Source organism: Agelaius phoeniceus, chromosome 4 (assembly GCF_051311805.1).
Source record: "Agelaius phoeniceus isolate bAgePho1 chromosome 4, bAgePho1.hap1, whole genome shotgun sequence".
Taxonomy (NCBI): Eukaryota; Metazoa; Chordata; class Aves; order Passeriformes; family Icteridae; genus Agelaius; species Agelaius phoeniceus.
Window position 1 is genome coordinate 10,454,385 of NC_135268.1, and position 144,179 is coordinate 10,598,563.

The following is a 144,179-nucleotide window of genomic DNA, read 5'->3' on the forward strand; positions in this document are numbered from 1 at the left end:
TCTAAGTGTGGTCAGGGTATTCCCCTGTCACAGTCAAGTATAATAGGTCCAACTTCAGGAGATCAAGATCCCAACCAAGCGTGGGACGATTGTTTAAGAGACCTAAAGAGATTAAGTCTGGGCAGATCAAGGAGGGAAAAGGAAAGAAGAGATATTCTTAACGATTTGTGAGAAACATGTTTATTTCCCAAATGTCTGGGTGGTTCAAAGCAGTGCCTGGAAAGATCAAGTTGACGTGGCGGACTTATACTGCTGCTTTACTAATCTTCGCCCTTTTAATAGACAGTGCAGACCATCAAGTATGGTCCCCACCTCAGCCCAAGACTAACATCTGGGTCACCCTGGCAAACTTAACTAAACAGGAGGCTATTTGCCTGTCATTATCTTCTCCCGGTAATCCATTTACAACCTGTTTGATTGGGTTACCAGCAGATCCCTGGCCATGCCCCTCACGTGTACCCACCTGCAAGACCAACGATGCCAGGGCAAGTGTAAATAATTGAGACCAATGGGTTTCCTATTTTCCCATAGCACCGCAGGAACCCCAAAAATTGAAGCTGTTAGGTTCAGTGATGGCAGACGCATGTCTTAATTTCAACCATAGAAGCCAGCTGCCAGCCAAGAACCATTCCAATATGGTAACCTCCAGCATGGCTGTCTACCAAAATGCAACAGCCTGGTGCAATTATACCACAAAGAAAGTATCAATCTCATCAAATGACCGTATTCAATTGCCAGCAGGTTACTTTTTAATATGTGGAGACCATGCCTGGCCTGGTATCCCATCTATGCTGCGAGGTGGGCCATGTACAATTGGACGGCTGTGTCTTCTTACACCCAATATGTCCATGATATTAAATATGAACCGCCGCCATCATCGAAATAAATGAATGGCTCATGCATTTGCTGCAGACTGCAAGGACGATGTAAAATTTTGGTCCCCAGGGGCTATAGTTGCAGCATCTTTCTTGGCTCCAGGGGTATCGGCAGCAGGTGCTCATGCCATTTTAAATAAGTTGGGATGTTGGCTTGCTAAGCAAAGCAATGCCACCTCTTTGGCACTTTCTAGTCTTTTGCTTGATGTTGATTCTATTCACCATGCAACGCTTCAAAATAGAGCTGCAACTGATTTTCTTTTACTTGCACAAGGCCATGGTTGTGAATTTGAAGAATTTGAAGGCATGTGTTGCATGAACCTTTCTTACCATTCACAATCCATCCACTCCCAACTCTCTGACTTGCAGAGGTTAACTGGAAACTTACAGGTAGAATCGGGTTTTGGTATTGATGAATGGCTCAAATCTTTAGGCCTGGGATCATGGTTACGCTCTATTGTTAAGGTTAGCATTATAGTGGGCATTATAGCTTTGTTAGTAGTATTAATTTTGCCGTGTTTTTGCATGCGCCTATAGAACATGGTGCAAAAAATGATATCTGCTGCATTTAATCAGACCATGCTTGTTCAACAGAAAAACGGGGGAAGTGTGGAGAGCTTTGTGGACAGTTGGCTAGCTGAGAAAGGTCATGTAGACATGATACTGCTGGTCAAGCTAGAAGGAGACAAGTCTAGGAGTCAGCAGTCAGTGTCCAATGATGGGCAAGGACATTGTGCCCTTGGTGCAACAACAGGATAGAGGAGAAGATCTTTTGCCAAAAATATGAGGATAGTTTCAGCAGAATAATCACAAGAATGTAGAAGTAGCAACAGAATAACCCTAAGAATACAGAAGTAGGCGTAGTTGGCCGATAAGTAACTAAGTAATAATGAGCTCTTCTTTGCAATATGTATGAACTTCATTAACACCAATATAAATATGTGTGACTATCAATAAAGTCCGAGACTTGCTGATCACTCATATTGAGTGCCGCTTTTCTCCCACTGATCCAACACTGCTCCTGGGTTATTCCCTTACAAATGGATGTGTTCAGAGTGCTTTAACACAGTGTGAAACATTAGTTCTGAATGTCATTTTCCATTTTATTTTTTATGTTGCCTTAAGAGGTCTTTTTAAAAAACCTGAGTGTCTGTTTTTGCCACGGGAACACTGTACAATTAATTGCCTCTGTGTGTGTTGGTAAGATCAGTGGGATGCTCTTCCTTCCCCAGTGCATTTCAAACCATTTACTCCTGGTGACTTGCTGTATTTGACATGTTCCTTGATGAATTGCATAAGGCGCCCTCAGCGGTCAGGAAATGAGGCACTGTGGTCAATGCTCAGATTTTATTGCAGAGCTTGTGAAGTCATGGAGTTGGATGAGTTTCTGCTGCTGTGTTTTCAGCCCTTGCAGCTACAGGAAAAAAACAGAAAATGTGACACAGAAGACTGATGGGAATAGCAAGCATCAGGAGGATTCAAAATACACACACCTTGTGATTTTAAGACAGTCTTGCTGTTTCTTAGGGTCTGGCTTGCAATTTGTCAGTCTGAGGGTAGGCAGCCTTGCTGAAGGCACAAAAGGAAAAAAGTAAGGAGAAAAAAAAAGGGAGGAAGTAGAGAAGAGGCTGCTCTTGAAAATAAGAGTGAGCTGTGTTATCCTTTTGTGTTGCTCTTCTGGCAAGGTATTTGTCCTCTTGACTGGCATCGTTCTTGCATCTCCCTTGGAGTGTATCAGTTCATTAGTGTCTCCAGACAGAGGTAGTTTAGCTTTTGATTAAAATACAATTTGCAGGTTTTTTAGTGTGTTAATGAGACAGCAAAAATGAAAGAGGAACAGCTATCTAGGCCTTACAGCAGTGAAAGTTAGAGCCTCATTAGTAGATAATTATGCAGCACAGTATATAAATAGAGCTGTTGTGGCATTAAAAACAGCCTCAGTGCCTTACCTAATGACATAAAATGTTTACAGTCTGTTCTGAGTATGGTCTAATGTGTTCCTGAGGTAATTAATGGCATATTTAACAGTGACACAGCTGGAATCACAATTGCTTTGCAGGTACAAGTCGAGGGCAAGGGAATGCATTAAAGTCTTTGAGGAACAGATCATTTGTCTGCTAATAAATATATAAAAACCTTTCAGAAGATGCAGGAGCAGCACAGGATTTATGCAGGAGGTGGGAAAATGTCTGTGTCTGACAAGGACAGGGTGCACTGGCCTTTATTTTCATGTTCTCCAAAAGGGAACAGTGAGATGCCAGAGTTCCAAACTGGCACTTCCAAAAGGGGAATAAGAAGAAGGTGGTCAGTATTTTGAAAATCCTTCTTTTTTGATATAAAATGGCAATCAAGGCTGAAAATACACCCAAGATGGAACAGAAGGGATTTTGTTTCCCTGTGTGGGCCCTTGTCATTAGACACACACACTCAGAACAGTATCTTAGTAGCAAGTTCAATTCTGCTTCTAATAAACTGAAGCATACATAGAATTTTTTGCTCTGCCTGATAAGATCTGCACATGTAGCTTAACAGCTGATTCTTCCAAGAATGGGAGCAGCATCCTAGCCCAGCACACCAGAGGTGAGCTGAGGAATTTTCATGCTAATAAGAGAGGCCTGTAAAATGGTCTGTGCATTAGTCATGATGATTCCAATTACTGTGGTATTGACCAGCAGCCACAGAGCTGAATCAATTATTCCTTTAAAAATACAAAAGGCTCTTTTCTGCTTCAATTTGTTCAGCAGTCAACAAGTTTAGCATTTTTTTCCCTGGGAGATGATTTTAACGTGATGACCAAGTTAGAGACTGATTAATGTTTACTGGGGATGGGTGAGTTGAAATGACTTTGCTGTCAATCCAATGCTTTATCTTGTAGTGATGTTCAGTGAAATAACAAAGAGCAATGGAAAACATTGTTATTGCATGTGTTAATGACTTTATCTAGTGGGAGAGGAGTTAATGACCTGCAAGTTAGTGTTACCTGCAGATAGGAAAACGAGCCACTTGCTAATTGTGGTGGGATTAGTTCAGTTCCTTCATGAAAATAACTCTTTGTTCGTAAAGAGGTCTGGGTAGGCCAGTGCTGAAAGCCTGAGAAATCTGTTCCACATGGAATGGGTGCAGTTAAAAAACATGAGTGCCACCATTGCTGGGAGCCCACCAAATTGCCTGAGCCCTAATTTACAGGGACAGCTCTGTGTGTGCATGAATTATTGCTGCTGATCTCTAAGTCTGAATTGTTTAATTACCCTGGTCAGTGTGGATTGATCAGATTTGCTGTGTTAAAAGCCTTAAATTTCTGCATGGGTATTCTCTGATAGAAATCCATCAGCCTTGTCCATAGAGAGCGCCACCAGGAACATTTGTCTGGATTTAAAATAGTTTATATTTCATTTTTATAATCAGGAGGGCAAGCAGGGGACTTAGAAACTTTCCAGATTAAAAGATATTTCTTACAGTGCTGCAGATGGTTTCTTTATTGTTAGAACCCTGTATGAACATGATTGGAAAGACACTATTAGAAAACAACTACTAAATTAGGGGAATAGCAAGTGCAGAAGAATTAAAGAAATGGGTAAGGGCTTTGTCTGATTTTTAGGCAACTAGCTGGCTGTATAGCAAAATATACAGGACAGAAGAATTAAAATGCCCTGTTTTGTGGGAAAGCAGATGAGGGATGGAACATTTCATGTTGTTAAAATAGAATATAAGCTGTAAGTGTGTCCAGTGGAGAATTTTTCAACAAGGAATAGAGAATGCTGTATGGATACAAGTCAAGTGGAAATCAAGGAAGTAAGAGTACTTAGAAGGGGCCCAGGGGTCCCTCTGTTACTAAGATATCCATAATCCCTCTCAAAATCTGTACTCAGAACCTCTTCTTGGATAATAAAATACAGCTTCAAAGCCGACCCACACAAGCCCTCACATTGGATCTCAGCAGAGGGACGTGTAAATAGATGTTCTGTGGCTAAATTAATCCTTAGAATGTTAATTAGCTCATTCTCTTTTTACTTCTTCTTTTTTTTTTTTTTTTTTTTTAATCTTGTGCTTTAGCTGTTCTCTTTACCTTGCAAGTTTTCACTCCTGGATCCACTGTTTTCACAGAGTACTTGTACTTTTACTTGCACACAGGAATTAGATTTTAATAGAGCCCAGGAATATGTTCCATGAAGCTGTACATAAGTTGTGACATAAAAATTAAGCAGAAGAAAGTGATGGCATATGTTCTTTTCTTTTTATATTTTGTCCCTACCAGCTCAGAGAAGTATCCTCACAATTCCTAATGATGCAGGGGGGAAAGAATGTTTTATGGTTAGATTTCCTAAAGCCTGGCTTAATTTACACAATCTGAGAATTCCTCTGAAACCATTAGATTTGCATTACCAAGTATGTGCAGCTAAACTATTTTACAGCTATTTAAATGTGAGGCTTTAGAAACTCTTTAATATCAGTTTCTGGCAAGGTTACATATTTTTCTGCTTTGATTATGAAAGAAATAATCAGTGTAATATTGTGGGTATTAATGTAAATTGCTTCATGTATCGAATCAACAATGGAATCATTCAGTGGAAATAATGTCTGGTAGATGAATCTTGATTAAAACATTTATGGATCAGAACAGTTTCAGAGACTATACTGCAGTGGGACAAACTTTGTCTTTATTTTTATAGCTATTTTTTAATTGAAAATCCTACCTAAATTGTAATTCAGAAATTTACTTTTTAAATTTACTAAATCTTACATTTATTAAGAAAAGTTTGCTTCTATTACATGGCTGTGGAAGTACTGAATTAATTCCAGATGAGCCTTTAGTGAAGATGGGGAAATGAGGGTTCTGGGAGGCTGCTCTGCAGTTCAGCTTTGCTGTTGCTTGGAAGTTCCTGATGAAGGAACGAAACTGGGCATTCCTGCTGAAACAGGGCCAGGAATGATCTTTGTTCAGCAGGGGAGGTGGGGGCAGAGCCCTGGCCCAGACCAGGCCAGTGTCCATTCCCCTGTCCGAGAAACACCAGAGATGCAGATAACCCAGCTGAGGGCAGTGCTCCGTGCCTGCCATTGCAGAAGAGAGGGAATAAAAACATCTCTAGTCCCTGGCCTGTTGAACAAAAATATGAAGAATTCAGCAAAAAGAGGCTGGAATTTCCTTCCCAGCCCAGCCCATAGTTAGTACCTTGTCACTCAGGGATTGGGATTGCCTGCAGCTGCCTGTAGCCCACTGGAGCACTGGCTGGTGTTTTCCTGCCTTAAATGTCTGCCTCTTTTGGAAGTGCTGCTGAGCGTTGCTAGCAATTGCCTGAAGACACAAAGCACTGTGGAAAGTAAATATTCATTTACATTTGCATGTTTTCTTGTGTTCACCTCTTGAAATACTCCAGTCCTTTTCCAGTTGGTTCTTCCTGTGCCAACCTCTTGCAGTTCTGCCCTAATCAATATATTCTCCATCTCTGTTATCTCTTCTGTTTTGACAACTATGTGCCCACAGCCTGATGCAGCATAAGTGAAGTAGAAAACAGCTCAGGCAGACATGGAAAATGAAATTCTGTTCCTGACATACGGCCAGAAGTGAGCTCAGTTATCACCATGAGTAGCCACAATGAATAGTTTCTGCTCTGTTACTGATACAAACCAACGTGCCCTTGGCTCACACCCAGAGCTCTGAGCTCTGAGCAAGGGCTCCTCACCTTTTGGTGATTCAATGGTTTGAATGTCTTTGTATGTGTGTGAAGGGTTTATGCTGCTGTTCCCTTGGGTTATAAATTCATTAACTGCAGCTGCCATCATATGAAATCTATTGGTGTCTTTTCTAGGTGGGCTTTTAGAGCTTCCATTTGTGTCTTCCCCTCACCCCCTTTTCCCCTCGTTCTGTTGTTAAATCTGTGGAAATGTTTCTCTCTCTGTGGTGGCTTACAGCACTGGGATCATTCCTGCTAGGAGCACCAGAGGAGAGCAAGGTTTGTCACATGCCACAGAATGAACCTTCTGGCCACTGGAAAATGCTTTTGCTCCAAAGCAGCACCTTCCATTTCCAGTACAGGGAGCTGTGGCAACACAGTTCTTGGTGACATCCACAGAAAAGACTTCATCTGCTTTATGAGCTGTATAAAAATATGATGAAATGTGCTGTTCACTAAATGGGAGCAGCATTGGGATTCCAGCCAAAGAGTCAGAGGATTAATCTCAGGAACAAAAAATGTGCTCTTTTAGTGAAATGTGAATCCTCCCTCTGAAACAATTGCAGCAGGTGTGCAGCTTTTTCTTGTTTCCATCATATCTGCTAAGGCTCCTCTGGCAAACATTTGATTTATTCCTATACCTAAAATAAATTAGTATATTTATTTCAGCAAATCAATTGGCATGGCATGCTTTCCAGAGAACTGCTTTAGCAGGCATATCACTGACTTCAGCATTTTATCAGGATTCTTGACTTCCATAAGCAAAAAAAAGCAAGGGAGAAACTGGGAAATACAAAAACTGCAGCAGGGAGGTAGAAAACTCTGAGATAAAATGGAAGTTAATTTCCTATTAAATGTGACCAGGTATTTAAATTATTAATTGCCATCTATTGTTATTTCAGTCTTGGGTGCCCATGGAACATGATGAATGAGAGCATGAATGATAAAAGGGGTTTGTGAGAGAAATTAGATGGAGGTGATTTCTTGCTTCATTTTTCCACAAAATATGTCTGGGGAAAGTCCACAAATTCGGAGCAGACTTTGAGCCACTGAGGGGATGGGAATCAGCTTGGAGACTTCAGAAAAATCCAAAGACTTGGCATAAAAAGCTACTTCATAGTTGGTGTGGCAAAGCTAAAAAGGCCAATGCCTTGCTGGATCCCATTTCTTAGAACATAGATTCCAGTTTTAATAAATAGGGGGTTTTTAATATAAAACAACAGTGCTGCTAATCTAGTCATTACTGGAGTTAGATGAATTAATGTACAATTAATAGTGTTATTTCCTGTAGTGATAAATTACCTGAAGTAGCTTGGTTTTGTCTTTATTACAAGTCTGTCCCTTTTTAGGGAAAAATTGTTCTCCTTTTTTGTTTTTTCCTGAAATTGTGAGTTGATAATAGGTAGTATTGATAGTATTTAATGATACTGTCAAGTACTGCTGCTTCACTTAGAAAGAAGACCTGAAGTAATTAATTTTAATGTGCACTATGAAGTTTTATTTGTGTTTAGCTGTATCCAAGTTATTCCTAAATATGTCAAAATTTCATTTAAACAAGGAATTATAAATGAGAGGGTGTGTTCACTTCTTCTATTCAGTAAATTTCTTGCAAAGAAACAAACGTGTGTATGCCAAGTTGGGCAGCGAAAGCATTACCAGGAAGTAGTTCTAGGCCAGCTTTTTCTGCTTCATTTAAATCAGATTCATTTGGTCTGTCTTGCTGGAATGCCTTCCCCAAATAGTGCTTATACATCCTAAGCTTGGGACAGAAATTCTCTTGTTATATGTGAGATTTATTGCAATATTCTACATTAAAAATAGGATTTCAGCCTAACCCAGAACAGCAAACTAGAGAAGCAAAGCTGATGGGTTGCATTCATAGGTAACTTACTCTGGGTGTGCAGACACTCCTCTTATCCATTTAAAGAGGAGAGAACACATGTTCCTGCTCAGGTCAGACCCACGTGAGACCTTTTAACCCATGGCCATCATAAAGCACATCTGCTGCAGTGTTCCCTGCAGAGCTGCAGGCAATGGATAGAGAAACACTCTGCCAGTTCAATGGGGCTCTTGGAAGGGGTTGCTAAAGCAGACAAGGATGTAGCCACTGGGATCAATTTTTACAGTGATATTCAATAAGTCATTAACAAGATTAATGAGCTCTAATAAAAAATGCAGGCTCCTATGCCACATATTACTCAGCTCAGTGTAGCTTAAAATTGTATGTCATGATTTTATTGGACATATTACTTAATTTTTCTCAAACTAGCCATTTTATTTAAGTTAAAACTTATTAAACAGGGCTTTTTTTGCACACTAAAATAGGATTTTTTTAATGACTTTGTATAGTGAAGTACCTTCCTAAGGTAAATAGGTTTGTGATCAATGGGCTCAAGGCTGCTTTGCTGCAGCAGCTCGAGGCTCAGATGGGCTCTGCCAGTGGGATGGGGCAGAATTGCACTGCCTTGGAAAAGTGCAGAATTGCACTGCCTTGTACAAGTGCTGGGAGTGCGAGCAGTGTTACATCCCAACCCTCCATCACCTGGGGAAGATGATTTCTTTGGGGACTTATACATTGGGGGAGCCCTAGTGAAGCTCTGTTCAGTGCTCCTGCTGAGGAGAACAGAGTGGCTGTCCCAGGACACCCAGCTCAGGGAGCTCCAGCACAGAGTGGCTGTCCCAGGACACCACAGGAACAGCTCAGTGAGCTCCAGCACAGAGTGGCTATCCCAGGACACCACAGAAACAGCTCAGTGAGCTCCAGCACAGAGGTCCAGCCTCCCAGGGAAGGCAAACCCGTGGGAGGAGCCCCTCAGCACAGCTTGTCTGGGTCACAGGGTCTCTCTGTGTCCCAGGGAGAGGCACATTTCGTCCTCTTGGGAACACTTGTGAGATTTCTAAATTAGTGAATGGGAAGTGGCTCAAGAGAAGTCCAACCCAGAATACACAAACAAGGTGATCTTTGCCATTGATCCAGAGTGAAAGAGGCTCAATAACCACGTTCTTGCATCTGTATCATCTCTCACCTTCTTACTTCTCTTCTAATCTATTTTTGTGAGTGTTTTGTCTGGTCTAAATAATTCCAGCTTTGTGCAGCACCTGAGAAGCTGTTGCTCTTTCATATCCTTCTGCTTAGTGCTCTTCCACAGAAAATTTCTCCTTGGGATTTATTGTAGTGCTACTCCTTTCACATCCCTTTGTAGTCTGCTCTTTCTGGAGACTGTCATTCTTCCAAAATAAACCATAGGGAAATTAAAGAAGTCCAGGTAGGAGTAAGAGAAGTTTAGTGGATATAGTGGCCAGTCTTTCCAAATGCAGTTTGCAATCAGTCAAAATGCTGGAAGTTGGTGATGTATCCTTTTGTGCTCCACTGATTCTTCTGTTTTGTCTAAGGGATTTGTGGTCCTGAGGCAGTACTTCAGGAAAGCAATCTTACCAGAAGGTGATGAATAGCACACTTCAGCAGGGCCCCCAGTTATGAGTCAAGTTAAATGTTTGTTTCTTAGTGAAATCTCACCAAACAAAAATAAAAATTTCAATGTATACTTAGGTTCTTCGTCCTATTCCATTCAACTGTTTTCCCTTCTGAGGGGAAAGAAAGGCTTGCTGCAATGATGTAAATATTATAGTAAGCCATCTGGGAAGCTGCTGACTTGTACCAAGTTTTAATTCACTCTGTTCTTCTCAGAAAACATCTAGAAAAGCTTTTCTTTTATGGATTCTGGGAAGGCCTTTAAGAGGTGATGAATGTGGGCAGTGACCTTCAGACTAGAACTGGCTTAGGATCTTAAACCTCATTCCTTTCCAGCAGAGCATATGCTTCCAAATGTGATGAGAAAAATACAAATGAGAAAATCTCCTGTCTGCCTGAAGTCTGGACATGACAGAGAGGAGTATTTCATCTTACTGAGAAACTCCAAATGAAGTTTCTCATTCAGGAACCTAAAAAGCATTAGATAGCATTTATTAAGTGTAAAGGGATGGCTGTTTCTCAGTTTCTGGGGTTCATACTTGTACATACTTGTATGTAGTGTTCATACACTATACAATGCACACTTGTATGTAGTGTTCATACACTATATAATAGATAAATGTAGTATGTAATGTTCATACAGTGTATAATACACACTTGTATGCAGTGTTCATACAGTGTATAATGCACACTTGTAGTATGTAGTGTTCATACTTCTTGTGTACCAGAGGATCCAGGGAGGCAAAAGACAATCCCATGAAACTTGTGAATGAATGTGCTCCTTTATAACTTTTCTATGCAGAATTCTATTAAATTCTCTAGTTAAAAGATTCAGGAGAATTTACTTGCTGTTGTACTGAGCAGCAATGAAGGTTCATTTAGACAAGATAACACAGTTGTGGTTGATCCCATGTATTTAGGAAGAAAAGGTTCTGGTGTTTATGACCAAAATTGTTCTCCGTTGGTGCTAAGGTTTGGGAACAGAAATCATTAAGACCTTTCTGTCATTTAGAGAAAGAGAATTTAGCTTTAACTTTCTTGGTATCCTCCGGAAAGCCTTTGGAGAATTCAGCTACAAGCTAAAATGTGAGAATTCCAAATGCAGAAAGAAAGAAGTAAACAGAAAGGGGCAAAGCAAAATGAAAACTCAGGTTGAAAATCCTATGTATTGAAAAGTTCTGTTGTAAAAAAAAATCCTATGTATCCTTGTTGTTCTTTTTCATTTGCACTGTGCAAAAAGCTGAGTACACAGGGGCACACGGGAACAGCATGGTAATGCCACCAGCCTTGGTAGGATGGTTGTTTCCTTGTGATTTATTTACCAAAAAGGTCAGCCCCAGACATGACACCTGTTTTCAGTGTGATCCAGAGTTCATCCCATAGTTCTGTATGCTGCTGAAATGTTCAGGGAAAAGAAATGAGATTAATTAGCTGTTTCAGTGGCTTCCAAAAATATTCTGAAATACTTTTGCCATTATGGGCACATAGCATTGCTCTGGATGAGATTCAGGGAGAAACTTGGGAAGAGATACCATGAGGGGAGAAAAGAGCTGTCTGAAAAGAGAGCCATGATGGGACAGGATGGATACAGTTACTGTGTTGGAGAATAAATCCTTCAGGAAGAGAGGGATCCAAAGTGAGTTTATAGCCTGAAATGTGTTAGGTAATATTTATAATGTGCATCCACCTTTCTCTGTGTCTTGGCTGTGCACTGGGTCCTGGCTGGTCTTGTATCAGACACAAATAATGATATTAAACCAAGTGATTAATGTCTCTTTGAGACAATTGTGAGGTTATTTCCAGCTTTTACAGTGCTGCTCTTTGTGCAGCACACAAGCACAGCATATGAGGTACTTGGCTAACAGCACAGAGAGGTGTTTCATTGATCTCCTCCCGTTCCACTTCACTAATTCTGCCAATTCTCAGCCAGGCACAGCACCAGGATAATGGAGTCAGCATCCGCTGCAGCTGCCTGGGCAAGCCAGGTCTGGTGAAATCAAAGAAATTCTAAAAGTTATGAGGGGAAGAAGAAGGGAGGAAATCCCCACTCCTGAGGTAGTGGGGTTAAAGGGATTTAAAACTAATTGGAGGCCTAAAAACAGGAGCTGCCATTTGAAATGGCAAATGTGAATTGTAGTCTGAAATTAAAATCCAGATTTTGATGAGAGTTGTATGTTCTAAGCCTATATATATATCTACATATCCTTGGAAGTGCTCATTAAACCAACAGATTTTATTCAATGCAAAAATGAAGAGAGAATTTCTGAGTAGAATGGTGAGAAATAAAGGGATTTTGTCTGTATACATTTTCAACACTTCCATCTACTGGAAAAAATTATTTCTATATAAAAATGTCACTTCTTGGTAAATATTGAAAAAACGTTAATGCCTGAGATGGCTGGAAACACAAAAAACTGTGATTAATATCTGATTAATTATTAAATAATAACTTCAGTAATACATTTTCCCTGTAGACACAGTCATAGTTGGTATAAGCCATATTAAGATAATTCAGAAAAGCATGTCTATGTACAAGAAATATACATATTATCCAAATGGATTCATTTAAACCCATATCAGCAGTCAGTGCCTAAAAAATTAGGAAATAGCTGATATTAGCTGTTTGAGGGCATACTTAATTTATTCCCACTTGGATTCTGGCAATATTAATTTACTCTTTAGCAAATACCCTAAGTGTACAGTAATTTTACAGTGGGTTGCAATGCACAAAAGGGAATGAAACCAATTAAGTGAGCAACAGAATGAAACAAAAACAACGAGGAATGCTAGATCTTGTATTTATATTTTTCTTAACAATCCTGGGAAAGGTAAAAGGAAAATAAATTAAATTATTAATTAAATCCAGAGTTTGTACTGTATTGTGAAGCACTAGGATAACACTGCCAAGAGAAATGAATCCATTAAATGGGACTCAATAAAATGAACAATGGTGAAATTTGATTATAATCCATTATTTCCCTTATTATCATCACATCATGGAAACCACTTCTGTAAATGTGCCTCATGTACCTGATGAGCTGACAGCAGAACAGTCCCTGGGAAGCATTTTTATCCCCTTTTACAGAAGAAGTGCCAAAGACATGGAGATACAAAGTTATCAGCCTTTTTGGAGTACTGGAGGAGGAATTTCTCAATAGCATGCATGTTTTGATAAGAATAAGCCAAATTTACTCTAAAACTTCTGTTCTGATAAAGCCTCTCTTAGAATAATGTGTGACATTCAACACTCAATTCATACTTCCAGGATTAAAATATTCCTCTCCCGTACATGAGATAAAAATATCAATTAGAAATTTAAGATCTTATCCATGTTAATGAGGAGTAGACCTTGGACATGGATGGTCTGTGCTGGTTCCCTGTGACCCATTCCTCATGGCTGCTAATATCCATGGGTACCAGATGTGGTTTGTGGCCACGTGGTTGTTCTGTCCCCAGCTTCTGTGCTTTAGGGTTGGAGGATTACAATTGATAGCAGCCTCTGTCAGGAGCACTGCAAATCTCTTTGGTTTCATGTAACTCTTGTCCATTTTGAGAGAGAACATTGGTCAGGTACTTCCACCACCAGGCTGCCTTAACTGCATTTTTTTATCAATTGCACAGTTCATAGGTTGTAATGGTTTCCAGACAGGTGCAGAGTTTTTTGGTATGTGTAATCTGCATTTTTTTATTATGTTGTGTAAATACTTAAATTACTGTTTACTTAAGTGCTAAAGAAGGAGCTTAAGTAAAGGTGCTGTTTTAGTATAATCAGCACAGCTGTTTGTGGCTCTGTTTCAGATACCAATGGTGTTTATTTCATGACAAAGATAAGACAAAATGGAGCTGGGATTAGCTTGAGAATTCCAACCCAAGGAACTGCCTCAACAGCAGTTTCTTGTCAGAAGTCAAGCAGGAAGGAGGAATTCTTAAATAAAAACAAAGCAGCCCATTGCAGCATCCAAAGGTGCTTCTTACTTCTTAGGAACAACAGGCCTTCATGCACCTGTATTTCCTTTTTTTTTTTTCTTTTTTTTTTTTCCTTTCTTTTGGTCTGGGAAAAGCAAATTTAGTTTGTGATTGAAACCCCTGGCTTGAGTTTTGAAGCTTAACAGATGAGACTTATCTGTCTGTAACACTGTGCAGATAAAAGGCACCTTTCAGCAGTCCAGTTTCAATAATTAGTGTTTAAGCTTCATAAACAGCTCATTTTATCCGTGCTTCTGTCACCATCCACATGTGAAGTCATGAGCTGCTCAGCTGCTCTGGGTGTAGGCCATAAATGAACTGATAATATGAACTGAGTATGATGTAAATCAGGGCCCTAATAAAGCTCGTCGGTGAGCAGGAATCAACAGGAAGGAAACAGTAAAATTTCAGCTATTTTTGCTCTGATAATTAAATTGATTACTCTGGGCTCTTCTGGGAGGAAGCACAGCACTAGAGTGGAAACCTGGATCTCTGCTTTTCACCTTTACTGGGATAAAAGGGGGCAGGTTAGCCAGTCAGGGAGAGGCTTGAAGGAGCCCTGAACTGAGAAAGAACAACATGCAGAAGGAGTCTGTGCAGTGAAGATCTGCAGCCGTAAGGATACGCCGAGGAGGTATGCACTTTAGAAATCTGATAACAACAGTATGGGACTCTAGAAATAGAACAACAACACATGTTCATTAAAGTTAAGGAAACTTTTGAAAATAAAAGTTTTGAAAGTAGAAGTGGGTTTTCAATCAGTGTTTAAAGAAATGCAGAAGAAAAAAAAAGACAAGAAAACAATCCCAAAATACAAAGAGATTGTTTTTAGGGCAATTTTTATTTCTTTAAGGAAATTCTTCAGACTTAGTGATTTCTTTTGAAAACAAGGAAAACCAGACTTTCTGTTTAGAATAATTATAAAAAAAGGTGGTTGAATATACATTTAAAGCACTGTTCCATAATACTTTTAAGACATGAAGACTTTTAAAAGTAATTTCTTTAAATAGCCTCTACTTATTTAGAGACTAAACTTAATTACAGTCAAAGGCGGAACTGCAGCAGTTGATAAAATATGCTAATCTACCAAGTTCAGTTGACATGAGTATTGGAAGGAAAGAAGATTTCAGACAGAAAAAAAAGCCAGAGCAAATTTCAGCTAAGAAGAAATTTTGGAACTTTGAGGTTCAGAAATGCCCGCATACCAGTACTTTATTATTGCCAGCAATATTGGCACAGCTTAGGGGTATGAGCCCTTTTTTAGAAGCATATTCCCTTCACAGTGGATCTGAAAGCCTGTCAGGAAAATCAACCCTTTTAGCAGCATTTGTATCTGTATTCAGCCTTCAGTGTTGCTGGATCTCTGTGGGACTTAAGCATATCCTTCAATGCTGCCCTTAAAAACATTTTCCTGAGGAACTCATTTTCTGAAACATGGCCTCTAAATGCATGGAAAACCACCAAAGCATCTTTGTCTTCCCATTTCCTGAACTTCAGCTCAATTATAAAACCACTGATTTTTAAAAGTTTTTCCAAAGGAGCTCTTTTCTTGTCACCATGTGTCACTCTGTCAGTCATACTTCAAGCCATGGATTTGAAAACTGACCTGCAGAAGCAGCTACCTTTGTCAGAAATTTAACTTGACAGCTTCTCTGGGGGACTTTCAATTAGGATTTAAAAAAAACCAAAAAAAAAAACCCACTGAAAGTGTCAGTCCAAATACAGTGAGCAAATGCTGGTATATGGGAGGCCTGCATATACTGCCTTCTACTTCAAACTCCAGGATGATCAGGAACATAAAATGCCAAGTTTTGGAGAAAAATAACTTTCAAAAACTTGTTTCAGGGACATAGAAAGAACAGTTTCTGCTGTTTGAGGGGCTGGATGGCTCTGAGGCCTGATGGGCATCGCCGAGGGCTCAGCCCAGCCGGCAGAGAGATGGCTCCGTGACACTGCTCAGAATCTCGTGTTTTCCACTTAAAACTTGGGAGTCTCGATGGAGGAAGTTTAAAAACCCCAGCAAATTTCAGTGCTGGTTTCTGAAAGCTTGGATTCTGAGGCGGTGGGAGCTGCTGTGGCTGGAAAGAGCCGAACCCTGGCGCCGGCTCGGAGCCTCCTCAGCCTCGAGGGCAAAAGCCCCTCCCGGTGTCCGTGTGAAAACGGGATCGAGGTGTGGGAGCTGCCGTCCCTGGCAGCTCTGCTCCCTGGCTGCCTCCCTGGAAACCTCATTGCTGTGGATGTGGGGGACCCCAGGATCCTGTGGAAACCCTGGCTGCCCTTCAAACCGCCCCGAGCCCGTCCGGCCCTGCCTCGGGATCGCCGCCATCCCCTGTCAGCTGCGGTCAATGTTACAGCCCCTCTCCAGAGCGGAAATTTCCTCGTGAAGTGTGGAGAAAAAATATACATAATTGAGTTTATAGCTCGAAAAGTGGTAAAACAGCCCTTGAAGAAGTCATTAAATGTGAATGGACTCAATGATTTCTGCCTGAATCATCAGCAAGCTTTAAAGACGCACAAAGTGTGCGTGAGGGGACGGCAGGAGCCCCGGCCGAGGACTGTTCCTGAAATCCCACTGACTTTATAGGTTTTGTTATTTTATTTGTATTTGTCACTGAAACTGATACACTGTCACTGTATTTGTGACTGGAAAACTGATACAAATGCTTTGGATAGACCCAAGGGGTGAAGGTGCAAAGGACAATGATATCGCCCACCAGCGTTCCTCATTCACTGCCTCTGCCTTCTGCTGAAGCCGGGACTGTGACACCGTGACCGGGTATGTGCTGCGTTTTTTAAAGATACTTTGTTTTTATAGCTGTTAATTATAGATGGGCAAGAAAGGAAGCATTTGTAAAAATGCACAAACTTCAAAAGTCTATTGGAATTTTTCTGGTCTGTAATAATTCTGATGGTTTTGTGTGATCTATATGATAATTATTTTGCAGTAGGAGAAAAGCTTTTATGAAGGTGTTTCAATATTATGTTTCCATTTGGTGTGGGAGGGTTTGAGGGGGGCTGAGGGCGATGGTAACTTGCAGGCTTCAGGCGCTCTCAGCAACTTTTCCTTTAAGTGCAAGGTTTTTGTCTAATTCCTGGAATGTGAACTTCAGGTAGCTAGAAAATGTCTCAGGCTTTAATTGCCAAATTGTCTCCCATCCCTAAATCTCCAACAAACAGCCAATGTAAACTACAATTTAAACAAGGCTGACTAAGAAACAACCTTCCCCTTTCAAAAATATCAAGAGATCTTTTTTCTTCCCCTAGAATTGATGTAAATGTTTAAACCAAGTGTTTCCATATAATATTTGTACTTTGAGAAGGGAAGATTTTAAATTAAGCTTTATTGTGTAAATTCTTGCTCTGCCCTTAGTATGTCACTGTTTTGCACACAGTGGTCCCTGCTGAGAGCCAGTGGTTGTGAGCCACCATCTCTCCTGGCAAGGCTGAGAGTCACAGGCTGGAAAAACATGGAATCATTATGGAAATGATTGGTATTTAGGGGTTGTTCTGAGAACATGAAAAGAAGGTAGAAAAAAGGAGAGGTCATTTTTCCCTAAAGAACTTATACTTGCAGAGTGAAATCTTACCCTTTGGGATTTAAGATTATATACAGTGGGTGTATATGGTGTGTTAGTACTAGTGCCAGCTAATAGTTGGCAAAAAGAGGTGACCACAGGTAAGTAGTTGTATTTAAAATTAACTGGAAACCTGTCAAAGAATCCAACTATGAGGGAGGACTTCAGAAAGGAGGAAGGCACCTGATTCGTGACTCTGCACATCATTAAGGTAAGAAATTCAATGTTTTTGTGTCCTCAGGAGCACCTTTGTGGGCTTTTTAATACAGTTGAAAGAAAAATAACTAGCAAAAATATTTGTTTTTATTTTCTTTTGCTGCTGCATTTCTTGACATTGTGTTATATAGCTTTACAAATGATATATTTAGAGGTATTCAACTAAGTGATGCTTTTCTGTTTGTCTGTAAAACTGTGAAAAATGTGGAGTAGCAGAGCTGGGATTTCTGAGTTACAGAATTCCAGTTTCACTTGTTGATACAGAGAACTTTGTGGCATTTTCTTAAAATGAGGGCAAAGGAGAAGCTGGGGCCGTGGTTGTGGGTGTTGTCACAGACCCCTGGGTCTGGGGCTCCCCACGAGGGCTGCAGCCACACCCCGATGGATGTTCCCTGTGCCTCTCTCGGGATGTGCAGCCGGGAGAGAGCGGTCCCGCTGCTGCCAGGTGCCCATTTCGGATTCTGTACCTGTGTTAAAGGTTTCCTGCGGCTCCACACTTCATCCTGAGCCATTCCCGGCCCTTCCCTGGAATTCCCACCTCTCAGACCAGTCAGTGGAGCTGCGTTTGGAGCCTCTCCGCGGGCCGGCTGTGCTGAGCTGGACTGTGCTGGAAAACCCCCGTGATGAGAAGGGTTGGAGCTGTTGGAATGGTTTAGGCAGAGCTGGGCTGGGAGCAGTTCCTGAGCCATGACTGGACAGCTCTCAGTCAAATAATCCTTTTGTCTTTGCTGTCTTTGCTGGGGCACTCTCCCCTCCTGACTGGGACAGGAGCTGTGGAGGGTGAGGTGGCATTGAACGTGGGAAGGAAACGAAGTGCTCCTGCCACATGGGAGACTTTCACACAGGCTGAGAGATAAATATAAACCAAAACCTAATTAAGTAGGTGCGGGCACTTGGAAGCATATCAGCATTTTCATGTTTACTTAGACTCGTGCCTAATCAGTTTAGTTGCTGTAAATTTCTCTCGAGGGAATAAATTACTGAAAAACATCCCTTCTCAAATATTGTATTTAGTGAGGGAAACCAGCAGATCTTAAAAGAACTGCAGTAACCCAGGAAAAAGTGGCATGTTCCTATGTAAAGGATCACAGCATTTCTTTTCCAACAGGAAAGTGGATTTATGATGGCAGAAAGGGAGCAGAGCTCACATGTAAGTTTCTCTGCTTTGGTGGTACAAGAACTGTTCCTTGGGCTGACAGCAGTGGTGAGACAAAGGAGAAGGGAGCTGTTTGTGGGACAGCTGAGCTTCTCTTTCACTTCTGTGTGTTCCACTTTGTGGCTGTGTCTGAGTTACATGAACAGGTTTTTTTAAAGCTAAACAAACAAACGAACCTGAGAGTTCTCGGTCACCTGGGCTGGGGAGCAGATGGGTGGTCATTGTTGGAGCCTTCAGTTGCATTTCCCTGTAATTAGCTGTCTAATTGCTTGTCCAGAGCTGTTGCTAATCTATTTACACATATAATTAATTCTAGTTTTAAAATAATCGCACAACCTTTTTAGGTTGTTTGTTCTTTTTTCTTAATTTGTGAAATGTCAAGCTATCATGCTGGTGAACAATTGCTGTGTTTATTTATGGACTACATTATGACTCCATTCTGGATGTGTCCATGGAAGGACATGTGATAGCTAATTATTTCTCAGGTTAAATAAGGAACTAGTGAATATCAATTGCATCTACCTGCAGCATGGCAGGAAAACCTCAGGAGTACCTCCAAGGCTTATGCTGGCTACCCATAATTTTGATTCTGTTTTCTAAATTAAGAAATGGGACCCCACTGATGTGGCACATGATGTTCAACTTCCTGAAATTGAATTTGGAGAGGGAAACAGGGCTCACTGGTTTTGTAGGACACTTGGCAGACTGGTGGGAGTGGGTTAAGTGTTTGTATTTGCCACGAGAGAGCCCTGCTGTGCTGAGGGCCCAAAGAAGAGCTTTGCAGGCCTGTAGAGTAGTGGCTGGTGCTGTCACAGCCTCATGCTCCTGCAGCCAGGGCTGCTCAGGTCTGGGTCTGAGCTGCTGTTACAGAGGAGTGTTTGTGAGGGACAGAGGGGCAGAGGAAACTCAGTATGGTACTGACAGTCCATCTGCACACACACAAATTCCTACAAGTGTGTAATCTATTTTTAAAATAGCCTAGTCTATCTCTCTGAATATTTCCTATGCTGTTAAATAAGTTTAAAGTGTGATTGATGATCTCCAGATCCAAATCTGAGTTTCTAAACTGTCCAGATGCATCTGCAGCCCTGTGGTGAGAGCCCCTGTCATCAAATGCCAGATCTTTTCAAGGCAGCTCACACATTTCCAAAGCTCTCCTTAGCAGTTAAATGACTGTCACTGTTATAACAAATGTCACTCCTTTTGTTAATGACAGCATTAGGGCAATGTTTCAGCTGAGCCTAGCAGGCAGTGCTAGTATGTTTTTGGATTCTCAGTTTTAAATTTTTTTCCTCTCTTTGTTTTTAATTGGAAACCTAAGTTGAACATAGAACATAGAATGTGCAAGTTTTACATCATTGCTGAGCATTTGAATATTTCTTTGCCTTCCCTGCAGTGGCCTTTTCACATCTGTGCCACATTCAGTGCAAACGTCAGGAACACATTAAAGAGATGGGTGGGGAGATGTAGAACATTAATGTGTGGTGCTGGTGGAAGCTTGACAACTGTCAGCTTTGCCTGTGTGCATTTACCTCATCGTCTGTGTAATTTATTCATCTGAAACACTTTTGCAAATGAAGCAGATGAGAGGGAACCTAAGGTAAATGAAGCCCGTTTAGGACAATGGAGATGAGAAGGAGCTAAAACAGCAGCAGGAGCAGAGCACCTGGGTGTTGGTGGCTGCTGCCATACCTGAGGTGTTCCCCTTAAAAACATGGCTTGAATTATTCAAGAGTTACCAGCATCTCTAACCCCAAAGCATCTTTATTCTTCTGAATGTGTACATAATAAATATTTTATAGTTTAAACTCTGAGTCTTCAAATGATTAAGGGTGGCAAAGGGAGAAAACAGTTAAGAAAGTGAGCAAAGAAGCTTCTGTCTAAAGAGAAGGAAAGGTGAATCCAATCTGTGCATTTAGGCACCAGCCCCACATGAGGAGAACAGAAAATGCAGCCCAGTCCTTGTGCTGTGTCCTGGTACCACATAACTGGGGACAGATGGTGACAAGGCATTCCTACAGATCTTTTGCAGGCTGAGTTAAACCCTAAAATGAAACTACTGGAGTTTCACATCTTCTCATCTCCTGGCTGTTTGAATTGGGTTTCACCTAGCTTAGCTCAAGGCAGGGAATTGTTTGGGGAATCTGTGTTTTCCAGCTGCTGCTGGGAGTGGAGCTGATGTGTTGCCACTGCTGATAGATGTTGCATGAAGGATGGGGAGCTGACCTCTGGCTGCAAAGCTTTGTGCTGTAAAGGGTTCTCACCTCTGTAATTTGCATTCCCCTTGCTCAGTTTTATCTCTGCTAGGTGGTAATAAATGGCCTGGGGAACCTGGGTAGAGTTGTATTAATCATAACGATCATACCAGAAACAAAAGGGTTCTGGCTTGGAAAATCAACATTGAGTCCTTCAAGCTGGATTTCTTTTTAAATGGCTGGTTAGCTAAGCCAATTAAGAGCTCCTTTACTTATTATTTTGCTGGTTCATTTATTTGGGCAGCAGGATTTCAGACACTCTGTGCCATACAAGCAATGTCAGTTTGATTTGGTCCCATCTTTTCTGTCCCCTCCTACCACATTAGGACCCCATTGCTCTTCACAGCTCCGTGTTGTCTGAGGAATTCATTTGCAAGCTGGAGATAATCGGCAACTCCTGACTCTCTAGGGCTGGTTTGATTATTGATTGGTGAAATCAACCTGAATATTGCACAGTCACAAACCCCACAACATAAATCAGCTCTTTTAATGCTTGGGGGTTTTCTTAGGGAAAACCAAGCAAGCCTTTGCTGACACATTGCTGACTGCAGGTAATAGCGGCATTCTTGGAACTCAGAGGTTTACACTTAGAGCTCTCTGTCAGGATATGGGTGCATATTGTGCCTTTTGTCCTTCAGCTTTTGTTCCTCTTAACACCTTTGGAGGTGCGAAACCATGTCAGAAATACCTAGATAGGTTTTCAAAAGGTTGTTTGGCTCTGTTTGCAGTGAGTGCACCCCAGGTTATGTAAAATATGTGAATATTTGTTAGGACAGTGGGAATGAATGCTGCAGTCAGAGAGATCTCTGAGACAAGGGAAAGATGTGGATTCCAGTTGCCACTTCAGTTAATACTTCACTTTATTGTAAAGCAGGAAATGCTGGTGCATTTCTTTCAGCTGAGTTATCAGAGACCACGTTCCTGCCATGCTGTGCCCCCTCCAATCACTGAGGATGAGGAGGGAGTGTTTATGTGCCGTGGTTGCTCACAGGAGCAGCCCTGGCTGTCTGCACACTTGAGTTACACATCAGTACCCGAGTCTGGCTGGCAAAGGTTGTTTCTGGGAACTGGGCACTCTTGGGACAGGGCAGCTTTTAAGGGTCTGATCAAGGGAATTATGTGCTGACGTTCACTGTGTCCTCCTTGGAGGTCAGGAACTCACTGGACTTGATGAATTTTAAGTGTATCTTTTTCAGAAGGGAATTGTTTCTGCATTTCAGTTCTAGAGATGCCAGAATTCTTCAGGCAGTTCAATATGGGAAAAATGTATTTTGTCATAAGCTTAATTTGTTTTGCTGTTATCACCAGCTCACATCTCTTTAACTGCTTTTTGCAGTATGGACAGAAATTCAGATATTCAAAGCATGCATCACCATTGCTGCTGTCTTGGGATGCATGAAGACTCCTGCTGTCCTTTTAGCACATTTCTGTAACTCACATGTTTTTATGAAATTTCAGATGAGACCTTTTTTCAAAAAAGTCTTCTTCTTCTATCTCTGTTAATGTGTAATTAACACATCTGGAGAGCTATATCTGCTTTTGTTCAGTTGAAGAGTTACAACATTCAGTGGCCATAATTTAGTTTCTGAATGGCCTGAAGATTTTCTAGCATGGCCCTGAAGAAGCCACTTCAGAGAGCAAAAAGGCTTTTCCTGTCCTCTTGTGCTGTGATGGCACTGATGTGGTTTTTGGGTTTGGCATTAGTCCTGTGGTTCTCTTTCTGGTTGGAATTGCCACAAAGGGCTTGAGACTTTCAGAATACCTCAGTTATTGGTTAGTAATTGCAGAGTCTTAGTTTTGTGGGCTTTTTGCTTTCAACACCAAATGTCAATTTTTGTTTTTCTTTTTTTAAAATCTGATTGTATTTTGGTTAGATAGAGAGCTAAAAGGATGGTGGTTTAGAGATTTTTTTGTCATAATGTAAAGGAAGTGGGTTAAGTGATGCTCAAGTGTGGCCTGTAGCAGCAGAGCTGGAAGTGGCAGCAGCACAAACTGAGCAGCCACCATGCGCTGACTGGAGTACACATTTTTCATCCCTCCTGATCAAGCTGATGTAAATGCACCCCCAGAACTGTTTGCTGTGTGGCTTCAGGAGTTATTTGAGTTTGAGATAAGAACAGTGCAAATCTGTGTAATGTTATCCTGAAGAGCAGATCAGTGCATACTGAGAAATTGGCAGACTCCCCTGGTGCTCCAGAACAAATCAAGGCAACGCTGTTCATGTTCTTACCTTTCCAAGAGTGTCACTCATCCTTCATCAGCAATTGCAGGGTGCAAGTGAGATGCCATTTCAGGGATTGTATTGGCTTTGTTATTTATCTGTGCATTAACCACATTCATCAGTCAGTTTGCTCACAGGAACAGGTTGGGGACTTCCCTTTGCAAGGTGCATTTATAGTGAAACCTGAGAGATTCTGTTTTCTTTTGTTTATTAACTCCTCACTGTGCCTTTCTTGTGGCAGTTTTTATTCCCTCCCAAGCCCTGCAGCGCACAGAGGTAAATAGTTGAGGACATTACATGTTTTTAAGCTGCCCACACAACGTTCATGTATCTTAGCTAAAGCTAGACCCAATTCTGAAGCTTCTTTCATGAAGTTTCATGAACATGAAACCTCATGAACATGAAACATGAGCCCAACTATTCCTAATTGCTCACCTCACTTTGCAGTTTCTCCACCTTTAAGGTGAGGGGTGAGGAAATGCCCTCCCTTGCCCTCTCCCAAAGGTGCTGTGCCCAGGGCAGCTGGAAGATGAAATGCACTGAGGACACACTGAGTGCTGTTGGTTCAGGTCAGTACAGGGGTGAAACTGTAGTAAATAAAGGAGAGGTGTCCCAGATATTTGATATGTACACTCTGTGTACAGTTTAATACCCTTTGAATGCTCCAGAAATCAGAACTCAGGAGTTGAAAAAGTTCCAGCTCTCTGCTTGATTTTTACCTCCACTCTCTAGCAAGTGACAACAAACTGAAGTATTATTCCAATAATCTTCTTGTTTGTTGTTGTTCAGAAAAGGGCTTCTGGCTAAATGTTCATTACCGTTTTTTTCACATCCCAGCCAATACAGATCATGACTTTATGGGTGCACTTTAAAAAATGACCCATTTAAAACTTTCTGAAGGCTATTCAAAAAGCTCTCAAATTTGTTGGATAACTGAATAAACTCTGTATGCAAAACCGCAAATCTCCTCTTGTTTTTTTTTCATTTGAAGGAGAATGGCAAAATGATTAGTTGTGACTAGTGGCATTTCCCTGTGCTGCCATTTATTTGTAATGCCCTGAAAGGCTGCACTGCCCACATCCATTCCTCTTTTCTCATGGGCCAGTTCTGCTGTTTGCATCCAGATCAGTCCCTTAACCAAGCCAGCGGATAATTGCAGCAGTGCAAGGCAGATATTGATCACAGAAGTGTAACGAGGGCTCTTTGTTCCAGTGCAGCCCAGGCTGGCATTGCCCTGCCCCTGCAGACCATTAATGCTCATGTGGAGTTTCTTTCCCTCAGCAGCACTTCCAGACACGGTGTGCTCGGGTCTCAGAGATGGGGTTGGATGGGCAGCACTGCAGCCTGAGGTGTGGGATGTTTATTTCTGTTTGTGCCACGTTTCAAAAAAGCATTTTTAATAGCTATCACTTGTTTAATATGCTGTGAAATTCTTACTGAAAGATGCTTAGAACTGTGATTGACCAAAAAAAACAAACAACCAAAAACCAAAAAAACCCACATGGCTCTGGCCAAGCTGATGATCTGCCCCTGTAGTTTGGGCTCTGTAGCTGAAGCGGGGGAGCCGCAGAGCCCTCACGGCTTTGCCGTTTGGGCTCCCACAGTTCCCGTTGCAGGGAGTGTCCTGTGGGGCTGGCACAGAGGGCTGGGGCCGAGCTCAGGGATGTGCACAGGGAGGAAGAGGAAGGTGCCTTCCTCCCGGTCCTGTTTACTGGGAGCAGTGACTTTCACCTCCAGGCTGTGCACACAGCTGATGCTGAAGTAGCTTCACATTTGTGATGTTCACCTTTTCCCCTCTCCTCTGCTGTACCAGGGCTGCTTAAACAGGACTTCGGCTTAGTTGGATCCTCTACCAGTTACTGAGGTGCAAGTACCATTAGCCAGTAAATTTTGGTTTATTTTAAAGGAATTCAGCAATGTCCTTCAGTATTTCAGCTAATGGCATTATGTGCCTGGATTGCTCTGTGTCCTCTCAGAATTCTTCCCCTGCAGCTGAACACTGTACATGAAATCTTCCCTAATTAAAACCCATCATTGTGGATAGCTGCTGTTCTGGGAGAGGAAACTTTCCCTGTAGAAAAGCAAGTAGCCCAATTCTGCACAGAGAACACAGTTCCTCAAAACTTGTCCTGTGCAACATCAGAGCGCAAGCTTTAATGAATGTGGTGAAACCGTGGTTACAGGTATTCATTCTAAAGAAATGAACATGGAAACAATTTATTTTTGATGATTCAGTTTATTAGCACACAGTTCCCTGTGCAGCCAAGCCTAAAATAAAGCTGTTTTGGGGCTTTTATCCATCACTTAGTGAGGGTTCTTGGAGTTGCCATTCAGCTCAGGAATGTTCCCAAAATGCCTCAGTTCCAATTTCACTTTGTATTTCCATTCACAAGGCTTCACCCTCCCTCCCCCTGCCCTGTATTCTCTGGAGATCCTAAACAATCTACAAAAATTCCATTTTATTGCCTAGGTAATGGTGTTATTTGAGGATTCAGATTGTTTAGGTGCATCCCAAGTAGGATATTTGGCAACTGCTGGAACTCTGAAATTGTAGGGAGATGAAAGGCAGGGCCCTTGCTGCTTCTGTTTCAGACTAAAGCTGAAATTCTGATGGCTTCTGACTTTGCTGACACTTCTCTGGGATTAGATTGGTACAAGCAGCCCAAATTTAAACCCAGTTCCAGGTTAGAGGGACATGCAGGGTCTCTGCTGGTCCATCTCAAATAAAGGATGTGGTTAAACACTGTTGGCACGTGCCTTCATGGCAAATGCAGCGAAACCACTTTCCCTTGGTGGCCTTTTATGACAATTATGGCACCAAGTAGAAAACCTGGATATCGATGTGGCAACTGGGCTGGGCTTTTTTAATCAGTTGGGACAACTCAGAAATGTCTTAGTGACAGGGTTGGTTTTTTTCCTATTTGTGTGTGTGTGTTTCAAACCAAGTCACGAGTAATGTCTGTGTTACCAACACTTAACTCCCACTTGTTTGTTTTTAAGAGTTTTTGGTTTTAAGATTTATGGGCAGAAAAACTCACTGGGAATCCCAAGTTCCTGCTGATGGTCAGGATTTTGTAATGCCAATTTGTAATGTGTTTGTGGATACCACATGTAAGGAACTGCTCCTTTCAGATTCCTGCAGGCAGCCCTGCCTGGGTCAGGGCTGGTGTGGAGCAGCCAGCCCTGCTGAAATCAGTGATCCTCACATTGCACAGCTGGTTTTCCATAGGGAAGCCCCTTTGTGTTTGTCTGAGGTCCTGGCTCCCTTTCCCCATGGCTGGCAGGGTATTACAGGGCTATTCAGTAAATGTTGACTATCACAAATAATTCATATCAGGCACGCTGGAGAGCACCTGGGGGAAAGTGAACTCTGAAATAGAATGGAATGATTCTGTAACATGGTAAGGAAAGGCCTCCCCTGGATAATGAGCAGGAGAAGAGCAATTTCTGCTGCAGCATCCATGGGTCATTGTTCCCTTTAGGAAAGAGAAAGTTCCCATGTCTTTGAGGTAACTCAAGTGGCCTTTGTGGTTTTTAATACAGCAGGTAAATCTTCCAGGAAAGCTCAATGTTTACTGGGTCCTTTGTCTACAGAAAAGATAACCTAACTTATTCAAGTGGAGCAACCTAATTTTAAACATTTTCCATAATAATCTAGTATTAGGAGTATTTATAGGAAGTGCTGACAAATGCAGAGCAATAGTTGGGTAGTCTCTAAAGGAAAATTGGTTAAGCATTAGGATGTTAGTCTTCAGTTCAGAGGCCAGATGTGTGTTCCAAAGCTGTACTTACTGTGCTGGGACAGTCCTGAGACAATCAGGCAGGAGAAAGGTATTCCCAGTGTAGAGGAGCTGTTCTTCCCAGCTGGGCCAAGGAAATGGCCCCTTTTTCTGAGCAGGATTTCTGTGGCTAACACTGAGAGAGGCCAAGACTGTTAAGAGCTCAGGGAGCTGGAGCTGGGTATGGAGCAGGCATGAATCCATCTGTCCAGGCAAGCTCCAAACACAACTCTTGCACTGGCTCCTTTCCTCCTCCTTTCCTGGCCTGTCCATGGTGGCAGAGGGGCTCAAGGCGTGGCTGAGCACAGCACCTGCAGCCTCAGGCCACTTCTGCAGGCACAGGGACAATGGATGGAAGCTCTAACTGCTGTAGGGAAACAGAATTCCTGGTGTAGGATGTGACTGGGACACTTGGCAGGGACCAGGGGCAGCAGCTTTATCTCCATGTCCCCACTCAGTAAATGAGGTCCTGGCAGTCTGGGCTCCAGCTCCCTGCTCGATGGAGCTGTGATCCATTGGCACTGTGGGAAGGAGCTGCAGGAGCTCCTGAGCCCAGGAGAGATCCCAGAATTTTTTTAGTGGAAGCCTCATGTGCCCCAGAAATGCACAAATATCTGGGCACAGACACTGGCTTGGTTCTGGAGACCTTTTAATGCATTCAGATGGAAAGGGAGTGAGAGGCAGGGCACACTGAGACTGCTCTACCTTGCACAGCACTGTCCATTTATTCTGCAGTTTTGGCGTGATTTGGGGGCTTTCAGCAAACCCAGGGGTGCCTTTGTAGCCATGGCCTAAACCCCAGTGTTCTGCAGGCTGTGGTTCCCAGGATTAGCTCTGTGAAAGTCTTACCCAAAGAAACACCAGCCAGGAGAGCTCTGGACTGGAAATGTGGGTTCCTTCTGGGGGCCCCAAACCTGGGTCTGATTCTTTCAGCCCTTTTTATGGGAGCCCTCTAACAGGGAGGTGCTTGTGTCACAAGAGGCCTCAGGAGAGAGAGCAGCTTCCTGCTCACTGCTTCCAGTTCTCCAAAATCCTTGGCAGTTCTGTAGCAAGGGATTGCTTCTATAGCCAAAGAGAGTTTAGCTGGTCCTTGGGGGTGTTGGAAATCACAAAGCCTTGGCACTTGTATTTCCAACAAGCCCATTATCCTGAGGGGTCCTGAAGGGTGCAAGATGGGGGTTTGAGGGAGAAAGATGCAAAATGGTGCAGATGGGGTTTGAGACTGGTTTATGATGAAAATCAAGAATTTTTCCTTTTAAGAGTGCCAGTGTCTTCATCCCAAGGGAAGCTCACTGTTCCCAAGGAGCAGTTATTTCTCCTTTCATCCCACACGTTCAGCACTGATGGACATAGCTGGGCACCCACCTGCAGCAGGGGTGCTGGGAAGTTCCAGTGGAGTCATCAAACACAGTGGAACCACTGACCTCTCTCCTGTCAGAGCTTGGGGAAAATAAACTGGCACAGTTAATCCATGGACAGCTGTTAGGGAAGCCTGGCACTGATACTGTGGGGATGGGCTCTTGCTTAGTCTGAATCTTTGCTCCTATAAATGTTGGAATATTTACAGTAGGTGTGTTTCCATACAGGGTAAATGCTATGAATCCCTTTTTTGATTAAAATTGGGAATATGTAGGCTTGAATACAGCCAGTCATGCTCTGAAATTGCATGTTCTGGAAGGTTTTACTGAAGTATTCATTTTTGCTGTAAATATTTCATTGGGATGAAGCAGCCCAAGGAAGCCCATAGTCCCTGGTGTGAGCTGGGACCAGCAGTGGATTTGTTTCCTGTTGGTTTTGCTCTCTGGTTCCCCGAGGCAGCTGCAGGTGGGCTCTGGAAGCAGCTGGGACCTACTGCCCTTACTTGGCCAGCTCCAGCAGCTGGAGCCATGGCAGAGCCTGGTTTCACCCCACCTGGGGGTTTGGCAGCAGGACAGCAGGACAGCAGGCAGGGAGCCAGGGACAGAAGGAAGCAGCAACTGGTGGCATTTGGGTAGGTGGTGCTGTTGGATTTCTCTTTAAAGGCGTGGGCACGTGTGGAGATTGGGAAAGGGAGGAAAAGTAATCAGAGCTCCTGTTGGTGCATCTCCACTGGAGTCAGTCCCCCACTGCCAGTCTCCGTTTATGCTCAGAAAAATCCCCTGGCTGCTGAATTTCTCTGGAGCAACAGTGACACCTCGTGGGTCAATTTTAATCGTGTTCCACGTGGAAATGTTTGTTACACCCCCTCTACCTCTGCCTGTGTGGAAACCAGCAGTTGGAATTCATGCAACATCCTTGGCCATCTGCTCATCACATCCCTAGACCTGGCAGCACAAGAACTGATGGATGGCAGAGCTGCTCATGAACCAGGGTGCCAAGGGCTGCATGGAAATTCAGTTAGCAGGATCATATTATTGGGAAATAAGGTTTTAATTGGCAACTGATTGGTAATTGGGTATTGCACATATTTCATTAGGAAGGCACAGAGAAAGCTTGGTTGTGCATGGACAACAGAAGGCTGAGGCACTTGGTTCCACGCAGGAGTTTAGGATGACAGCCTTGTTTTAATTTGGGAGAACGCAATTAATTAATGTGCTTCAGGTCTCCATTCCCACCATGGTAACCTCCCCCTTTATATTTTGGTTTCCATCTCTGAGCATAGCTGTGTTTATTTGCTGCTGTGTTTGCCAGTCTGCTTGCAAGACTTCATTGGATTCAGACCTATTTTTTTTTCTTTGCATATTGAATTTGTTGCTCCAGAGGATTTTTCATTCCAGCTGGGCTCCAGTTATTCTCACCTTCCCTCAGGCTCCATTCTGAGTCCTGCTGTGATTTGCATTTGTAGCTTTTTAATGAGTAAACCTCAGAGCTCCTCCAGCTCTGTGCTGGCACATCCTCTCCATGGCACTCAGCTCCTGCTGGACTTGGGAAAAAGCTGGATGCTTTGCATAATGTTTTGTATGACATTCAATTATGGAGATCCTCACATTTGAAAAAACATGGAACTGGGAGAAGAGTGATCTGCTATTAATTAGCTGTCTGATGCCCTGGGCGCATGTTGATAATAATGGTTCCCTTTGGCTATGGTTTTAGTAATGTATAGGAAAACATGCCATTAGAGATATTAAAAATTCATTTCTGAATTTATACTGGCAGCTTGAAAAGTGGCAGTCAGTCTTTTAATTTACTACTCTTTTAACAGAGCAGTTTTAAATAAAACCTCCAGATTTTAAGTACTTATTTCCAGCAAACTTGAAGTTAACATCTTTGTGTGAGCACATACTTTGCACACAAGCCCTGCAATGTCTGCTTAAAGGAGCTTTGAGATCTCTGTTATTGAACATCCATGGAGATGGATGAGATTTCTAAAGATGAAGCACCCAGGCTGATAGTTCAGGTCCTTTCCACCTATTTCTTCCTGATCCACAAGGCCATGCCCAGACATTTCTGCATATCCAGGCAAACTTCTTCAGTGGCTTTTTGGAAATGAATGTCAGTGGCACACATCTGCTCATCCTCTCTCCTTCCTTGTCTCCCTGCACCATCCTCATGTTAAATCCAGCCCCTGCCTTGCCATAAATGCAGTGCATTGCTCTGGATTTAGGACTGTCCTGCATCTTCTGCCTGCCATTGCTTCTCCCAAGGTTTCCCTTCAGGTTGCCAAAATACTCCTGGGAAAGAGAGAACCATGATTTTCTGTATCTCCACACATCACCTTTCTTGTAAAAGCAACAACATCTACAAGGATTGTCTTCTTGGAATCACAGCTTTAGAAGTGAAGAAGTAGAAAATAGAGCCCACAACCTAATAATCTCCTATACTTTGGAAGTGGTAATTCATCCCAGTGCCATTATTTAGGAACATTCTCAATCAAATGCCTTCCCTCTACCTGTAAGGGTGTCTGTAGCAGATTGGTGGGGTTTAATTTATTGCAAAGAAATTAAGGGAGATAACAACCCAGCAATCTATCAGTTCCAAAACTACATTCTGTTGGGCATTAAACATTAGTTAATAACATAATGCAGGTAGAGTTTGCATTTTTCAGTGCAGTGTTTCAGTTTTATCAATTTGTAAGGATTTTGAGGTCTGTATTTTCACCCTATGTGCACATTATCAGGGCAAGGGGATTCCTGTTGGTAACTGCTGGTGCCACTCTCTGGCACCTGGCCAGAGATCATCACTGATCCAGCTCCATTTATTCATTTCCCATCATTGTGGCTGTGGGTTACAGAGGCTGCAGAGTTCAAAGCTGCCTCTGTTGGCTATGATTTGTCTGCAGCGTTACTGAGGGATGTTTTCAGAGGCTGAGCTGGGCTAAGAGGGCCACTGAGTGCTGTCAAGCTGCATTTAGCAACAGGCAAAAGGACTTTTTTTTTTTTTTGGTAAATACTGAGGAGCTGGTCACAGGCTGCTGGTGGGAGGGATCCTTTCTGTGCTGTCTGTGGTTTGTAAACCCCTTCCTCCCACTCAGATCAGCAGCTTGACTCATGCAATTAATGGCCCCAGACAGAATGTGGTGTTGGCCTAAAGCAGTTATTGCCATCCAGCTGCTGGTTAAATGTGTAATTTTTCAATTTCATTCACTTCTTTCCTTCCTGCTGCTACCAGCCTGGCAATCACTGCAGTGATTTCCCCTCCGTTTGCTCCATGGGCTCCAGTCCCGGGAAGGCGGACAGGGCTGCATCAGGCTCTGAGTTCAGATCCCATCACTGCTCTTGAGAGGGGCCAGAGGCAGTTCAGGAGCTGTGGGCACCACCCTGGAGCAGCACCTTCCATCCTCGCCTCTGCTCCCTCCCACAGGAGTCGCAGCAGCGCCGGTGTCAGGGCTGGCAGGCAGAGGGGCGGGGCTGCCATGGTCCGTGATGGGCAGGGCAATGCTGCTTTTTCCTTCCAGGAGAGAACATTTCCCAGGCAGGAGCAGGAATTCTCCCCTGCTCCCCAGGGGCTGTTGGAGGCTGCAGATGCAATGGCCATGTGCTGTGGCTTGGGCCTGCAGGAATATTCACACTCTGGGCAGGATTATTGTTCAGCAGGGCAGGCTGGGCCCAGTGAGGTTGGGGGTGTTTTAAAAGGGGCCCCTCAAACACCAGCACCGACTGGGCTGCCTCAGCTGCACACATTCCACCGGCACACTGAGGGGACACTGCAGGGAATACCTGCAGCAGCACTGGCATCAGCAGTGCTCAACTGGGCCCCAGAGAGAAATCTGAATGGGACATCAGCGAGTGGGGTTTGTTCCTCTTGGAGCACCAGGCTTTGCTTTTCTTCCCCTCAAATTCTCTTTTCTTATTGATCTCCCCGTTTTCGGGTTTGTGTTGGACAGTGCCAGCCTGTTTGTGCAGCACCTCATCCCGTACCTCATCCTCCTCTGGGCTCCTGCTCTCTGCCACCCCAACATCTGCACTGCTCCCCAGCTCTCTGCCACCCCAACATCTGCACTGCTCCCCAGCTCTCTGCCACCCCAACATCTGCACTGCTCCCCAGCTCTGCCACCCCAACATCTGCACTGCTCCCCAGCTCCCCAGCCCCTCGGTGCCCCGGGCCCAGGGAGGGCAGTGGGTTATGGGATCCCCAAGGAGCCCCTGTGGAATGGCTGCTCCCAGCAGCAGGGCCCGACATCCCAGCGTTCTCCCAGTGCCCAGCAGAGTGGTTTGCCTGCAGGAGCTGTCAGGCAGAATTTGCTGGGTTTGTCACAGCTCTGATTTCTCCATCCCCCGGAGTGGCCTTGCTAGGAGGAAGCATTGATTGCTGCCAGCCACGTGGGAATGGGATTCAGCCCAGTCCTCAGAATAACTTCTGTGAGCTGTTATCCCTGCTAAAATGAGCCTTTTCACAGTTCTGTATTTCCACCTAGCACGCACACAGTAAAATTAATAGAGGGGAGCTAAACTTCCCTTGGCTTGGGAAGAAATGTTATGGTGTTGTAGGGGACTCTTTCTGAAGAAATAACTGAAGTTCTCTTTATACTGCAGCAATTTATATGTACCCCCAGCACCGTGTTTATTTGGTGTCAATATAGGGTCAGCAGAAACCAGCACAGGCAGCTGGAACTAAAGGTCCTCTCCTCCCATTTCACAATATTAGTGTTAAAAATGTAAACTAAAGGCCAGATTCCACCCCAGTAATCTGGCTAAGAGAATAAGGGCTTATTCGATAGTAAAATGCTACACTCAAAATGTTTCTTTGCATTAGGATTTTCCCAAGTATCTCATTTAGCTTTTGTTAATAGATTAAAGAAAGGGTGTTATATTTTGGTAACCCTTTTTTAAGTGTACATATTTTCTTTGTTAAATGGGTGAACAGGAGTACAAACCCCTATGGACGAGGGCTGTTGGAGAAATCCTATAAAATTGATTATGTCCTAGAGACCTGAGTCATCATTTTGTCCTATTGCAACGTCTCTTATTCTTTCAGTTCAGATAAACCGGCAAACCATTCAACCTTTAGAGCTTTAATATTTTTAAAGAGACATTCATGTCCAGAAGGTGTCTCAAGGTGTTTGTTCTGTCAGGCTGGGTTTGATATCCCTATTAAAAATATATATGGCTCACTTGATGGGAAAATCTTCTTCAGCTTGAAATCTGAAATATAAAATTGAGTATAATAAAGTGAAGAAGCAAGTCATGATGCAAGGGATAGAAAAGAAAAATGACTGTGAACATGTTCTATTGAAACTGTTTGGATTTAATAGGAAAAGTACAGCTAAATCCTCAGTTAGTGAACCAATTAAAATTATTTATTACATTGAGGGAGTTTGTGCCAAATCTGAAGAAATAATTTGAAGAAGGAAACTTATTTGAAAACTGCTATCATGGATGTTCTTTTTTTGACTGAGTAATGAAGAGGTGAACAAAGAGGGCTGCGATGGCTTTGGGCCCCGCGTTGTACCCAGGAGCAGAACGGGCTCTGGCACAAAGGAGAGGAACCAGAGTACTCGGGCTTTGATTTGTGCCTGGGCACGGTCACACCGATGGGCTTTGCTCTGGGCAGGCCCCGGTGGCACCGAGCCGGGGGGCAGGGGCGGAGGGAGCCCCGGGCAGGGCAGGAGGGAGCCGAGCAGCGGTGCCAGCTGTGCCCGTGGGCAGGGCCGGGCCGGGGGCGCTCTCTGCCCTCTGCCGAGCGCCGCAAGTCCCGGCCCTGCGGCAGCCGGGAGCTCCAGCTGGGAGCTGGGGTTCGGCAGCGCTGCCGCGGATCCTTTCTGCACCTCTGGGAGCAGGGATGTGTTCCACAACGTGGCATCAGCGAGGGCAGACGTGTAAAGGATGGAGCTTTGAGATGTTTGTCTTTAAAAAATCTTGGTGCTCGTTTTCCTTCTGTTACAGCTTTACCCTTAACTCCAGTGGCTGCTGGGTCAGTGTTTTGGTTTGGTGCCTCTCCTTCCTACTGTGCTTGCAAGGAGGGGTGACAATAAAACAATGAGTGCTGCAGACAAAGCTCTGTCCCCTGGCAAAGGGACCTGACTTTCTGCAGCTCTGTCACCTCAGCCCTGGAAGATTCCAGCCTTGGCACTGAGGATTGCTGTGTGCCCTGGGGGGTTTGTAAGGTGAGTTACAGGAACTGACAGGGAAAAGCTCTCCTTGCTCAGGTATCACCGAGTTCCACACACCCTCAGGTTTCTGTGGACAGAAGAAAAATTTTGTAGCTGCAGGTTTGGAAGGAGAATAATCTGTGTTCTAATTTATTTTTGAAAAAGCTGCCGAGCAAAGATTCAAACAGCATGGGCCTAGGACCCTGCTGTTGCAGTGGTTCCTGTGGGGAACTCAGGTAGGCAGGAAATGGGCAGGCTGCTCTTCCAGCTGTTGTGAGCTCTGGTGCCAGGGGACAGAGCTTTGTCTGCAGCACTCATTGTTTTATTGTCACCCCTCCTTGCAAGCACAGTAAAGTTCACCAAGATATATTTGAGTAAAGCAGGGATTTCTTGGTGTTTGCCGCTGCTGTTCCTGGAGAACAGGGTCTTCTCAGGGGGCATGAGGAGTGATCTCTCTGCAGTCTTGGAAACGCCATCTCACAGCCGGTTTGAGTTTCTGATTCATTTTGACAGCACCTGACACATTCCTGCCTTAAAGGTCAAAGCTGCTCCTTACCAGCCCCATCTGACAAATGAGAATATCCGTGATGGGTTAATCTGCTCTTTATCAGCTGAGCCTGAGAGGATGCTCTTGGAAAGGGATTGGGGACATTCAGCACAGGCACTTCTGAGGCTGTCAAAAGCTCAGCCTGAGCTTTGCTGAAGCAGACCAGAACTGATCGATGTCATAGCTGAGAAACACTGGGGGATCAAGGCAGGTGCCAAGTTTTCCCAGTCACTTAGGATTGCTCTGTCAGTGAACCTGACTGCATAACTAAATCTGCACAGGTGCCCTCCAGACAGAACAGGTTTTGCAGGACCTCACTGACAAAAGAGCTCCAAAAAAGGTACTTTGTGTTGTTCTAATCTGTGTTTCTGGAGCTGAAAAATAGACAAAGGAATTTTAAAATATTTTGAAAAAGCCCTGAACCAACTCGGTTTATTCCATGTATGTCCACAGTGGCACCACCGCAGGTTTGGCTGGAGTGTTTGGCATAGTAAAATTAGCATGGATACAAAGATTGGGAACAAGGTTGATTGGGATAAGGAACAGGAAGAATAAATGGCCCACAACTCGTGATGAGGAGCATTTCCAGGAGCAATGGTTCCCTGTTCCCCTCAGTTCAAGGGCTTGGGTCAGCAGCTGAAGTTATCATGTGACAGTTTGAAAAATGAGAGGCCCTTAACCCACTGAAGGTGGCACCACAGAGTGCTGCTGATGCAGGAAGCTCTCAGGAATGCAAAAAACAAATCAATCAGGCATTCATGGGCAGGGGAGAAAAAGAAGTCAATACTTGCTAAACAGAATTTTCTGCCATGGCCCAGTAAATTCCCAATAAAAAGGGAGCTGTAGCCTGGGAGAGAGCAGGCCAGTCCTCACAGTCAGGTGATTTTAGCCTTAAACTCTCCAGATCTCTCTTAGGAGCCAGTTCTGGACTTGTCCCTGGATTGGGCAGAGGCAGTGGTGAGGCTGGCTGGTTTTCCATGCTTCTTGTGGCTGCATCTTACTGCTCTGGTTTAGGATGGTAGAAGATGTCAGGTAAATTACAGCTTTTGCCTTTTATACTGAGCAGAAAATAGTCCATCTGTTGGGGGAAAAATAATTGTAATTTACATAAACACCCCTGAAAGGTACTTTCTCTACATGATATCTATTTGTCTGGATTCCTCTGAGTTTGGGAATGTGGAATCATAGAATCATTTAGGTTGGAAAAAACCCCTTATGGTCACTGGGTCCGATGGTGAAATTCTAAATGGGCTTTGGGCTGCCCCCTAAGAAATGATTGCCTTGGGTCTCGGCAGCGCCGTGCACTTGAGGCTGTTCAAAGCCGAGCCCAGCTCAGGAGTGATGTGACACATCACCCTGTACAAAACATGAATGAATCTAACTCTACAAAGGTTCAGTCTAAAACTGGTACACAGAAAAACCTAACTGGGCCACTTGATAGGTAATGCTCCAGCAAACCAGGCATCCATTGGAATTCCTTCCTGTACCAGAGCGTTCAGGAGGAGCTCGGTCAGAGCCGTGCCCCCGGTGCCAAAAGCCCTCAGGCAGAGGCTCTGAAAGTGCTGGATGGGGTCCATGGAGTCCCTCTGCTGGTGAGGTGACACCCACACAGTCCTGTGACAATGAATGCCAGCAGCGTCAGAGCCACCTGGGACCGGGCTCCTCTCCCCTGGCAGCAGAGCTGTGCTGGAGCTGCAGGGACACCCGAGCAGGTCATTCCCCCGTGCCACTCCCTGCCCAGCCCTGGGATGTGAGATCCCAGCAGGGCACGGGAACTGCAGGGGGAGTGAGGCCTCTGCTGGCTCACAGCAACAGGCAGGGAGGGGCCCTGGGAGCAGCAGGGCATTCTCTGGGACAGAGAGACATGGGAAATAGGGAAGGGCATCTTCTCAGCAATGCCACAAAGTTTCCCTTCAAAGGAGCGAGCTCAGAGAGGCCCAGCAGCCCCTCAGCTGTGCCCACTGAGCACCAGAGGTGCCAGGGGTGGCAGTGCAAGTCACCCTGCCAGTACCTGGGCAGCACTGACACTCCAGAGGGAATTCCTGTCCTTATCCAAGTCAATTCAGTTGATTTGGATGGGGGAATGAATTCCTCCTCCGAGTCCTCTGTGCAGTCTGTCACAGTTGCCCACAGTCTGTTGTGTTGCTTACAGAAGTGCCAAAAGCCAAAACCTTGAGGAACGGACCTTAATCTGACTCTATAAATAGCTTTAATAATCCCTTCCTTTCTTTTTTTCTTTTTGAGGAAATCCTGATTGACTTTGGTCTTATACAGCCAGAGTTAATCCAAAATCTGTCTCTTCAGGCCACTTTCTGGCCTTGCATAGACCACAACACACTTTTTTCCTTTAATGTTTCTCCTTGCTGGTAAGGAAATGAAAGGAATGGGAGATGATGTGAGAGGAGCTCAGTGAGGGGCAATTGCAAAGTTCCTTGCTCTCACCTTTGAAATAAGGAGGGGAGCATTGCCCAGCTGGCAGATGATGGAACTAGTGGAGATGCCTTGTGAGGAAGGTAGAAGGAATTAATTGAGTGCTGAGGCTGTAACTGGGAGATGCACAATAGACATTCTCCCCACAAAGGGAAGGGACAGTTTCTCCTATTTCTGGGGAATCCCGGGGTGGCTGTTACTGCTGCTACCACTGTAACTCTCAGCCCAGGGCTCAGGCCATCACCAGCAATAATCTCTGCCAGGTCATGGGGATTGCTGAATGTCTCCTTTGCTGCTCAGTGATGCTCAGCAGTCTCAGTTCTGGTCAAAATCATTTCAGTGGGAACTATGAGGCATAAAAATACTGAGACCGATTTTCACAGAGACACCTGTCCCTCGTGAGTGCAGGGTGCAATCCCAGCAGAGCAGGGGCAGCTCTCCCTGGCTGTGCTTTCTCTCAGGACCTGAATGAACTTCAATGTTTGGCAGGAAAGGGGCTCCAGTAAACTGCCTCCTTTCTCCTCTTATTGGAGTCCCAGCTGTAGAAAGAACTAAGCAGTGGGGTGAAATCGTTGTTTGAAATTACTGAGAATGAATCTCGATCACAGCCTCAGAACTGAGCCACGATCATTGCATTTGCCTTCTCCTGGATGCGCTGCAGTCACTGCTGTGCCCCAGAGCAGGGATTTGTGTGCCAGCCTTACCAGGCTGAAGTGCTGGAGATCTCTCAGTGGGAAGGAAATGGGCTGCCTTGGCTGCACCTGCTCCTGACAGCTGGATCCAATATCCATGGGGGACTTTGCAGTCACCGCGTGCGTCAGTCCTGGTCCTTAGGACAGGCTCCCAGCTCTGCCCTGGGAGTGATCCGGGAGCTCTGGGATACCAAAGGTTTGGAGCAGCCCCTGACCCTTGGCAATGTGTGCATGGGTGGAGGCTTCCCTGGGCCAGGGGAGGGAATCCCTGCTTGTTCACAGGCGGGAATTCCCGGGCTGGAGCAGTTGGGAGGCATGGCCGATGGAAAGGGATATGAGCTAAAGGCAAAAAGCTCAGGTGAAAGCAGCAGCTGCCAAGGGAGCTGAGCCAGAGGCAGCCCGGGCAGGGCGGAGGATGGGAATCCTGAAAGGTGAACGTGCCAAGACTGGCAAAGGGCAGAAAGCAAAAGTCCAAGCAAGCAAAAGACAACATAAACCGTGGAGATAAAAAGACTCTTTAATTTGCCTTTTATTAATGAAATAAATACAGCTGGAACAACATAAATTAAAGCAGTTGGAAGGATCATACCAACAGGTGGAGTTTTGCTCACCTCTGCTTTGCTTTGATTCCACTACAAAAGATCAAGACTTATCAGGAAGATGGAAATTAACACATAGGTTGATCCAAGAGCAATGAAAAGTGGGAATGAGGCACTTTTAGCCCCATGAATGGCTCTTCCCTTGTGCGCTAAGAGAGCTTCAGCAGCAATTCCTGCTTTGGTGGCATTTTACAACAATGTGGATTTTCTACAGGGGAAGACTTGAAAAAGAGCAGCTCCACGTTTAGATCATGTTGAGAGCTGCTCATGAGTTTCACAGCTGCAGCTCCCCAGAAGCTGAACTTTTATTTATTGTTTATTGCAGAAAGAAAGAGAGGCAATTTGTTTTGCCATTATCAGTATGGTAACAATGTGTGCCATGCAAATGTCACGAGCAGAGATGGCAGCAGGCCTTGGTCTGAGAAGCAGAACAGGTTGGATTTAGGGCATCCTAATGAGATGAGAGTGAGACAAAACCTCAGATCATAGGAGCAGAGGAGCACGTGGATCCATCCAGGGATTTCTGTAATGGAAAGCTAAATATGCAAAGATCTGGCATCAGGTTTAATTTATGGCTGTCATCTTTCTGCTTTTGAAACCTAGTCAGTGGCATGGTATTGGCCAGAGTTTTAAAGAGAAAATGGTATCAGGTGTTACTAATCTTAGCTACGTGTACTTGCATAAAGAAGGAAAGGAGAACAGCATTGTTTATCTTTGTTTGAAGCCTGCAGACATTGTGGCGGTTTTGCATAATGCACGTTGGTATCGGTCGGTGTGGGATAGTCTGTAAAATGAATATTAAAGCTTCTGGCCATCCCTAAATCCCGCTCAAGGAACACAGAGCGAGTTCTCCCCTCAGCACCAGCCCTGTCGGCTGGCAGTGCCGGGCTCTTCCCGGGCACTCCCATCCCATCCGCCTCCTCCTCCTGGCGGAGCCCAAGCAGAGACCCCACGTCCCCGAGTCCCCGTGCGGGATGCGAGTCCCGGGCTCGGGTACGTCCCTCTGCTCCTGCTCAGTGCAGGGGGCTCAGTGCCGGCTGCTGCCGAGCCCCTGCCGCTGGGGCTCCGGTTCCTCTTCCAACGCTCACGCTGTCCCTGAGAGAGGCAGGGCAGCTGCCATCGCACGGGAGCGCGGCCATCCTTGGGGAGCTGCTCCTTCCCGGTAGCGGCAGGTGGGAGCTCCCTCAGCCTGAGCTCAGGACCCAGGGAGGAGCACCCAGATCGTCACCTGCTGCTGCCCGCTCCGGCCTGCGCACTGGGAGTGGCCCGAGCCGAGCGGATCCGTGGGTGTTCCCTGCACCACGGGAGCGCCTGGAGCCACAAGCGGCATCGCTCAGTGAGCCGGAGGGGGCACAACAAACCCGGGTGGGGATAATAGGATATCACATTGCTGGGATAACACAGTATTGCAGATAGGCTGCATTTTATGGCATCCTTTCAGGGCAGGCTTCCTACCTTCTTATGCCACGTGTGGTTTTTTTGCTAGCCTGAAGCAGTTCTCACAACAGAATCAAGTGTGAGAGGTCCATTCCCTGTCACCATCTGTAGGGATGTCCACAGTCAATTCCACGACCCTGTGAACTGAGACTAATAAATTGGGCATTTTTCTGGTCTCAGAATCAGAGTCTTAAGTCCTGTGGGTGGTTTTTTTTGTTTTGTTTTGGGTTTTTTCTGTGGTGGTGAAGGTGAGAAGGGCTCAGGGACAAAGTCCTCCGCTGCTGGCACTTGGACCCAGTCCCACCTGGCCAGGCCCAGGGCTGTGAAGCAGGGACTTGAGCCCTCTGTTTCGGGAGTGCAGAACGAGGCTCATCCAGGCCTTGAGCACAGAGGCCAAGTCCTGCATTTTGGGGTCCGGGGACAGAGCCCACAGGCCGGGCCGCCCCCCGAGCACACGGTGCCGGTCGGAGCCCCCGCGCCGGGCCCGGTCCTGGCCGCGGTTCCGCGTCTGCACCGGGGAACGGCCGCCGCTGTCCCGCCCGGTTCCCCGCCGCTCCTCCCGGGCGAGAGCGGCGGTGTCAGACTCGGCCCCAAGTCCCGCCCGGAGCGGCTCCTCCCACCCCATACCGATCCTGGTCCCGATGCCGACGGGGGAGAGGCGGCACCGCCCGGGACCCCCGGCAGACCCAGGCAGCGCTCGGCCCCCGCACCCCGGGCCACGGTCACGGCCCCGCCGCAGCGCTCCGGGCTCCGAGCGGTCCCCGGCGGGAGCAGCCGTCGGACGGGGCTCGCACAGCGCCGAGCGAGGCTCCCGGGACCGGGGGGAATAGGGGGGCGGGGCCACGGAGAGCGGGCACGGGGCGCTGCGACGGTGCCACCGCCACCGTGGCCGGGGGTGGGGGGCAGAGCGCCGCTGGGGTGTGCCGGGCGGTGCCCCCTCTCCCCCGTCGGGCGGATCGAAGCGGCACCGGGCCCGGAATCGGTTTTGGGCCCAGGATGGCCGCGGGCACGGGGCGCTGCCGAGTGCGGGATCGCGGCCGTTCCCCGGTGCGGAGCCGCCGTGTGGAGCCGGGACCCCGCACGGCGCCCTCTGGCGGATACGGAGAGCAGTGCGAGCGCGGCGCCCCTGCGTGGCGGGGGACAGCGGTGCGGGGGGCGGGGCCTCGAGCGATGCCCCCGCCCCTCAAACATTTGCCGGCCTGGCACGGCTGGGCGGGGCCTGACAGAACGGGGGCGGTGTCAGGGGCGGGGCCGGGCGGCACAAGGGGCGGTACGAGGGGCGGGGCCAGCTCAGGTGCGCGGGGCCCGAGGGAGGCTGCGCGGGGCGGGGCCGAGGTGATTTAGACCCCGGAAATCGCTTCAGCCACCATTTGCTCACTCAGTGCACGGTGCGGACGGGAGCTCCCTGTGGGGACTCCGCAGGTAAGGCGCGGAAGCTTCGGCCTTTCCTTCTGTCTCTCTCTCTACCCCTCCTTCCTTCTCCGCGTATTCCCTTTCTTTCTCCCCCTTCCCTCTCGCCCTGAAACGCTCCTTTCCTCTCCTTCTAAACCCGAACCCCCCCCCCCTCCTTCCCGTCCGGTCCCTTGCCCGCTACTCCTTTCTATTCCTCGTCTCTCCACCGTCTCTCTTCTCCCCCCTCGGCCTTTCCCTTCCTCTCCCGCTTCCCTCCTCATTCCGACCCCTCTCCCTCCCCGTCCTCACCTCTCCCATCTCTCCTGTCTCCCCGTCCTCCCCTCTCCTCCTTTCCTCGCAGCCGCGGGGCTCGGGGTGCCGGGCAATAATAAAGCCCTGAGGGCCGGAGCCCGGCGCCCCTGCCCTCGCTGGGGTCCCCACACGGGGCCGGACCCGCTCTGCGGGTGCCCCCATTGCAGTCCAACACACCGCCGGGGCTCCGGCTTTCCCAACATCACACTGGGGGGGGGGGGGGGGGGGGGTGGTCCTGGGGTGGGGGGGTGTGGGTAGATTAGGCTGGATCCCTCCTCCGGAGGGGGCCCTCCAGCCCCCCCCCGCCTCCAGACCGGGGCCCGGGGGGGGAGGGGCGGGTAGGGAAGCAAAGAGGGGCACGTTATTCTGTACGGTAAACACAAATTTAAAACAAACAAAAAAAAAAGCCAACCACACGACTGTCCCCGCCCCTCCCCCCGGCCGGAGGAGTCCCGGGGAGTGGGCGGGGCCTGGAGGGGGAGTTACCCGTCAGGCCCGGCCCTCTCCCCGATTTCCTCCTCCGGGGAGACCCCCTCCTAATGAGGCGGCCCCTGTAACTCGGACCCCTCTCCCCAGGACCCCCCCAGTGTGATGTTGGGAAAACCGGAGCCCCGGCGGTGTCGGGTGGTGTGTTGGACTGCAATAGGGGCACCTGCAGAGCGCGTCCGGCCCCGCGTGGGGACCCCAGCGAGGGCAGGGGCGCCGAGCTCCAGCCCTTAGGGCTTTATTATTGCCCGGCACCCCGAGCCCCGCGGCTGTGAGGAAAGGAGGGGAGCGGGGAATGGAGAACGAGAATAGGGGAGCGGAGGAGTAGGTGAGGAGAAGGTGGGGGCAGGTCGGGGTGTGCAGGGTAGCAGGGGATGAGGCTGGGGGTAAGGCGGGGTGGAGGAAGGAGCAGGATTGAGGGTAGATGGGGCGCGACTGGGGGGGGGGGGGGGGGCGGGGAGGAGGGAGAAGGGGTGGGGGGGAGCTCGGTTGGGGCGGGAAGGAAGAGGACGGAGAAATAAGGTGGGGTAGAGGAATGAAGTCGGGGCGGGGGTTGGGGGTGGCCGTGGGGGGGGGGGGGGGGGGGGGGGGGGAGGTGGAAAGGAGGGTTGAAAGGAGAAGTATACAGAACAAGAAATACAACAGAAAAAAAAAGAAAAGAAAAGAAACGTAGAGAAAAAGAGATATAGGCCCCGGCCAGTAGCAACCTCCCTTAACAAACGCCGAGGAGCACATGGTTCCACCAGCCCCTCCCCGCGCCTTAAATCCCCTAAGGCCCCTCCCTGCGCAGCCGCACTGGGTTCCCTCGCACCTGTGCCGGCCCCGCCCCCGGGGCCCCCACCTCCCCCCCGCCCGCCCATAAATCCCGGCGGATCCGCACCTGTCCTGCTTTCTGTGGGGGGTGCTCATCTCGGGATGCGGTGGGAGCGTCCGTCTGAGTGCTGTGCAGAGATCCAGATTAGAGGCTGCTGCTGGTACTGAGCAGGGTCCAAGGTGCTCGGGTGGGGCCGGGATTAGGATTTAGGCCTGGGGATTCGGGTCCTGATCCTGCCCCTATTTGCTGGGGGAGCCAGGCCGCTTCTTCCTTGGCAGGCAAGGTACAGGTGGGTGCTGGGGCTGGAGGATCGAGGTGGGACTGGGGCTGGGATCGGGACTGGGACCGGCATCGCCGTGGTCAGGAAGAGCCGTTCTGGCTGCAGCCAGTGCAGGGCTGGGTCCCGCCAGGGCTCCAGGCATGCTACGGCTGTGGTGGTTGGGAGCTATTCCCTCAAAAATGCCACCTCACTCCCCCTGACATCCTCTCACGTTTTCCTACACAAACAGTTCTTGTATCCCCTCTAGGTTACACCAGGTTTTCAGCTACATGAATGGTATCATCTATACCCACTGCTCGTTATTCACCCAACCAAAATCAAGAGCAAATGTTGGCTGGGTTTAATAACAACTCAAAATAACTTTAAAGCAAAATAAATCACCTTTTTCTTCTGTGTTTTTTTTTCCTTCAGATGCTGGACTTACCTCTGAGGATGTGTGCTGAGCTCTGGGTGGAGGGGACTGTCAGGCTGAATGGCTGTGAGTTTGTGTTCTTCTCACTGGGGCATCAGCAATTCCCCCAATTCCCTTTTCCCAGGCTGTTCCATGTGGCTGTGGTCAGGCTGTGGCAGCACAGGCAGACGCAGCTCTCAGCACTCTCTGCTCCAAACACAACTCTGGCCTCCACTGCAATCTGTCTCTGTTGGGAGGTTTTCTCCTAGAGAAATCCAAGAATTGCTCATGGCAATTTGGAGAATGAATTTCCACAAAGGGAAGTGAGGAATAAAATCCTGCTCTAGGAGCCCTTGGGATCTGCAGGGCTGGTTAGGGAAGGGGACATTTGCTCCCTGCAGTGCACACCCACCCACCTGCAGCACCCAGCCCAGCCTGCCAGCTGGGCTCTGCCAGCCCCTCTCTGAGCACCCTCCCTGTGCTGCTCCCTCTCAGTGCCTTTGGCAATCCAACCCTGAGCCTGAGCAGCCCAAAGCTCTGTCTGGCAGCCCAGGGACAAAGGGACACTCCCAGGGTTGAGGCACATTCCCAGCAAACGCTCCCAACAGGGCACAGAGGCACCCCTGGAGCTCCTGTGTGGGGCTGGCAGGAGGGCACAGCCCCCAGCTGGGCTGGCAGTGGCAGTGACAGCAGCAAAGTGCCACGGTCTGATGGCAAAACACAGACACCAAGGCCAGCAATGCCCATGGGAGGTGCACAATTAATTCTGCTGCCTGTGCTGCCCCATCCCAGCAGGAAAGCTCCAGTGGGGATGGAAACTCCTCCCCCTTCCCCCCAGCCCCAGATAAACACTCCTCAGTTTCAAACACCCAGTTCTCACCTCCAGCCTGCTCCCGGGGCTGCTGCCACATTCCTGACAAGGTGCCAAAGGCCACTTGGGACAGGGCTCCGTCTGTGTCTCAGGGCTTGGGGATGGCAGGGACCAGGGTGCTCCAGCAAGGACAGCCTGAAACCAGAGCAGATGTCCCAGGGTTAGCAATGGGCTGGGGACAGGAGTTCTGAAAACAGCCCCCAAAATGTTCTATGATCATACCCTTAAAATGGCTCCAAAGGGCAGCAGCTCTGGTGCCAGACCAGTACCTGCACGATTCCCTGTGCCAGCCCTGGCTCACTGAAAAACAAAACAAATCAACCGTCACCCAGGCCTTGTTTGCAGAATTCCTGATCCAAACCCTCACCTTTCCTGCCCAGCACTGAGGGAAATCTGACACAGCATTAATAAGTGACCTTTGCTGAGAGCAGCCATCATCACAGTCCTCCAGTCTTGGCAAGATTTTGCAGTGAATGGACCTAAGTTCTAATCTTAACCTAAATTTCTGTCAGTTTTTGTTAGAAAGATACTGGACAGTAAATCATGCAACAGAATTTGAAAATTGCACAAGGAATAACAAGGCCCAGAGCAAACCCAACCACCCCCATCACTGCTGCACCCCAATTTTGGGAGAAATGCTGATATCATTTCTAAATACTCCCCTTCCCTCCCACTCAGTCCTTCACTGCACATCCCTGGAGAGGATTGACTCCATCTTTTGTTGCCAACAGCACCTCTCCAGCCCAAAGCCCACTTCTCACAGACACAAACTAAGCAAGCCTAAGGCATTGTTCCCAGCAGCAGATGCAATTCCTGAACTCCCATTTCCCTGGATTCTAAGCACTTGCAGGAAACTCACCTCAGCCCAGAGACTGTTCTGCTTTCCCAGAGGGAAATACAGCCTGATGGGATGGGCCACAGCTCTGGCACCACATTGCCCTTGTTCCTGCTGACCTGGAAAGCCACAGGTAAACCCAGTCCCTCAGAGCCCATCCCTGGGCCCCAGGAGAGCTGGAGCTGCTCCCAGATGCCAGGGCCCTGCAGGGCTGTGCTGACACGAGCACAGGCTGACCACTGTGCCCAGCACCATCCCTCATTCTCCTCCCATTGCTCCCAAATCCTCCCAGCCCTGCCCCTGCATTTGTGCCAGGGCCATGCCTGCCCCCAGCCCGAGCAGAGGCTGTCACCCAGCCCTGCACCGGCTGCCAGCCCTGGCAGAGCTGGGAATGCACTGAGAGCTCCCAAACCCCCAGAGCAGTCCTTGGGTGCACAGATAATGCCCAACCTGCCCCTCAGGGCACAGCCAACACCACAACTCCAGCATCCCCAGGGAACTCTGGCATTTGTCTCTTCACCTCTGCCCTTCTCCAGCAGACACAGCTGGGGCTGGGCTGTCAGCAATGGCATTCCCATGGCAGTTAATCCCAGCAGAGAGGAAAAGAGGAGCCCTGTGTCCCTCTGACTCACCCCACAGCATGGGCAGGACCAGAGCCCTCCAGCGCAGACCCTTGGTGCTGAGGCCTCTTGCCTTTGGCTGCTTAAACACCAAAGCTTTTGGCAAAGATGGGAGGAGTTTGATGATTTTTCCTGCCCTGAAAGAGAGGAGAAAAAGAAAATTAAATCCACTGTGGAAGTCAAAGGATCCTAGCTCTCATACTTCTGCTCTGATTGCTCACTATGGGGTTTTATCCATGAGAGGTGACACCAATTCAAACATAAACGTGTCCTTTTCCAGCACTTTTATTCCTGACTATTTCAGACATTGAAAGGATGCTCATTTTTCTTATTGCATTCTTTGCCCAATTTTAACAGAACCACTTTTATCCCAGACCCCATGTGTCAGCCATTCCATCCTTTATCATTGGACTTTGCACAAAGGAAGGGACACCCAGGATGCTGCATCACAAGAAATCCCAAAGAGAATCCCCTCCAAAACCTCACAGAGAAAAGGTTTTTGCTTTTGGGACACAAGAAAGGCCTTTGACCATTTGCATCCACGTGGAAAGCCCACACTGAGCACTTGGTTTTAAAGATGTTGCACTTGAAGTTACAGACATGGAATTGCCTTGGGATTTGGCATTTCCTGCACCCACACAAACACATTCAAGGAATTAAGTGCAGAGTCCTGAAGTTTGGTTATTCCAATGCTGTTTTGGTAGTGCCACTTGACACACCAAAATCCACAGCAACACTTCAAAAAATGAAAAGCAACTTTCACCCCCACATCCCCCTTCCTTTTGATTTTGCAGTTTTGGGGTCCTCTTAAGAACAGGTTAAAGAGAAGAAGAAGAAAAGCCCAGGACCTACTACCAGCTAGTGCACCAGCCACCTGTTTTCCATAGATTCTCCTTACAGCTGATGGCTTTTCTAAGAAAGCTTCAGTTCAACCTTATCACAATCACCTGGCAGCACTCACTATTAGCCCCAAAGGCCAGTGCACATCTGTGTGCTACCTCAGGAAGCTCAGTTGCTCTCTGTGGGACAAAACCTGGTTTGGGCCCAAGAGCTGACTCTGCTCCCTGCGAGCTGAACTATCCAGCTGTAGGATGCAGCTGGATGCTGAAGGGCAGAGTGTGTAACCCTCTGTGAAAGCCAGGCTCCAAAGGCAGCCCTTGATGCCCCAGCAGTGCTGCTGGAAGCGCTGGCAGCACTTGGCACAGATGGGATGGAGCCTTCCCACAGCTCTGTCCCCTGGCACCGAGGGTGGCACAGCAGAGAGGCTGATGGAAGTAAAACAAACGCTGGATTTCAATGGACGCTGATGGGACTGAAAGCCCCAGCCCAGAGCTGCTCCCTGCCCAGCACAGGAGCTCCAAGTGCTGCTGCAGGGCACAGGCTCTGAGGGAACCCTGCAGCTGGGACAGGAACGCAGCAACAACAATTCCCAGGCACAAAGAGATCCCCACCTGCTCCAACAACTGAACCTCTGTGGCTCAGCCTCACGGGGTGTCCCTGCTCCAGGCAGGATGAGCCACACAGCCCCCGAGGCTGGGCTCACACCCTGCCCTACCAGCAGAAAACAAGGGGTTAATGAAGCTTTGGGGACACCTTCTGTCCCCAGAGTGCTTTGACAAAACATCCAGCAGTGTGGATCTTTAATAAAGACAGCTTGTACCTATCCTTGCAACAGACTCACGGATGTTATTTCCTCAAAGTCTCTGTTTTAAAATATTTTGCTATTACAAGTGTTTAAACAAGACTGACCATGAGCCCTGCACCCTTGCTATGCTCCAAGCCCTAAGAAAGAGCTGGATATCCTCACACTCATCCAATCTGAGGGAGCTGCTGCAGCATTTAAAACATTTAAAAACCACCCCTGCCCTGAGGGTGTCCAGCCCTGGGAGGTGCCTGGGTGCCAGCCCAGCATTAGAGATGGGACATCAGGAGAGCGAGCAGATAACACCCACTGCAGCCTCTGCACTCTCAGCACTCCAGCTGCACCATCCTCATTGCTCAGGGACTCTCAGCTCTGTTTCCAGGACTCCCATAGGGAAACTGAGGGCCCTTTCCAGATGCAAATCCCCAAAGAGCCACTGCTCTCCTCTCCACCCACCCTCCTGCTCCAACTTTTACCCCTTTGATAGCCACCACCCCACCCAGGACACAGAAGGAGGCTCTCAGGTGCCAACTGAGACCCAAATCGTTCCAGGTGGCTCAGGAAATAAACACAAACAAACTCGTCCCTTCTAGGGTAACAAAATGTCTTGGTGCCCAGTTCCTGTTTCCTAAGGCAAAACACACGGATCAGGGAAAAGTGGCAAGTCCCAAACCCAACAAAACCTGGTTTTGCATCGGTTTCCATCAGGACTGTTCAGGTTTCCCACTGCCCCTCAGCTGCAGCCACAGGAGCAGCTTCTCTCTGGGACCCAGGGGGGTGGGCACAGGGACACCCATCCCGCTGCTTCCCGGAAAACAGAGCTCAGCCCACCCCAGAAATATAAATAACAAATGCAGTTATTGCCTTTGGCATTTATCTATTAGCTCTGGCACGGTATTATTGACCACAAAAATCCTGAGAGGGTAAAATCTGTAACTACTGCTCTTGATAAAGTATAATCTGTCAGTTCGTGTATGCACTGCATAGCTTTTATAAATAGCAGTGTAATAGATACTATTTTAGACTGCAGCATAATAGAGACTGCGAAATGTTAAAATGCTTTTACATGCAAGTAACTCAGAAAATGGTGTCAGATAATTAGGTGATTTCCCACATTTGGGGACAATCTTATCTGAAACACAAGATAACAGAAACAGAAACCAGAGCACTGAAAAAAAGAAAAAACGTATTGACCCTCGTTATCAAATAACGAGGGAGTGAAAATAAAACAGGATGGCACCACAGGAAGAAATAAAGTATATTGGTTTAATCCACAAGATGGCACGAAGGTTAAAACCAAGCAAAAGAACATCTAAACTCAAAGGACTCTTTGAATATGTATAAACTGTAATGAATATGCATACACCACTGCAATGGAACACAATATAGAGAACACGGTTTAAGGTAACCGGGTGCTCCCGGCAAACAGCCAAGCACCCCAGCGCTGCCTTTTATCCCTTAACAAACGTGTAAAAATTCTAAAGAGTGAACTTTGTTTCTCACCCAATAAAACGCTGTTCCCGCAGCTGGGACGAGCCCCAGCTTTATTCCACGGAACACGATCCCAGAGAGCCGCAAGGCCCGGGACAGACCCGTCCCACCCACAGCGGGTCCCACGCAGCAGCGCCCAAAGCAGCCCCGGCCCCCTGTGGGTGCCCCGGCCCCGGTGCCCCCGGCCCAGCTCCCTCCCCTCCGGCCGCTCACCTGAGGGCACCGCCCGCTGCCTCCCGGCGCTGCTGCCGAGCCAAGGGCATTGTCCCCGCTCCTGGCCCAAAGGCCGCTGCAGGGCGCACTCCGGGGGACGCGGGGCCGGGCAGGGACAGGGTGACCCGGGCTGAGGCGGCTGTCCCAGCGCTCTGTCCCCTCACAGGGCTCAGGCCGGGGAGCGGGGCCCTGCCAGCGGCCGCCACTACACCGCGGAGCAGAGTCAGGTACGGCTGAAGAGCCAAGCGTGGCCGAGAGGAGCCGACAACAGCCGAGTGTGGCCGATAACAGCCGAGCGTACCCGAAGGGCCGACTCTGGCCGGGATTTGCCGAATCGATCCGAGCTTAGCTGAGGTGAACTGAACGGAACGGGACGGAACCGCGTTCAGCCGAACCGAACTAGATAAGCCCAACCGAACTAGATAAGCCCAACCGAACTAGATAAGCCGAACCAACGCGAGATCAGCCGAACCAACCTGAACATTACGGGGTCGCTCACTCACCCATCTCTCAGTGTGGGCAGGCACCCTCAGCTCCAAGGAGCTGTGCAGAGCGAGCGCTTGGTCCCTTGGGAAGCTCGGAGTGATCAGCCCCAGGGACAGGAAAGTACAAATGCCACGGTCAGCCCTGAGAATTCAGGAGGATTCAGAGCCAGTGGCCTAGAACCTGCCACAATTATATCTACAATTGCAATGTAATTACGGTGGGACAGTGCAAGGCTGGAGCTCAGCCATTCCACCGGGGCTGGGGACATTACTTAGGGGGTTTTGTGTCAGTCTGATGGGCCTGAGCAGCATCAAGAACTAAAAGGAAATTTTACAGAAATGTTTTGAGACGGATTGCCCCAAAAACTTGGGCTGCTTCTAGGGGGACAAAAGATTGAAAAAGATTTCTGTTGAATTCCTGTCAGAGAGTCCAGACCCACTGGTTCAGCTATGGAAGGGATGGATATGATGCACCACAGAAAGAGACAAAACCAGAAAGGTAAAAAGGTCTATCTCCCATCCTTCCCCAAACACGCTCCAAGGAAAAAGTTTCAGACAATGAAATAACAAAGAACTGGTTCCTACCTCTGGAGTTCAGTCCTACATTTTGTCCAAGTGCTGAGTGGGATGAGTGGCAGTGCTGTGCAGCCCTCATCAGTGGAGACTCACCCTTAAAAGCTGCCACACATCAGGTGGCACCGGGCACATCTGCAGGAGCAAGGTCTGGCACAGAGCTGGTCTGGAAAAGGAATCACCCTGAGCACAGGAGACAGGAGCTGCCTGAGCAGACCTGCCGTGCCTGGGCTCCTGCCTCTGTGGGCACATCCATGGCCTCGTGCTGCAGAGGACTTGGATGGGTGCCATTGCAGACACTGGCTTAAATGGTGTCATGTGCTTATCCATATGGGGGACTGCATCTACATCCCTGGAATAAAAGCATTGGCATATAAATTCTGTTTTGTAGGAGGGTAACTATATACTGAAGTCACACAAACACGTAAAACTTACACTGTTCACAGAAAAAAAAGGGAGCACTGCCATTACTGTCAATAATACAGAACATGAGAATATGCACCTCCCCTGTCAACATCTAAAGGTCAGAGCATTTCCATCCTGGAAGTGCTTCCCAGATGGATCCTCTGAAGATTTATAGAAGCATGCTGAAGTAAAATACAAGCTAAACATATTTGGAGTGAGAGGACAAAAGAAGGAACTAAGACAATTATTCCAGCTGAGCCTCATCTAGTGTCAATTCTGGGTCTTAGGTAGATCTGGAGGAGCCCCATTTCTGCTGCAATCCTCTTTCTGCACGGCCTGACGTGGTGTTCTGTGGCTGCCTGGAAACTCTGCTCCTTCTGGGCTTTGACTGAAACACTGCACAGTGTGCAAGGCAGCAGAGACTCATCCCGAGACTTCAAGACTTCTGAGTTATTCCTGTTCAGCTGGAAGTTGACATTCCTCTGACAGGCAGCTCCTACCTGCTCCATGCTCACAGCTTTTCAGTTTCCCATCTTAGGGACACAGAGCAGAACAATGCTCTTTTCTTTTTCCTGGCTTGTGTTCTTTGTTGATTTGTGAAAACATCTCTCGGGATAGTCGATAACTTCTGGCTTTGTATTGCAGGCACAGTTTTTCTCCTGGTATCAGCTCCTTCAAAGCCTGAAAGATTAACTTTTTTTTCCCTCACTTGCTAACTTCATGGAGGTCACCTTCCTGCTACTCAATTAGATTGCATTTTTGCCATGTTGGATAGACAGGAATAGAAAGGAAAGAAAGCAGAAAGAGCCCCCAAACGTGCCACTGTTTCCCATTTTTGGCACTTCACATTGCAAAGAAATCAATCAATTCCCATAACTCCCATTGTGGCAACACCAAAAATCTGAGGTTCATCTAAGCTCCACTGAATGAGAATTAGAAACAGGGAGTTTAATTTTAATGCAATTTTAGGATTGAGACATAGGTTGAACTTACATGAATCTGATTGTTTTCAAGTTCCCTGATGCATGAGCCTTGACTTTTCGCGTGACACAAAAAGCTGTGATTGATCTTTACTTCTTTATTTTGCCCTTCAGCCAATTAGGTACTATGAGCTCCAAATTCTAGAACTGCAGCTTTTTGCCTTAATTTAGGGTCAACAAAATTATGCTGCAGCCTCTGACTGTTTAGTAGAGGTTACTACATGAAATGAATGACACAAGTGCACAGGCAGAGTGAGATAAAGGTGAATCAAAACATTTCATCTACAACTTCTTCCCTTTTACAAATCATCTTGGAAGAATGCAAATCACCCTGCACTGCAGCTCACTTGTCTCTCAGCTTCTGCCTCATTAAACAGCGTTGTGTCCCTTGAAGTCTCTTCCAGTTTCTTACGCTTTTCACTCTTGTTCCTTCCTTCCTTCCTTGCCCCTGTGTCTGCTAGAACACCACTCTCCTGCTCCATCACTCTCCCTGACAGACTCCTGCCTGCAGCTTTGGCAGAGCTCTGCTTTTTGTTGTAGGTCCTGTGATCTGTTTTGGTGCCCAGGGTGTCAGCTTGTTCCTGACAGGACAGATCTGATGGAAGTGAAGATCTCTGCTCCCTGACTTCCTCATGTAAACAACTCAAACTCTGCCTGTGGAGGGACTGGGAGCCAGACCTTCCTCTCCTTTTTCCTTCACTGTGCACGAAGGAATGTGGGCGCTGACTCCCAGAGATGGGGAGAGAGGGACAGGTTTATATCAGAGCAAAGAAAAGTAAGGTGGGAGGAGGAGACTTTTCCTGTCTGACCGTGGCTGGACCCTGTGAGAGCGCTTGCTATCAAAACATTTCCATCTCTGATGAGTCTGAAATTATTCAGCCCAGAAAAGTGGCTGTGATTTACCTCTAAATGTGGCAAAATATTTTAAATACAGGGCAAAAGCCTGTCTGCTCTTTTTATTGCATAGAAAAAAGCAGCATGAACAGATAAAATGCTCAGGCAGCAGATGAGAGCAGACAGAGCCAATAAAAAGAGAAATAAAGAAGGTGTTTTAGTGTGCTCTGTGGGTGGGTGAATGGTGTCTCTGGGATCTCTCCCCACCTCCCAGTGCCCAGGCTGGGTGCCCAGCAGCCCTGTCTGTAATTGCTGCCTTGTGCTTGCTGAGCAGCTCCAGACAGAGCAACGGGGCAATGGCCTCTGGAAAAGCCCTGCAGTGGCCGAGTAAAGCCCAACACTGAGCTCCCTGACAGGGCTGTAACCACTGCAGAAGGAATCACAGCACATTAGGGCTGATCCCAGGACATGCAGCACGCCCTCCATAAAATCAGCCAGGTACCAGCCCCTTGTGAGTGCAGGCAGATGAGTGGCACAGGAAAAGGTCACGGGGATTATGCAGAGTAAGAGATTTTCTGGGCCCAGGATCATCAGATAGTTCAGACTCAGCCCCTGTACAACACATGGGCAGTGACCCCACCCTGTGGCCCTGGAGTCCCTCAGAAATGGGCAATCAGACACTGCCTTTAGAGTGGTGCTTTGGGGATAAAATGTGCATTGTTACCTCATGCTGAACCAATTCAGAAAGTTTTGAAGATCCCTTTGTCTGTCTTGAGACAGTGAAATACTCCAGGGAATATGCAGGAACGACTTGATGTGTTTAGGCCTTACTGAAAAGGAAGAGCCCTGGGAACCAGGAATGCTGATTGTTAAAAGGAGCACCAGGACTCACTGCAGAATTGATTTGTCCTTCCTGAGATCAGTCTTCAAGTGGTGACCCATCATCCTCGGGAGGACATCCTGCCCAAAGAGAGGGAAAAGGAAAAGGGATTTTTCTGATTTTTCTGAATGGCTACTCTAAGTTTTAACAAAAGCATGATCATATAAAAGGAGAAATACCAAGAGAGTAGGGAACGTTCTGGGGGGAAAAGAGAAGAGATTGAGCATTCCAGGCCAGACACCGTCAGAACAGACTTGGCCACCAAGTTCAGCTGCAACTGCAGCAGTTGAATTTGCTGGATAAAATCTACTGTGCAGGAAAAATCTCTTCCCACAGACTTCTGACAGAGCTTGTGTTTTGCGAAGGACAAACCCCCAGACCGTGCAATATGCACTGCACATACATTATACACGGATTTTGTAAACCTATTTCAGACCAACACGGAGGAGCAACAGCTTTGGAACCCGAAGCACCAAAAGAGAGCAATTTGCACAGCAGCCTGCTGCACTGAAGAGACTGCACAGCCTGGGCATGGCCCAGCTGCAAGTGCCCCCATGCTGCTGAATGCCACTGTGAACTCAAACCCAAGCCAACAGTCAGGACTTGCCTTCTTAATTCCTCCTCTTGGGAGTGCACCCATTCATCACTTCTAGGTTGTGACAATGGATTTTCATATTAAGGAAGCACTTGCTTCCTAATAGGAGTTATATTAAAAAGATTAACTTGGGGTACCTTTAAAATATTTATATTATCACACAATAATTTATTATCCTACACATTCATTACTGATATCAAAAGACAGAGAAGAGATTGATGAAGAATTAGATTGGTCCAGCAGAATCCAGTGACTGCATTTCCAAGTCCCACTTGAAGGTTATGGCTGTTGACATTAATCCACCTGATTTGATCTAGTGTGGAATTTTGGCCTCTGTGCAGCAGCAAAGCCCTTGGCAAGGCAGGTTTTACCCTGTTGTGCAGCAGCACCTCAGGTGAGATGAGGTTGCTGTAACATGAGCTCGAGTTTGCTGCTGCCTGAGAGCCCAGCCCCGCGTCCCCGAGGGCTGCAGTGACACCCAGGAGCTGGATTTGCTGGGGCAGCTCTTCTGGAACTGTGCCAAAGGTGGGGCTTGCCAGAGCTCTGGGATGTACTTCCATAAGTGCAAAAAGAAAGGAGGGCTTTACAGACCTAGGCACTGGGGAACAGTGCTGGGAGCAAACAGCCATTAATGCAATCCATCATTTATCACCCAGGAAGAATTTGTACAGACAGACACTAACCTAACTCGTGTTTCACTGCTTTTTTCCTTTTCCACACTGAGTGAGGCAAATCTAAATCTGGTTTGGCTGCCAGATGTGAAGAGAAGCTCTGAAATGCTGGGTTTGTGCACGGGTTTGCTCACAGACTGCAGGCTGTGCACTGGCTCTGAGCTCACTTCAGGGCTCTGCTCACTGGTTCCCTACAAACACCCCAGCTTCTCAAAGTGCCACTGCAGCAGCCAGAATGTCTCAGTCAGTCAGTAAATCCAAGCTGAGAAATAAATATCCATACTCACAATTGCAGAAGGGGTTTGGGGCATTTTCTGATTGTCTGAGGAACTTAGAAACTCTTGGTAATTCTCCCATTCCTGGCAGGGATCTCAGAAATGAGGAAGGGCTCTTCACAAGTCATTGACAGGTGCAAGGCTTTCCTTTGGCAGGTCTCTGAAATAAAGCACAAGTCAGGTTTGGTGGGAAGCAGTTTCTGTGATTTACAAAGCAGTATTTAATATTAAAGCAGAACATGAAACTCCTCGTGTTTCTTGAGCTGTCAGATGGAAAAATTCTGACTGAGCTCTACTGAAACAGAAGGTTTTGACCATTTTGTAACACCTTTGATGCTTCTAAAGGAGAACAGATCTTGAAATGACAACTTAGATGTTTTACATCTAATATTCAGGAACATTTTTATATAAAAACATGTAAAAATCAAAGATCCCTTAGTAACTACTGAAAGGATTTGGCATTTTTCATTAATTCTCCAATTTAAAAAAAAAAGTCAACTCAACCAGTCATGAATTCTCTGCAAAAGGAATGTTTTCTGGTGTCTGTAAATAGCACTTCAGTGCACAACAGTGCTTAAGAGTTTCCAGCAGTCTTGGAACATGGTAATCTTTTTTCCTCACATATTAAGATAAACACATACTGAAGTATTTATAAGGGTATATGTGTGTTTGTGTGTGTGTGTGTGCTGCTGTGCCAGATTTAACAGGCATTCAGCAGCCAGCCACAGCACATTTTGTGACCTCACACCTCCACTCAAAGCAGGAAATCTCATTTGACCTCACTCCTGTCTAACACAGTTATATCCTAATGATCAAAATGTGAGGGAAAACTTGGACAAGTAGGAGAGGAAGACAAACAAAGACATTCTTTGAAATAGCCCTGTAGGATAAGGGCAGCAGTTCAGCTGCCTGATAATTGCCTTGCCATGGGAGATGTTGTCAGTGAGGGATTTGTTTGGGCTGTGTCTCACCTGGAGCTCCGTGGATGATCTGAAATTTAGAACAAAACCTCCCAGACTGGGAAGGTGATTCCAGTGACCTGTGCTGGTGAGAGGATGGTTTAACATCAGCATCCAATTCCCTGCCACAAACCAGGAGGACACATCACCCCAATCCCAAAAGTGAAAATCTCCACTGGCAGGAGAAGGTGTTCTGTGCTATAAAAAAATTCCCTTGTCAAATGGCTCCTGCTGAAAGGATGCCAGGAAAATTCAATGCAGTGTAAACAGAACATGGACTGGGAGTCCCTCACTGTGGGTTTGGTTTACCTGGATGGGTTCCAGGGAAAAATAATAGAACACAACACGGTGTATGGATACATCAGCCTGCTGCACTTAGCACATCTTGCATGGAGTAATTAAAAACCAGCCCCTTGTAAATTATGCAGCAGGAGTTTTGTACTGCAGGAATTAAAGTGCAGTTTCACACACTTTTATAATCCTTGCTTTCCCAGTACCGAGAATCTGACAACACTAAGTCAAAGAAAGATGAGGAGATCTCAAATCCTTGTTTTGTTTCCAAGGTGGGCCTCCTGTGCACAGAGTTGTTGGGAACTGGGCTGCTACTGCTTGGTAGTGAGCTGATGTTAGCAGAGCAAACAAAAATATCCACCAGAAATAACTTTCCATGTCTGTTTTTAGCACCTGCCACCTGGGGGTGCTCAACCTTGTGCTCCGTGTCTTGTGCTCAGACACAGAAAGTCTCCCCTCCCTTCCTCCCTGTCTTTGATATCAGTGCAGCTGCACCGACTCTGTGATCTCTGAGCTGGACAGAGAGCAGTGAGGGAAGAGCCATTCCTTGGGAGTACAGTTCCAGTTGAAGTGTGGGCGCCTGTCCAGCCACTCACCCCGTGTGAGCTCCGTGAGAGTCACGGAGACTCCGGGTGGGAATCCAGGTGGGATCCCACCCGTTGGGAATGTGCTGCACTCCTGAGAGGAGACAAAACAAACCCAAAGCCCTGCCAGCCTTGGAAAAGCATTCCCATCGTGGCATCATCTTCTAGATAAAATAAATCATAGCCTATCTTTTTGCAAATTGACCTGTGAGTTCCTGGCAGCAAATCAATAGGATACAAATGAAAAATAACAAGGCAATAACAACACTGTGTATTATCCCAGGCCCCAGATGAAAGCCTGGGGAACGATCAATATGATAAAGATTCAGCACTGCTGCTCACTTACAAAGGAATGGCAAAGTAACAGACTCATTTCAGAAGGCAGCTGTAAAACACACCAAACCCACCTGCCATGAGATGCAAAGAAAATCCCAAATATAAATACTTCCTTGTTGGTTTGTCTCTTTCCTCTCCCCCAGACTTCCATTAATTGGACTGGAATTTAAGGGAGCAATTTTTTGTCCTTGTTGGGAGGAAAAGCAAGGAAGGGAAAAAAGCATCCATTTATCCTTAGCCCAAAAGCTCAAAGACAAAAACTCACTTGCCTACCACAGGAAAAAAATTCATGGAATTTGAACATGAAATGGGGGAGGTTTTCCCCCAGCACCTCTGTGCACTTTGTTCATCTCTGATTTGAATGTCAGTTTTAATTGCCAGTGGGCACAGCACACAGAGACAGCCATGCTTAGGGGGATGGCCCACATGTGGCACCTCCCTGCAGGCTCACAGGGAATAATTTCTAGTGCCAGCTACAGGGCTGGCTGGGGCACAAGGCAACAGAGCCAACCCTAAGGCCAAGGACTGACTGAGCAATTGATACCCAGTGGTGTTTGTTTCTCCTTGTCAGTTTGCAACCTGCTCTTTGGACAAGCAGCACAGCACAGACTTCCCAAGGTCAGACAGTTCAAGGAGAGGGGATGAAGGAAGAACTGAGGGAGAAGAGGCAAACCCACGGAGGACACCAACTCTGCAAACAGCCCTGCCCATTCAGCCTGTGCTCCTGCCAGAACAAGCTGAGCAGCTGCCTCAGGCATTGCTCTCAGGATCTATCCAATGCTACCTTACTGGGCAAGGTTTTATAAATGAGAGCATGAAAAGATGATGGCAACTTGTGCTAGAATTCCCAGAACTATGTAAAATAACTTCCACAACCAATGCAAAGTGGCACATGGCAGCTACCCTTCCATCTCACTTAGATTTTCATTCTGGATCACCAAGGGCAGGGTGAAAATAAAATGCCTTTCCTGAAAGGCAGCCAAAAGCCAACATTTTTGAATTCCAGTTTATGTTCAGAGCTTTATCACAATTTCACATGAATAACAATTTCATACAAATAAGTTCTTTGCATAGAAATTTCCACAATTGCTTCAGGGTGAATTTAAAGTCATTTATCTCCATATGGGTGCACTGCTCTAAGAACTTTAAGACTCAACTCAATATGAATCCACAGTTTGTGGTTACAAGGACAGAGCAGAGATCCTCACACAGCTTCAGCCCCAAGACAGGCACCACCCATGGGGTGACAGGGGACAGTCCCCTCCTGATCCCATAAAACCACAAGCACTGAAGTTACTGTGCCCTTCCAAGTGAAGGGTGCGAGTCCCAGCGGATGTGATGGCTTCCAGTTCCTGTGGCACATCAGCCAAGGGAGATGTTGGAAAGTACTGCTGCAAGGCTCTCTCTGTCAGGGTGTGGTCCCACCTTAATTCTGGGCATTTTTAGCCAACTCTGCTTGCATGGAGTTTTTTACCCTTTACAGTGTCTGTCTCTCTCTGTCTTTTAAACAGCATTTGTTGCAAATCAGAACCAACACAGAACTGAAAAATCTCACTTTGGGGATTATCTAAAAAAACCAATCAAAATTCTTTCTAGAAATCAGATGAAGTTTTTCAGACAGCTGCAGTTCCCAGCTGTTTGCAGCATTTAGGGAAAGAAACTCAGAGGCCTTTTCCCAGATGTGCCGAAGTGATTTCTGCATTATTCAGTCCTGCTGTTCTCCCTTAGCAGCTGTCACTGTCAAACCTGAAGGGATGAGTCTAAGGGGATGCTCCTTCTGAGCCCACAGAACAGTCCCTTTTCCATGCCCATGGCACTGTCAGGAGTGCACTGAGACACCCAGGGAGCAGGAGCAGCAGCTGTTCCCATACCCTGCTGGGCAGCAATGCACCCACAGCAGTGCCAGCAGCAGCCACTGCTGAGCCCTGTGCCAGCCCCTGCTGTCCCTCAGCATCCCCTTCTCGCAGGGAAATCTGCCCCAATGCCTCTGGGAGAAGGCTTGGCTGGGAGGAATCCACTGGCACCTCTTCCAGTGGTAGTGACTCGGTTTCCATTTTAAACACCCAGGAAAAGATATCCTACGAATACTCTTTTCTACAGCCAGGGCTGCTTATTACCTTGAATGCTAAATCAGAGCCATATATATTTTCAAAGACCAAAAATCAACTCTCTTCCTCTGCCATAAAGCTAAACAGAATTCTGCTCTCTGTTTCCAAGTAGGCTGGAAATCACACAAAGTATTTTTTTACTGTTTTTTAGCTGCTGTCCCTTGTTTTCTATGGCTCATGGGCTCTAGGAGCAGCCTGAGCTCAATGACACAGGCAGGCAAACACTACACAGCCCTCACTGAGAAGAAAGAATTAATTTTGAAATTTCCTATAGGATTTGTAATTATCAGAACCTGATTCCTACAGCTGAGGTATCTCAGACCTCAGGTATCCCATTTCAGGAGCCATAATGCTTTCATTCAAGCGGAACAGTTTCTTAATCTTGATTTTTTGTGCTCAGGTGTTTATATTAAAAGCCTACTTAGTCATAATGTGGAGCAAAACAGGGATAATTCCAATCAAACATCTAAACTCAAGGAAAGTCGGGGGGGGGGGGAAAAAAAAAGACATGTCAAAGCCAACAGGGAGTGAAATATTTGTGATCAGTCCTCAGCCTTCCTGATTTTAGGAGAGGACACAAAACCAAAGGGTAAAAATACACCACATGTAAGCAAACAGCTGCCTACTCTAGTTAAACAGTGTGGAAGGAAACATTTTCTTGCTTCACAGTGTGCCTTCCTTTCCACTGATAAAGTCTGGAGCTCTGGAAGACCACATGGTGATCTGCTGGTCCAAAGTGCTTTAAAAGTAGAACCCACACTACTGTCCTAAAATTAAATACAGCTTCTTCTTGCCAGTATCCATTCAACCTTTTGTGTAAGAAAAATGGGAATATGTTGGTTGGATCTTCAGACCCCTGCCCTCAGAAAGGAACATTGATACCTTGAGCACAGAGCTGACAATTAACCTGTAGATATTCTCCTGAGGTAGGAGGGGACCATCCTGGCTGCAGCCCAAATCAGGATCTCACCACAGCAGAGGGGATGGATCTGTGGAGAGCTGGGAGCCCCAAGGAGAGCCATAAAGCAGCATCTCCACGTGGAATACCACTTGTCAGCCTCACCCTTCTGAGGGAGCTGAAAAAAAAAAAGGTCACGTTTAGATTAAGAAAATGGAAAAGGGAAGGGCAAGGGAAGATATTTTCTGAAACCATTTTGTATTTTGTCCTCAAACATAGGTGGAACGAAAGTGCTGTGTAAAAATCACAGTGTGAAACAAAGTCCCAGAAGAAGAGCTAAAGGCTGTGCCTCCCTTCCTCTAATTTATGGCCAGAGTTATTCAGAGTGCAGACACTTAATCCCTAATGTAAACCTGCAGGCAACATTATTTATCTTCAGGAAAACCTGAAGGCTAATGCAATTCTAACTGGGATTTTTGTCTTTTCATTGTGTGGGGTGGGAAGGAAAGATGGATTAAATTGCTTTCTGCAGATATCAATATGGAGTTTAAGGAGGTGGAGGGGCTGGGATTCCTTGGAATGACTCAAGTGCACATTTGCTGTCTCCAGTGAAAGGAGTTTACAATGGACAATGACAGAAATACGATCCCATCGTGTTGGGTCTGTGGCATTTGGACTTGTTTAGTGAGGCACCTAAAGGAGGCATTTCTTCAAAGCAGGGTGTGAAGCAACAGCTGAAAGAACCAAGTGTATGTGTGCAAGAGTAGAGGGCTTTCCTACCTAAGGGTGATTTTATGCCACAAACAAATGTTCATGGTCATAATGAAAATGACTCTGCATTCCTTCATAGTTATCACATTAGATAGTTTTCATCCTTCTTAATGAAAAAACTATTAATAAGAATGAAACTGGCCTCTAAAGCATTTCATCACTGCTTCCAGGAAAATGGATCAAGGGCTGGTTCTCATTATTTTTTCAAACTGAGAAGAATACATTTTAATGAGGCTGCTTTAAGCTTTACTCCCTGTCCTTCTTCTGTCTGGCTTCTGCCATTCCATCCCACGGCATTTCTGTGCTGAGGTCACAGCTGCCTTAGCAATATTAAAATATGTGATGCATGCAGGCCTGAAACACATGTGATCCTCCCTTAGAACAAGTTTAAATTTTAAACTTGTTGGAATGCATGATCCGAGTACCTGGAACAGCTTTCTCAATAACCTTTCCACAAGAAAACGGAATTAAAAACACCCAGTGGGAACAATTCCAGCTCCAATCAATTTGCTTCTGATCACGAAGTTTGACAGTGTGTGACTGGTGCTGGCACCTTGTGCTGCCCAGGGCGAGCAGCCTCCAAAGGCACGAGTCCCCCGGCCTCTGCCAGGGCTCTATCCACATCCCAGAGAGACACGGGGCTGGTCCCAGGCAAACGGGGCCCTGGGATGGCAGCTGACCCTGGGAGCGCAGGGACACCCGCAGCCCACAGCACCTTCAGCCCCAGGCACCTGCTCCTGCAGCTGCTTCTGAGGCTAAACGTGAATTCTCCTTTTCATGGTCCTAAAATGCAGCCTTTTCCCAGAGGTAAAGAGAGGCAAGGGTCGGGCTTAGGTTCACACCCTCCACTTGCAGTGCCTGCTGCACCCAGGCCTTGATATCAATGATCTTTCCCTCTGCTCATGGTGCAGTATCCTGCCAGCACCATTTTCCATGCCATTCACTTCTTCTCCTTTCCCTTTGCCAACTCCAGCTTCTCTACTGCATTAGGTAAAATTCATTCATCCTCACTTTAAAGGTTCTCTGTCCTTCACTCCCCATTCATTACCTCTCACATGGGATCCAGGGAAGGACCTGGGCACCCCTGCAGCACCCTGGGACAGCAGCCAGCCATTTATCCCCTGTGCTTGGGCTCTCCTCCATGCCTTTGGCACAGGGGCATGCACAGATGGCCCTGGAGCCAGGGCTGAGGCACTAAACCCCTTGGAGGGGACACAATCTCCTGTCCCAGGCCTGAGAAGTGATGTGCACAAAGTACCCACGGCCCTTCTGAGCTAAATAACAGAAGGAAATAAAGAACTGGGAAATGAAGGAGAAGAGAGGACAAGCAATAAGCAAATATCCCCTGATTTCTGCAGAAAATGTTACCCCAGTGCCACTGGGCACTGATGGATGAGAGGAGTAGGGCAAAGCAGGAGGATTTTTCCAAACCTTTGGCAGCCATCCATTGTCCAGAGCTGGGAATGACACCCTTGGTGCAGCTCCTGAGGCTGGGGCTCTCTGAGCCACCCACACAGAAGATGGATCCTCAAACAGCAGGCACAGGTGACGAGGTAAGGAGCCCAGCACATCATGCCTAAGAGATAAATGGATCCATCTGTCAGCAGTTACTTCACAAGTGAACTGCTCCCAGTTATGCTAGGAACAGCTTTTAATGAAACACGGATCTAAAGTACCACAGAGAGGAGGAAAATGTGCCAAGGAAATTCCTGATATAATGGAAATTGAAAAGAGCACTGGATTCTGCTGTTATAATTGCAAAGAGAAGGGAGGGTTTGATAGAGGTGACAGTGGAACAGCTTTTGGGGTATTATTTGGCTGGGACAGCAATCTTCTCATCATGTGTCCAGCCTGTCCCCAGAGGTCATTTTCAAGGTGCATGCTGAGATGAGAAATAGCAGTGGTGTGGGACAATCTCTGATGGCTGCAGAGAAATGTTCATTGTGCTGCCTTCCTGCCACAGAAGGGACAGCCACGTGTCAGATGGTGGGGAGGGTGTCAGTGAAACACTGGAGTCTGGGTAGTCTGAACTGAAATCCTTCACAAAGCCCACACCCAGCCCTTTCTCTTATGACAGCAAGTCAATGAACCCATATCAAGGGGCAGGCAAATATTCCCCCCCACCCAGTTTCTTTTGGGTTTTGGTGTGAGAGATGTGGATTGCACAGGTGGCCCCAGAGCTGCTGCCCACAGCCCTGAGGGAGTGTGACACATTCCTTTGGGCTCCAAATCTCTTGGAGCTCTCCCCACAGCCTGGCTGCTGGAACACACCACGCTTGTTTGGCAGGCACCAAACTGTGCCTCAGTTGGTGCTGTAGCCCCAGAGAGGGGGTTCAATAATGCTGAATTTAAAGTGATTAGAAACAGCATTACTGTCACAAGGACACAAATACTGAATTACTGCATCTCTTTGAGATGGGCTGAATTATGAGTAGTGCTTCACTGACTGATTTATGCTGGAAATCCACATTTACAAATTACATTCACCAATAAACTCAGCTTCGGTGTGGCACAGAAGTTATTGCTGTTACCTGGGAAATGTTTTCTGCTTTGGCTTTTGTTCCTGGGCATGCTGCACACCAAACAATGAACTTCCCACATCAAACAGCTTCCCTGAAACATCTGCTGCCAGAAAGTTTGTCTGGAACTTGCAATGATGGATGAATTTTTGACAGGTAATTGCAATTCAGATCAGATGCAGACAGATTTAGTACCCAGAAGCTCCCAGTTTATTAAGATCACCACTGATTTATTCAAGCACCCCCCTCTCTTTTCAGCACCATTCAGAAATGAATCACTTGGCTGCGGTGCTCAGGGCTCATCCAGCTGCTCATAACACAAAACGCATCAGCTCAGCCCAACTTTGTCAACCTCTCAGCACTTCTGAAGGACCCATCACCACAGCACCCAGACACCACCAAACCTGACATCTGTATTTAGTGTACACCAGAGAAATCCAACCATTTGGATCAGTTACATGCTTCAAACTCCTCAGGCTTACTAAAGCACATTGTCAGCACTGTTCATCACGCCTATGGAAATTATGTTTCTGTGACACAGAAATATAATCCCAGTACAGCTGTTCTGGGCTGTGCCAGCTTTAGACAAAGGAAACTTGCATTCACCTCCTTAGGTTCCAGACAAAAGGACAGATCACACCCAGACATCTGATTTTAAATCCACGTTGGTTTGAATAATGTTATTGGCACATGGCACTTCTACCAGTCCTCAGTGAAGTAAGCAAAGATTCACTGTAGGTCTGTACTCAGCTCTGGCTGTTCCCAGACAGATTTCCATCAAACCTTTTGGAAAGTCAGACATTCACTTTCTTTGCAACTCACATCTGTTCCCCTAAAGAATTAGTTATGCATGGATAGCAGCCATATGACCTCCAGCTAATTTTCTTACACCTTTCCCAGACTAAACAGAGCTAGGGAAGTGTGGGACATGCTTGGAAAAGAGCCATAGAAGGTTGAGGTGAAATGAGCACGGCAAATGCGGACACTTAAAGCACTTCTACTGGATTTAACCCAGAACTGGCATTGCAGTTCTTTCAGAATGGCCACTGAAGTGGCTCAAGGAGAAGAATGGCAGAAGGAAACAGATGATATCGTGCCTTGAAAATAACCTAAAACCCCACACCTGCCAGCAGCTGCTCTGAGACCCCAGCATTTCCTCCTGCTGTGGGCACAAGCAGACATCCAAAGCCAAGTGGGACAGAGCAGTGCTGCTCCTTTGAGTCCTGTTCCACCTCCCAGTTACTTCCAGCCCCCAGGGACTTTCTCAGCCAGATGCAATTCCTTGCATTTACTGTCAGAGGTAAGTACCATTAGGCTCATGTGGATACAAGTGTCTGCTCCAATTTGTTTGTCAATTAAAGTCTATTTGGGATGCTGCTCTTGCCTTAAGCCATTGAGTGTTTCTTTTATTATTCCATATGCCAGTAAGTGGAATAACTTCAAGCAGGAACCTGAAGGCTCCTTTGTCTCCTTTGAAGCAGGCAGCACAGCCTCTTGCTGAAAACCACAACCAGACTTGTTTTAGCAGTGACTCTCAGACTAGTTTAGCTCTCTGCTGGAGGGAGCAGTGCCCACACCAACGCTCTTCGTGTGCCTGACCCGGTGAGTTACAGACACATTAACACCCACAGAAAATCCATGGCATTCCTGCCACCACAGAGCTCTGGGTGCTGCCTTTCCCACCCTGCCCACCTCCCTCCTGCTGTCCCACACTGGATTGCAGTGCTGGGATTACTCCATGCCAGCATCCATTCCTGGGCTGATTGTGCCTCTCCTAGGCTCTGTGTCCCAGCAACCATTCCTGGGCTGACTGTGCCTCTCCCAGGCTCTGTGTCCCAGGTCCTGCTGTGGCTGTTTGAGCCCCTGGTTCTGGTTCCTTGTAGCTGACCCAGCTGGCTGTGCCAGCCCAGCCAGGGAATACAGCTTTGCCAGCTGTGATCACTCCTCACTCTCCTGCACTGAGTGGGAGAGGAGAGGAAGGATATGATGTTTTTACCAATGTTCATCCTCTCTTTAATTACATGGGCTGCTGCAAAGGAGTCATTCTTCTGCCAGAATTTCCCAGCTATGAACGTCTGTCCATCCTTTAATGAGTTTAGATAGAAGATGTGGATTCCCTCTCTCGCTTATAAATAGTGTTTGAAATCTTTAGTAAGCCAATATTTTAAGGAAAGAGGGCCCACAGTGTCTCTGACAAAGCTGATTACAGAACATCAGAATGAGGATACGCCTCTATTAAAAAAGTTTTACAGGGAGTGAAGATTTATAGAGGTGTTCTGCTGATTCATGAGGAGTAGATATGGAAATGCATCTCTGGCAGCCACTCAGTGATGAAATATGTAGCACATAATGCATTTGTCTGTAAGACAAATACGTGTGTTGGCTGATTAAAAAAGATATACAGACTTCTGCAAATAAAGAAGAGGAAATTCTTCTCAGAAACAAACCAGCTAATTGCAAAACAAACAGGAAACAAAATGTGTCTGTTGAGCAACTACAATTTTTGCTAAACAGGAAACTTTCAGTATTAATTTCTAATGTGCTTCATATGCAACCTCAGTATGTGATGAATACTTGAAATGCACCACCCTGCTGGTTCTAGGCCACTTCCAGGGTCTGTGTGGCACAGCAGGCACACACAGGTGGGTCAGGGGTTTTTGATCACTTTCTTTTAAGTTACTGTCAGAATCCATGAATCCAATAAACAATTTATTCAGCAAGAGCAGTTCAGCTTCAAGCATTCAACAAGTGATAAATGAAGCTTTTCCAAACCAGAAGTGCCTACATGTGTTGATAAAGCAGTATGTGAATGCTGATGGATAAATGTCATCTGCCTGAGAATGCCAGATTTCAGCTTGTGCTCACATGGAAATGATTTGCATTTGTCCAGATGTGCTGATGTTACATGCCTTTTGGAGAAGAAAACAGAAATGCTAAAAAACAGCTTCTCCCTATTTATGTTTAAAAGTAAATGACTCAGTTGCTCTGTCAGGTTCGGAAACTTGAAGCAATTGATACTGTTGGAGAAAAAAAATATCAGGATATAAATAATCAGGCTTGTAATCTAAAATTTCTGAAGTCCTTTGGCAAAAACCAAACGAAGACCAAATTTTGTTATGGGTTCAGGCACAAACTCCTGAGAGATGAGGGCTTTGAAATCTGTAGATTTCCCTGAGACTTGGTGGTTCCAAACATTTTCTCCAAAGTTTCAGCTCTGCTAAAAGGAGAGATAGTAGATCTGGATATGTCTTTTGATTCAAAAAGGAAGATGGGGTGATACCTCAGAACTGACAGTATTTTGGATTTTTCCCTGGTTCTGCTGGGTTTAATGGAATGCACAATGTTCAAAGGATGTTCTGCTTTTCATAAATCTTTTTTGCATTTTCTCTTCTCTCCCTTAAGAAAAAGGAAGGAAAAGATAAATGGCGAGAGGGAGAGGAGCGTTTGTTGCTTTGTGGTGTACAAAGGAGAGGGGAAAAAAGAAGCGTAACGTGGAACACACAGAAAATGGTTGTTACAAATTTCTGTGAAGTAGGAGCACTAATTTTAACAACTGCTACATAAAACCCTCTATGTTGTTCTCTTTGCTCATCCATAACCTCTTTTATCTAGTTAGGATGGGATATAAAACCACGTGGTGCTAACCAAAACTACAGAGCAGCAGAGCTGCTGCATGTGCAGTCACTTTCCAGTGAGCAATTCTGAGGTAGCTGCAGCCTTTCAGGAAAATTCCCAGTGGCAGAGCTGGCAGCAGAGCCTGTCCTCCTGTGCTGAGGATCAGTGCTACTGCCCACAGGGAGGTACAAGAGGGGACTGTTTGCTGTTCCTCACCTCTTAGGCTGCAGGGGACAATGCTCAGCTTGGAGCCAGCCTGGGAGGCTGTGTGAGGACCATTCCTGCAGTGAGGCAGAGCAATCCCAGGGCAGTGCCAGCTTCTCCCAGGAGCTGCACCAAATCCATGCTCTGAATATCCATGGGCATGGGACCAAGCATTGTTCTTTCAGCACAGGCAGCCATGAACTCAAGTTATGCATTATTCTGACCTTTCTCATCCTCTGACATCACATCTCCCTCTTCACTTGCCCAGGAAGCTCTTGCCTGACCCTCCCTCCCTCAGCCATGGGCCAGGGTCACCCTTTGAGCTGCACTGCCCTTGGCAGCTCCCCCTTAATTTGATCCCCAGTGTCCATTTTGTAAAGGTCACATTCAACAATCTGTTCTCTTCTAAAACCATGATAGAGTCCCCCTTGCACAGTTGTTCACCCATGACTTCATTCAAGGCTGGAACTCTCCTCTCCCTGCTCTTAAGCCTGAAGGATCCTTAGGATCAAATCCCCCTGGGCAGTGTTTAAGTGGAAGGAGGGCAGGACAGGACAGGGGAGAGGAAAGGGCAGGGGAGGACAGAGCAGGACCAAACCCCTTCGGTGCATGGGAATTTCTGCATCTGATCAGAGAGGTCACAGGAGTGGGGTGCAAATACACAAACCCCAGAATTCTCTCATACTGAGAATTTGCTGTTCACCTGGTAATTCTTCCTCAGCCTCTCAGTAGTGGGGATTAGAGGCTGGGACTTCCTAACTGCACAAAACTACCTTTGTTATACAACATATTTTAGGTCTTTCATTTAATAAAGTTTTACTCTCTTGGTTCATCTACTCTGAGAACACTGCATCTGTTCCATATCCCTTGTTGGCACCCTCTGCATAACATGAAAATTCAGCAGCAGCAATTCCCTGTGTCACACTTAGGGTCTCCTTTCAATAAAAACACTAAAGCTGTGCTAAAACCCTACAGAAACCTGGAATAAGATTTCAGTGGCATGCTTCACTTTTTGCTACCCTGGGCCCTTGAATCCTGCCATGCTCCTGGAGCCATCCACAAGCACTGCCCAGGATGGAGCCTTGCTCAGTAACTGCATCCTCTTTTTTTCTTCTTTAGCCCTGCAGTGATTGGATGGAAGTACCCAGCCTAATTATTATCCTGCAGGATATCCTACAGGAATCCCATCAGATAAAGAAATTGTTTTAACACCATAAAACATTAACACAGCCCAAAATATCTGAGCCCAGGGCAGAGGTACAAAGCCAGCTGTGCCTGCAGAGACTCAGAGGGCTTTGGTTACTCTGCTCTGCTGAGGAATAAACATTTTCAGTTGTATGAGCTGAAACAGGCAACTGAGGGAAGGAGATGTTGATGCCACAGCCAATATGGATCAAAGCTGAACTCACCATTTGCATGATTCCCCTTACACATACAATAAGAACAATTGAAAGAATGAAATACCAACCTCTGAGGCATTGAGAGAAGGTGGTGAATGAAGGTTTCTGTATAATTCCAAATATTCCTGGTAATCAGGATATAGTAAATAATTGATTGAAGGCAACAGCTAAAACCTTTTGTTTTTCATAACCAAACCTTTTGTTATTCATACCAGAACTAAGCCTAAGGGATCTGGTGTGCCGGTGAAAGATCAGCTCTAAACCTGTTCTACTTCTCTGCCAGAGCTGACAATGTACAGAACACAGCTCTACAAATTAATGGGGCTGATCCTATTGCAGGGCTCTCTCATTAAACTGCACATTAATATCATAAAAAGATGCTGCACCTTTGGTAAAACACAACGTGCTTTTTATGTGACCACTTTTGTGTGTAATGCCAGAATTATTTGGAGAACAGTAAAAAGATTTTTTTTAGGGTAGAGAGAGGCTGAGAACAAATCCCTCTGATGTCACTCTTTTAGAAGTTGTCCTTCTGGCAGGTGTGGTTAAATGCTGGAATTTTGAGCAGAATAGTTCACAGTGCTCTGATGGCTACCCAGAAAGGACCAGAAAACAGAGGTTTAGTGAAGTATTTGACCAGGCAGAACAAAAATAGCCAAAAGTATTCAATGTAACACCTCCACCCCCAATGAGAAATCCAGTGACCTAAACTGTAAAATCATAGGAAGACACAAAGGAATGCAGAGACAATCACAGGCAGCTAAAACCCATCAGCCTCAGAGACAGAATCAAACCCAGTAATGTGTCTTCACCACCTCACCAGTGGACTTTGCCATCAAGTCCTAAATAGGGAAGATTTGAGAATAGGTTCAAGTTGAACAATTTGTACCACAAGGAAGAAAACCTAACCAAGGTTTGCAAAGAACATTTTTCTATCCATAATTCTGATTTAAATATCACTTCTCTTACAACTCTTACTTTACTGCAAAGTGTATTTTTTCCAAGTGGAAATAAGAAATTAAATGGGTATTCTTACTGAGAAGATGGTTTGCTATCTGTTGAGAAATCTGGGCTATAATTTACAGAAAATAGGTTACCTAATAAAAATTCATTACAAAAGTAACAGGATTGGAAAGGACCAGGACAGCTCATTTCTCACAAGGAAGTGATCCATTACTGATTCCAATGATGCTAAAAAATCAATAGTTCTCTTATTTTTGCCTTTCCTAGGCTGACAGATCGGTAACACTTTTTTCTCCCACCTGTGCCTCCAGTCGCCAGCTGATGCTGAGGGAGTTTCCCTGTTTCCCTTGCAAGTGGCTCCCACTTTGGTGGCAGCAGGCAGGTGATGGATGCAGGGATAACCCAGCCTCCCCCATCTGTGCCCCCAGTCTGAGTTCAGTGCCCACCCAGAGCCATGGAGACAGCTCAGGGCTCTCCCCTTGGCATCTGCTCTGTGCTGGGTCTCATTTCACACTGACAGGAACAAACCCCTGCCCAGTCATCCATAACCCACATCCTGCCAGCATTGCTCACTGCCACAGCCAAAAGGCCTTTCCAAACCTAAATCACAAAGTGGCAGCAACTGTGGAAAAACCAAAGGACTCTGCTACAACTGATACCCATTTCCTCCAGCATTTTAGGCACTGATAGGGATGGAGGTGTTTTGGGGTACTGGCTGTGTTTCACAGGCTGCCAGCTGTGGGAAGGAGCACAACAGGTGACCATGAAATGCTGTTTGCAGCAGGGACAAACAGAACCAAAGAAGTTAACATGGTTTTATGTGAAACCTAATAAAAAACCTCAAAGCACAACAAAGCCCAGGTAAATTTACTGCAATTGGAAAGGTTAGAAATATTATAAAAATTATCTAAAAGGCTAATAGAATCTAATGATGTCACTTTAGGTGCCTCTCACAGCTTGTCCTTTAAAACTCAGCAGCATCATGGATTTGGAAGGTCAGGAGGAAGAAAAAAGGCCACCTGTGAACCATCTCCTGCTTGTTTCCCATCTCACTGCTCCCTGTTTTCTCTGCAGTGACCTGGTGAGAGACATCAGCCTGAAATATGAACTCCAGCTTCAGAGTCAAAATTGCACTGGGACAGAATCACAGCTTGGGATTTCAGTTTGCATTATACCCAAGAATGGAGCTTCACAGTCATGGAAAATAAGAAGGAAAGGAGCACAAGATCATGACTAGACAATGAGCACTTCTTTCTCTCTAGAAACTTGTTCATCAGGCAAGTATTTCTCCTCTCGTAAAAATTAATTCATGCTAAATCTGCAGGGAGTGCAGTTACACATCATCTATTACAAATCATGCACCACCCCTACTCCATAATGTCACTGAAACCAAACTACAACATTTTACATTAATGCAACTTAAACAAGCAATCAACAGCATATGGTAATGTTAAATCAAGATGAGTCACCATAAAAAAGAGGATTTTTTTTCCACACAGAGGAAAGATTAAGCACATCTTTAGCTGTAGAATCATGAGAACACCTTGAGCACCCAGGTTAAATGCAGCCCAAATCCACTGGAGATGCACAGCTGGGCAGGCCAAGGCCAGGGGGTACAGCAGTGCCTGCAGAGGGCCTGGGGTACCCCTGCACACAGGTCAGAGTGTGAGGGCTGCACAGCTTCACTGGCTGCAGCAGCTTGTGGGGACACTGGGGTTACAGCCACAGAAATGTTCCTGGCACAGCCCAAACCCTTCCTGTTCCAATCTGTGGGACAAACAATCAGTGAGGATCTGCAGCAGGTCCCTTTCCTAAGCACTGGGCTGGGGTGGGATCAAGAGGGGACTTTTCTCCCCTGTGCTCCTTTCACTTAGACAAGATGTGCTGCAGCTACCAAAATGGGGAAAGAAAAAAGATCCCAGTGGGCAAAATGCCCAGAGCTCGTGAATGACAAGAATTACATTGGCTTTTGAAGTAGTTAGAGAATGACAGAAGGAGAAAGATCTTCATACTGAGGGAGTTTAAACTAGAAAAAAAAACCCTGCTTATCATCATTATTAACTATTTTCACAGCAGAGTGTGGGGGTCAGGGAAAGGGAAGGAAGCAGAAGGCCCCAGCAGAAGCTGAATGAAGGGTAAGAACTATCAGCTCCTGACCTACTGAGAGATTTGAGATGAAGGACTGGCTTCCCTTTCTTGGGCCATTCCACCACTGCTCCAGGTGTTCCTTGTCTTCTCTTCTGTCCTGTCCATAACCACACTGTGATAACACAAAGAGCACCTCATGCACAAGTATGGTACAGTCCTTATTTCTTCACATGTTTTGAGAAACAGTCACACATTGCTTCCATGTATTTGCTTTTATTCTGACAGCTCCTGATTAAAGACAATTCAAACTTCTCCAGGTTGCTCCTCAGGATATTCTCCCTCATCATCTCACATGGGTTCTGCTGTGGAGTAACAGTGTAAATATGGCACCTCATTTATAAGGGTGTCCAGCCTGTTTATTCTTCATCTCTTTCTCCTAGACTTTTAAAGAAAGCGCTCACTATAACATGAAAACAGTTCACAAGTGAGCAGATACTAAAAATTGCCAAGCCCTGATCAAGTTATAATCAGTATAATCCCACAGAAATATTCCCAAAGCTTTTATAACAATGCCTGAGTTCAAGGTGGAAAGACTTAAACAAAATCCACTGCCTTCAGATGCTAAAACCTACGCTATTTGATAAACAGGGATTTAGTTCCAATTAAACAGATGATTAAAGAAGAAAAAGCTCAGAGAATAATCAGCACTAATTATACTACTGCTGCTAGTGTAATTAATCAGTTTTGTGACCTGCAGAATTGAGATAAGGAGCTACAAGATGTGGAGATGAAAATGTGCTGTGTAGAAACTAAGGATCATCATTACCCAAACTAACACATGAACACCAGTTGCTCCTGGGGATGGGCTGTGTTTGGCCCCTTTCTCCTGCCTGCTCTGCTCTCCTGTGGTCCCTGGCCCATAGAGCTGCAGCCACTTCAAATACCTGCAGTGACCTAAAAGGACAAAGAACCTTAACCTAACACTGCCATTCACACCCCTGTCTGTGCCTCAGAGAACCCCATCACAGCCTATTGCTGTTTATGAAGCTATTTTTCAAGAGCATATAAAGTTCTCTCACACCCTGCACTGGTAAAACAAACAATAAAAATAACTTTACAGTGACATGAAAGCCATAAATCACAAAGACAGAAATTCATGGATGCACCTCTATCTAACCTGCTGCCCCTGAGCCCTCCTGGTAAGCATTTCCTATAAGAACACAGCACACAACCCCCAATAATCTGTGATTTCACATGTTAGCTGTAAAGGGATGGAATAATGGATCAGTAAATGCTCTTTATCTCAATTGTGTTTCAACATCAGTTTTAAGTTGTCCTGGCCCCGCAGGTTTAGAAAGCACCCTTAGCACTACTTCAAAGTAGTTTTTTGTGATTTAATTTCATATTTATGCCTTTACTCAGCTGCAAGAGCTGTTTCCAATAAATAAAGAGAGCAGCTATGAATCTTCCATCCCAGCTGTAAATTCCTGCAGCAGATACATTTTTAGGGATGCCAAGGCTGGTGCTCGCAGGCTCTTTCTCCATAAATACATCAATGTCTGTCTGAAGCCCTGGTGGAAATATGGCTTCAATTTTTTTCTTAAAAACATGGATCAATCATTGTTGCCCTTGCCTAGTCTTTTCTGTCAAACGCTTCAGATGTGCTGGAGGATCTGTAAAAAGTTTGAGAAGCACTGTGGATACATGCCTTACCATCCTATTGTGTAACACCATTTAACTTGGGTGCAGCTCTTGCTGTCTCTGAGCTGCACAAGGAGATGCTCCCACTCTGAGATCAGTGTGAGTGATGGCAATCCAACAGGTTCAGCAGATTTCATCCAGCAGTGGAAGGGCCTTTCCTGCCTGCAGAGCACCCTGAGACCAGGATCTAAGAGCTCCCTGTGCCCTTGGGCTCTAGACTATATATTCTGTATCCAGGGAAGAAAGCTCAGAGTGTCCTACCAGCAGACACAGAGCAGAGGAGGTTTACATGTTAAATCAGCCTTCTAATTTGGTAACATTTAGAATTTTTAATTACGTGAATAAATTAGAAGTAAATAAATTACCAATCTACTTTACTCAAATTTACAAAGTAAAATTTCCTGGTTTACTGCACTGGCTAAAATGTATAGGCAATTTATTCTTTTTTTTTTTAGATAAGTAACCTTTATGAAAAAACAAAAGCAATTACAGACCAAGGAGATTACTGGAAAGCCAGTCAGAATTAAACACTTAATTGTTTAACATGGTATTTGGGTCTTGCTCCCTAGCAATGAAGGAGAGCCAGCATCTCTTCTGATGTCCAAGTCTCTCATCAGAGCTATATCAGCCCTTGCAGCTGGATTAAAACATAACTCCTTTGAAACTCCACAAGTTTGTGACTCACTGAAAGGAAATATAAAGGATAGATGGGTGGGAGGAGTGAGCTTCCCCTCCTGTGGAGTTTGCTACTTGAGCTTGTTTGCCAGTGCCACACTCCTGTCCACCTGAAATGTAACAGGAGGAAGTGCCTTTGATCCTTTCCCCTAATGATCTGCTCAGGAAGAACCCTGTCAGAAAAATGTGACGCTACCATCTTGTTAATGCTCACCCTCTGGAAGAGCTGTTCTTTGAATGGAAGGATCAAAGATCCTCCCTAATCTGCTTTATGGGAAAGTCTCTATTTTATGGCCATATGCAGTAAAAAGTACCAAACCCCAGAGTATTTCAAGTTCCAGCATTGCACAGCTGAAGCCAGCCCAGTATAACCCCTCAGTGACTGCTTGGACATGTTCAAAGATGACAAAAACTGACAAAAACCGCTTGCAAAGCATTGTTATCAACACTGCCTTTTCCTCAAGAAAAAACCCGGACTGATTTTTTTACTGGCATTTCTCTGGACTCAGTAAAAGGCCAACCCCAGCACTGTGAGCAGGAGCCAAGAGCCCCTGTAACAACACCAAGGTGCCCAAACAAGGCTCTTCTGCACTGCAGTGCAGCCCCTTCTGCAGGAGATGTCCTCCTGAGGCAAGAATCACATCACAGGAGCCTGAGGGAACCCCTGCCTGCCTGCCTGGCACAAACAGCCTCTGGGAAGAGACCCACATGCCCTCATGGACCAGGATCTGGGAGAGCTGATGGCCTCACACACTGCTGGCAAGGCTGCAGCACACTTCAGCCCAAGGGAGCAGGGCCTGGCTCCAGAATTCAACAGGAGAGGCCAGGAGCTTGACTCAGCAGGAGAGCCTGCAAAACACCATTTGTTCCCAAGCCACAGGCTCCAGACACGTTCAAGGATCTCCACCTAGCAACAGGGAAGTAACTGTGACTTCTCCTGGGCAATACTGCACAGCACTGCAGTCACTCACCTTCCCCGAGGGAATGAGAGACCCCCTCCTGTGTCCCTGCCCCATAGCACACGAGTGTTCCAGGCACCCCCTCCCTCCTCCTGGCTCTGATGCACTGATGTAAAATGTCCTGCAGCTCCAGCAGCATTCTGCACAAGGCAGATACCAGCTGGAGCCTGTGAGGGTTTCCAACGTGCCAGCAGAGGTGAAGCTCTGGAAAGGAAAGGCAAAATGTTGGTGCCTTGCCTGGTCTGAGCCAGCCTCCTACGGCCCAAGCTGCCTCAAATCCCTGCTGCAGTAACAGATGGCAACATCCATGGCAGGAGCTTGGCATTTCCAATGTCAAAACAGCCACAGGTGCCTCTGCTCTTCAGCATACAGGGCAGCCAGAGCCACGCAGGGGGGACATTTGACCAGGCAGGCAAATCTCACCTTTGCACTCAGTGCAGCACCTTGGGATGATGGGATCCGTGCTGCAACAAAACCAGACTCAGATCAGGAAGAGGAAATTGTGAGGTTTCAGTGAACTTTTGCCATATTTCTGTTTTACAAAGCATCAGTTCTACATACACTAATACTGTACTGCTAAAGTAGAAGAACTTGAAAAATGTAACAGAAACATAGAAGTCCTCAGAATTCCAGATCCAGGCTGATCTTTTTTCCTCCCCCCCCCCCCCCAGTCCCCTCAGTTGTCTGATTTTATCCATTATCCACAGCTCATAACGTGGAGGGTACAAGTCCCCAGTGCCCACACATCCCTGTGCAGGCTCCCAGGTTATGGACCTCACTTCAGTTTCTAGGCCATGTTACTCCCTGTTCACAGGCCAGGATTCAAGTCCAAAAGTTACAGGAACCGTAGAACAATACACTTGTAAATAACATTACCACTTGGGAAGCAAAGACATGGAGGGCCAAAGGAAGCCAGAGAAGCAGCTCTAGGATGTTCTAACTCTTATGAGACACCTCAGCCCTTGAGCCTTATCCAGCCTCTGTCCACACAAGAAATGACAGAGTAACTCACAGCCTGACACAAAATGGTAAACTAATCCCATGGCTGGACAAAATGGCAGAGTAACCCATGCCCTGACACAAAATGGCAGAATGTCCCACAGCCTGACACAAAATGGTGGAGTGCCCCACAGCCTGACACAAAATGGCAGAGTGCCCCACAGACCAACATAAAATGGTGGAGTGCCCCACAGCCTGACACAAAATGGCGGAGTGCCCCACAGCCCAACACAAAATGGTGAAGTGCCCCACAGATCAACATAAAATGGTGGAGTGCCCCACAGCCTGACACAAAATGGCAGCATTACCCAGGCCTGACTCAGAGTAGGGCAGAGAGCCATGGCCGCTCTGAAGCAGGGCCCGTTTCTGGCACTGGGAAACAAAGGCAGGGACTGTGCCAGGAGCTGCTCTCGTGCCCTGGCTGCTCCCTGGCAGCCGCTCCTGCCCCATGGTGCCTTTGTCCCGGGAGCAGGGACAGCAATGGCAGCCCCAGCTGCGGCTGCAGCGTTCCTTGGCTGGGAATGGCACAGCCAGGGAAGCCAGGGCACTGTGGGAATGCACACAGAGGTGTCTTCTCTTGTGCAAGGGAGACAACAAACACTGAGAACTCAGCTTGGAAATCAGGGAAATGTTCAGTTGCTCTGTACTTTTGATTCCAGTAATACAAAAAATGGACGATAATGTTCCCTATTAATCCATGTCCTATGCCATTATTTCAGACAGGTTCTTCCCACACAAAGCCTCAAATCAGTCCGCAGCCCATTTCCAAGGCCTGATGCCCAGGCTCCAGGACAGCAGGATTACCAGACAGCCTGAGAGCCAACTGGATTTGGAAATAAAGCTAATTTGGAGTGAGAGCTAATGGGAGGGAGCACGTGAGCATCTGCCTGCAGATGTTCTCAGTGCCCAGCTGCAGAAATGCCAGAGCCACGTGACGTGCTCTAACATCCAAAACACACCCAATATCAAACAGGCACTTTCTAACAAAACCTCATTTCTCACCAGACAAAATCTGTCTGCATCTTAGGAGCTGCTCAGTAATATACACACACAGAGAAAAACTTTAATTGAAAGAAAGATGCTGTGAGGAATGTAACTACTGCTTTACTAAAACGGCAAGAAATGAAAAAATAGGTATCAGTTGATGTGCCTGTTGACTTAAAATCTGTCCTCAGACCTGGAAGAAGCACAGCTGCTGTAGGGGTGCAATGAGGGCAGATTTTGGATCACATAAATTTAGATTTTTTCCTCTTAGCAACTTAATGCTCATGAAATTATGTAACAGATCTGCAAACCAATTACCAAATGTCAGAAGGTGCCCTGGTTAAAATACACACATCCCCTGGAATGTGCCATATTCACAAATTAGCCATGTGTTATTTATAGCTCCTCAAGGCACAATAATGAACAAAGAGGTAATGAAAGCTGAAAGCCTGAATATCTCCCATATGCCAGAAGGCAAATCCCATGAGACCCATCTGTAGCCCAAACTGGGGGAAAGAAAATATCCTTCCTAAAGCAAACAAAACCCCAACAAACAACCTCCCCCACCTCTGCAGTTTTGTATTTGTTGTTTCATTTTTAAAATTAAGCTGCAAACTAAAACCCTACCATACTACTTCCATTCATTTAATCATAATGATACTTGGAAATTCCTTATTTTTATTCTCCAGCACTACAAGGTGCATCCCAGATGCTTTGAAGAGACAGAGTCCTCTTTATTCCCGCTGTTTCTGTCCATGGAAGGCTGAACTCATATGCACACCAATTCCTGCCCAGCTTGCAGGGTGATATTGAGCTTTAACTCAAAACTCTGACTGCTCCACATCCAAACCCTGCATATTTACACCTACCCTGGTTTATTTCTTCACTGGTTCAGTTTGCAATACCCACATGTCAGTGTCTGTAAGGCCTTTGCTCAGGTGTCTCTGCCTCTCTCACTTGCCAAAACTTTCTACTGAATTCTCTTGTCCCACATTTTCTCTCTCCACTATTGATCGGAACTGTTACTCTGCTTCCCATGTGTGTTTTCCCTCCTTAAAAATAATGTAATTATATTCTTTTTTCTTCTTTACTTGAGGTCATACATCATATCCTGTGCAGGAAAACCCTCTGGAACAAAGCTGTGCTAATCACTGCACTAAAATATTTCACCCTCAGCCAGTTTGGTGCGGCCAGGCTGTAGCACTGTAAGACACAATGAATTCACCACATTGGAATGTGAGTTCCAAGCAGCACAGAACAGGGATGAATGAAGGGCACTGCCTCTTCTTTGGGCACATGGAGCAGGCATGAGGAATGAGTGGGGCTTTTTCATGGCAGATGCAAACAGCACACAAATGCCAAAAACATTTGAAGGTCCATCAGAATATCTGCATGGCTCCAAGTGAATATTGATACACTATCACTATCACTGCCTTTCCACCCCCAGCTTAGTAACATCCTGACCTTTCCACCAGAGCCTGCCTCCATCCATCCATCCATCTATCCATCCATCCATCCATCCATCCATCCATCCATCCATCCATCCATCCATCCATCCATCCATCCACCCACCCACTATTGGGCTTTTTCCCTCCTTTTTTTAATCTGCCTTTCTGCCCCCCTGCATTCATTGCCCATTTTCTCATATTGTTAGAAAACTTTTGGGCAGTTGAAAAATTCTTGGAGGCATCTGAAGGGGCAAAAGCATCAGAGCAGACCAGGAGCTGCATCTCTGTGTCACTTGTGCAGACCTGACTCTCAGGCAGAGGCTAAGCAGATGGGCCTGTGCTGTCAGAACATGCTCTGAATTTAACCAGAATGACACTGGCCCTTGCTGGCTGCTGCAGTGGCACAGGGACCTCAGGGATCTCTGCCTCTGCCCTGTGCTCAAAGGTGAACTCCAGTAAGGTTTCATTTGCTTGATTTAAAACTTCCATCTATGTTAAGAGATGTGGACCACAAAAACAAGTCTAAAAACAAATATATTATTTTTTTCTCATCTTCCCTAACCCTCCTTTTCTGCAATTCTGTTCTGACTTTGAAAAGCTCAGAGACACACATTTAAAAAATATTTTTAATGAACACAACCCTCTGACCTCTGCTTTTGAGGACTAACGTGTAGCTGTAAATGGTAAAAACACAAAAAGCACCCCTCCAAAATAAATACTTTTGTCTCAGCTGGTTTCAGCCTCAGATACAAGCAGGAGATTTCCACAGGAAAAGTCTCCAGAACACAGATCCTATGGAGATGCAACAGTTGAACACAAAACCTTTGGGGTTTGATTTTAGATATCCATGGATACCTCAGGCAGACTTCATCCACCACTCCATTTTGGACTGAGTGGCTTTGGGAGGGCTCTGGGCCTGTGCCTTTTGTCCCCTAGGGATGGGAAGTGTCTTACAAACCTCGCCAGGGCCAGCTGCTGCAGGTCCCAGGCTCCCTAAAGGGGGAGTCTTCCCAGGAGATCCCTTCCTGCCTTCCCACAGACAGTCCCCATCCTGTGGCTCACTGTACCACAGGCAGCCAGGCATCCTTCAGCACTGGGGTGCTGGCAGAGACTGGAAGCCTCTCTTTGTATGGAGAGGTCAGAGTTCAAGTGTCTTGACTTCAAATTATCATTGTAAACCCAAACTTTTCCTATTTTGGTCATTCCAGTCTTTTCAGACTGGATGGAGACCCTGGGTGCTAAAGATTGCCTTTAGCAGAAGCAGACTCTATAAGCTATGGTGCTGTTAATATTTCCAGTTATCTTGGCTTCCTTAATATCATTCAGCTATTTCTGTTCTTTATGGATACCTTACTCTGCTTGATTCTGTTTCACTTTGAACCTCCACTGATGCTGAGGGTTTCACACATTTTTTATCATACTATGCAAAATGCTGCTGGAATCTTTCTGCAGGCTCTCTGGTGACAGAAAAAGGTTATTATTGCCATCCCCCTTGTATTGTGTCTCCAGAAATCTGTGCATATGCTGTGTAGCCACCCATTCTGCACTGGAACCTGAAGAAATCACTTTGTTGTACTGACTACAAGAGCACTTTCTAAAAGAGGTGTCTTTCTAATTGTCCATTTTTAGAGCTGGTGCATGCATAATGCAGAGCTTCCAGGAGGGTTTGCCGTGATTTGCTCCAGTTATCTGTGCCTCAGCACTGGGGCTGCTGCCTGGCACAGAGGTGAAACCATCCAGGCTGAAAGGAAAAGGCTCTGTCAGGTTGGAATGCAGAGAGCAGAGAATTTCATTCACTGAGGGCAGGGATGGAAGAGCTGCATCCACACTCTGTTCCAGTCACTCAGTTTCTCTGTTCCTGCCATTCTCAAGGATCTTAAAGCCACATGGAGCTTTTGTGACACCAGTCCTCCATCTATAGAGGCAGAGGAGAAAGAGTGAGCTCGCTTTCCTCCCCTCTGAACATTAATTCCATCTGCTTTCTCTCGGCTATCCCACCTTCCCAACAATCTGTGCCAAGGATCAGCAACTGCCCACATTAAATGGCCACTGACTGCCATTACTCAGAAATATTTCTGTGCGAGCAGCAGGTTCACCCAGGGTACCCCAGCCAGCCCTGCAGCCATTCCCCACTGGCACACAAAGAGCAGCTGGATATTAAGACACAGTTGTGATATCCATTACTGCCCATAGGCTCACTTTGGAGAAGCTGGGGAGACTTGAGCCTTGCAAACAGGGTTAAATGGAAATGGTTAAATAAACCAGAAAAAGAAAAAGCCATCTAGTGAGTCTATCGGCTCATTGGGCTCCATATTCCTAAAAAATCACTTTGCAGTCAGGAGGGACACAGGGGGTTTGAATAATTTTCTGCCTTTACACCTTCCCTGCCACCAGAAGTAACATGGAGATGTTCTTCCATAAACAAATTTGCTCTTTTCTCTCAAGGTTTGTGTACACTCTGAGTGCACTGGTGACATCAGATTTTTCACCAGGGAAATGAAAGAAACCAACAAAACCAACAGCCCACATTGCTGAAAACCCAAGAAGCTAAGCTGGCCATGTCTCTGAAATATGGTATGAGCAAAAAGAGAAATACAATAAAAATCCCCATCCAGCACAAACTAGGAAGTGATGGAACGAGGGCTTTCCTACTGAGTCTGTCTCCAGTTACCATCCTTCTGAGCATTGTCCATTATCCATTCTGCACTGAGGAGGCTCTCAGGCCAAAATTTAAAAGGTGACTGACAAACACAGGAGGCCAAAATGAAGCAAAGAATCACAAGGAGAGCCTATGGAAGAAGCCTTCTGTAAAACATGAGGGAGCCCTGAGCCACATTAGATTATTTTCTTCTTCTTTTCCTCTTCAATTCTCTTATAGTAGACAATATTTCCTATCCCCCCTCTTCTGAGTCTCTAAAATGTGCAAGCTTTGTGTTGGGATGCAGGCAGGCTGAGAAGTGCAGCTGTGCATTAGAGCTGCTGAAGCTGGGAGTCCATTCTCAGTGAGTAAAAACCACACTTCCATAAATGACACACAAAAACTGCATTCCCAAATCTCACCACACGTGAAACAGATCCCTGGATCAGCCTCATCTCCAGCCCTGCCCATTGCTGTGCAGGCCTGTTGGCGGTACAGCTCTGGGACACAGCTGGGACACAAGGGACACTGTTCCCATGGTCACAAAGGCCCCAGGGACGCAGGCTCAGTGTTTGTCACATTCTGCACAAGCCTGGGAAAAAACCTCGAGCCCATTACCTTCACTCTTCCAGATGCTGTCAGGTGGTTGGAGAAGGGCAAAGCTTCCTTCCACCTGCAGGAGCAGCCAAATCTCTTTGGGAGAGCAATCCCAATCTCCACAGGCACCTCCTGCCTCTGGATTCTGTGTATCCTTCCTTCCAGCAGTGAAACACCTGCAAGGGACACAAGCAGCAATTACCTCTTCTGCAGGAAAAGCCCATCCTGCCCCTCCAAACCAACCTGTCCCTTGCTCATGTATGGTACACGCTCGTGGTTTAGCTACTGTTACTATTTCCATTAGAGATTATCAATGTTTCCAATAGAGATGGGCTGGAGACAAACCCAGGATCTAATTATTAATTATATTTTGACCTGCATGCCCAGATGGGTAGGAAAAAATGTTCACTCAAGAGGAGTTTTTCCTTAACTCCAGCAGACCCTGGATTTTCCACTGAATGTTTTCATTTTCAGCTGCAATCACCAGAAATAACATTAATGACTTTCAGTGCAGGGCAGAAATAATTAGAGGCAGAGCAAGTGTCCAGCTTGCATGCTTATGCTAAGAAAAGACTGAGAAAAATCATGGCAAAGCTTGATAACCTGAGGGGAGAAAAAAGTAAACAAGCTCAGGGGTGAGATCTAAATCAAATATGAAGCAATCTATATTTTCCATTAAAGCCATTGTGGAACTGGGCATTTTGCAAAGGTCTTGATTGAAAACCATGGCAGAGTTAATGGGTTCGACTCAAATGATCCTCAGCACTTCAATAAGGAACAAGGAGAAAGGAGGCCCACGAAAGCAGAACTTGAAACATTAGTGCAAAACCATACAATGGAAAAGAAACAATTTCAATTGCTCTGGGAAGGACTATAAATTGCCTTGTTCTCAAAACTAGAGGGAGACTCAAGAGTGCAGAATCTCATTAGAATTTCAGCACTGGATTTTTTTTATAAACAGCATATCAGTAAGATTTACCAATATTGTCTCAATATACTGAAAGCTTTATTATTTATTCTTTGACAAGTGGCACTTTTATAATCCTTTACTTTTAATAAAAAAACAGTAGAGATGTATGCTGAATTGAAAGCTAATTAGCACATTCCTATCTCTCAAAAATTCAGTAACTTTTGTACTCATATTTTTGGGTTCTTTTGTGGTCAGTTTAATTAAATTTGTTGATAAAATAAAGGAGGATATAAAAAAATTAGTAGCTTAGGCTAGGTTTTTCAAAGGCAATTAGTAGTTGGAGCCCATTAAACTAAGGAGGGAATCAAATCAATAATTTCTAAGGCTTTTTCAATGTTACCCTTGAAATTTTAGTATAATCAGGAAAGGACAAAGAGCAGTCACGATCCAACAGAGTTTCCTGGGATCCAGGGACAAAAAATATTGTTGAGGTGCTGAGAAACAGGAGTTCAGAGCTGCTGAGGCTGCTGACAGCCTCTTACAGTGGGTGCTCTGTTTCAGAAGCTGGGATTTCAAGAGGTGGCAAAGTGGGTCATAAATGCTACTGAGAGCTGAAAATTAGGCGATGAAAAAACCACTCCAGAGCATTGAAGTGTGGTAGGTCTGATTAGCAATCAAAATGCTGTCTCATTTTGCTACAGTTTGTCTTGAACAGCAAGGTTAAGGAAAAAAAGCCCAAAAAAGAAAAGCCATATGACCCTAAACTGTGAGTATGCATGAATGTTACAGCCCTGCCAGGGACTGCACAGGCAGCTGGCCCCAAAGGTAACGTGGCATTTATCTGGGTTTGTGCTGGCAGCCAAAGCCACTCCTGCTGCTTCACCAGGCCTTTCCCTCCTGCCCATGCTCTGAATCCCTGTGGGTTTGGCACTGAGCACTGACTGCTTCCCACCAAACATCTGCACAACCAGTTCCATCCTTGACATCACCCTGAGGTGCCTGTGTGTGTGCACTGGCCTGGCCTGCCTTGGCATGTGGCCAGTGGGACAGCAAAGGGACATTTGTCCCCTCATGACCCTGGGCAAGCAGAGTGTGCTCAGAGCACCTGGGCACGGCCTCCTGTGGGAAACCTTCTCCTGGCTGAAGACAGCTCCAAGGATCACTGCATAAACCTCTGCAGCTGCCCCACAAAGTGCAAACAGCCCCACAAACACACAGTGACAGTAATAGCTCCATCCAACCAGCCCCCACTGGCTCTCCTGGAGCAGCAGAGGACAGGAGAACAAAGCAGGTGACAAAGGCTGGGTCCTGCCCACCTTGAGCCCGAGTGACTCCAAAGTGCTGCTGCCAGACACGAGTCCTCTCCTCCCCCTGCCAGCTGACTCTGCAACCTCATCCCAGTTCATCTGGGAGCTGGGAGCTGCTGTGCTCATGAACTGGGGAGGGCTTCAACAATGAATCAAGTGGGAGATATTAAAGGCACTAGAGAGCAAACAAACAAACCCACAAAGAAAAGAAACAAACCTGAGTACCAATAGCAGTACCCAGTGCATATTAAAAATACAAACAAACAAAATAACTTTATGTGGTTTAAATCCTAATCCTCGGGGATGAGTTGAGCACCAAGGTGCACAGGCCTTGTTTATTATCCTGTGAGCTGAGAACTGAAATAAAGTCTTACAGCAAATAATTAGGACAAGATGTAGTGATATGGAGTGTTCACTGCCAGCCTTTTAAATCCTGATCTACCTGCCCCTGTTGCTGAGGAGGTTTGTGCAATGCCCAGGTTCCACAGCTCCTTCTTCAGCAGAGGAAGCCACTGCTGTTCCACTCCTGCTTTTTATGACACTCTTCCATTTCTTTAAGCAGCATCATATAAAGCCTATTTTCAAGAGTGAAATAAATAATGGGATTGAGATAAACTCTGTGCAAGGGGAGGTACTGGGCAGTGCTTCTGAGTGCCACAGTCTGGGAGAATCCATGGAGACATTTCCATTCACATACCAGAAAGCACAGAGGGCATCAGCAGTTGCTGTAATCCCCTCTCCCCCAATGACCATCACTGCTGTCCTCTGTGCTCTCCCCTGCTCACACTGCCTCCCTTCCCTTCCCTTCCCGGCTGGAAATGTTCCATCACACAGCTCCCTTAGGTGCACACCAAGCAGGGATGTTTTCCATTTTGTACTTTAGGAATTTCTGCAGGTTTAACAGTTTTTAAACAGGCATTAAGCTGCTCTTTGTGTTTTTTCTTCAGCTGTGAAAAGTCTTTAAATGCCCCAATGTGCACCATGTGACCCACTGAGCTCAGTCCTTTAGTGGCACAGGCCCTTAAATGTGAACTCAACAGATACTTTAGGTGAGGTGTCAGCAGTGCATAGGCAACAAGCTGACATAAATCCTGAGGAATTTAACTTATAAAAACCTTTAATTCCTTCTTTACTCCAGAAGGACGTCTTGAACCTTTGCACCAGCTTTACATGGATCCTTAAGCTACATCAGCAGGATGTGCAGCAGCTTACAGCAATTAAGTCACAAGCAAATGTATGTAAAAACAGTGTAAGGACATTTAAAAAAATGGGCTTTGCAGAAAATCAATCCATTTTCACTGGGGTGCATCACCCAGCATCACCATCAAATGTATTACACTAAACCAGATGTAGCAAAAGGAGTCAAACCCAACCACCACCAGGGAAAGCAATTCTATTCATCATAAACCCACAGGGCCATTTCAAACAGCTTTTCCCAAACAGCTTCCACACTCCTTGGAGTCCCATTTGGATCTCAGCTCTTCACTCTGCGCTTCCATCTCTGTATACTCAAAATAATAAGAAGAAAATTCTAATTCCTGGGGGGAAAAGGGGATTTTTGTTTCACCCAGCCTGTGAGTAGCATTATCCCAACCTGAGGTGAAAACGCCAATGAATCAACATTTCCTTAACTGACTTCATTGTAATCCTGGTACTGCACTGACCCCTGAGGAAGGGAACCTTTTTCACTGGCTTCAGCAGCAGCAGCACAGGAGCACCTCTTGTCATCTCTCATGAAGTGGAGAGAGACTTCCTGCAGGTTTTCAAGCACAGAGTTAAGGTCTGCCTTTAAGAGCAACAATTACAGATGGATGAGCATTTCTTCCTGAGGCACACAGCATTTTACAATGGAACTTAATGAAGTAGCTCCAAGGTATTTCCTGCAACGTATTTCAATAAAAGAAAACATAAGCCACTAAAGTGTCTCATGTAAGCATTGAGGATTTAAGGAATTACTCAAACAATGAATGCATGAAGCTATTAACCATCCTGGAGAATTAAAATGTGCCCCTACGTGATGAACCAAAAGCAGCAAGTAATTTCAAGTCTGCAGGATTGATTTTATACATGTGACTGAAATATAATTACAGAAACATCAAACTGTGCTGTATCCAGAGAAACCTAGTCCAGACTTCTAGACCATGAGCACACCTCTGCAACAGCTTTTATTTGGTCCATTTGTTACCTCCTGGCAATGGTTCGAGCCAGGGAGGTTATAATGTGGTAGTTATCCCCAGGTAAAGGCACAGCATATTGAAATTAGCCATTTTTTAGTTTTATTTCATTGCAATATTCTGCTTTACTGGAAATATTAGGAGGATCAGCATGACTAAATAAAATTTTGCTCAAGCACAGCTTACTGCATAAGAGCAGTAGCAAGCAAAGAGCCCTGATACCAGACTAAAGTGGGTGCAGGTTATCTCTGGGTGTCAGGTATTTAATGGGAAAAGTTATAGTAGGAAAGACTTAGAAAATTTAAAACACTTTCTCTCTGAAACGGGTCACTGGAATGTTCTCTGCTTAAAGCAGCTGCAACACTGATACTGTGAGATTAAATAAAACACAAAAGGGATAAAAGAATTACCATATATTTAAAGAACACACAAAAAACCCAAAGAACAGAAATGAGAACAAGGAGAGGCATTTTTTCCACTCACTGAAGTGTCCTACCACTTAAGGAAGCCCTTCCAGGTGTCCTTTTGCATGTCCCTGGCTTTGTGTGTCCCCATCACTTCATCTTCCATTGGCATCATCATTACCTTATTAGCACCAAGATGTCGCTGTCAGTCAGCAACCGAGACCTTTGGGATCTCTGAAAGCTGTCACTTGGCCATCAGATAGTACCAAAACATCGTTACCATAGTATTTACCAGTTTGAGTTTTGGTTGGGTTTTTGTTTAGTTTTTACCAATCTGTTCAGGTCCTGAGCCATGTTCATTTTACTGCTAATGGTATCACACAGTGCCTGTGCACTCCCTACACAATGAACACCATTTTGTGTCTGCATGGAGAGGCCCAAGAACTGCTGCACACATGGTAATTAAACACCATGGTAAGGAGATGTGCAGCTGCTCAGGGCTGTGTGCAAACCACAGCTCACTGGCAGCTTCTAGGAGATGAACCATAACAAGCTGAATTTTAAAGTAAACTGAGATGTATTTTTTCTCTTGATGGAAGATCTTTCTGAATGACCATTAAGCATTTTTCAACCCCTTCTACTGAATACAAGACAGATGTACCTGAACAGGTAAAAACCTGGGCAACCTCTGGAGTTTAATGAGCCCCTCTGTGTCCCCAGTGCCCGTGAAAGCTCAGTAGGGATGGAGACAAATTGTTATTTGGAATCAGCCCTGAGCTGTGTCATGTCACTCAGAGCACTGACAGAAGCAGCTTTAGCCCAAATCCATAACTGAGCACACCAAAGCCACCTTGCTTGAGCAATGTGACACCAGCACAAATCAAGGCACTGCTGCACATCAGCACCCAGGGACACAGGACAGAGCTGAGACCTGGTGTGAGGCCTTGGAAACTTTCCCCTGGTGAAAGGAGTGAGGGGCTGGACCCTCGGTGTGACACAGACAGAGCTGGCTGTTAATTCCCTTACACCACCTGATTTCTCATGGATTTTACTGCCAAGTCTCACCAGCACAGGTTCCCAGAGACTGCACAGCTCACTACCAACTGCAGACTGCACCAGGAGGTGATCAGGACTGGGACATCAGCATGTGGCTCAAAGTCCTCTGTTTCTGTCCAGAGAGGCCAAGCTTTAGGGCTGTGAACATGCATCCAAGAAGCTCAACATGCAAAGTGAGGCAGCTGCTGTAGTAAAGGCTTCAAACATTTCCATCTGTGACAGCACAGCCTTATATCCAATTTTATTCATTCTGGTTTTAACAAATCTGCCTAGCTCAAGCTGAGACATTTTGAACTAAATCTATCTCGGAGTCCCTTCCTCTATCACACAGAAAGAGAACAATCACAATTACAAATACAAATTTGCAATAATATCAACACCAATCTGAGGGTGAGGTTTTAGTGTTGGCCTGTACATCAGGAGATGAGGTTTGACTGCAACACTATGGCCATAGTGAACAGCAGAGTAAAAGGTGACTTACATTCTCTACTAACAATGTGTCTGACACCAGAGTGAACAAGGGCTGGTGAAACAAATACTTAACTCAGCACATGAGGAAAATCCATGTCCTGTAATGAACAGGACTGGGCTCTGCCTAGGAGTCAGCAAAGAATAAAAGCACCCCAGAATGGGAGCCAGGCATTCAGCCTGACAAGAGACGTTTTGCATGACAATGGAAAAATAAGGGAAAATAAGGATGGAAAGTAAGTACAGAAAGACAATATTTTCTTAGCATAGAACATTTCAGTATTAGTGCATATTTTATAAGCACACAGCAGCATTTCATTGTTACAGTTGTCCACCTATATACAAAACCCGTGAGGAGCAAACAGTGTAAGAAGACAGATAAATTAACGTTGGCCCCTGAAATCACACACCCTCAGCTGGAAGGGAAGATTTCAGCACACCCACGTGCTGCTAACAGCAAACCCTTTTGCTGCCTGATAACACATCCCCAAAGCCGACCCCTCTGCCTTGGAGGGCAGGAATGGGAGCAGGAAGCTGCCTGCAAGTCCCAGGCTGTGATCACCTTGCCCACAGCAACTCTTTTCACACTCTAAAAACGAGGGCTCCTGCCTGTGTGGCACAAACCTTCCCCCAGCCCTCTCCTACACTGAGAGCTGAGTGCATTGTAATTCCAGTATTCCCATTCCCTGGGAACGGAATGTCACTGCTCATACATGTCAGGGATTTGGGCCAACACACACTTGAAGCTTTAGCCTGCAGAAACAGGTAATACACAAACCCAGCTCTTGGCCAAATCTTCCACACTGAGCCAATCTGACAGGGGAACTACTGGTGCAGAATGAATGCAAATCAGGGTGCCAGTTTATTTTCCAGTCAGTTCTGCACATAACTAGAATCTAATCCAGTTATGGTAAACAGTGGAAATCTTCATGTAAGGGTAAAACATAGTAAATTGCCATTGTGATTTCTTAAACTAAACTTGGATCCAGCAAACACATCTCGCTTCATTATTCTCTGCAGCAGAAAATTCAGTTGCCAAGAAAAAATTAAAAATAATAATACCAGGAACACACATTCCTCAAATGCATTCTGCATCTTGAAAAATAAGGAATTTAAGAATTTACAATCGTCTCCAAGTTTGGATGGTTTTAAAATTTCACAGCACTTTAACAGCAACTCAGTGTTTTGTTAGAGAAAATGAGATGATGCCTAGAAATAAAGAGGATTCCAAAAGCATAGCAAGGACAATACAGTGTAGCTCCTGAGCCTCTTCTTGCAGAACAGAAACTTGTTTTTCTATTGTAACCCTGTTACACAGAAAACAAAAACAGATTTGTGAAACCCTCGCTAATGTGTGTGCCTACTGAGCCACTGTCTTTGTCTGATGTATTTTTCTGTATTGCCCTCATTTCACACTTCCTCAGTTCTTTGCCCAAAACCTGCAGAAGCCAAACCACAGATTCTCAACAGTTCTACCTGTGCCCCTCAGGCTCCTCCTCCTGCCATCATGTGATTTAGGATACACTGGATATTGTTACACAAAGCAAATTATGACCATTTAAGTTAAAACTCAAGAAACTGAGAAATGACTCTGACCATGACAATGCAGGATTATGCAGAACAAATGACAACACTCACCTTCTGTGGCTGTGGGTCCATCAGCAGCAGGACACACGTTCATGAGAAGCACAATATTTGTGACCATCACCTTGTGGACTGCAGGGATGGCTCCCTGTTTGTGTAGCAATCCTCACGGGCTTCCAAAAGCCACAAATTGAAAGGTTACAGGGCTTAAAGCATTTCCCAGTTATGATTTGTCTGTCAGGCAGCACCAGCTGGGCAATCACTTTTAGCCATAAATGCTCCTGAGAGCGGGAAGTTCATGGCCAAAGCCACAACCACGTGGTATCAATTGATGTCCAAATGCCATCTGGCAGGTCACTCTCTAACCCCAGCAGGACCTCACACTGCAAGGTGCTCACCAGCACCTCCAGGGTAAATAACACCTGCTGAGGGCAGCTGGGATGGCTCCCAAAGGCTCCCTCCAGTCAGCCAGAGATGTGTGGCCTCCTCTGAGCCTCCAGCGCTCCCTGATTCCATCCCCGTTCCATGGAACACTCTCAATATCACTTTAGACTGGATGCTGACATCACTTAGCAGCAATAAAAAAGTGCCCCAGAATTGAATCCCATTTTGCTCAGCACACATCTCTAAACTATTACCAGTGTGAAATGAAATCTAATGTCTCCCTTAGCAATCCCATCTTCTTTGTCCTTTTGTTCCTCTAGGATACACTAAATCCATTTGGACACACAGTAGCACATGGGTCACACCACACATTGCAAGAAGAGTTTTCCAAATGTACGTAGCCACTGCAGCAGCTGCTTTTCAGCCATCCCACTCTCACATAAAAATCCATTAATAAAAGCAGCAGAAGACAATGCAAACACCTCAGTGTGCTGCTTTGGGCTGGGCAGCTCCCCTGCCTTCCCCAGCAGATGGTATGGGGCTGTGGTTTGGATTTGTGCTGGAAACAGCGCTGAAAATTTGGGGATGTTTTCAGTGTTGCTGGGCAGTGCTCACACAGAGCCAGGGCCTTGTCTGCTCTCCTGTAACCCACCCCCTTCTCCTTAGGTTGATTCTCATGCTGGTACAAAACAGAAAATGGGATTGGATCACTCAGTTCCATCTGATGTCATGTTCAGGGACAGGAACTCTGCAGTGGCACAAACACTGAATAGAAAATGGGACCTGCTGGGATCCAAATGCCTTGGCTTGCACGGGAAGAACAGGGCAGCTGCCGTGGGGCTGTGCTGTCAGAGGTGCATCCTCTAAGTCCTGCCAAATGCTCCCTGATACTCAGCCTTCCTTTCCCGCTGCTGGTGATGCCACCTCTTTCTCCCAAACCACATCTCCTCTTCCCCAGCCCTGGAAGTTTGCTGGAACAGTGCATACAAGGCAGGTGACTGCTGTGCAGAGCCTAGGAATGGATGGATGTGCAGGGCAAGTGAGGATACAGTGTGCCCCAAGGAGGAGTTTGGGGGAGGATTTCTGCACTGTCAATTATTGAGAACAGATGTGGCTTACAGAGCTTGGGAGAAAAGCTCATCTGATTGCTCTTGGCCAAGTTTAGATGATGGCCAGTCAACAAAATGCGATGCCCAAGAGACTGTGAAACGAAACCCTCTGGAAACATGTCCAAAGAATAAAGCAAGTGTGAGGCAATGCTGCACTAATAAATCAACGGAGCCCTCAGCAGTAACAGAGTCCGATTTGCACATAACGAGGCTGTTTGGGCCTCTGAGTGCCTTGTCAGAGCTGTTCCACCACAACAATACACATAACTGCTGGCATTAAGCAAAGCACAGTCAGCTGCTAGTTTCTCTCAAGTTTGATAAAGGCTATTACTTCCTGCAGTCTCTCTCTAGGAAGAGAGACTGCAGACCTGGTGCAATGTCTTGTTGGATTGCATTTTTAACTCCTCACTATTTTTTCTGGAGTTCCAAAAATGTCACAAAGACGGGATCTGGCACAGGGAGCCTTTGACGCAGCTTATCAGAATTACAGACTGATGGTTGCAAACTAAAAACTCCTCAACAAAAATAAAACACTATTGGAAGGGAGGCTTGCTAAATATCTGCACTGCTGATCTTGCTCAGTCAATAAGGATGGTGTATGAAACATAGAAGTATAAAAAATTAGCAAAATAAAAGCTAAAGGTGAATTCTACTTAAAATATATCTCTATTCTACAGACAGCAACAGAGAATAGATTATTGATTACAAGGCAGTTAACTATTTCATGGAAGGATATGTGCATAGGTTTTCTCCATCTGACTTTCAGACAGAGCATGTCAATCAGTGCTGGACCAGAACAGGAAGCGTTTGCTGGCATTAAACAGCATCTTATGGTGTGGAGCAAGTAACATTTGGCAAGAATAACATTATCACAATTTGTCCTCTCAGTCATGTTCAAAGTTCAGCAGAATCCTGCAGGAAATTGTACTTCCACCATTTTGTTTTCCACCTGTAACACAAAACTGCTGCTTGAATGAAAGCACTGAACCCTGCTGCCCAAAACCACTTTGGATGGGGAAATGGATAACTTCAAAACTTTGTACTGAGTTTCTCCCAGTTTTACAATAACTGTCAAAAGGCCTGATTCAAGCAAAGAGAATTCCCCCACCAGTGCAGGAAATGGAACAGACTGGCCCATCTGGCACTGAACACCAGAAGCAGGAACAGTCGGGGTGAAGCTCTGCCCACAAGGGGAGCTCCCAGCCCCACAGCTGAGAAAGCAACAGGCCACACCCCACTCACACCCTGCAGAGGCTCCATCTCAGGCAGGGGACCTCCCTCTGCCCATTTCTCACCCTGCACTTCACCTTTCATTCTCCATATCCCAGGTGACAAGAGACCTTTTCTCTTTCCCCAGATGGATTTCCTTTTCCCATTATTTTCTTTAAACAAACAACAACATCAAGAAAATGAAAGTCAGTACCAAAAAGAGAAAAAGAGTTCTTGTTTTCTAGCCCAAACACAAATTGGAGAATGCAAAGTAAATGTTTGTTCCTAATTTTCCCTGATTTGACTTGAGATACTGGTATTAATAACCGCTGCAACTTGCAGTTAGTTCCCTGGAAGGAAATTTCACATGGAAGTCATTAATCTTTCTTTAGTTTTTCTGTTTCCACAGGCACTGAAAGCAGCACAAAAAGGACTCCTTGGGTGAGGAACAGATGGGTGGAAGGACAGGTAGAAGGTGCCTTTCTTCAATGCAGGTGTGAGGTTCATGTGTGCGCAGGTTCTCTCCCTTTCCTGGCCACATTTGCAGGAGACAGATGTTCCAGCTTCATGTATGGATTTCTGCACATGTATAATCTGGGTGAAAACCTCTTGTCACCATTTATGTATTAATAATATACTGCAAACAAAGGTGAAAAGCTCTTAGATGGTAAAATGTTGTTCCTCTGGGTACAAAAGTCAGCCCAGCACTAAAAGCCCTGGTTTTTGATGTTTCCTCCCAGTCAAGGCTGTGTTTGTTCTCTCAGTTGAGACATATGGCAAACAACCACTTCATGTCATCTACAGGCTGTGCATGTTATAACAGCATCCTAATGTCAAAATTAAATTTATTTTGTGAGACAGTGCTTCTAAAGTGCCCTTTACACATAAATGTGAAGGGAGACTCTTAGCATGGCTGTTAGGCCATCATAAAGGATGTTCATGACTTGTCTCTCAATTATGCTTTTTCACTCTCATCCTGTGGCAGTACAATCCCCTTTTCAACCACAAACCATGCTCATGACATACATATAGTGCAGTAAAACTGATGCACATAAGAGGAATGGATCACATTAATCTGTGCAATTGAATCAGAAGACAATGCAACTGCAGAGAATTTGCAATTCAGGGAGCCTCAGAAGATTTTGAAATGTCCTGCTGCTGCACATAACTCTGGCTGTTTGGTTTATAATTTACAGCAGATATGTTTTCTATAAACTTGCAAACATGAGTCAAAATGTAGTTGTTGGGCTCCATTTTTTTCCCTAAATATAAGTCCTTATATCTTTATCATTAGAAAGCCTGTGCTGTGACCTTTTTTTTACCACACCATATTGACATATAGCTGTTGAAATGGGAACAAAAATCCCATTGTGTCGGCTGTGATTTGTACTTCCATGACAAGCACTTGTCTGCTGAGGTAAGACAGAACTGGGGACTGAATTCAGTAACATTAATGATTTTTCTTACAGAAGAAATTACTCTTCTGCACCAGAGAATACTCTATTAAAGCTGGAAATGCTGGGGGAAAAATTAGAATGACAATGTACTCCATGCTGTTGGAATTTGCCTTGTCCCACACTTATAATTGCAATGCAGTGTTTTGGTCTGTACACAAATGTTGACAACTTTGTTTTTCTCTAATCTGAATAATTTCACATTGATCTGAAGCAGTAATATCCTCATGGGAATTGGCTTAAAGCAATGAAGGGAGCTTTTACCAAATGTTCTCCAAGAAAAGCTGATGTTTTGAGGATAACTGGGAGACAGGCACAGCACTGAACCAGATATTCCAGGTTCCACATGGTGCAGTCTACAGAGAAACAGCAGATGTTTAGCACTTCTGTTGATACCCTTGTGCCCATGGGGAATTTTGCCATTTATTTGGAAAACAGTTTATTAAAAAAGTCAAAAACCCCAGCACATCAGCAGCATGTGGATGGTTACAGCAAATGTACAACCTGAAGTGTTGGAGAATATCAGATTTCTCATTTAAAAAGAAGAGCTTAAAAAGCATTCAAACAGTTCAGCTTTAAAAAGCACAGTCTTTGTTATCTAAAATAGATTGGGTTGCTGCAGCCCAACTATTTCTGAATAAAAGCAGGTCATTACTAAAAAGAGGAGATTTTTAACAGCAGCCACATTACAAAAGAGACTGTCAGATACAAGCATCCATAGGAATTATGTGTGGGGTCTTGCATGATCAAGAATAACTCCCACAGGACAAGATGAGGAATATGCGGTTGGACTTTTTAAGCTCTTATGCTTTTTGTTCTGTGTGGAGATATTAACTCTGAATTTTGAAAGTATGAAGTTATTTTCAGCAGGCTAAAGATACCTACAGTTTTTAAAAGTCACTGGAATTGGGTGTTCTTGAGTCTTCAGGCATCTTTTAAACAGACCAAAGCAAATGACTGGCACTGAAAATGGGTCTCCAGTGCCACCAGAACACAAAGACAGCAGCAGTGGCTCTGGCACTGGCAGCCACCAGGCAGCAGTGACCCTGGTTCCAGTGCCAGCAGCCAGAGCCATGTTCTGTACACACCTCCCACTGTAGTAAACCCCATAGATTTAGGAAAAGCACCATGGAGAATATGAACAATAGGAATGCTGAAGCAGCAAAAGAAAATTTCTGTTTCCCTGTCCTCCGCCCTTAACCTATCTCTGTAACCCTATAAGGCAATGTCATGTTAACCCCTTACTATTGGTCAAGCTTGGATCCTTTCCAACCCTATAAAAGAAGCATACTGTACCCCATTAGTTGAGAAAGAAGAAGAGCAGAGACCCTTCACGGACCTCCCCAAATAAAGCCATCTTCGTGGAACAGCCTGCACCTTCTCCTTCTCCTCTCTCTCCGTCTGCTGCTTGCTAATCACTATAGAGCTGATAATCACCATGCTTGCTAGATGGTAGCCCCGTGGCATTGGCGTGAGCGAGCTAGCCTCGGGCACCCGGTCCCTACTCAGGGACTGAGCTCCTGAGCCCTATTGCTCTGCTTTATAATAACGCCAATGAGAGGTTATTATCCCACCTGCTGCCTTTCTCCCTGGTCTGGAAGCTCACTGCTGTTTGCTATGATTCCTTAGCCCAGCCTAGCTCCATGGAACACCAGGCTGGGAGGGAAGTTCAGAGAATCACCCCTGGCGAAGAGAGGAGGAGCAAGGACCCTGCTGCTGTTCATTGTTGCGCTGTTCTGAGTACAAACTCACCTGCCCTGGTACCTGTGGTGCCTCTCAGCCCCTGACACCCTTAAAAGCCCTGGGTGCTGTGGCTGGCACACATCTCTGCATGGGCTGGACACCACTGCACTGCTTTAAGCATGATATGCTGGGAACTGGAGCAGGGATCTCCAGTGGCCTTTAGCTGTTAACCCCTCAGGAAGCAGCTTTAAAAATATTATTATTATTGTAGTTGGTAACAGTTTCCAAAAGGATGACTCCAAGAGCTCATTGACTTCACACATGCACATCCTTCTCTGAGGTTAAATGGGAATGATTTGTGAGCACACAGTTGAGAGCAGAATTACCTAATGAAGTACACTTGCCTGAGCACAGCCATCTCGCACAGAGCTTTCTCGCAAACACAAAAAGGTGCTTTTAATGTGAAAACCTGCTTTTGTTCCCGGCTTGGGAATGTTGATGGGAAATTGTGCTTCTAGGCTCTGGGACACGTATATGCATAAATGCACAGAGCTCTGTTAGCATTTGCATCATTGTGGTCTCAAGAGGGAAAAGGTCTGGAAAACAAACCTGTTTTTACACAAGGACAGAAATGAAATTATCCAAGTTTGGGCACATTAATAACAGTGACAGCCAAACAGACTTACCCAGTTAAACCCACTCTGCTGAGAGGCTCCCCATGGAACAAGGCACAAAAGCCAAAAGAAGGCATCTCCAAGGCAATACTGCAGAGCTGGGCACTGAATCTCTCCACCCTGGTGATGAGAAAAGAGGGCATTAGGCTACAGCATGGCAGGGGGGAGCTGCAGAGAAAAGGGGAGGATGAAGCCATGGGCAGTGTAAAATCTGGGGTAGCTAATGTGATGATAAATCCATTTATTCTCACACCATCGTTCCACATCATATGAAGACATTTAATAAGAATTCCTCTGAAAATCTCAACTGAAATTCCAGGTGTGACTCTTTTGACTTAGCCAGTAATTTTTCAAACCACCTCTAAGAGCTAGGCAGACAGTATTTTTATGCTTTCATTAGATCTATGGAGTATCTTTCTGTGTACAGTGCAAGCTCCCTTTACTCTCTTCCTTTCTCTTCTGCTCATAGGTGGTACTTCACTGGAATATCCATCATGGATAGAAGTTAATCCCCTTCCTAAGAACCTCTGTGAGCTCAATGTGCTCACCTCTTACACAAAAGAGCTCCCAAGTGTACAGAAGAGAAAACTGAAGAGAGACGACCACAGCTGCCCTGGAGAATAAGATTCATGGTCTGCAACAGATCTTTCACATGATGCTCAATTGCACATTATGAGAAGGAAAAATAAAAAAAGAAAAATATTTGTGTGCTTCTCATCTTCTGGGAGCCTGACTGACTGACAGTTCCCCAAAAATGCATCTCAAGAGCTTAGTAAACCCCTAAGACCTGCTCTCCTGCCTTCCTGCACAACATGAGCCATGGAATTTCACCCAGGCATCGCTGTCTCCACACAGAACATGGTCTCACTAACAAAATCCAACATTTCTGGCTGGATAAGTGCCAGCCCCCACCTTGAAAGTGTAATCAGATTGGATTGCCTACCAACACCCAGAATATTAGCTAGGAAAGATCCTGCTAAGCAATGCTTACCATTTTAGATTTGTATTTCTGGAGTTTTTCCATCTCTTATTGAGCTCTTGAGAACATGTAAGACACCAGCATTATCTTCTGCATCTTTTCCCACTATGCAACAAGAAAAAAATTGTATTAGCAACACTGTAATGAACTGGTACAAACCAGAAGATTCCTACATGATTGCCTATGCTCAAAACATGAGGCAGTGAAATACAAAGACAAAAGAGACATCAAGTCAGTATTATTACTGGATTTAAAAAAAAGCAAGCAAGCCCTTCAACCTGTTTGTTAAGCAATGCTGTTTGGGAATACTCTCCTTGCTATTCTAATTGCTTCCCCGTTGGGAGGAAGGTAGAATGCATGTGTTGATGAGACCAAAATTTCCTTCTAGAAGGGCTGTTTGACTTCTAAGTAACACTGAAACACAAATAACCTTGCTTGATTTACATACAAACTACTCTGATGAGTGCAATAGCTGAAGCAACACAGGCTGTGACTGAAGCTCCTCAGCTGTCCCGCTCCTTCCCCTGCTCAGGCACTTCACATCCTGCAGGCAATGTGGGAATTGTTACTCACCATCAAGTTGGGCAGAAAATTCAGTAACTTTCAAGTCTTTAAATGTCCAGTCCCAGCTTCTTAACATTTTGCTTCAGCCAAATACTTCAGTGTTGATGACAGTGAGGGGAGCTGGTGGTGTTTGTTCTCTGTCCTCTTTCAGTTATTCTGTGAAGTTAAAAAAGGAAAAAATGTTTATTGGTGCACAGTCAGTTTCCATCTAAAAGCTGAATCTGGTTGTATTTTGGTTTCACTTGGGATAGATCTCTGACAGAAAGTGCATCTTTGTTTTTAATTAATCCATTCAGGGACCCTAACTCAGCGCAGAAGCTCACGCTTTTTATGTAATTACTTCTAAAGGCCTTTTTCAGCACAGCATGGCTGTCTCTTCAGATTACTCATTATGTTTCTTTTCCTTTCTTAGTCTTTGTTGGTGGAATGTCGGCTATAAGTGGTGAATTCTGTAGGCAAGGCTGCCTGTTCCTGGGAACCCCCTCTGCAGAGGGAACTCAACAGCTTCCCTCTCTCCTCAGAGAGGATCTGTCCAAGCCAGACAGGGTTCCCCGCTCAGTGCACAGGCACAAAGCCTCTCCATCCTTCCTCCTGCTGCTGAGAGCTCTGTGTTTGCAGACACGAGAGGCAAAGCTGTGCCAAGAGCATTCCCTCAGCACCACAGGTGTAAAAAGAACCAGCACAACTCTCTGGTGCATCAGGTCTGACACTCACTCAGGAACCCCTCTGTTCAATATTTAATCCTAGGGCTCCTTTAGCAGCTGGTTCAATTATGGGAAGAAAAGAAGAAAAGAAAGAAAAGAAAAGAAAAGAAAAGAAAAGAAAAGAAAAGAAAGAAAGAAAGAAAGAAAGAAAGAAAGAAAGAAAGAAAGAAAGAAAGAAAGAAAGAAAGAAAGAAAGAAAGAAAGAAAGAAAGAAAGAAAGAAAGAAAGAAAGAAGAAAGAAAGAAAGAAAGAAAGAAAGAAAGAAAGAAAGAAAGAAAGAAAGAAAGAAAGAAAGAAAGAAAGAAAGAAAGAAAGAAAGAAAGAAAGAAAGAAAGAAAGAAAGAAAGAAAGAAAGAAAGAAAGAAAGAAAGAAAGAAAGAAAGAAAGAAAGAAAGAAAGAAAGAAAGAAAGAAAGAAAGAAAGAAAGAAAGAAAGAAAGGAAGAAAGAAAAAGAAAGAAAGAGAAAGAAAAAGAGATACAATTAGCTAGAGTCATCACCACCACCATTCATCACCAGCCTTGAGAAATCAAAGCTCTTTATTCTCTCCCACTCATTCCACTCATGTTTAGTACTTCTATGTCAAACACAGCAGCTTCCAAAGGAGTGACTGAGAAATACTTTTCCTTGAGTAGCCCAACAATTCGAGTGCTGCTGTGAATGGAAGGAGCTCTCTTTGCCTGAGCTAAGCTACACACCAAGCACTAAAACAATACACTCAGCAAGGCAGGGAAAAGCCTCCCTCATTCTCTGCAGATTGCGACACAAAAGGTACAAGGAAAGGGCTCAGCTCCACACTCCAGGAAAGGCTGTTGATCCCACGAAGGCAGGAGGGGACAACTTTGTGCTGCTCTCAGGGAGACTGGAGTCTGCAGGGGGCAGCTGCTGATCCCAGGTTGCTCCTGGTGGATCAGGACTGCAATGTGCTTCCCTGCTGGAGCTTTCACTTCTGCTGTCACAGAGCTCTGCTGCTCTCCCTCGTTCCTTCACCAATCCCCACTGCTGGCTACATCACCATCTTAGCCCAATGCTCTCTTCCAGCTTTTGCAATACTTAAAAAAAGCTTTTCCAGAGAGCACTCCAGTGTTACAAAAACAGGCCTGTAACAATATTTACAGATACACAGAGTTAAATGGCTGTTGTGCCACTGGGTTAAAATCCAGGGGAGCACTTACTGTTTGGGCTCCTGCATTCCCACTGACCCATCCAAACCCTGCCGGCAGGGATAGAAGGAAGCAGCCCAGGGTGGGTAAAAGCTCACTGGAGTGGATGAAGTGGGCAGCTGCCGGGCACACCAAGTGCCATCCCCTCCCACCACCATCCTGCCCCAGCCCACAGCAGGAGCACTCCCATTTATTTAATTTCCAGGCATCAGGCTTGCAGTTGTTAACCACTGTCACTGCCTGATTGGACACTGAGCAGTTCCAAAAATACCAGTCTGGGGTGACAATTTTCTGTCAGTGTGACATCTAACATCTTAGGGAATAAATGGTGCCTGGACACATGCCTAAGACTTTTAGATATTAGCACCAACAATTATTTCTGCTTCACTTCTTACACTTTTTGCGAGTTTTAAATATTTAGAGTTCAGCTTGTTCAAAGCTTTATTTTATTTGATTTTTGATATTCGCTTTTTAACTGTCACACCTCCTTTGTCACTGCTTTCAACACTCTGAGAACTCACATTTCTAACTTACTGAGAATGTATCAAGGGGTTTGGTGCTGGTTCTGACACACAGATTCACTCACATCACAGTAATTTTCTCACCTTCAAATGCCATTGAGATGCCCTGGTTATTGTGCTCTCCTCCACAATCGCTCAGGTTGCCTGACTCTGTTTTTCTAGAATAAAACCCCCAAACAAACCAAACCAAACTAATCCTAAAAGCTAATTGTTTTGGCCACTCTTTTTCACACCAAAGGGACTTTGGGTGTGCAGAATTGGTGACATGTGGGTCCTGAGCTCCCTTTCCATTTTAGGCATGCTGCATTTCTGCTTATTTCACAGAAAACTGTGCACTAGTAGCTGATTTCCTGGCAGTAACCCACCAATTGCACTGATCTGTGATACACTGCAGTCTGACAGAAGGTCAGCATTCCAGCCTCACCCCCCTCACACCCTCCTGGATACTGAAATGTGGAGGGGTGAGGCTCTGGCGTTGAAGGCTGGCCTGCTCTCCCTGCAGTGCATAAATCAGCCCCAGGCCTGAGGCTCTGTGCCAGCAGGACCCTGTGATTTATGGGCTGCAGACACGTCCCAGGTGCAGGGTGAGGCTGAGAGCAGATGAAGCTGTCCCCACAGACACAGCAATTCTGCAGAGTGAGGCTGCTTCAACAAGAGGGCCTTGGGCACTCAAGGACTGTGCAGCCCAGCTTTAGTGAGGTGTCAGAGCACTGATTAAAAGGTGCTCACTTTGGCAATGTTGTCTCTGTTGTGGGCTCCTGGCCACCACCATCATCCAGACATCACACTCCCCTTCACACACCCCCCAAATTGGGCTCTAAAGCAACACAGTGCAGAGGTTCTCACAAAACAGCTTGTGATTAAAATAGAAAATAACGTCAACTTACATGAAAATATATTTCAGTGCTTGTTTGATATTTTATTTCTACTCCAATAAAAAGGCAATCATAATCTCTCACAGATTGTTGCTCCCCCAAAAAAGCAGATCACAATATGCACTGACTGCAAATGCCAGATTTAAATATTCAACACAGCTGTACTTGTGGAGAGCTGACAGAGAAAATCCCCCTGCTCTCCCTTCCTCCTCATTCAGCAAATCAGGCAGAGGATTTAGAACATAAATTCAGAAGGTATTTTCATAAACTGAATATTTCAGCAGTTAAGACTGAGGTTTTTAAGCAGTTCTGTCTCTCTGCACCTTCTCTTCCTATGCCTTGGTGGAAATGAATCAAACTCTTAAGCTCCTGCAATATTCTCTAAGAGACAAAACAGATGGAAAAATAATGGGATAAAGTACCCTATGAGTAAGATTTTGGCAACACAAACCCAATGCTTCTGTTCTTTACCTCAATGTTTAGCCTTGCAGCAGGCAAAACCAAAATAAAATTGGCTTTGTTTTAAATATGTGGCACATTTTATATAGAGCACACTTTTCACATTAAAAAAAATTTACACAGGGAAAAGTAACTCTGATAGAACAAAATACTTCAATATTATTCACTAGGTTTTGCCAAGAGCCCCCAGAAAGAAAGAAGGCCTTAGGTACCTGTGCAGACATTGCAGTGCCCCAAGGCCTGCAGCCACAGAGCCCCAGCCTCAGGCAGAGGGGCCTGAAGGGCTCCTGGTAGAGGGCAGTGCCCAGGGGCTCCCAGCATGGGCAGAGCTCGTGGGGATCCCCTGAGGCCAGGGAATACACACCATGTCCCTCCTGCATGGAAAAGCAAATCAGGTGGGATCACAGTGGGAACAACTGCATGGATCAGGCATGGAGCTGCTGGCAAGGAGCCTGGAGCAGCACCAGTTTCTGTTCCTTTTATCACCTTGTCTGCCATTACACTGTCATCTCTTACCCCAGGGGCCCTGATTCTGCCATCCTAATTCCCCCTTCTTGATATTTATTGAACGTTTTCTCCATCATCTGCCACAGCAGCTGCCTGAGTCCTCATTTTTTTATTTACAAGATTTCTCCACTTCTCACACTGTCAATTTGTTATTGCAGCCACAAGTGAGGGTCAGCCTGGACAGCCTGGACATGACTTTCTCTTTGATTTCTGGATGGTTCCTGCAGTTTCCTGTGTCTCTATTCTGTTTGTGCCACTCTGTGGCCACATGCCTGGGCACTGTTGGGTCTCAGCAGCCTCTCCTGCTGCCGTCTCCAAGCTCACAGTCAGGGCAGGTTGGGTGTGTAAATCTAGGGGGCATTATGAACTTGCAGTGAGATGGATCCACTTGCTGAAGGAAATAGGACTGAAAAATAGCCAAGTACCACGCAAGGATCCCTGTGCAACCTCAGACCTACAGACTGAAATTCCAGCAGAATGTTTAAAGAGGTGAAGCTAATACCTTGAAAGAAATGCATTTTAGGGAACCTATTCTGACTAAGAAGCAGGGAAAAAAGAAATCAGAATTAGGGCCATGAAAGCCCATACTGACATAGAAGTAAAAATGTGTGCATGTTTGCATGTAAAACCATGCAGCCTAAAAGCACACACAGCTTTGGGGGCTTTTGGTTACTTGGTTTTAATCTGTTCCAAGTCATGATCCTCAAATTGGGTTTTCCATAATTGGTTTTAGCTGAGCTATAATGCATTGAATTTAGAACCCTTAAATCTTCTTCATCTTATGTTGTTTTTTGGAGATGAGTATTATAATAAATTTCATTTCATACTGGTAACAAGTGCAAGACTTGAGCTAAATATTTACTGTTAGGAAAAACATAATGCTTTTTTTTTTGAGGCAGAGCAGCTACAACATGGTCTGTAAATGTTTGTCCTTTCTATTTCAGCATTAATAACCATGTTTTTATGACCTTGTTCAAGAAACCCACAAGAAGCTGGCTGTTCTATTTCTATCATGTTTGTGCCCTTTACATCATTTCCTACTTCTAATAACTAATTGTTGTGGTGTGAAGCAATATCCTGTTTCACCTTTCCCAGTCCCTCAGGTGTGCCAACCTCTCCCTTCCCCTCCCCCTTGCCCCCTTGCTAAGTGCTGTCCGTCAATCTTAACATTCCAGCAAGGGCGAGGTCTGGTTGGTGAAGTTCAAAAGATGCTTCTCAGCCCTGGGGTCATTGGCCCATCTAGGTGTCATTGTCCTCCGAGACTCTGCCCCTCCCACCTGGCTGGCGGCACACCTACCCCCTTCCCCTCTCCCTTTCCCCGGGCTTAAAAAGACACGGGACCATGCAGTCGGGATTCTGTTGTAGCTGTTACAAGATTCAGAGATCTGTGACCCTGGAATAAAACTCTGGATTAAACCCTATGTCAGAATCTGTCTCCTTTTCCTTCACCTCGCCTAAAGCCTTTCCACTAGAGGTAAACCTGAGTTCCTGTTTGCTTGGACTTGTTCCAAGTGCCAGCTGCAACATCCAGCCAGCCTAAGGTGTCTCTGAGGTGAAACACCACAGCTGCCGCCTTTGGTCAAGCAGCAAGGGCCAGACAAGCCCAGGCATGTTCCACCCGGTAATACTGGGATCATATACCAATATTTTGGGGCCCAAGTGTGGGGCTGCTGGACTTTGCAGCCCCGAGAAGTCCTCTCGGAATCTCAAAACCTCGGAAAAGCTTTAAGGCAGCTGAGCATCCACTGGAAGAGCTTTGGCTGCATCGCTCTCCAGAGAGACTTTGGGACTGAACCCACAAGAAGCCTCGCGGACTGCTCTGCGCCTCTGGAAAGTGCAGCTCCTTTCTGGTGAGCAAATTTTGCAGAGGAGAATAGGGGAGCCCCTCCTGCCCATGGGGTCCTATTCAAGTGAAGAGACTTATCCTGACAGACCATCTAGCACCAGCTTCGATTTCGGTGAGTATTTCTGCTCCTTAATGGGGGTAGAAGCTCAACTAACAGTCTCTGCCGTGAGTTCTGTTCTTTTTCGCTCTTGCATAATAGGCTGCGCAGCCCTGCGGAGCGGGAGCGATCGCGTTCTAGGCTTTAGCTCACTGCGGCGTTGTTTTGCCGCTTTTGGAACTGGCGGCGCCGGCTCAGAGGAGCGGGAGAGCTCTGCCTGCCCCTCCCCAAGGCTCGGCAGCGTGGTTTTCTCGGCGCGGGGTTGCCCCGGTTTCGGCTCTCTCGGCGGGGGGGAGTTTTCTCGGCGCGGGGGGGCTGCTCTCTCTCGGCAGGGCGGGGTCCCGATTCCGTGCTGCTGCCGCGGCATTTTTAAAAGCAGTATAAGCAGCTGCATTGTGAGGGCTATCGTCTGCTCGTTTTCGCTTCTTAACCGTGTTTTTTTTAACTAATGATGATAGGTAATTACTTAACAGATGGTAAAAGCTCTTTAACTGCTTTTAAGGGCTACTGAGCTCTGCTGCATTTGGGGAGCATTAACTTCTGTCCCTTTCCATCTTCCTCAGGTCATTCCAAGTTTGTTCAGCCATCATTAGGTACTCAAGGGCTTGAGAGTTTTGTGTTTTTTTAAATGCAAAACTGGGGGTCAGTAACACACTACTTCAAACCATTGTTATTTCAAACACTTGTCTTTTGTGAGGCCACTGCTAACACTGAGACACCAGGAGCCCTCACTGCTCCCCGGGTGTGATGAGCACAGCAGCCCAGGCAGCCCAGGGCCTCTGACCTTTGGTTACCACAGATGCAGATTCTCCTGCAGCACCAAACTGGCACATCATTAACAGGAGGCTGGGGGGAAAATTCAAACCTTAGAACTTGAAGGGGGTGGTCTCATTAATGTCCTTACACTGACTGCATTTACATTTTCTCCCGAGTTACACAGGCAGGAGAAATTCCCCATCAGAGAGGGCCGAAGTGAGGGATGAAATTCCCAGCTGAACACACACAGGAGTCAGTGACCCTCTCCAGACTTCTCTTGCACTTGGAGTAAGCTGCACTTGAACCACAATAAGTGCTGGCCTAATTACTCCAGCTCCACTGTACAACACCAGCAGCTATGCTGCTGCTTTCCCAGTTCTAACAGCTGTTTGTCTGGCTCTGTGGAAATGCCTATGAGGAGCTGTGGCTAAAGACACAAAATTGGCTAAAAAAATTTACTGCAGCACAAATTAGCAAAGACTGTCTAGAAACAAATAATTTGTTTTTATGATTGCTGCTAAAATAAACTCTTGCATTTTGCATGAGACTGTTAAGTTGGAAATAATAAACAAATAAAATCAGTGTGATTTCTTCAGCTTTAGGATCAAACAGCCCTCCTAGTATATAGCTATAGTTACAAGTGATTAAGTTGTACATTTCTCATGCAAAGAGCTGCACACAGATTACTGGACACAGCACAGATGAGCTCTGGTTAAGTGTGCCCAGAAGTGTGATTCACTGCTAAAAATAAATGTTCATAACTGATTTGTTACTTAAAATGAAATGGATACGTGATGTAACAAATGGATTCTAAAGCAGAGGTCGTGAAACGTCTGCTTGAAGTGAATATTGTGAATAGCCCTCTCTCTTTCTCACCCTCATGTATCAGTGTGTGTCCATGCTGCTGCACTGTCCATGCCTGAGTGGCACTCAGTGGCACTGCCACCTCTTGGGCCTTTGCTCAGTGATTCACTATTTAACAAACAGCTCCTGAGCTTATCCAATAACACCCTTGTTCCCACAGCCAAGAGAAGCACATTGTGACCTGCTGATGTTCCTGTGCATGGCTCTGCATTGCTCCCAGCACAAGTACCAACCTCCCATTTGTGTGCACTGAACCCAAGCACCTCCTGCAACTCTGCAATTTTAGCTGGGATTGAGAAGGAAATGACAGTGATTTGCCCAATGAGAACCCAAACATGACCTCCACTGGTCCTTTGTTCAATCATCTCCAGCACGTTCAGTAAACTGCTGTTTGGAGGAGATTATGTTAACACACAGTGTGATGCTTATAATCATCACCATACAAAATGGACCCCCTAGGTATTAATTTTTGATGTACTGAGAACTTCCTTTGCAATTCCATTGTCATCCAGCATCACTGTTCCATAAATTCAGTGTTGCTGCATTGTTTTGTACCATTCTCCTTATGATTTGGCAAGTCTAAGCAGACACAGCTGATTGTAGGAGCCATTTGCATTTTCTGCTCTTTTAGAAGATAACAGATACTATCCAAAAACTTTTAAAACAGCACTATCTTTGGACAACTTAATAAATTGTTATGAATTAGCAAAATCCCTGGTTATGTTACACTCTAAATTAGCCTGGGCTTTACACGAGTTTGTAACAGATGAGGAAAGAAAATGAACCAAACTGACCACAAACCAAATATAAGTCTGGGAAGGTTCCATGTGAGAGGAAGTTCCAGAAGTGTCCATGCCTGAAATGCAAGGGAGAGAACTTGTGCCCCCAAAATTCTTCCAAGATGCTTTTTTTTTTTTAATAACATCAGAAAGAATTATTTTTAAGTACACTGGCAAATCAAGAAAATCATATCATGAAACTGCATAGACAGGAGTTAGATGTACTATATATACTATACATTATTTACTCCTGCAGCCTGAGAAAAGAAATGTAGTTCCTCTTACATATCAGATTTTCAAAGCTAAAACAGAAGACAGATCCTTTCCCTGCCTGAAAAAACGTACAAGGGGTGTTGTTTAAAACAGAGTTCTCCTCACACTCTTTGAGTGCTCCAAAATGCACTAGAAGCAAGCACTTTGCAGGAGGCTCCCTAAGCTGACAGGACTAAATCCAGGAAGGGTCACTCACCTCAGTTCCAGGCTGTGATTCCCAGTCCCAGCAGGAGCACTGAGCTCATTCCCAGCAAACCCCGGGCTGGCATCAGCCCCAGAGTGCCAGGTCACAGCCATTCCTGAGACACAGCACAGCCCTGAAGCATTCCAGCCTTGCCATCCAAACACAGGGAGGAAGGGTAAACAAAGAAGTTTAATGAAGGGTTGAAAAGCCACAGGTTTCTTCTGATATTTGAACTAATCACAATGTAAAATTATCATTTGGTAGGATTTTTTAGATTTGCTGCACTGCCATGGCTCTAGCAGAAAGCATGCACAGGAATGTGTTCTCAAAGTTCTTGGCTAATGGTTTCTGTATGTCTTTACCATATTTATTTGGATTGAAACAATAATATTAGAACTGCTTCCACAGCCTCTGGGAGCTCCAGCACACAATTTGCACTACAGCCGAACTCTCTCACTACTAAAACAGGACCTCTGGCAATCTGTAGTTATAAAAAAAAGTGTATTTTCAGAAGGCAAAATAAGCATGTTGATGTTACTAAACATGACAGCAGGTCAGCCTGGGGACAGGGCAAACACTGAGCTGGAGAAAACCTCAGTAAATAATCCATATTCCCATCACCTGTCCTGCTAAAATTGGTTAAAGCACTGCTGGAAGTCATCTCTGAGCCAGTGGTCTGGTTTACTCTAGAGAAGACAAGGGAGACATGAGCACCTGACTGGCAGAGCCCCCAGTGCATGTTCCAGGATCCTCTCCCCACACCAGGCTTGAAGCAGACTTGCATTTGCTGCCTCCTTTCCAAGGACTTGTGGGAAGTGAGAGCAAAGGAGATCTCACCTTACCAAGAGCTGATTCACTCCAGATCTCTGCACCCAGGGGCCCTCTGGAGTTTGCTGGTGCAGCAGTGCCCATGGAGAGCTGGGACAGGTCCTGGGGACCATTTCATCCTGAGAAGGAAGATGGAGATCAAGTCAGTATTCAGGGGTTTAACAGAAATGAGAGTACAGAATGGTTGTTTTTCATCCTTTGGTTGGAAGCAAAGAATGCACCAAGTGGATCAGGCCAAACTCAATAGACCCTGTTAAGATTTTTGTCCTAATGACCACTCATGAGTGAGTGTAAGGAAATACATAAATAATGCTGCTGTGGAAAGGTATCTGAGAAAAATACCAAGCACTGCTGCCAAAGTACAGTGCAAGTTTGCAAACCCAAATGAGTTTGATAGAAGACTGCAAGACTGTGAAATAAACTTCAGAGCATTTATTCATCATCCCAGTAATCCTCACCAAACAGAGGCTGTGAATCTTCTGCACACTGGGAGGTTAAGGAGAAGAATAAAATGTTGGTAGTAATATCTGTTTCTTCTACATTTTTATACTATTTGAAATTTATTTTTTTTAAACTTGACTCCACTCTAGTGGAAGGAAAAATAATTAGGAAGAGGAGAAAATCAGCTTAAGTAAAATCAAGTCTTGATGGTTAGGTAGCAGCTGGGATTCTGATGGTCTGGTGCACAAACCTACACGGTGCCTTCAGGAGCTCCACAGTGCAACCACCATCTGCAGCTCTGGAGCCAAAGGAACAGCTGGATGGGAAATCAATGAGAGGGAGCAAAGAGAACTCTTGGTATTAAGAGTTTACCCCCTCTCCTTTCTCTCTTTAATTTTCTAGGGGTGAAGTGACCAAAGAAAAGATAGAAACAGATTGTCATTTATTCTGGCTGGGATTTTTCACAGCTAAACTAAATGTTTATAAAAGGTTCTAAAAAATACATTATTGTTGCTGTGTCTGCACCAGCACCACCGTCACCTCACTGAACTGCATCCAAGTGCATTCACATTTAAAGAAGCCATCTTTCTTACCCTGGTGCTCTGAAATAACAAGCACTCTGGAATGAAATGGCAGGTTTTTATTTCTGAGCACCTGCATGTAACATTACATCCCCAACTCTTAGTCTGTACAATACTGTCTATCTGATGAAAGGAAACTCTGTTTTTACTGGCAATAACAAAGAAATTTGGACCAGGATAGTGCAATATGCATCTTTGAGAAAGGTCCCAACCATGGATGAGAATTTCTTACTATGGGAAAAGGTTCCTAAAATCTCGTTAGTGAAAAGAACAGTTATCTTGGAAAAAAGGATCAGACAATTTCCTTTAAAGCTCAGCCATTATGAAGTGTGTTTGGGGTTTTTTTAATCCTTGGAAATCCACCTTCTCCTCTAGCAGTTTGGAGCTTTTTTCTCTTTATATTAAGTAAGGACAGATTTTCCTACTTATATCAAAAGCCTGTGGAAAGAAAAATCCTGCTTAATTCTGCACAGCAGATCTTTGAGCACAGACTTGCACAGAGCAACTCTACATTGCTCTGAAAAATGGGACTGGAGTTCTGGGTGCAGCTTACAGACCTGGGCTCTGTCTGGAGAGATACCTTAAGCAGATAAAGATGAATTTTATTAAGCTAAATCCTTTCATTTCGGCCCTTGGACTTTGGAACAGGTTGAATGTGATTTCCGGAAAGATCATATCTGAGCTTTGGACTTTCAAAGAGCTGAGAAAAACACATGTGCCCACTTCAAACCTCTCTCTGATCTGGGAATACAAACCCTGGCCTGTGCCACCTTGTGAGCAGAGGAAGGGGCACAGGGACACACCTCTGGAAACAGCTGGAGAAATTTCAGACTTCTGTGCTGCTGAAAAGAGTAATATTATTTGCCCCGTGGGTGCCTAATTTTCTGTGAGCAACACTGCTGTTCTTTAGCTGTCTCCAGCATTTGATTCAGGAAAATGAACTGCTGGGTGGCTGACAGATGTTTGAGGGAAATCATGGATCATGATTTGGGGAAAATGATGGATAACATTCTTCACCCATCTACTTAAGGTGCTCCTTCCTCATTAAAAATCTATCTCAGGCAAACTGAGCACACTGTATAATCTTGCAGCTATGCAAGTAAAATTCCCTTTTGGACTAAAACCACATCTCTCATTTGCATGCAGAGGCAGAGAGCCATCTACATTGCCAGCTTTATCTTGGGAAAGACACAGGGAGCAGGATGAGGAGTGCAGAATCCCTGCACAGACAGGTACACTCTGGCTCTCCTGGAGACTGGGAGAAAAGAACACAGGCTCTTGAACCTCCTTCCTGCAGGGAGTGCTACCTGTGCTGCCTCCTACAGATCTTATCAGCAAACCCAGGCAAAGTCTCTTGCATTCCAAGGATTCTGTTGGGTAACACCAACCAGACCCATCAGCAGAGATCAGTTCCTCACCTGGTCTCTGTCCCTTGATGGTGCCTTTCCCTTGATGGTGCCTTTCCTAGACTTGCATTAAACTGGGATTTTGTGTAGCTGGAGTTATCTTGTAGCCCTGAGTGGGGGCAGGCTGTAACCCAGTGGGGTCTGGCAATGATTCCTACTTCTAAAGCCTGAATTAATAATATCAACAGGTTTTGAACTGACCATTGGAGAAGGATCCAGCAACAAGTCAGCCATTCCATAATAGCACACAGAAATCATCACCCTAACACGTTTCTAGCCAGGGAAAGTGCTCTTTAAATCTTATGGAAAAATGGGTTCTCTCAGGCTGCAACACCCTTCTGCTAATTCAAGGCTCACAGGACTCAGACAATACTGAGTGAGAGCTTCCAGCATTTTGCCATCCTCTGAACTCAGCCAGAGAAGTGACAATACTGGCTTGGCCATGAGCAGGCAGGACATTTCCCCTGACTGCTCACAGATCAGGTGTCACAAAAATGCATCAGTTCTGAGTGTTTCTCACTGGAGCATCATGTAAACACTCCCTGAAAGGGAGAAGCAGGAAAACTTTGGATTATAAAGAAAAGAATTTGAATAATCACAATCAAGATTTTAAAAACTGTGCTTGCAAACAAGCACAAAATATTTCCATATACCCAGGAATTCAGATGATAAAGGGCTCAGAAATGTTCTGCCAGAGGGCTCTGTCTTCCCCTTCAAGAAGTTTTGATACATCAGCAGCCATATGCCTTAATTTACTGGTTTATGCTAATTTCAGTGACATTTTGCTTCAGATGAGAAAAAACTAAGTGATCTAAAAATCTATGTGATGTTTCAAAATGAGTTTTCACTTAAAATGTATAATACATAGACACAAACAGATTTTGGTTTTGTCAAAACTTCTCCAGTGATACAATAACAAGAGGAAAATAAGAATGAGCCATGCAAAGAGACTAAATTGCCACTGAAGGAGATCGGGGCTTGGGGTCATGGAAAACCTTCACTGCTGTTAGACAATTAACTTTGCCACTGGCCAGGCACCATCATTGCTTTTGGTCAGCATCTGGGCATCAGCTGTGCACGTTCTTCATTCTGCCTCACTGAAAGGGAACTGAAGGATTAAATGATCTCTTGAGATAACTTCCAACTACAAATTCCTTTAGTTTAAAGCTTTCTATAAGAAATAACCAAATTCTTCAGTTACTGATTTCACAGACCAGCTTTTGGACCTACTCCATTCAAACAATGGTGATTAGAGTATTCTGAAATTTTGTTTCCATATGAGCTGGAGATATTAAAATAGACATGATCAAATACAGGATACTATGAACAAATTAAATTAGGTTGCATTTACAAGACTGCACTAAAATATTTGCAGTGGCATTAGGAAAACTTATGGGGAAACCCCCAGGCCAAGCAGGGATGCAGGACTCCCTGACTCTAAATTACAGTGCAGGTTGTGATAGTCTGTTTGTAGGTGAGTATCACAGCCAGGTGATCAGGAGCAAGTCTCCAACCAGGTTCCAATGAGGGATTCACAGACTTGAACTGATCCTTGCTGCTGATCCTGGTTTTGAATGTGTGGAGCCTTTCAATCCATGGCTTCAAGCAAACCTGGTGCTGTTCTAAGCAACTCTGGACATCAATACTTTTGAGGATGAAAAAGGGAAATTGTCCTTTGCCCCTGATTTATGATTTACTTGCACTCTTTTTAACCCATGAAGAGGGCATTCATTTTTGTCTTGCAGAAAAAGCCAATGATGACATTTTTCCAGGGATGTTCTTTCCAAGGAGATTCAGCTACTGCCATCTATTGATCTATACTGTGAAGGGTCACTGTCAAAGTGCACATCTTCCCTGTACCTTTTCTAGGAGGACTGTAAAATATCAGGGGTGAGAAAAGGACACTGAAAGAATGCTTCTCCTTCCCAGCAGTGAAAAGCAGAGATTTGGAACAGGAAGAAAGTATCAGGAGTAGTTTGAGGGTGGGGTAAAGGAACAATGCAGATTTTATTTTGCAGGTAAATTCTCCAACAAGAAGGGAAATATCCACATGTATGGGCTGATCTGTCACTGACTGACTTCTCTGAAATCCAGTCTGAGATGTGCAGCTGTGCTTTCCTCATCAGCTCATATCTACATGAGTTGGCCAACGTTCAGCTCTTTAACATCAGCCCAACCTCACTGGACATGCAAATCATCCCAGCCTTTGGACAAGAACCTATTTCCAGCCATCTGTGAAAGGAAGGCACTGACCTGAACTAATTAACTGAAATTAAGCCAGGTTTTTAAAGGGATGAGGCCAAAGCAGGAGATGCACTGAATCAGAACAAGAACTGAGCTGTGACTTCCAGCAAAGCCCTGCCTATGTGCCAGGGAGCAAACTGTGAAGTTGAGGAAAGCAGCTTGAGCAGAGTGAGTTCATGGGAGTGGAGGAGAAAACAGGGAAGTGGCCAAGGTGGAATTTAGTAATTTCCTGATGTTGTGTGTCCCAGCAAAATACTGCCATCCCTCAATCCTTCTTTTGGTTTTCCTTGTGCTGAGCAGCAAACAGCCTTTATCTCCTCCGGTCTAAGACCCAGGTCTGATAGCTGTATAACACACCTAAGGGCTTCTGCCATGTTATGGCTTTCCCCTTCTCAAATAAACAACTTCCATGAACATTTCTTCTCTCACTGCCTCTTTCACCTTGCAAAAAATCAGAATTTCTCCCCTCTGAAAATGAACACTCCTTGTCTAAACAGAAATCTGCTTTATTAATTTGTTTTCAGCTGAAATACAAAATATCCCCTGCACACTTCCTGCACTATGTCAGCATCTTGCTAATTACTTAAATAATACAGTTTTCTTCTTTTTTTTTTTTTAATGAGATATACTGGCGAGAGGCAGAGTCTGTCTTCAGTTACTCATTTCATTTATTCAAATTACCAACACTTTCTAACCCAGTACTGCAAAAAAAGTGCTCAGGGGCAAATCTGGAAGCCTGTTGTGTTAGGATCCCCTAAGTATAATGCAATTAGAGCCATGCCATGAATGGCTAACACTTGAGAAGCAATTCTTTCACAACGAGGTGAATTTCCATCTCACACCAAATATTTCTCAGGTTTTTGTGCACTGGTGCTAAGAAGATTAGAGAGATTAAATAGGCATTTATAAGCATGAACGGAAACCAGAGAGATCTTACTCCTGTCTGAGGCAGCTGGGCTGGGGATGTCAGGGCAGGAAGGTGACAGAGGCCTGAGGGCTCCCTGTGTCCCCTGGACCAGGTTCTCCAGAGCTCCTTGATCCCCTTGGCCATGGTCAGGCTCTGCTGGATGAGAAGAGCACTGAGTGCAGTGTGGCACTGCAGAGCAGTGAGCTGCTCTGTTAGAGAGTGCTGAGGGCATGGACATCCCATCTGATGTCAAGACTGTTCCTCGGGGAATTACAGCCACCTACTGCCTACTAGGAGCACACAAGTCACAGGCATTGCTACCCAGCTTGGCTGGTTTTTATTTGTACTATTGCTACACTTTGACAAGGAGTCACAGCTGAGTCACAGCTCCCAGAGCTCCTGGGTTTCCTTGTGTGAAATACATAAATACAAAGAAATAGTTCTTTATTGCTGGTTGCATCTTCACTAAAATGCTATGCAAGAACAACAGGTCTTTTCCACTTGAAAACAGAGCTCCACACTTCTGGGGTGGCATTCCCATTCCAAGGACTGCAGGCTTACCACAGGCCCCTTCCTCCTCTCATTAACCACCATTTCCTTTTCCAAACCAAAGTTACACCAGTTACTATTGTAACAGCCTGCACACAATCTACTGAGAATAAATATCCATGTAATGAGCCTGAAATGATATGGTAATTTCTTAATTCAAAATAATTACATGGCTATTTGGGCCCTCCAAAATAAGGTGTTACTTATTCAGCCCAAACAAACTGCTGTTTGCCCAGGTTTTGAACTCTGGTAAACAGCAGTGCACTCATCTGCATACTGAATCCTGAGACGATTTGATGTTAGATGTTTACACACACAGAATTGGAAACAAATATTTGTCAAGGCAACAAGCAGCTTTTAGCACAACCAAGGGGAAAAAACCAAAGCAGAAAGCCCTTGGAAACAGGAGTGAAAACACAGCCAAGCCAGAGTGCTACAAGGGCACCAGCTGGCTCCAAGTCACCCAAGTGCCCTCTAAAACATCTCAGGAGCTTGAAAACGTCAGATAAGGGGATGGGAATTGTTCAGTTTCTTTTGGCTTGCCATTTGTGTCTGAGCTGAGTGCCTTTCTCCCTGTGTCACCTGGAGATACAGATGGGAAAGCCACCACAGAAAGGAAGTTGGAAGGAGGAAAGGAAAGGAAAGGAAGAGTGAGGGCAGACAGAACTTCAAGCCCTTTATTTCAGCCATCTTTCCTCAAGTCAATAAAACATCTTCCTCTGGCTTTGGTGAGGGCTGAGCAGGCCTAGACTTCAGAGCATTAATGAAAGATTTAAAAATCATCCTGTGAGCACTGGTAGAGGGCTCTCCATGAATGTGAATAATGCAAGCTGGAGTCAATTACCACTGATCTCAGAGGTAATTCCCAGCTCTCTGAGACTGCCAAAAGCAGTGATAAGGAAGGACTTGGAATTGGACTGAGGCTGCTTGGTGGAGGAAGGCAGAGCCCTTCATCACACGGAGTGGGGATCAAGCACCTCACAGACACCACTGAGTGAAGCACACAAATGGGCTACAGTGAGTGGGCTACTTTTCCTCTGAGATGATGAAACATTTGGGCCTGGAATGGAAATTAAATCCACACTTGACTTTCTACCTCTCTATTACACAGCTACACTTCAAACACACCACGGTGAGTTTCATACCTGTATTCATATTTTTGCAGTTGCTGATTGAAAGAAGTGGACACAGATGAAAGATCTGCATGCCATTTCCTAATTCCAGGGGAAAAAATAAAGAAATCAACTGAAATCTGGTCTGTCCTGACCAAGTACAACTTGGGTGAGAAATAAAACTCAGTAGCCCATGTTTCCGCTTTAAAAACCAGGCAAACTGAAAAAGCAAGATGTTCAGAGGCTCTCAGACTACAAAGAAATAATATATACTCTGTTTTAACAAGGATTTGCAACTTACAACAGGGTGATCCAAAGGGAATGAACAGAACCACTGTTTCGCTTCCAGCAGCATTTCACATCTGCTAAGAGTCATCTGATGTTCTAAACCTTCAAGAAAGCAGAAAACACATGATTTTCTAACATATATGCAAAAATACTAAAACTTCACATGGCTTCAGTGGTAGCATTCATTTTTATGCATACTTTGAAATTTTGGTTTCAGCATTAAGGATCTCTTAATCTATTTATATATTATAGTTGGTCTATTCCAGTATTGTCACTTAGCACTCTTGCTGCAGAAAAATCAGCATTATACTCTCTGCTTCATTTGCTGATGCTGTTCAAGGTGCAATTTGAACACTTGACCTTACCAGAAAAATCGCAGCTTCCTATGGCATCAATAGAGTTATCATTAAAATCCCCAACACTGTTTTGCATTGTTTGCAAACAAGCTGCTTGTAAGAGCACAGCACAACACTGTGTGCTCTGCTATTTATGTCATTGTTTGCCCAGAAACCACATTTTTTCTCTCATTATTTGTATTTCTCATGGCTCAGGAAACAGACTGGGTGCAGTGGAAGGTTGCTTCCTGGAAGCAGTTTTCTGCTTGCTTTCTCTGGGTTGTGCCAAGAGGCTGCAGTGTCCTACAGCCCCTCCTTGCTATGACCAGGTGCCTTCAGGCTGTTTCTGCTCTTTGTGCCAGGCCAGCTCCACTCAGCCTCGCTCTGTGCTGGAGCTGCTGATTTAAAGCCATTCTGCCAGCAGCACTGTCTGAGGTGCCCCTGACACCAAATCAGTGCCATATTTTCATGAGAACATTGTGAAGCTCTCGACAGTTCTCTCTATGGATTCTTTAAGGTGCCACAAGAGGAGAAACACCCAAGCACAGGCTCCAACTTCCAAAATTCTGATGCAAGCAGCAGTGCAGGCAGGTGCTGTTGCCCATTTTGAGTGATGATGTCCAGATTATTTTAAACACATCACCTAAAACCTTGGCTTTTATTCTAATGTGTCATAAGATCCACTTGGATAAATTCATTTATCCATCTCAATGCTATTGCTTGTTTCAGCCTGCTTGGATTTAATTCAGGCCTGAGCTCTCTGTAATCATTTGTTCAAGTTTATGACACAACACATTGTTGATCAACAACTTCATTTTGCTGAGTTTCCATTTATTACTGTCACTATTACAGCAGGATTTAAATTTCTGTAACTTGCCTATCCTAGCATGAATGTGACTTCAGTGACATTCAACACTGATCCTGAAGGCTCCTCTTTGACTGTTTGTCACCTAAAGATCAAATACTTCTGCTGCTGACTTTTAAAACCAATTTAAATCTTGCAGGACTTGGCTCAGAGGATAACCCAAAGTGAAAGGCAGGGAATCCTAAGAGAGAGAGAGTTTCCCAATGCATTACATGGGATTGATTTTTCATGTGCAGAAAAAAGAGGTCTGCTAAAAGGGAAAAAACCTAACAAATCCAAACTCCCCAAACCAAAGAAAAAATCTTCAACTCAGAGTCAAGTCTTTTCTATGGTACTTGAAAAATATGCATAAATCTGTTTTTCAGTCACCAAAATTTTAGAATCTGGTGTAAAAAATTAAATACCCATCAGTAAAACCCTTTATTTAATATTATGAAAACATAGAATATTTAAATGACAATGTATCATTTTAAAAATAATATTCCTCTCTCTGCTTTCCAATATTCATCATTTCATAAACTGAATCTGAACTGAATCTCCAAGTTCAAGAAAAATTTTGAGGCAAAATGAAGTGCTGTGCTGGGTGATTTTCCATCAATAGATAACCAGATAAAAGCCTTCACTTTCAGAGTCATTCCTTGTCTGTATAAATGACAAATACACATTAATGGAATCCTCAGAAAGAGAATAATACAGTATCTTAATGGAATGAGCAAATGTTTCATTGCAAACACCCTTTCACACCATGAACCATAATTGTTCTCTAAACTCCCAGCAAGAGCCTCCATTTGCCTCACACTCTGAATTAGGCTGAGAAACATTTTAAGGCACTGAAATTGAAAACTGTTGGGGGAATTATTCACATGTGGGTAAGCAGAGGGTCACTAGAAGCAGATTTAAAGTAAATCTATTTGAAGGCAGAGTTTTACAGGGTGCTGAACAACCCCAGGGACCAGCCCTGAACTGCAGGAGCTGGTGCAGGACCCTTGCGGAGCGCTGCTCTCGGACCAATGGATCGCGGGGCTCCGTGCAGGGGCAGAGCAGGAAGCAGAGCCACGGGAGTGCCCTGATGAGGGGAAGGCGGAGCAGCCGCACACACAGAAGGTGCCCAAGGGAAGGGAGCCCAGCTGGGCTGGCAGAGAGGCCCAGGAACAGAATTGCTTTCCTGGGAGCAAGGTGTGGGAGCCAGGATCCCAGGATTGCCCTTGCCTTTCCCAGCTGCACAGGGCTCCAGGTGTGTCCTCTCCTCAGCTCTTCTGCTCCTCAGCCTCTCCTGCCCATGCTGAGAATCCCCAAAAATGAGAACAGAGCCATTACAGGAGCAAGCCAGCGCTCCTGGGGGACACAGGGGGACCTTGCCAGATGCATCTAGTGACAGGGATTCAATTTCTGAACTATTAGTGCACAGTTTTACCTAAAAATGACATCTCAAAGTATTTTCTTCATGCCAAAGCTTTCTCCAGAAAATTGAGTATTGGGGTCTGCTTTAACCACTGTGAAAAATGCATGTATTTTATTATTGGCTTTTCGCAAATATTAACATGAATCTTATATGTGTTGTGTTAGAAAGTAATGCTGTATTAATTCTTTTAAGTACTGTGTTAAATATAGTTTTAGGTTATAAAAATTGTTAAAATAGAAACGATGCTATGTAGGATACTTTTTTAAAAGAAAGAACTCGCAGCAAGATAGCAGCCACAGGACACCTAAATCTTTCAGAGAAGAAGAATTTATGGTCCTTTTATCAGAAGAAACGAACTTCTTCCCACCTCGAAGGCGCTGCTAGGATTTGGAGGAAGAAGTTAATGATGACCAGACAGAATCCTGTATTTGAATGGAATTTATGCATCATGTATGAAGTGTATGAATATGCAACAGGCTATTGCTTGTAAGGGTTAATCCTTTGTTAATGGGTGTCCTTTTTCGGGCTTGTGCTGCCCAGAAAAAGGTACCCGGACATCTGTAACTCTTTGTATTTATTGTCTCATATTGTCCTAATTCAATTTGTCCAAATTATTATTACTCTAATTGTATTACTATTTTTATTACCATTCTATTACTATTAAACTTTTAAAAATTTTAAAAACAAGTAATTGGTGTTTTTAACAACCACATTGGAACAATTTATTGTATTAAACAGGACAACACATTTTGCTTTAAAAACAATGATTGTCAACTGCGTGTTCTTAGAATGTTTCCATCTGGGAATTCAGATGTTTTTAGCACAAGAACTTGCTGCAGAGCTGTGCATGCCATTCCCTAGTTACTCACATTCCAGTTACCTCACCCTGGGAGAGCTGTTTCCCAGCCCCACAGAGAAAACTGGAGGCAGGCAATATTGGGGATAGGAAGGCTCATGACTGAAAGAAGAGGAACCAGTTCACTTGCAGGAATGCAGTGCTTAAGTGCAATCAAAAATGTCATAACAATAACATATGTCAAAATATGTTTCCAAATCAATGTTCTTTGAAATCTCCATTTGCCAAAGGCAGATGCTAAAATTTTTGTCTTTCTGGAAATAAAAACAAACATTAAAATATCCAAGGGGAGGAAAATCATCTGCTTGTGTCTGCTCCCCATTTTAGGACACAGACTAAGCAATGGAGGCCCTTAGCTAAGGGAGAGGCTAAGGGTAAAATGGATGCAAACGCATAATTTGAGCTCCACAGGAAAAGTTAGTGTGACAGACAGGAGTCTGGAGAGCCCTATCAGTGCAATGGAAGCTTTACCTGGAGTAGAATCTTTGTGACTGAAATCTAAATACAGATACACATGTGTTTAATGTAACTGTCCATGCACCAACAAGACACTAAAAGCAAAATCACAAAGATATTCTGTCATCAGAGCTCAGCATTAATTTACTTTCCAATTCCAGTCATTTGCTATCATGAATGCTCTCAATGAAAATGTTTTATTTGATACAGGGGGAATTAAAACAATCTTTTAATTCTGATGATAGAGATGCACTTAGCAGAATATAAAATAGTGATTTATTGGCTACTTAATGGTCTGAAGCTTTAAATGAACAAATCATAAATTAAGGCTTTTGTAGCCTCTTATGCTTTCTCATTTGGACCCTAAAAAACCATTTGCATTCATTCTGTAGGTCTGATACAGAGCATCTGCTCCCCAGTGACATTCAGCTGCATTCCAATATTTGTCACCAGAGTGAGCCTGACACTGCTGCCTTTGGAAAAGCTCCTGGTGAAGGTGTGGGACACAGCCTTTCCTTGGACAGAACCATTTCAGCCTTCTCCAGGTGACCCTGAACCTGCCTCAGCACCCAGACTGAACCACACTAAATCCACTTCTGTGTCTGCAGCTCACTGCCTCATTTCAGACCAGGCAGGGGGGATGGATCTTTGAAACCCCCTATGAAAACTGAGCACAAAACCTGGCTAACAAATGCAAAGTTTGCACTGAGACTGTATGAAAGAAATTCCTTCCCAAAAGTGTTGGCAAACACTGCTACTTGAATCAGATCCATGAGTCAGTCTCCCTTTCTTCCTGAGTCACTGTGATTACAACACATCACTAATTTAGCAGTTAGGAAAAAAACCATTTAAAATAACACACACTCACACATATATTTATGTATTTAAAGATTCATCTTTAGTTAAAAATCTAATTTTTTTATTAAAGTATCTTGAGTGGAAAAAAAAATCTGAAAATAAATAGTCAAAGTTAAATAAAAAGAAAATCCCTAATTATTTTCTCTCTGAATATAGTCTGAATGTCTAAAACAGAATTTATTGTACTTTTCTTTCAAAACACGTCATTCAGTGTGTTCTACAAGCGGAAAATTTTTAAATTCTATTACCAAAAGGAAAAATGACTGTTCTAATTTCATTCCATTCCATTCCAAATTTCATTCCATTCCATGGGGCTTTTTTCCCTCTTCTGGGCATTCTGTGCCAATTCCTTTCCCTTCAGGTACCTGCCCAGAGGGCTCAGCTGGCCCCAGTGGCACCACCAAGGGGCACTGTCTGTTTGCTGATCCCATCCCTCCTGGGGGGTTGGCATTCCCCCTGTGCTGCATCCTTAGTGCTCCCCCTGCTCTCACAGGCTCTGTCACCTCCAGGTCATTTCAGTCACTTTTCCAGTCACTTCTGCCTCCTGTGCAGTTCCCTCCCATTAAGAGCTGGGCCTGTAGTAATTCTCCCCTGACCAATTACTTTTGGAAGCACTATTGTGCCTTTCCTCTTGTTCCCTCTCTCAGATCCATTTTCAGCTTTTTCCATGTCCAAAGTCTACCAGGATTACATAATGACAATGTTAGTATCTCAAATGGCACCTGAGAGCTTACATCCCCCTATTTCAAAACACCATTATATTTTTAAAAAATAATAAATAGCCCCATTTTAATGTCACAGAAATTTATATGTGCATCCTCTGTCACAAAAACCTGGTCCAGCTGCCTCTGGGGCTGTCAGCACAGTAAATTGATGGCATCAACAAAACAAGCTCAACCAAACAGCTTAATTCTCAATTTTTCAGGAGGGAAAAGAAAAGCTGCAGCAGCAGCATCTCCTGCAGTCTGATTTTTGATTAAAGAACCAAAACAAGCCAGTGAAAAAACAACAAAACTTATTATTTGGCCTTCAGAAATCCATCTGGTTATGCTCTTCACATCTCTGTCACCTGCTAGGGACTCTGATATTTTAAATGAATTGGTCTAGGGTAGCCCACAAAAAAGAAATTTGCATAAAAATGAAGTGCTATTCAATGTTCTGACTAGCATTCGTTCCCTTTTGCTGAATTCACAGATCACAAATTGTGGAATGGACTAAGTTAGAGCTGTGACAGCTGCACTCCTATTGGGGTGTTCCTGCCCACCAGCCCTGTGAATGAGTTTTATGGAGAGGCTAAAGCTTCACTCACTGTGAAGCAAGGCAAACTGCACATGTGTGACTTGCAGATCACCTCCATTGTGCTGTGCTCCTTTAGGCGGGCAGTCCTTGCCTCTCCTCGTGAGGCAGCCAAGCCAGTGGTGTACCCAGACACTGAATGTATCCTCAAATAGCTGCTGAATTCACTGCTGAGTAAAAGCAAGTACAAGTATTGCTAAATTAACACAATGCATGTAATGGCACCCCAGTACACAAGATTTCTTCCAGTCGGGAGGAAATTTCATATAATGATACTTTGTAGATATGATACAACATAGAGTGTGTAATAAATGTAATAATGGGAAAGAGTATTTCACAAACATGTCCATATCCCTCTTGAGACATTTTAAGTAAACAGGGCATTATCCACTTTAAAATTATTATTATTTGCTTGAGAGAATTCTGAGTTTGTATCAAGTACTTAGGTCAAAAGTTTAAACGTGAGTTAGAAAAAATGGGCGCTTTTTATCCAATATAAATTTTTGCAAAAACTTTATAAGGCAAAGACATGGGTTTCTGTCCCTGAATTCCTTTAATCCACCTCCACAAAGCCCTGCATTACTCAAGGCATAACATACTTATCAAAACCATGGTTTTTAGACTTGAGAAATACATATTTTCAAATTGATCTTCCATGATCAAATAACAATCTAAAGAAAGCTACAGCTTTCCAAATTGATTTCTGCTGTTCTAACCTTTTGCAGCTGTTTGGTGCCTTTTTCTGTTTCACCTCAAAATATCTGCCAGGCTTGGAGAGACAGTGCACAACTGCACCATCAGGATACAGCTGTTCCCTTTGAGGCCTCAGTCCCAAGGCATTAGCAGCAGTGAAAGGCTTTTATTGATTGCAGTGAATGGCAGAACAAGCTGTACCCAGGATATGTTGCAAATTGCATTTGATGTGCTCTGCCTTTTTCCCTTTAGATACCTGTGTGATCATAGGAAAAGACAGCTCAGCTTCATTTCTAACTGATTGTTAGAAGAGGGGCTTTTTTCCCAAACAATTGCCTAAATTGAGTTTCTCCTGATAGCCATTTTCACTAATTCTGTTTCTTTTTCAGTTCATCTGCTCTCTCTCAATGATGCTCAGTAGAACCCTGAGAGACTCTGAAGATCCTGCCCTGCTGAGGGGGGAAGGTCAGTGAGGGAATGCACTCCTGACCTCTCTTGTTCCAAGCTCCCAAGCAATAAGTTGCTTGCAGAAAATGATTTTTTAGCTTTCCCAGTGAATCAGTTCATTGCTTCCCAGGTTAATTACTGGGATGTGTGTGAGGGAGTGGTGGCTCCTGCTGCTGCCTGCCCAGCTGTGGTGCACACAGCTAACAGCACACTGTGCACCGTGCTGCCTAGGCTGTGCAGTGACAGCAGTGCCACATTCCTGCCCACCTTGCACCTGAGTCAATGCCACTTGCAAAGCCGTTAAATAGGATCTGTGCCCAGAGTGAGTCCTGCCTGCTTGGCTGTGACAGCTGAGAGCCAGAGTCCTTATTGCTTCCCTCCCTGGGACACTGAGATCCTGAGGAGCTGCTTTTCTCACTCATGTTCTCAAGTTCAACTCAGTGAGGCTTTACTGGCCTGAAAATGCTCTCACCAAAGATGCCAAAATGAATTCCTCATGTCCGGATTCTCAAAGACATAAAAGGTGAGAGACACACATGAACAGACAACACACTTTTTGGGTTAGTCTGCAGAGGACTGGCTTGCAATTTCCCACACTTTGATCCAAATAAAAAGAAGACTTTATGACTGCTATAATGTGCTTTCCTTTCTCCTCACTTGGGAGCTTTGGGAAGGGATGAACATGCTTACTCTGTAAACTTGATTTTGGATTTCCTAGTCCTATTCTTCCCTTGTCTGAATTTCCCTGTACTGGGTTTAAATTTCAGGATATGATGCCTGGAAGGTCTCCTCCTGCAGTACTGAACACTTGCAGGGACAGGGCCATCCCAGACATTTTGGGCCAAAGGCAGAAATTAACAGCATGTCCTCATGGGGGTCCTGTCCCCTCCTCCCATTTCCACCTCTAGGTTTTTGCTGATTTTTCTGATTTACTCATCCAAGCATTTTCTCCACCTTAAGGGGAGCTGCTCTGCAACTTCATTGCAGTTCCTATTTACAGCTATCCTTATAACACTATTTGATAATTCAGGACAGATTCCTCAATCCTCCTTGTTTTGAAAAGCTTTCCAAAACACAGGTAAAAACTGCAATGCTGTGGCTGCTGCTTGTCATTCTGCTCTGGGATGCCAAATGCAGCAGAAACCTGAGCTGCAGCTCTCAGCCTGCACTTCCACCTTCCATCCTCCTCTCACCTGACTCTCCAGTGCCTCCTCTCAGACCTGGGCTATTCTCAGGCATCCAACTGGAGCACTTTTACTTCTTCTGCCCAACTTTAATATCCACTGAATACACATCAGTGACAGAAGTTCTTAGCTCAAGAGCAAGAGCAATAGCAGCTGGTTCCTGCAAAACTTTGAGAAATTTGCCACTTCATTTATTTAACTTTTTTTTTTTTTTTTTTTTGGTAGAACATTTCAGTGAGACCAAAACCAGTAACATGCTAGATTGCAAAATAATTTTAGTGAAGGTTTGTGTTGTAATTTAGTGAAACAAAACACAAAGAAAACTAGGAAAAAAGTACTAAGCCTTATCTTTTCTTTCAGTGTAACAGAAAATAATAACTACAAGAACTCTCTCTGAGTCATCCTTAATAAAAATGCTTTAAGTTTTGAATTTAGCAGCCAAAGAGATAAAACACTTCTGAGGAGCACTGAACAGCAGCAAAAGAAATGTTAGTTACCCTCAATTCTCCAATCTCATGTTACCATAATTCTCCAATGACAACCATCCTATTATTTTCTTTCTGTATGTGCTTTAAAATTCAAGTACAGAAATTTTTGTTTAAAAAACCCATTGTATATACATATATATTTAAATCACAGCTGTGAGTTGTAAGGACACACAAATAACGAGAGAATTTTGAGGAACAGAGTATTTTGGCACATAAGTCCATTCCATCTTTTACATTTTGCCTAACATAAACATCATTTCTGTTTTCTTCCACGGGTAAAACCTGTAGGTACATGTGACTGCAAACACACGGAGCTGGGACTTTGTGTTCTCAAGGTCTGTACAAAACAGATAGAGAGCTTGCCAAAGGTTAGATATTTCTTATTGGCTTCAACCTCTGTTATTGATGTGGGGATTTATGGCTAAACCTGAGTAAATGGTGTGACCTTGCACTGGAGCTCCTTGGATTGAAAATGTAACTTGACTCAGCCCTACTTTATATTTTATTTCATTAGACATGTATTTTGACTTCTTACCATGTGACTTGTGTTTTGAGGGAGAGGGTGAAAGGGACAAGTTGGGATTAAAGCTGAAAACTCACTGCACTTTGTGTCATGCTGTTTGAGGTGGCCACAGACATTCTGGCCTGATTTTTCTTTTAATGCTCCCACAACCCCACAGAGGTCCCTGCATACACTTAAGGTATTCAAAGGCTCTTATACAATGCAGTCAGAGTCTGACAGTTCTGCTGATGTGTTTATTCCATAAAGTGGTGAGCCACTCTAAGACATCTCAGTGGCCCAGGGCTGCATTTTTAAGGAAATGCATCATTCTGACTGAAGATGGTTCAGTTTTAGAACAAGAACAGCTCCAAAATGCTGTGGTGCCATGCAAGTCCCTTTGCACCCACCCAAGTGTGACTGTGACACAGCTGTGTGTGAGGGGAGAGACAGGAAATGTCAGGTTTGCTCACACTGACCTGGAGCCACGGCTCCTCCCAGCTGAGGCAGCGACGGCTTCAGCAGAGCTGAGATTCAGTGGAAAGCTCTGCTTGGCCCCTGGAGCCCCCCAGTTCTGCAGGCCAGGGCTGCTCTGGAACAAGGAAACATGCCATTAGAACTCCTGTGGGAATGGAACCTTCTGCCTGGAAAATTAAATATGTCTGATGCTGCATTCTCCACAGGAGTTGGAAATGAAGTGTTGCAATAATGAAATATTAATATTTAAAGTAGAGAAGTGCAACCTCAAACAACAATATAGCACAATACAGTTTAATCACCAGCAATAACTGCTCTGCACTTGTGGACTAAATGTGCTGGGGTAAAAAAGGGAAACAGGTAAGCACTCTACCTTTTACTTCCACTTTTACTTCCACATATTTAAAATAAAATTAATTTTAATTTAAGTTTGATTTGTCTGTGACAATGGCTGTCTTTTTAATGGCTACTGCTCACTTTGAGTGCAAAATTTGTTTCTTGTTTAAACCAAGCTCAGTCATACTCAAAGAAACTTTCAAAATAAAGTTAAGAAAGAAAGGAAGGAGGCCTGGATGCTTCAGGAAGATGTTCAGGTGCTGCTGTATTTATGGTGGCACTCCAGGGACTCCAAGAGATGCCCTGTCCCTGCAGCCATCCCCCCTTAGCTCAGCATGTCCTGGCTCACAGGACAGAGCCCCCAGCAGTGCAGGCACAGAGCTCCGGTTCCAGGCACGGCTGCTGGAAGCGTTTCCTGGCTCCGCTGGGCTCAGGTGCTGCCTGTGCTCCTGCAGGGAGAGGGAACGAACCCAGCCCATCCTCAGCAGCAGAGCAGGGATTGCTTGGCACACAGGGAAGGATTGGTGCCAATTTAAATCATTCTCTGTGTCAGCCCTATCTCAGCAGGGGGACTCCTCACAAGTTGTCACTTCCCAGCTCCCAGCACCAGGGAATGAGGAGATAAGCCAAGGGCAGCTGTTGTGGCCACCCAAAATCTGGGTGACTAAAATCAGCAAAGAGCTAAATCCAAGAGGGGGATGGCAGGCAGGGTAACTGAGGGAAGGAGAGGTTCTGCCTTCAGCTTCTTGCCTAACATGATCTGAATGGATAAGAAGAAACAGCCCCTGCCATCTCTGTAGTTCAGCCATCAGACTGGACAACAGTTACACAGAAATTTCCCAGCAAGCTGGGATAAGACCAACTGGAACCTGGTGTGGCTCTCAGTGACAGCTCAGGATCAGACACAGCCAACTCCACTGCTGAATCAGCAGTTTTAGCTGCTCTGCTCTGAGCTTCCAGGGACTTTGTGCATGCCACAGGTTGTAAAATCCAGCACTGAGGGAGCCACACCCACAGAGACAGGAAGGGGCACAAGTGACAAGGCTAACACAGAACAGCAACAGGATCAGACAAGAGAGACCAGGATTAACTCTGGAGTGAGAGGCAGATACAGCTGGGCTCAGCACAACAGTGATAAAATCATCATCATCATCATCATCATAGAACAAGTGTCTGGATTTTAAAAATACACAACCAAGAAATGTCATCAACAGGCACTCTGGAAAACAGGGAAAATCAGGAAGGGGAACATGGAGAACACTGAATGCAGCCTTTTGGAAGGTAATAGCTGTTGTTAGAGCTGTCAGCTATAAACCACTCAGAAGACAGATGCACTTGAAATGTCTTGTCCAATAAAGATCCCAAATGTCACTCAAAATGATCAGACTATTTATTCCAGACTGCAATGAAAACATGAAAGAAGGCATGGGATGATAGAAGAGAGACAGATGGACTCTTTGCTACATGTCATTTAACATCAATCAGTGACAAGAATTTATTAACACAGTTGCTGCTTTAATGCACTGAACAAGCTCAAAAACATTCAAGGCCCTGGATGGTAAGTGATAATTAAAATGCCTGTCACAAGGCTTCAAAAGCTCTAATAGCCTGCTGAAAATATCCAGTATCATTTATTTATCAAAAAACCCCAAAACCTTAAGAACAGACCTCACCTGGTTTTTGAAGAATTAAGGTTGCTTCTCTACCAGCAGTCAGTGGAAGATGAACTGAGCATCTACCTTATACTGGTGGTACTGGTTTCTGCTCTTCCTTCACCTAACTCTGCTTGTTCCCTTAACTTTTAAGCATGATCCCTGCAAGGACCTAGTGGAAGCAGGACAGAATGACTGCCAACAGGACAGACTGAGCTGAGCTCTTAGGGAGGCAACACCAAGCTGCTGGTACCCCAAATATCACGTGTTTTCCCAGCATAAACATCTTTCCATTCACGTACCCCCTATTTCTCAAAGCAGCTCTAACCCATCAGCACTGTGCATTATTCCATACTGCTTCTAGGAGAAACTGACCAAACAATAAACACCTATTATACCAAAAAAGACAACAGCCCTTTCCTCATTCCCTCCACTGACAGAGCTCTTCCCCCACTTTACAGCTGCCAGGTCTGGGGAGCTCTTCGTTTTGGCATTTTCAGACAGTTATCTGTAAGCCAAGCTCTTTCAGTAAAAGCATTTTCTAGGGAAAAAAATTACATGAAAAACATTCAGAAAAAAGAATACAAGGACTTCACTGTATATATTTAATTTCTAAGCTGTTCTAAAATACAGGAATCTAAATAGCAATTTCCATTCTTATCATAAATGATGGATAAAAGTATATTAATACCTGACATATTTTTGTAACAGTTTCAATTATTTTATATAATTACAAAATCCTAAATTTCTCTGAAACCGTCATCTTTTCATGGAAGTCCTGTAGCAGAAATTCCAATTATTCAGTAGTGATCCCAAAAGTACTTTGGTGTCAAGAGAGAATATATCCAGAAAAAAAGAACCAGAAAAAGAGGAAAAGAGCCCTTTTCCCACCCTGCTCCTTCCTTCTCCCAGTATTCACAGCCTCCTAATGAAGCCTTTCAGCACTGTTTATTCACTAAGACACTTCAACATAAAAGGCAGAAACCAAAATCTTCAACACTTATTCCAGTGGGACGCTTGAGATGGAAAATTTAAAACCCTTGCCATTTTCACAAGGAGATATTTTTGTTATCGAATTGACACTTGTGGTGGTTTGACAGGAAATGTGTTTTTTGGGATGCTGTGTTTTTGGCCAATGGATATTCAGACTTTAATATTGGCATTTAACCTGGCCATTGGGACATGGACACGCCTCTGAGAACACGGGGTTAAAAGCAGAGCTCTCTCCTGGGAGGGCCTCTTGGGTTTCCGGCGGGTCTCTCCCCCGGCCCAGCTGCTGGCTGGGCAGGGAGAGGGGAAAGCCATGTGGCCGGGAGAGGTAGGCCTGAGCCCCGGGGTGGAAGGGTGGAAGAGAGAAAGAGAGAGAGAGACACCGGGAGCCATCGGGCAGCCCCCCCTGAGAGACAGAGAGAGAGAGAGAAAGAGCCGCTGCCTGAGACTGTAACCTTGAAGCTTGATAAACATGGGCCTGTGCCGGCAGCACGGCTGGGACAGAGAAGAGGGGGGGGTTCAGCCGGCCGCTTGTAGGAGCTTTTAAACCCTTTTTGGAAAATGAGAACTTTACAGAACATTGACCTTTCCTAGAAGATAGAGTGGAAGATGAAAAAGGAAATAGGCCAGTGTGAGAGAGGTCTGGGCAAGTGGGAGATAGTAGAAGAATAGAGAAGAATCCTAGTGGGAAGAGATGATGGAGTAGCTTTTGCTGGACTCTTTTTGTATAGCCATGGACAGAACCAAGAGGGTTCAGTGTTGATGCCCCTCGGCCCCAGGGGGTGAAAAATATGGGGGGGGACAGCTGTCCCAAAGGAGAGATTGTGGGGACAGGTGTCCCAAAAGAGAGATGACGGCCTCAGAACCAAGAGGGTTCAGTGTTGATGCCCCTCGGCCCCAGGGGGTGAAAAATATGGGGGGGACAGGTGTCCCAAAGGAGAGATTGTGGGGACAGGTGTCCCAAAGGAGAGACTGTGCCTTTTTTTGGATCGGGACAGAGCATCCTTAAAAGACAACCCTAGAAGCAGTTCTGGTCCGTGTTCAGTGGTGAGAGCACTGGACATGAAAAGGAAGAAGTCACGATGGCAGATGTACTCCGGGCGGTGCCACGAGTGACACAGAAACACACGAGGCTTTGACTGTGTTTCCAGGGGAAGCCCATGGCACAAGAAGGACTCCTCTCCTCTTGATGAACTGAGGATTGATTGTCTAAAAGGTGCTGCTGGACCGAGAGATGGTGATTTGAGGATCAAATGTATTGTGTTGGAATTTGGTGGGGGGAGGAGGAAATGCATTTGTGAGGTTTTCATTTTCCCTATGTGTGTGTTTTATTTTATCTGTAGTTGTAGAGTAGTTAATAAAGTTCTGGTTCTTTTTTCCCTAAGTAGGAGCCTGCTTTGCTTATTCCTGGTCACATCTCACAGCAGAAACCAGGGAGAAGGTATCTTCATGGGGGCACTGGCATTGTGCTAGTGTTAAACCATGACAACACTGACAGAAGATTTAAGGCTGGGGTTTATTTCCTCCTGTGAGGAATGCGACCAAAATTTGTTGTGCCAAATGAAAAGGCTTGAGCTCAAGTGCTTACAAAACTGCAATTCAAAACCCAGGACAGAAAGCAGCAATTCCCTCAGCAAGAGAACGCTGCCTCCCTGGGGCACTCCCGACTCTGCTCCAGGTTCTCTCTCTCCCTCTGTCCTTCTCCCTCCCCGAGGAGATGCAGGGAATCCATCCTTCCCTGTGCTCCCTGCACATGGGGTGCCAGGCCACTACAGGGAGGGTGGACTGACATAACAGAGTTATTGCTTTGCATTTGCTGTCATTGATTCACTGTCAAGGGCAAGATCCTGGCTTTTCAAACAAGGCAGCTGTGGTGGTCTCCTTTTAACCAGTTCATATAAGTGAATATCCCACAGCAAAGGCCCTTGGTAATGGGGCACTGCTGGGTGCTAAAAGCTCTGCTCACAGGGACCTCCTAAAATGCAGCACTAATTTATTTTTCTAGAGCAAATACTCATGTTTTCTGCAAATTCTTTTTTGTACTCAGGACCACTAACTTTTTACACAAAAAGAGTTAAACTTTGTTTCTATTGGAGTAAAAGTCTTATAGATATTGTGCTCCCTCTTTCAAAAATTTCAAAAAGAATAAAACAAAGAGCAAAATTTAAAATTTAATTGAAAACTAAAATTTCAAAATCACTCCCATTAAGAAATAAAAGCCTTTTCATTCATTAAAAGGTAAACTTGTTTCTTCAAATTACAACTTTAACAACAAGTCAGGTTTAAAACACCCTTGGAAAAATTCTGACCATTTTGAAAATTGTAACATACCCACTTCAACTGTATTGAGAAGTTAATAAAAAATTTTCTTCCACATACATATATATATATGTTAACAGTTTGCCATTCTTAGAATGAACATTTCCTTATAATAATGCCTCACTTATAGTTCTCATGACCAGCTGAAGATTGAGTAACTCATCTCAACAGTTTATTTCAGAGCAGAGTGTCACCCACAGCTGTTCCTGTGGGACACCCCAACAAAAGGCACCCATAGCAATTATGGCAAAGCTCTGCTCTCCCTGTCTGCTGTGCTGTAATTCAATTAACACAGCCAAGAGCCAATATTGCCAGCAGGGCTGAAGCTGCCTGTGCTGTGTGCACAGAGGCCATGGCAGCACCCTGAGCCCCAGCCCTGCCAGCAGCAGGCACACCCTGCTGGCCCAGAATTGCTGCTTTGTGTCCCTGCCTCCCCAGCTGGGAATCAGCCCTGGGCCTGGATGTGCAAAGCCCTCAGGCAGCAATGGCACAGACTGGGGCTTGCTCTGGCTGAAATCAGGAATGGTCAATTTGAATTAAAGGACAGGAGCTTGGAGGTTCTGTCACCAAAGACCAGATCTTTGATGGATCTAGTTCTCCAGAACAGTTAATTTTGTATTTATTCTGTTTTGTAGGTAATTAAGAGCACATTTACAAAGCAATGCCCCTAAAAATTCCTTCAGTAAGAGATCCAGGTCAGCCCTTATCCAGAGGGGTGTTTTGCTGTACTGATAGAGGTGTTTTCTCTGCATCTTTCCAATATGTAAAGATGTAGGGAAATAAATATCAGCAATACCAGCAATAAATATTATCACCACTGATTAACCAGACAGAATATCTGAAATATGAACACAGCGTGTGGCTGCACAACAGTATAACGCAAGAGTTAGCACGGGTAATAAAAGAGTGATTCTTTCCCATTTCTTGTGGTAACATGAAAGAACATAAAGATCTGTCAAGAAATAAGATCTGTCAGAATAAGCCACTCTGGGTAAGAGAACCAATTGTTTCTCATTTACAAGCTTCTCTAAGTTACTGGTTTTGTAGGGACTTCAGGCACTACATGTTAGAATTAGATTTATCAAGACCAAGATGTCTAAGCTCCTTTCCAGGGAATTCAATCAAGAAATTTCAGTATAAATGAACACAGAAAATGTTATCTTAATTATTAAAGCCACCTTGCATATAAATCTTCTGTTCCTGACAAATTATTTTTCATCTCCTTCAAGCCTGGAAATGGATGAATGGGCTGAGAAGCAGCTGCAGGCTGGGGAAGGGGCTCCTTCTTACACCCCTGGCAGGATTTACCTGTGGCCAAGGAAAATAAGGTGTTGGCACTGGGCCTGAATTAGGAATGAAGTACAGCACAAAAGATGTTGATATTTATTATCTAACCTTTTGGGGAGCTTTCTTTCAAGGACACAAACATCCTGAGCTCTCTGACAGATCCTGTAACAACACCAAAACCAATGGGGCGGTCGGTTGTTGCCCCATTGTTTAAGGCATTGACCATCCCACAATGTTTTTTTCTCTTTACCCTTAAACAAATGTTAGGAAACCAGTGAGAACTGAAAGGGATTTCAGACTTCTTTCCCAGGACAACAAGTCCAGGAGAGGAGAGATTTACTGTAACTTATGTATAAAACAAATGTGATTTACAAGTAGCCACAGGCTGACTCTGATGACTTCACAGGAACCTCAATGTGTGTATTTAGCTCTGCCAGAGCAGGCAAGGAAAAAAACATATTATTTACCCATTGTCGTGGTTTAGGGCAAATTTGGAGGAGAATTTCCAAATTAGAGCCCCTCCAGTAAGCAAACCCACACAGCCCCTCCCCCCAGTCGGTTTGGGAAGGATTCCTCGGAGAGGAGTGGAAAGAACCTGTTTATTTAACAAGCACAGCACCCCCCAGCACACAAAATGAACAATACCGGATGACACCGCTCTGAAAAAAGATGACAAATTCAGAAAGTCTCTCTTGGGGGTGGTCACTCTGTTCTCAGTCCCTCCGGCGCTGGGACAGCTGCTGCAGGCCACAAGGTGCAGGATCTTGGTGTTTCCCAGGTCCCAGTCCGGAGCAGGTTCGAAATGATCAGAAAAAGGAAAGGAGAAACAGTCCAGGAAGAAATTGGACAGTTTAGCTAAACTAGATAATGAGCAAAAGCAAGCAGAAGCAAAGCAAGCAAGAGCGAGAGAGCAAAGCAAAAAGCAAAAGCAGCAAAAGCTGCAGTCTCTGTGTCCCGCCAGGCTGATAAGAAAACCAAAACAAAACTTTCCCTCTTCAGAGCCAGTCTTAAAGGTACAGAACATAATATCCAACATTAACAGAACACATGAATGGGGATACAAGCATCATAACGTCACCCTAGGACACCCATATTTTTAAACATTTGGGCTTTAATCAGGGCAAATTAGACCTAAGGAGAGATTTCCTTTTGCTAAGTGAACTTAGTATCTGGCAAATGATGGAGGACCTCTGTGGGTAAGGCAAGATATAAGCAATACTTTTTGTTTAAAACCAGGTTTGAAAAAAAGTACAGACACTCAAAAAAATAATCCATACTAGGGAAAAAAAAGGCAAGAAAAATAACCTGAAAGAAAATTAAAAGCAATTCAGAAAAATTAGAATGACAGCAATGAACTCAGCAGTGATGCAGTTATTGTTTCACACTCCAAATGCCTGTGGGAAATTTTCAGTTGAATGACTCCTTTTTTTTATGCACCTTTTTACTCTGAAAACCTACTGACCTCTCCATAGTTCTCTGAATTTTATTTTGCCTGCTAAGCTACAGGTAATTCATTTCACTTTGCAAATTCAGCCCTGTCTCCCCCTGAATAAAATGAAAGCCTCCATTCCATGTGCACAAGACAATGCTTTTCACAGCTCTAAAACATCTGCAGGAGCTGTGTGATTTAACATTTTAATGCACAGGGAAGGGTGGGTATGTAAATATTCATTCTGCCTTTCTCCCATATATTCTGCAGTTGCACAATTAAGTGTCATGTATTAAACTCATATAAAGGGAATGTTTTCTTTCTCTGCTTGTACAAGAACCAACAGTTTTTTTCCAGGCTGGAGCATTTCACTGTACTTTCCCTCACTATGTACTTTCGAGTTTTTGGTTGTTTTTTTAAAATGGTAATGTAATGACACTTGATTAAAATCAAACAAAACTGATCAGCCAAAAGCTCCCCTGAAATCCCCAATGCAATTCTCACCAGTTTGCTTTCCTGATAGCAGGACTGGCTCTGGTACCTGCCATCTGCTTTCAGAAGAACCTGCCCTCCTGATTTTCCCATGGGTAGCATTTCTATTGGCTGTGCTTTCCCATAAGGAAAAGCTGGGATATTTGAAAGATTCTACTTGGATTAGAAATTTGCTTTTAAGAGCTGTGAAGTTCCTTGCTGCCTACCCAGTACAGTTTTGACACTGAAGTTTTAAGAACTGCAGGGGTCACAAGGACAGCCCCTCTGCACAGCAGCACAGCCCAACAGGCAGTGTTTATTCCTGCCACTCAAAGCAAGCCAGACTTTACTGCCATGAACTCAAAGAATCACCTGAAGCTCAGCATCCCTCTCTGTGCAGTGAGCTCCCCTATTACAGTGTCACAGTGACTCCAGCTGCTGCAGAAACAATTCCCTTATCTCCCCTCTATTTCAGCAGAGCAGGTAAATGACACAGCATGCCCTGTCATGGCAAGCAGAGCACTGAAGGATGGTGCTGCTCCCCTTCCCCCTGGGCAGGCTCTTCCCAGCCCTGGCTGTGGGATGGGGCCCTGCCAGCTGCTCAGTGCTGGGGGAAGGTGCTCAGGACCCTCACAGAGCCCCCCCTGAAACTAAGGCTCCACACTGCCTTCACCTCACCAGCAGATTGTTTTTATTGTCCTCTCTTCCCCTCTTGCAAAGGAAACAGTTCAAGGCACTGCAGAGAGAGGCCACAAATTAATTCATTGCTCTTTCCCAGAGTCCATTCCTATCAATAGCAGCTGTTAGCCCAGGCCTGGGCAGTGCAAGGAGGCACAGTCAGTGCTGTGCCATTGCTGTGCTGCCTAAGGATACTGGCAATGCCATGGGAGCCTGGGAAAGAGACAGCAAAACAGCTGAGTGACACTTCTGACATGAGGAGACAAAGAAATGGCTCCTTTACCTGAAAGGCAAAACTTTCCAGGTAAACTCAGGCTCAGAGAGAGAAAAGCGAAGGGCAGGAGCCAGGCTGGAATATGCCAGCTGTGCCTCTTCTACCAACCTGGACTGAATGTCTTACTCAAGGAGTTGCACTGAAATTCCTGTTGGAAGTGAATTCTTCCAATTCCTATTGTGAGAACTCAGCCTACCTAACTAAACAGTAGGTGTGTACCATCTGGGAAAAAATACTTAAGCAAAGTTCAAACCACACACCAAAATGAATTTCTGAATCAAATACTGAGGACAGAAGTCCCACTAAGTTGAAAGCCATTACGTGTTGGCATTTGTCTTGATGAACTGCCTTCAAACCCATTGAATCCTATGGCCAGGATTCTCATTCCTTGGGGAAATGTTTGAATTCTGTACCCATGACCCAGAGGATAAAATCAGATCAGTTTTCCTCTCATTTGCTACAGTTTGTACTGTGACAGTTGGAACTGTCACATATACATTCATTGCAGGTCTTATTGTCAAAAGACAACTTTTCCCTTATTTCCCTTTCCCCTTCCTCTCATGTGACTGATGAAGCAAAATGAGAAATCCAAGCCAAAAGAGCAGTCAAAAGTTTAAGGAAGAAAACATCCAGTTCAAATGCCTGTTTGGCAATCACAGAAACTTGTCCATTTCTCTTTACAAACATTAAATCAAGAGTTCTTTAATCTTGCCACTTCCTTCATAGATACTCCTCACTCAGTGACTGCCACTTTTGCTTCTAAGTAAACTGTGGAGATTTATGAAGGCAGGCTCAGGAAAATACATTTCCACAGGCTTATTAATTTCTTTAATCTAAAATCAAATGTCCCCCATTTTCGTATCTGAAATACACCTCTACCATCATAAAGCTGCTTTAGGAGCTTTTTCCAGCCACAGCAATCTGGCATCCAATGATCTCTGCAAGTTGCACATTTAATTAGTCTGAGAAACTCATTAAGGTACCTGGAATATTGAGATGCCAGCATTGTTGTAAGCAGCCCAGCGCACACTCTAACATGGCAGATGGCACAGGCTGCTGCACCTGGGCTGCTTTCCCATCTTGCTGACAGACACAAACAGGCAGCAGTGTAACTGTGAGATACATAATCATAAAAAAGGGTCTCAGAATAAAATAGCCATTGGATCCTCTGCTTCCTGGATGCCTTCTGGTTCATCAAGAGGCATTTTGTGTTCAGTCACTGGGTTTGAAACAGGACAAGCCCAGCCTGAGGCTCTGCTGTTGGCTCTTTAAAAGCCACTCAGGATTTTCTGCCCCCTCCAGGAGGAGCTGAGCGCCGGCTCTGAGGCTCAGGGGGAACTTTATTCCATTCCCCCTGCCCTCAGTGCTCAGCATTCACTGCTGCTCCTCACCTGCCCAGACTCAGAGAGCAGTCCCAGAGCTCCAGGGATCTGATCAGAAACGGACAAGCTTTAGGATGCTGCAGCTTGTGCCTGCTTTTACCTCCAGTGCCAACACTGATGTGGTGGGAGCTCCCTCCCCTCCCCAGCAAAGTGCAAGGTGTTTTTAGGGTCTGGAGAGATGGGCATGGCCCAGACAAACCGAAGTTAATCAGCAAATCTTCAGGCACAGGGTGTGCCCCAAAGCATACCCAGTGGGGAGGAAAATGGCACTGCAGGTGTGTGTGGGAAATGGAGATTTGTTTGCACACCTGGGTAGGAATGGTGGCCACCAGCACAGCATCAATTCCAGCAGAAGGAGAAGAGAATGTGAGCACTTGTGTCACAACAAGCTTCTACACAGAATCCCTGCCATTAAACATTTCTCCAACGCCTAAACCCTTCACAGCCAAAATTAAAAACATCATCAAATCTCCTCAGCATTTCCAAGAGACCCCATTTCCTTCTGACTTGCTGTCAGGTAAAGTAACAGAAAAATAATTCAGGGCTGCTTCAGCTGCCAGGACCAGGTCAGGTCTCACACCCTGGTTTGGTGCAGAACCTGGTGCAGAAGTGCCTTTCCAAAGAGGGAGGAAAAACTGGTCTTGGATTCCTGGGATATATTTGCTATCATCCAGGTTGCTACTGCAGAGATGAAATGGAGCATTACTCTCACAGAGAACTAGTGCAGTAAAATGTTTCTCCTCTGCACCACTGCTCTTATCTAGTGAAATGATGATTTGTAGTTGAACTTTTAAAACCCTTTCACATAATTCCACATGAAATTGTTCCAGAAGCTTGGATTGCTGCAGGCAGCCTTGTCAGAAAGTGAACTGCAAGCTTCAGTGCTGCAATGCTTGGGGTTATTTTTCATTATTGAAATCAGCCTGGACGCCTTCCACTGATCAATGCAGGAAATTGATTTCTTGTATTTCCTGGCATAAATGTGTCTCAGTAGCCCTGACTCTCTGTGCCACAGCCCCAGGAGGGCACAGCATGCCAGCCCAGGCATGGTGACAGATCTGCAGGGACTGGCAGGCAATGGAAATGTGTTTGAGGAAGCTGCATTTCCACAAAACTCTCAGTGGACATCTATATGTGTGTGTGCAGATATATTTGTTTATTTATTTCTCTGTGCTGGCATCACCTCTTGTGGTGTTAAAGCCACAGGTTCCACTTCTCCAGCTGCACCTTTCACCTCAGAGCAGAGGTTGGGCTCACCAGACCCAGCTCTTCTGTTATCTTCTGTTCCTTCCCTGCCCTCTGGGCCAGACACTGTCCTGCAGGGAGCAATGCCCTCACACAGGACACTGACGGCACTTGGGAGAAAAATAATGGTGTGATTTCTTTCCCTGAGAAGAAACTGAACTGCTCACAGCACAGCACAACAGTTTCTAAGCTTAAAAAACCAAAATGCTTTAAAAATATCACATTACTGCAGTTTTTAATCTCCTGTTACTGCAGTACCTGTTTATTGAGAGCTCACAGAGCTGGCCCACCCAGTTAATTTAATGCCACACAGGCAATGCTAACCCTGTGTGACAGTCTGTTAGCCAAGCCCAAGTATCCACACCCCATGGGAAGATGTTTGAAACACAGAGAATTAAGAAGATTTTTTAATACCAACATACACAATTAGTACAGAGTGTAACGTGTTCTGTTGGTTCCAAGCAGGTCTTTGGAAATATAATGAAAAAATTAGGTGAGTTGGAAGCTTAGAGTAAATCCCTTAACTAAGCCAAAGAAACCAACTGGCCAGATGCCTGAAACATGTCCTCTCTCTTCTATCCCATTCCTGAGGCTGCCCCCACTGCCCCTCCCAGGACAAGTCTCACCACCCTTGGCTGGACAAGCTTTCCTCCTGAACTCCTCCCAGCATAAAGCATTATTTATTTTGATCAGATGTACAGAGGGAAAGGGAGAGGGGGCAGCTGCCAAGAAACTGAGTGCAAGCAGGAAAACCTGAGCTCTCCCCAGACACAGGTTCCTATGAATCTTTCTGCCCAGGGGAAAAGGAGAGAGCCTGAAAGGCTACAGAAGAGCAAAGTGTCTGAAGAAAAGGAACAGCCTGTTCCCTCTGCAGAACCAAAATAAAGGAATTCACAATTATCAATGCTCTTGTGAGCACAGTTTCAATACATATGCTCCAGTCAGATTAGGCTGTTTCTTAGCACAAATTGGTGCTGCTTCACTTGGTACAACCAAACACAGATGAGATTTGTTGCCTGTGAGGGTGGATTTGCCAGTTGCAATGTAAACACACATCGCCTCAGAAAGCCACCTCCTTCTCATGGGACACGGTGAAAAACACAGACTGGGAGGAAAAGTGGGCTTGGGAAAGGTTCTTCCACAACAAACCTGCATCTAAAGCAACTGCCTGGATCAGAGTTCTCAGCTGTAGATACACAGGTTGGAGAAAAATCAGTGCTGAACAAAGAGTCTTGAGGGGAGGCATAGAAAAACCTGCCCTGCAGGAAGGAAGAACTTACAGGGTTTCAGTTTTGATAAACACCAAAAGAAAATAAAGCCAGGAAAGACCAGATGATTCACCCTAGCCCTAGCTGTACATCCCCCATCCATAGGACATGCAGCCATCTCCCTTTTCACAGACACATTCCATCCTGAAGCAGGACTAGTCTGTAAGCCTTCATTTAAAAGCTGCATATCAGAGGAATTTCAAGGAGGAGAATTTCCAACTCAAAATGACTTTATTTTGCGGTGCCATTTGCTCTGTAAAGGGTATATTTTTAAAAATAATAAATTCTAAGTGGGTACCATACTAATGTGGGTATACAAAAAAATAATAAATTCTAAGTGGGTAAAATACTAATTCTCCTTGTGAGACCTGCTGTAATTCCCAGCTGTCCTTCCAAGAGAGCAGATTGCAGAGATGATGTTGGACACAGGCCTGAGGTGAGGGCAAACCCCAGCAGGATTCCATTAGCTCCCTCCTCTGCCACATGACTTCCATGGATATATTTCCATTTAAAGCTGCATTTTTACTCCAGGCTGGTGCAGTGGGCAATCAGTCCCCAGGCACTTGGAAAGGTTCTCAATTTGACAGCAGGACCTAAGTGGATATCAGCTTTCAGAATGGGAATGCTTTCTGGAGAGCCAATTCCACTCTCAGCACTTCAGCAGCAGACTCAGGAAAAGAAGATTATATTAGAACTGAGCCTAGCAGGAAGCTTCCAGCACTGTACTTTGGATTTCTTTCCTGGTCCTCCCCATCTCTTGCCACCTGTATGGGTGACATGACTCTGCTGATTATTGCAGTCTGTTGGTGGCAGTCAGGAGTGTTACCAGTTGTGCACCTGAGGAACAGAAAACTCCAGCAAACATCATTTCCTTTTCCAGGGAAACGAAGGTTTTTCAGGCATACTGTCTTTTTCAGCCCCTGCTTTTACCATGACCAGAGCCTGAAGTAGACCTTTTCATACATTACACCTTCAAGGTTACCACCAGCAGTGCTCCAGGCACCATCAATGTTCATCGCTTGGTACTTTGATTTTCTGATTAGGGAAGCATTGACAGGGCAATAAGACAGCTAAAGACCAGGGAAATCATTAATCAGGACCCCAGGTATTGTCATATCTGGCTTCTGTCTTACACCATTACATCCATGCCCTGCTCCTTTCCCAGTCTCCTGCCTCTGGAAAAGGCTTTTCCCACCACTGCTGGAACCACACATCCCGTGCAGCTGAGCAGGGGTTCTCTCTTTTGAGGCAACACATCTGAGCCACAGTAAATTACACACTTCATTTACCATTTATTTACTTGTTAAGTGACTCAGTCCAAGCTTCTCACATTTTAATTTCCATCAGTGATGCAGTATCTGACTGTTCTTCACCTTCAGAGTTTTTCTGCTGAGTCACAGAGCTCAGTGCTGAGCTCCTGGTCCAGTTTCCCTGTGTGATTCACCCCATGCTGACCCAGCCCCACATCTGGATTCTCACAGAATGATGTGATTCCTGCCAGGAGGCAAGGGGGGAGAAGGCTGCAAACAGCCCCACTCCAAAATGCTCAGAGCACAAACTCATTTCCTGGGTGAATTCCAGTCATCCAAGTGAGCCAGACCCAGAGTTTGTCTGTTTGAAATGTGCTGTGCTGTGACTAACTGAGGGTACCAGGAACTCCTTTTCAGTTTGCTCACATTTAAGGACTTTGCTGTTACATCAACCCTTTTTCTGTTTCTGCTTTATTCTTAGATGCAGAACATTAATAGCTCATCAACAAGCTGTAAACATCCACTGACAAAATATGGGTAATTTATAGATGGATAGAGCATCAAGTAGCCAGATTTTGGGGAGGTGTGGGAAGGTGGGTGAGAGCTTTTCCCAACCTGCAAAGAACAGATGAGTCTGTGCTGGATGTGAAGTCCAACTGCAAATCTTAGTGAGGTTTATTAATAGCAAAAGGACTGGATTTAGTTTTTGACAAATCATGGTGGGGAGAAAAAGCAAGGGAACTAAAGGGATACAGCCTGAGATTCAGACACTGTATTTTATTAAAGATAATAAATGTCTGCATGTGAAACTCAGAATTCTTCCAGGACAAGCACTCCAATTCTTCTTGGCCAGCCAGAGACCCATGTGTTAGAGCTCAAAACCAGGACAGCTTCTCCTGGCTTCCCCAGCCAGCTTTCCACCCAAAAAATGCCTTAAAAACCTGGGCCTGTCTCTGATGCACCACAGAAACACATTCCAACTGCCAGGAAGGATTCACACTTGCATGACAGGGAAGAGAACAGAGTGGGGAGTAGAGCAGTACTGGTTAGAGACAAAACAGAGCCCACCCTGCAATTACACCCCATTTGTAAGAGGCTGTTGAGGCAATGGCAGACACGAGCCAAGGTGGAAGATTACTCCTATTTCATTATTACTTTGGAAAAGCAGCTTAAAACTCTCCTCTCTATCATTTCTTAATTGGGCAGTGTCACCCTTTCCCTTTAAAATAAGAAGGTAAAAAACAAAGACAAAAAGCCTGCTTGTTAAGGCTTACTTGCCATGGCTGAGGATGCCTCCAGAAGTCAAATAAAACCTCAGTAAATGCAGCAACAACATCAAAAACTCTGCTACTGCTCGCATCCTCCACTGGCTCCTGGGAGAAAAGAGCTGCCTGAACATCTTCAGCTTCTCACCTTGATGTGCTGGGAGAGACTGGAAGGGAACAATCCCTGCTGGCTGTGTACAAGTGCTCACAAGTTCAGCAGGGCTCAAAGCCTGCAGTTCCCTGCCCTCGTGAACTTCTCTGAGCCTCTCTGAGCACTCTAAATAAAAAGGAAATTGTAAAATGCACAGCCTCAGATTTGGAGAGTGCCCTGTTAGTTGGCACCATGAGCCTGATTTGACTGGGCTAACAACTGATGAGCCAGGTCCTGCTTCCCAGAGAGCAGCTCATCCTCACAAGGAACACTCCAGCCCCAATGAAATCCCCCCCGCAAAAAAGGGAAACTTTTCCTTCACGTGTCAGGAAGCCCTTGCTGTGGAAAAGGACACAGAAACAAGAGATGGCATCAGAGAGCAGCCAGCCTGGTAATTTCAGTAACCCTTGGAGATATGGGAGAGGGATCTCAGCTGCTTCTTTCTCCTGAACCACAGCAGGGCATCCTGGCAAGGACCTGAACTAGCAGCACCCTTCTCTCCCTTTCACTTATTTTACACAGTGTTGGCAGAAGCTTAAAAATATATAATTCCACCACTGCAATTTCTGCCTGCTTTTGCAAACCACTACTTGCAGCATCTTTCTCTGAAGCTACAGATTTACAAACCCTGTTGATTTCCTTTTTAATTTATGGTGTAAAATTCCCTTCCCTGCTACAATCCACTGTTCTTAGGAGAAGTGAGGACTTCTGAGAGATGTGTGGAAAGACCATTTTGTGTTTTTGCTAGCAAACTCTTTTACAACTGCCTATTCTGGTTCAACCAACAACTCTCTATTGGCCTGGATTTTTTATTTTTATTTTAAAAGATGCTTATTCTTAAGTAAAAATCAATTATTTATGTATGAACCCTTAGAAGAACAGCACTAAGTCAATTCACATTACTTAGCCCCAGCATGTGCACTTTGAACACTTCAATATTCACTGGCTATTAAAAACTCTCAGTATTTCTGCCACTTGACACTGGCACAGCAGCCAAGGTGCTTTAACACTCTGGTAATCCTGTGGCTTCAGAATCACAGTGAGAATTACATCCCCGGTAAAATGTGTAAAAAGACACATTGATACTTTAGTTTTATTGAGGCCTATTTCCCACAGAGCTGAATATTCAGTTTTTCCACGGGGATAACGTTTCACAGTTATCCAGAAAAACATTTGTTGTGAGCACTGTGGTGTAGAAGCTGTCACAATACCCCTGCCTGTTCCCCTGCTCACACCTCAGCCTTTTCCTGTACTTCTCAGAGTCACAACATGATTTGCAGAGTTCAGGATGCTCCAGGGCACACACCAATTTTTATGTGTCCCAGCTTTTTCCTGACTTTTTCCTGCTGTCGCTGTTCCCTCAGCATTCTCAGGGACAGGGAGAGTCTGTTCTGACTGAGCTGCATCCCACACACACACACTGAAGTCCTTTTAACACCAAGCAGGGAACCAACACAAACACTAAGTGAATTTCAACTAAAAACGCTGCATAAATGGTATTTAGTCCCAAAAGGTTATTTCTCTCCCCTGCAATAAAGCTGACAGGGTAGATGACTGATTTTTCCTTATTCAATCCTCAGCAGCTGGGAACTCCTTGTTTCTTTCTGCACATATCTCAACACTGCAGGACACCTCCACCTGTATTTGGGGGACTTGTGCTTGTGCACAGCTGCCAGGCTACTTTCCAGCTTTTTCAGCAGGCACAAGAGGTCAGTCCTTTCCTGCCCAACAGCATTTGCCACATTTAAACTGCACATAGCAGGAGGTGGAGGGGAAAAAAACAACCACCAAAAACTACAACAAAGGAGGGCATCAAAGTTGACAACTGTGGATCAGACTCCTGTGGCCAACAGGAGCAGCCTGTTCCTGGCATGAGCAATGCAGCTGGGCAGGGGGGCACAGGGGGGGCACAGGGCTGGGCACAGCCAGCTGCTGGGGGCTGGAGGGCAGCAGGGCACGTCCCACAGCAGCTGCCTTCAGCCCCTGCCCCTCAGACACTACTCTGGGCTCTCCCCCCTGCTCTGGGTGGGGATCAGCTCCCCCTGTTCAGGTGGGGAAGGCACTGGGAGCTCCTGGCTTTGCTCCCTCAGTGCTGCCCCTGCTGCTCTCAGGATCAGCTCCTGGAGCCAGCTCAGGGCACCCCAGCACTCAGGCAGCAGAGAGGCAGATGGTGTTTGGTGCAGGAGCTATGGCAGGAGGACAGCTCAAGCCATTTCCCTAAACAGCCAGCAAAACCATTTCATCAGAGGCAAAGGATTTCAGAGATTTAGCAGAACTCAAAAGCAAGTCCATAGGACAGATAAGGAAGCTGCTGGGAAACATGAAATAAATTTAGATATTCCCTTTCACCTACCATGGGGAAGGAAACTATGAAAACACTGCACAGCTATAAAAGGCATTGTTAGATTATGTAATGGGTGACCATCAGCCATTTTCACATCTTACCCTCCACAAAGCACACAATCTTTTTTCACAATTGCTGGCCCTTGATAACCCCACACTTGTGTATCCATTCCAATGTCTGCAGACCCCATCTCCCTCCTGCTGCACTCAGAGCCAGAGAGCCCAGACACCTTAAACACCTTCACCTTCCAGGTGGTCTGCTCAGCATAAATTATTGAAAATACACTATCTACTTCTAGTCTGTAATCTTTAGTGCACAGGGTCATCATTTCATATCAGAGCCACTGATAGGTAGATTTTTTCCCCCCACATACTCTTGTCAAAATCTCAGCTCTAGAAAAACCTCATCTGGTTTGGAAGGATTTAAACAAGACAAAACCCAAAGACCCCTTTGGAGCTGA

General features: G+C 45.2%; 1 protein-coding gene and 1 long non-coding RNA gene across 4 annotated transcripts; one reads left to right on the forward strand and one right to left on the reverse strand.

Moving 5' to 3' along the window:
• Window positions 1-41,693: 41,693 nt before the first annotated feature.
• LOC129120318 (uncharacterized) lies at window positions 41,694-48,072 on the forward strand. Its single transcript, XR_013181931.1, has 2 exons — window positions 41,694-41,821; window positions 44,095-48,072. It is a non-coding gene; the product is annotated as an uncharacterized LOC129120318 (long non-coding RNA).
• Window positions 43,183-115,626, reverse strand: LOC143693918 (uncharacterized). Of its 3 annotated transcripts, XM_077176783.1 has the most exons (14): window positions 115,536-115,626; window positions 108,004-108,113; window positions 107,179-107,314; window positions 98,150-98,296; window positions 97,589-97,681; window positions 96,610-96,717; window positions 82,203-82,357; window positions 62,823-62,967; window positions 60,605-60,798; window positions 55,457-55,604; window positions 53,916-53,983; window positions 46,413-46,537; window positions 45,168-45,245; window positions 44,955-45,080 (listed from the first exon to the last, which is right to left on the reverse strand). In XM_077176783.1, exons 10-14 carry the CDS (start codon window positions 55,478-55,480, stop codon window positions 45,034-45,036), a joined length of 342 nt encoding a protein of 113 aa, XP_077032898.1. In that variant the 5' UTR covers window positions 55,481-55,604; window positions 60,605-60,798; window positions 62,823-62,967; window positions 82,203-82,357; window positions 96,610-96,717; window positions 97,589-97,681; window positions 98,150-98,296; window positions 107,179-107,314; window positions 108,004-108,113; window positions 115,536-115,626; the 3' UTR covers window positions 44,955-45,033. The 3 variants fall into 3 exon arrangements, 1 of the variants encoding a protein (XP_077032898.1); XR_013181930.1 differs by lacking the exons at window positions 53,916-53,983; window positions 55,457-55,604; window positions 60,605-60,798; ... (6 more) ...; window positions 108,004-108,113; window positions 115,536-115,626 and adding exons at window positions 43,183-43,705; window positions 44,108-44,339; window positions 49,747-53,734; XR_013181929.1 differs by lacking the exons at window positions 53,916-53,983; window positions 55,457-55,604; window positions 60,605-60,798; ... (6 more) ...; window positions 108,004-108,113; window positions 115,536-115,626 and adding exons at window positions 43,183-43,705; window positions 44,108-44,339; window positions 49,747-53,734 and having other exon boundaries at window positions 44,955-46,537.
• Between the last annotated feature and the right edge of the window lie 28,553 nt (window positions 115,627-144,179).

Bases quoted from the DNA above. Each gene is read 5' to 3' on its own strand.
- LOC143693918 (XM_077176783.1), bottom strand. From the start codon at position 55,480: ATGCCCCAAACCCCTTCTGCAATT. The intron at 46,538-53,915 runs GTGAGTCCTGGT...CCTCTCTTTCAG, and splicing joins AAGGACAAATCAATTCTGCA to GGCAGGAAAAATCATCAAAC. The intron at 45,081-45,167 runs GTATGATCATAG...CTCTGGTTTCAG, and splicing joins CCTTTGGAGCCATTTTAAGG to GCTGTCCTTGCTGGAGCACC.